At 49.2% G+C, this 137,788-nt stretch overlaps 1 protein-coding gene and 1 long non-coding RNA gene across 3 annotated transcripts; one reads left to right on the top strand and one right to left on the bottom strand.

Moving 5' to 3' along the window:
* Window positions 1-34,029: 34,029 nt before the first annotated feature.
* Window positions 34,030-79,723, bottom strand: LOC139705404 (uncharacterized). The gene is made up of 3 exons (XR_011707281.1): window positions 79,350-79,723; window positions 35,228-35,366; window positions 34,030-35,020 (listed from the first exon to the last, which is right to left on the bottom strand). It is a non-coding gene; the product is annotated as an uncharacterized lncRNA (long non-coding RNA).
* Window positions 79,724-80,399: 676 nt separating this feature from the next.
* Emx2 (empty spiracles homeobox 2) lies at window positions 80,400-86,686 on the top strand. 2 transcript variants are annotated; one of them, XM_027930416.2, is made up of 3 exons: window positions 80,400-80,887; window positions 82,838-83,022; window positions 85,196-86,686. In XM_027930416.2, the coding sequence occupies exons 1-3, from the start codon at window positions 80,479-80,481 to the stop codon at window positions 85,361-85,363; spliced, it is 762 nt and encodes a 253-aa protein (XP_027786217.1). In that variant the 5' UTR covers window positions 80,400-80,478; the 3' UTR covers window positions 85,364-86,686. The 2 variants fall into 2 exon arrangements, with proteins under 2 accessions (XP_027786217.1, XP_027786218.1); XM_027930417.2 differs by lacking the exon at window positions 82,838-83,022.
* Window positions 86,687-137,788: the final 51,102 nt, after the last annotated feature.

Genomic DNA, 137,788 nt, shown 5'->3' with positions numbered 1-137,788 from the left:
TCAGAAGTCTGACATCTGTCCCCCTGGGCTAAAAGCCGACTGCTCTCCCTCTGGGATGAGTCCATTTCCTTCCTCTTCTGGCTTTGCCCACATCCCTCAGCGTGGGACCGGCTTCCTGCATCATCAGAGCAGCGCCGGCTGGCTGAGTCTTTGTCACATCACACTGCTCTGCTATCTACGGCTCTGCCTCCTCCTGCTTTCCAGGGCCCTCATGATGCGCTGGGGCCTGCCTGGGAAGCCCAGGGTCATCGCCCCATGTTGAGGTCAATCAATGAGCATCTTCATTCTCTTGGCAATCTTCACTCACCTTTACCACCTAAGGTGACAGGTACACAGGTTTCAGGCATTAGGAAAGGGACGTTTTGGAAGGTCATTATTGTGCCGACCATACCCACATTCTCTCTGAAATCAGGATTTATCCTAAAAAATCATTTCCTGGCTCTCCTGAACTGACCCCGGGTGCCACAGGCTCTCTCTTGGGTTCACTCCTGAGCCCCTGGAGGGAGGGTCTGTTCTTCCTGCCTCCGTTCCATAAGCATCCATTGATTTAAAATCCTTGGGATAATGATAGCCCTCTAGTGTGCACAATTTAGAGGTTTGTGGAGTGGTCACTGTGTGGTGCAAACACATCCCCTGTCTAATTCCACCACCTTGAAAAGAGATCTCGTGCCCATCGGCAGTCACTGCCCACTCCTCCCTCCCCACCGCTGGCAGCCGCTAATCCTCTTTCAGCCTCTGTGGGTCACCCGTCCAATTCTGGACATTTCATGGCAGTGCTGAACTGGCATCTGTGGCCTTTCCTGTGTGGCTCCTTTCCCTCAGCAACGTCTTCAGGTTTGCTCTCTTACAGACCTTGCCACCTGGCTGCTGCGTGCCCACCTGTGCCGCCCTTGCTGAGTCCTCTAAGATGTCCAGCCCCAGGGCTTTTCTCTGCCCTGGTCCGTCACTGGCGAGCCTGTTCTCCCCAGAGTCCCCTCTTCGCGGAGTCCCCTCCTCTCTAAAATGCGGGGCTCTGCCATGACACCCCTTCTTTGTTCTCCTACCTCTAGGCTCTTTGTAGATTCTCCTGTGGCCCTGATCACTTTCCCCCTGTCTTCTGCAGAGAGAGCCCCCTAGGCCCGAGGCTCTCTGCTGTGCCCTGTATCCCAGAGGTTCTTGGAGTCCCTGGGAGGGCTTTCGGGAGATGCCCCTGGAACAGCAGAGCATTCGGTGCATGCGCAGCTTTCGTCAGCTTCTCAAGAGCCTGTCTGAGCGGCAGAGCATTGAACTGCTGCTTTGTGAACTTTCTGCCTTTGAGAGCCACGATAGCTGCGACTCTTAGGGATGCAAGTGACAGAAACCCAACTCAAGATTTATTCTCTCCTGAAAATTAGCATCCTTCAAACCACGGGAGATTCACCTGGCCCTTCCGTTCCTCCTGCCGCCCTGGACTCCAGAGACAAAGCCCTACTCTGTCCAGTTCCAAATCAAAAGACCCCAAGGGCAGGTGCTCAGTGTCCCGTGTTAGGTCACCTGCAGCCATGGGAGCAGTGCCATGGCTGAGGGAGTCACGTGCTGGGACAGATGCTGGGGGCAGGGTCAGTGACTGGCAGCCCTGCAGAGCTCATGGATGTATGTCTCCTGCAGAGGTGCTTAGCTACAGCCATGGGGACGATCCCCATGGTCCCCAGCTGCCACCTGCCCACTGGCTCCCAAACTGAGCATCCCTGGTGTCCTGTCTTTGTCAATGGCACCCCCCACCTGTCACCGGAGCTTTTCTCTGTTCTTTGCCCTCATGCGTACCTATCCTGGCTCCCATCCAGGGGGTCTCCAAGACCCGCTGATCTGAGCACTTCTCTCCCAGCCATCATTCTTATCACCAGGTCCTCTCTGATCAGACTTTCTGGGCCTGTTGCCCTAAGTCACCTCCCTATTTCTTAGTGGGTCTTCCTTTTTTCAAAGATAGACTCAACCATGGCTATGGCACCCCCTCCCTGCCGGAAATGCACTGGGCATGGCTATTTAAAAATTCTCATACTACCAGGCGCCGAGGCGCACGTCTGGAATCCCAGCCTCTCAGGAGACTGAGGCAGAGGATCGTGAGTTCAAAGCCAGCCTCAGCAACTTGGTGAGACCCTGTCTTAAAATAAAAAAGGGCCAGGGATGTGGCCCAGTGGTTAAGAGCCCCTGGATTCAATGCCTGGTACCCCCCCCCCAAAAAAAAAATGCCAACAAGGCCCACGTGGGGGAGAGCATTCTCACTTTGACAGGTCAGGAAAGAGCCTTGGTAAGTTGAGGGCTTGCCAAAGGGGCATGAATCTCCAATTCCAAACCTAGTGCGGGTTCCTGGCTCCCCTCCATGCCTTAAAATAGTTGCTGAATGAATTTATGAAAGATTGCATTATTCTTTTGGATCACACAGCTGTCTGAACATTCTGGTTTACAAATCAGAAGAGTCCTTGAGCTGCTCGGTCCTTGCTTGCTGCCCACAAAGCAAAGTGATACTAAGCTGACTCTGATACCTGGGCTTTTCTGAGAGGTTGAGGGTCCCATTTTTCTCAGGGGGGTTTAGAGAAGGGAAGAAAGCATGTTTCCAAAGAGAGTTAACCAGAAGAATCCACAGAAAGCATGTAATGCGTGGCCTGGCACCTGGTAAGTCAACTCTCTTAACTGCAGCTCTTGATCAAGCCATGTGGGGAGAGGTGGGGGGTGAGACTCCAGGTCCTGGCCGCCCCTGAAGGCCACAGGGGCCTCTCTGGGCTGCTACTCCTGCTAGTAACATTGCTGCTGCAGGCTCCGTGGCTGGTCTTCTTGCTCGGGTTTGTTTTCAGCCCACTTGGAGTGGGAGGTCTTTGCCTGTTTTCTTCTGTGCCAGTGATTGACACAAAGTAGATGCTCAATAAATAATTTGGAATGGATGGAGGGATGGGATGGAGAGACCAGGGAAGGAATTCTAGTTAAAGCCCTGGACTGAGATATTCTGAACTGCAGCGTCTGGCACTCCCACTCAAGAGCCAGTTGATTTTCCACTGACTTGATCCACTGTGTCCAAACAGGGCAGAGCCACAGGGACAGGGCCTCTAAATGGTCACTGAAGGCTCCACGAAAAATGCCTGCCATTCCCCTCCCACATCAAGCTTCCTGCTGCAGAACACAGGGCCACTCTCTAATTGACCTTGAATGAAGCGGTGTTTACAGCTGCGACTTGGCAGCCATTGATCTTGAATTGATTAAGCAAGCAATTTGCAAAAGGGAACTTCAAGAACCCGGGGAAAGAACCCAGTGTGTGAAGGAGCAGCAGCCCCCACTTTCTCCCCTCCCCACGCCCACTGCTGGGCCCTTTTAAAAAATAAACAAACAATTAGTGAATTACTGTAGGGCCAGAAGGGAGCGGGTCCAATTCTGTCCCAGCACGGGGGCAGCGTGGCTGTCTAGGGCCCTGCCAGGGCTTTGGGGCCTCATTAGTTTGGGCTGGAGGGGTTCCCCCAGTTCCCAGCATGGCCTCCCAGGGCTCTGTGGGTGGGGACTTTATCAGCGATTATAACCTCTTTGCATCTGCTTGTTTTTTGGGGGTGGGACCCAGCAGTTGGCAGGGTCCCCAGAAAGAGCAGAGACGTGGGTTCTCCTCTTGGCTCGGCCTGGCTGAGCTGGACTGGGCAAGGCACTTTGGGGACTTCAGATCACTCATCTGTAAAATGAGGGGGGGTGGACAGGCGCAGTGGTTTCCAAACGTTTTATTTACTTATTTTTTGTCCTAGACTCTGTTCTTGAAACAAAGCCTAACTGGGCCACCTCGCCCTCTGAAATCCGCTACGACAAAGTTCCTAAAGAGACAGGCCAGGGAGAGGCAGCAAGTTCCCATGCCCCTCCGGCCTCTGCTCTTCAGTTCGGGGACGGGGCTCCACGGAATCCCTCTGCTCCTGCAGAACAGTTTACTAATTTCTTCTGGATCTCGTTCAGTGTTAATCAGAGTTGCTGCTCGTGAGAAGGAACCGGTAGCAGTTAGGAGTTGTGTGTGGCTGCTACAGAGAGCAAACTGACAGGGGCTTAGGTAGACTAAGGGCTTAATATGTAATCATGGATTTGGTAACAAGAAGCCCAAACGCAGGCTGCCTGGGGCTGATCAGGCAGCTTCACAACATCCTCTGGGAGAAGAGACCAGGCTCCCTTTCTCTTTCTGTTCCATCATCCTGAGCCCATGACTGCCAATCTCAAATTGAATTCACAGTCAAATGTGGCTTCTGAAGCTCCAGACATCACATTCACATTCTAAACAAGGGAGAAAGACACCTGGCAATTTAGTCTAACTCCTTTAAAAATATTTCCTGGGAATATTACCTATATCTTCAGCTGATATCTCTTGCTAGAACTGCAGTTGTCAGCTGGAGACTGCTGACTGCTAAAAATAGTTGCATTATTATTTTTTCAACAAGGGTATATTGGTATCCAGCATATAACCAGAATTCTGCTAATAAGAATGATGAAAAGAACTGGTCTTAGGTAGACACAGGAAAGCCACTATAATAAGCTAATGTCTGTTGAGCACTGCCAAGTACCAAGCACAGTGATGAGAACTGTGCATGTATTATCTCATTTAAATTCTCATGACTGCTCATCATTCCTGTCTTACAGCTGAGGATCTTGAGGTACTGAGAAGTTAAGTAACTTGGCCAAGTTTCCCCAGGAAATAAGCGGTGAAGCCAGGATTTTAACTCAAATGCTACAGCCCCAAACTCTGACCACCAGATGAAACCTTTATGGTAAAGACTTTAAAGTCAATTATCCCCATGTCTTTCAATGCTATTTCAGCATCTTTCAGGGAAAGAGGGACAAAACCTTGGTGTGGAGGGCCAGAGCTGTCTCTCTGCTCCACAGTTTCTTATCGTCCTTCTCCTGATAATGAAGACGGCACTGACGGTCTGAATGGGCCATGAGGCATTGACCAGAGGGTGTTTCAAATACAATTTGGAGGGATTTCAGGAACTTGACTTGCAGGAATGACTTATGAAGCAAGATTAAAAGAGCTAAATACATCGGGGCTGGCGCAGGGTGGACAGGGTAAGGGCGGAGGAGGCATGGAAGGAAAACAGAAACACTCTGAGCATTCCAGAAACCCAGGGGAGGGCCGTGGCAACCCGAGGCAGAGGTCTCTGCTCAGCTCCAGTGGGACCTGGGCTCCGTCAGCAGAAGGCTTCTGTAGCGCTCGCTCTGGCCTCAGCGCTGGGATGCGGGCGGGGGCTCTTGCCTCCACGGCTTGGAGCCAAGAGTTGTGTGCAGAAGGGAACTGCTGAGGGCTGGCCGTGCAGGGAGAGCCTGGTCGGAAATGTGGTCTCCTGCGGGAAGGAGGCAACAGCTTTTAGTACACTTCCTAGTGTGCAGTCTGCTCTGGTCACATTTCTTCTCTGAAGTGTCACCATATCATCCCCAGTTTGCAGATGAGAAAATGAAGGCAGAGCTGGCTCAAGTGGCTTCCAGTTCAGGTGACATGGCACAGCCTCAATCAGGGGCAGATGCAGGAATGGGGACAGCAGGGGCAACGGCAGGAACACTGCTCCTGTTCTCAAAAGCAGCATCCTCAGGACGATAACTGACACATAATAGACGCACAGTGTGGCTCATAACTAAACTGTGGACAAAGCCTCTCATTGGTCAGGATTTATCTCGAGGGATGTTCGATTTCAGTGTCAGCTCACTCATCAGGAGAAAGACTCAGCAAAGGGAGAAAGTGGGAATAAATATCTCTAAGGCCAAGGAGTCACGCAACCTAAGTTGCCACGAACCAACATGGAATCAGATACTGACGTGGAATTTTATTTTATAGTTTTTTGTTTGTTTGTTTGCACAAGGAAGCCTTTCTTCCTGGGGTGTCAATAGCTTTCTATGTCTTCATTCACTGTGATAATCAGTCCAGCCTTGTCATTTGCATGCACTTTATTAAAGTGTATTTAATATTTAGAAAGGTTCTTTAAAAAAAAATTCAAGTGGCATCTTCAGCAGTTTAAGGGTTAAGTCAGTTAAGATGGTGTCCTGGCAGAGACTACAGGTACCTCCCAATGTCACCTTCCTTCCTGCACCTTTGAGTGTTCGAGGCTTGGAGTGGTGCATGTGGCCACCCCACTTGGCTGTACAATGGACCACTGTCCCTGATGCACTGCGGGAGGTTGTGTCACACTCCATGGTTCCTGGGAGAGCCATGGAGACCACATGGCTTAAAACATGAGTGAGGCAGCACCTGCCAGAGGGTTTTTCTTGATTTCCAATCATAAACATAGAAAGGCATTTTATTTTACTGTGAAGCTGCCTTTTCCAAAAAGTTGGAGATCAGACCCATGATCTCCATGGTATATGAGCCCCTGGGCTTAATCATTATGGTGTCCACCCTGCTGGACTCCCAAAGACACCAGTTGCAGCTCAGATGCTATGGAAAGGGAAATGTGGCTATCTGTCCCTAAAGGATCCCAAGGATACCCTTTTTAGGGAAATCGGAACCAATAGACAGTCTCTAGAATTCCCTGTCTTCCTAAATCACCTAAAACTTTGGGCTAGTGAAACAATAAAGCAACCAAAAAGCCTAACCAGTGATTTAATCAATAAAGAGTGTTTATTATCTCCCATAACCAGAGGTCAGGCAATGCGGGGGCTGCAGGGTTGGATAGCTTAGCACTTCAACATGGAATGCAAGACTTCACCGACAAGTGCGAGACCCAGGTTCTTGCCGTATTTTTGCTCTGCTGTCTTTGAAAGCTGGTCCCTCATGGTCACAAGACAGCTCCATCAACCTCACACAGCAATGTCCATAGGCCAGAAAGTTGGAAGAAGGCATAGCTCTTCCTCATGTCCCCTTTGAAGAATATGGACCACACTTCCTTTTATGTCTCTTTTGAAGCCATTACTATGTCTGTGTCCGTCCTTTAGTCACTCACTGGCAAGGAGAATGGGGTTACTATCATGATCGGTTTGTTGGCTAACTATGGCTGTACTGCACGACCATCTGGGAGGTTTAAAGACCGTGTCTGTGCCTGGATCCCAGCCCCAGATGACCTGTTTCATCTGATTTCAGATAGGATCCATTAGTGGGTATAAAGTCCCCCCATCCCAAGACAGTGCTAATATGCATCCAGGGTTGAAAAGCCCCAAGTTAGACCACTTCAGATTCCACCTTGGGGCTGGGTTAGGACTGGGACCCAGCCTGCTGTGGAACCCCTGGCCACCTGATTCCTGAACAGAATGAAGTTTCTATTTAGTATAAAAGAACAAGGAGGGGTGGGGCAGAGAAGGGGCCTCCCCCACACCCCTTCCTTCTCCTGCAGGTAGAGGCAGGGACTCTTATGAGTGACAGCAGAGCACAGTTAAGATTTCTGTTCCATCACGGTGCTTCCATTCCAGCAGCCAGAGCTAGCAGCTCCCAGCAGTTAGGCAAAATAGAACCATCCAGAAGAGGCCTTGATGTTGTCACTAGCTGAAGTCACGTGGGAAAGGAGAAAATGAGAGCAGGGCACATAGCTCCTCTGTCTCCACATATGTGTGGGCCAAATTTCAGTTTGCTCTGCCCACCTGGGCCCCTTAAAAATGTTGATTCCTGGCCAGCCATGGTGGTGCACACCTGTAACCTCAGCTACTTGGGAGACTGAGGCAGCTCAAGACCAGCCTGAGCAAATTAGCAAGAGTCTGTCTCAAAATAAAATATCCCCAAGTGCTCTGTGTGCCCCTACTCCAGTGCCCCAGACACCTGTGGCTCCATGACTGTGCGCTGGGCTCCACGGCTTTGCTGGCGCTGCTCCCTCCCCCAGAGCATCCTCCAAGGCTTAAAATGCGGCTCCCACCCAAAAGGTTCCCAAGCAGGATGCCCACTGCCACCTCTGTGCCCCAACAGGGAGGCAGAAGAGAAGCACCCGATGCTCCCAAGAGACTCTTTATTTCTGCCTTCTGTGTCTGACAGCCGGCAGCTTGGAGGAGTTTGCTTAGGCTTTGGCAGCTTTGGTGGTGGGTCAGGCCCAAATGACTTTGTCCTGCAGCCTCTCTGGTGACCCCACCTCTCTTCAGCCCTTCAGCTAGTCCCAGTCTGATCAGCAAGGGCCCCTCTCTGACCCAATGACTAAGCAGAGAGGCTGCAGTTGGTTGGCAGAGATCGCACATGTGTGGGCCTGACATTTTGCCTATGCAGCTTCCACACACCCTTCCCAGGTCCCTCGGGGTGCTGCTTCCCCTTAGGCTGCAGCAGAGTCCTAGTAAGGCCTCTTCTGAGAGCTGCTAGCTCTGGCTGCTGGACGGGTTCCAGAGAGCTTCTGACTGACAGGAGAGCTGCCAACACCAAGACCTGAGAGTCGCTGACCCTCAGAGCTCAGAGCTGCTAACCCTGAGGGAGCTGCACTGGGTCTGTTGGTGATTTCTGTCTGAATTGAGCAAAAGTACCAACCCTCAGCTGCTTGGTCACATGGGAGCACTTGAGTCCTTCAATGCAGGGCTGTGAGATGCTGACAGGACCAGGGTCACCTCCAGGCAGACCAAGTCGAGGCTCCCAGGCCTCACCCCAAGCTCTTCCTGGTGAGCTCAGGCCAGGCGAGGGGCAGAGCCAGGCAGGCAGGAAGGAGAAGGTGGGGATTGATTTATGGGCTCATTGTATGCAAATGAGATGGAACGGGCCACAGGCCTCCCCTTGACCCCAGCCCTGCCCCAGTGCTGGGTGGAGAAAGGCCACAAGTGTCACCACCCTTTCTCTGCTGCCATTGTTTCAGGTCTATGGAGAAGAAAGGAGACCAAAGTAATTATGGGTGAAAAAGCATGAAATGAGATCTTTTTTTTAAAATCTAGGTTTATGTCCTTGTCTAGGCCCAGGCCAGTGACCATGATAAACACCCCCAGTCCTTGAGCTGCCCCAGATCCTGACTCAGGGCTCAGGCCTGGCCGCCCTCTGGGTGTCCACAGCCCTGCAGGCATCCCCAGCCACCGCTGCAGGAAGTGGAGGCCACCAAGCCAGTTCCCCTCCCCGTTGCCTCTCTCTGGGTTTGGGGGCTTTCCTTCTGAAACTCCCCTTTTCTCCCTGGTGGCAACTCTCTCCCCAACAGCCTCCCAGGAGCCGGAAGTGGTCACGGTTTCAGGAAAATTCATGCCAGCAGAACCATCCAGAGGGAGGCTCTTCTTTAAGAGGGTCTGTGTGTCCACCAGCAGCTGGGCCCAGCCCTCCCCCTCCCACAGGGTGGCTGCCCTTCCCTCCACGGCACAGGCAGCCTGGCTTGGCACAGCTGAGGGGGGCCTCAGATGGAGTTATCCCTGGGTCCAGGAGCTTGGAGAGAAGAGGGAGGAAGCAGCGGGGCAGAGGAAGAGGAGAGGGAGAGGAGAAGGAGAGGGAGAGGAGGAGGCGGAAGGGAGGAGACCAGGAAGAGCAGTATGACCATGGGGCGAAGGCCTTGCCCACAGAGAAGGGCCCTTGGTGGCCTGAAGGTTCTCCTGGAACCAGAGAGACTCCCATCCTTTTTGCCCGTCCACCTGCATCTCCCAAGCCAGCCCTGCATCTAGGGCCTGCCCTTCTTGCTGCCCCGTGGCTGCCTGGCCCACCTCCTACATCCCCACGGCCTGCTCAGGGTCTGGTCTGCTGCCCTCATGTGGGCCTCTGCCTGCGTCCACCCTCACCACAGAGCTCCTGTTGACTGGCAGAAGCACAACCTCATTAAGTGCTCATGGTACCCTCTGAGATCAGTGGTTTTACTCTTGCTTTTCACATGGGTACACTGAGGCCAGAAAGGTTTGATGTCCAAGGTCATGTTGACTAGTAACAACTGAGATGGATTGGAGCCTGTGTGTCTGACTCATGTTCTTAACCTCAACACCCCCCCATAAACTCTTTTGGCTTATTTTAACTAAAAAAACAAAGTTTCAATGATTAGGATTTGCTTTTATTTGACTTCAGACCATTGCACATAAGGTCTGGTGGAGTGTCCTGTGACTGTTCTCCATGGAGTAATCAAAATATCTCACCAGGCAACAGAAACACCTGCCCACAGGTGCTGATGTTCGGCAGAGGGAAGTTGAGTCTCCTCACGCATGGCTTAGGGGATGCCAAGGTTCCCGGGTGGGCTTGCTCCTTCCCCTCTGGTCACTTTCTGGGGCCTCCTTTCCCCTTCAGTGATAATTAGGAGTAGTAACACCCACCCACGATATTAGAGCAGTTTCAAAACTCTTTCAGGGCCTCTGTTTTGTTTGATCCTTCCTCCAAGCCTCTGGAGTGGAAGACCAATACATTTTGCTCCCAGTTCACAGATGGAGAAATAGAGGCCAGATAGGTTACTGACTTTACCAAGTTCCCACAGCTGAGCTGAAACAGTTCTGCAACTCCCTGGCTCCTCATCCAGGTGGAGACACAGGCTTCGCTGACTATATCCCAGGGGTTTGAGCAGGGAGGACCTGCAGGACCATCTCACCCATGTCCTTTGTTTCATAGATGAGCTGAAGGGCAGAGCGGGTCATGCCTTGTCCCAGTTTACACACGGCCTGGGGAGAGCTGGGAGAAGGCCCAGGGCGGGTTTGCCACCTACGACTGATGGTGTGATATGGCCAGGGACAAGACGGAGACAACACATGCGCATGTCTCCTCACCTACAGATACAGTGAAGCATGGAGCTCTGAGTTCTGCTGCTGAAGGCTGTAAAGGGAGACATTAAAACATTTCGAATTACAGTGACACAGCCTTATCCATGTTTACAGCAGCTCAGTTCACAGTAGCTAAACTATGGCACCAACTTAGGTGTCCTTCAACAGATGAATGGATAAAGAAAATGCAGTAGATACACAATAGAATATTACCCAGCCTTAAAGCAAAATGAAATTATGGCATTTGCTGGTAAAATGAATGGAGCTGGAGAATATCATACTAAGTGAAATAAGCCAATCCCAAAAAACCAAAAGCTGAAATGTTTTCTCTGATATGCGGATGCTAGTTCATAATGGCGGGGTGGTGAGCTAGGAAAGAATAGAGCTACTTTGGATTGGGTAGAGCAGAGTGAATAGAGGGGAGGGGTTTTGGGGTTAGGAAGGATAGTAGAATGAATATCAGACATTATTACCCTATGTACATATATGACTATACGATCAGTGGGATTCTATATCATGCACAACCAGAAGAATGAGAAATCATACTCCATTATATATAGTATAACAAAGTGCATTCTAATGTATAACTAATAAAACTAAATTTTAAAAAATTATAAAAACATTTCAAGGTGTGGGTGGAGAAGAACACTTGGTTTTGAAATCAGATGTCCTACTTGACCCTACGGGTAAATGACTTCATCCCACAGAGTCTTGGCTTCCTCATCTGCAAAATTGAGACCATTGCACATAAGGTCTGGTGGAGCCATGCCCACCTGGCAGAGTTGTTTAAGGACTCAATGTATATGAAGTACTTAGCTCAAGCCTGGGTCACAGGAAGCACTCAGGGAGGGAAGCTGTTCTAGTCACTGTGGTGTTGGTACTGGCTGTTGTCTCCTCCAAGCAGCCGGCAGAGCGCTGAGCTCCAAGAGGGCGGGAGAGTGTCTCTCCCACTTGTCTCTGTGTCTCTGGTGCCCAGACGCTGCCTGGCATGAGGCCAGCACTTGGTAGAGTTCTTTGAGTTGAGCTCAAGCCTTGCTGGTCTTCACTGTTATGTGACACTTTGCACTTTTGTAAATCCTCTGAACACTGTATTCCACTTGAGCTTGCCACATTCCTGTGGGGGACAGCAGGGCCAGTGTCATCTTTCCCATTTCATAGCTGAAAAAAAATCGAGGCTTCCTGACGAAGCCAATGGCTGAGCTGAGATAGCCAGATTCTGGCTGTCTCACGGCCACTGTGTGAAAACCATCCACAGAAAGCAGATCCCCAGAGGGAAAAGCCACTTCAGAAACTCCCAGGGTTCCTAGCTGAGAGGTTCAGAAAGGCTTCCAAGAATGGCCGAGATAAGGTCATTGGCCATGCTGACCTTGGTCCTTCTCCCAGAGCAGGGCAGCTCAGGGCCTATCAGAAAGGACCCTGGGAGCCCTGTCGATGGTAGCACATTTCAGGTAGGGCCGCTTGGGTGCCCCCAGGAGCTGGGAGCAAGAGGTCCTGCCCAGCTGCAGGAGGAGCAGAGTCCGCCTCCTGGCCAGCCCACAGCCTCACTGACAGGTTTATTACCAAGTTTATGACCCCCATGCTTAGTCACTGCTGAAGTTGGCCTGCCCAGAAAAAACACATAGCAAAGCCACAACTCAGATGCTTCAGCTGGGAAAGGCAGGCCCCGCCTCAGCAGAACTGGCCTCCAGAGCCAAGTCTGGGCATATGGGAGGCAGCCGGGCTGTGGCCGGGTGTGTTTTGGTGGACCACACAGTTGTCCTTTGTTTCGCTCAACTGGTTGTCCCTGAGACAGCCTGACACAGGCCAGGGGTATCTGATCCCGTCCCCTAGACCTTCCTTGGGAACCTGAACATGATGGACGGCACCTCTTCTGACAGGTGGATCTGACTCCCTTCTGGCTTTCAGGTCGTAAGCAGAGATGGAAGCCTAAGCCGGCCCACCGCAGTTCAACCTCAGATTCCTGTTCTTATGGATGCTCCCACCTCCTTGCAGCCTCCTTGAAAACCAGGTCTTCCTGAATCTCTAGCCATGACCCTGAGAACAGCACCGAGTCCTTCATCTGAGTACTCGGCTGCAGAGGCCCAGATGCAGTGGCAAAGCCCCTCTGCCCAGCTGGATGCCCAGAGCCCTGGGAATGAGGAGCCCACCTCGGGGGAGGCCAGCCTGGCTGCCTGAGGCTGCAAGGACATGGAACCTTCTTCCTGCTGGGTGGCCCTTTGTTGGTACTGGGGATTAAACGCAGGGGCTCTTACTAAGCCACAACCCTGGTCCTTTTGTATTTTATTTGGGGACTAACATCTCCGTGGCTGGAACAAGTCACATGACTACATCCAATGACAGGGATGTGGGAAGCCGTTCTCGCACGTGATTGGGCACCTCCCTGACTGGGTGTGAGGCGTTCTGGCCAAGCTGTGTCAGAACCTATCCCCACACTTTTTAGGTGCGAGAGCCCTTCCGTGTGGGGGTGTGACTGACCATTGACCCTGAGACCAATCACTGACCCTGACCTTGGGATGCTGTCCCCCTCGACTTTCATTGGATGGAATTTTCCCCTGAATTTCTTGTTCCCCAATAAAAGGCCACTCTCTGGCGTGCCCTTCCTCTCTCCTGCTAGTCTCTTGTGTAAACCTCGCTACCCTACCAGGTGGCTGGAGGCAGGAGCCAGGGAGGGCCGTCTCTGACCTGGTCAAGAAAGAGGTAAATTGAGTTTATATGTGTTTATTTTGATCTCACTAGTTAACTTCTATGCTTAGGACCTCTAGTATGAAGCTAGTGTGCTGGTCGTGCGGCAGACACTTAGGGCCCCATGACCAGGTGGAGAAGACAGGCAGCCATGATGGTAACTGGGAGCTGGCTCCAGCCTGGAGCTGCGCTGAGCTCGTCCGGCTCCTTTGCCCTGTGGCTTCAGTGCTCCATCACGGCGGGTGCTTCTCTTCTCCAGGTCCCCGCTTGACCCTCACCCTGCACTAAGTCGCCACTGTCATTTGCCTGATTAAATGCAAGAGCCTCTTCACTGACCTCCCGCTGGAGGACTCGGGCCCTGAGGGAAAGAATAATCATTTTCTCCTTCTTTCTCTCCTTGGCCCTTTCATATCTCAAACACGGTCCATTTCCTTCATTTCCCTTTTCCCCCTTCTTCTTCAATATACTGGTGTCTTATTCTAAAAACTAGTCTTGACCTCTAGCTAATTATAATACAGTAAGATCCACAGTGATGCTCTTAAATGGGACTGAAAATCCGCACGCATGACAGGTGAGGGGCACCCCTGAGAAGTTTATGGGATGAGCAGGGGAGTCTGTGCTTCTGGGCAGCTCCAGGCTCCAGAGGTCAGTGGTCACTTATGTCACGCCCCCATTTGTATCACAAGTGTGTGTCATTGCAGGGTTTTGCTGGAACGACACAAATATCTGCATTTTGAACTTTAACCCCTGCCCCAATCATAAATTTAAATCCCAACTATGCCACTTACTAATTTTGCCACATAGGCCAATATATAACCCTCAATTCCAGATTCTTCGTCTGTAAAATGGTAGGGAATAATGCTCACCTCATAGAGACATAAGGTTTAAAACTGTATCAGTCAGCTATGGCTGTGTAACAATCCGCCATCACCTCTTAGTGGCATTCACAAATGAGTGCTTTTTTCTAATATTTCTCAGGGTTGGCTGAGACCAGCTGATGTGGCTGGGCATGGCTGGGTCCAGTGTGTTTCAAGCTGTACATCTGGCCGACTCATGCCTATTCTATGAATCTCACAGTGGGCCCAGGCAAAGTGAGCTCAGCTGCCTGGGGGAGTTTATTTTTTGGTACTGGGGATTAAACGCAGGGGCTCTTACTAAGCCACAACCCTGGTCCTTTTGTATTTTATTTTGGGACTAACATCTCCATGGCTGGAACAAGTCACATGACTACATTCAATGACAGGGATGGGGGTGCACTCTGCCATAGGCAGGCCCCTGATGCTGGAGGGTCAGGGTGAATAATGTAATCAACCAGAGAGGGCAGTGCTCAATCAGCTCCCACATGGCAGCTGTGACCCTGGCCTGACTCCCTACAGTTTGTATAAGCATTTATACAAAATAAGTTTGTTTGAGTCTTGTGCTTGGGTTTCAGAATGGAACCTGGGTCTCAGGGGTCTTGCTACTACTCAACATTTTTTAGACTTTCCGTCACCATCTTCTCATGGGTGGGAAACCTGAGCTCTGGTGGCCAAGGAATGTCCAAGCCATGCAGACTGAACAACGGAGGAGAAATCAGTTAGTCCTATCTCCCGTTTGCTTAGTAACTGGGTGCTGGGGGCATGGTGGGGAGAGCAAGACTTTGGGTTCCTACTGGCTGGGTGACCTTGAGATCCCAGAAGGAAGCGTTCCTTAAGCCCTCTATTTTAGGAACCCCTGTTATTGTGCCTCACTGCACCCCCTGGCCTTTCCTTTGTATTTTATGGTGATGTTTGATCATTTACTGATCTGTGGACATTTCTTTGATGCCAGCCTTGCTTAAGCTTCGTGGCATAGCCCATGTCTTTCAGGTGAGCTACTACTCAGAGCTGGTACAATGTCTGTTCAGTGCCTGTTTGACAAATGAATGGTCATTCAACGCCACTAAAATTTATGAGTCTCAAGTGAGGTAACAGGTTTTTTTTTTTTTTAATAAAACAATGTAAAGGAAACTGACATGGAATGCCTTCCATGGGTCTTGGTATGACAAGGTATCTATCTATCATCTGTCTATCTATTATCTATCTATTCTCTCCCTCCACCCCCCACCCTTCCTCTTGGAATACGTGCTCAGTGCTGCACCCTACACTCTTGCCATTGGGCACTTAAGAATGGCATCCAGATGTTCAAAGCACACCTGGACTTGCAGCTTCTCTTTCCAGGCCAGAGCTCCTCAGTGAACGTTTTTCCTGGGCTCCTGGGACAGCCCCACTCAGCTGGTGGGAAAGTCCTCAGCGTCAGACTCCTCTATTTCCACCCTTTCCTTGTGTCCCTTGGTCCCTCTGACCCAGGCTTTCCACTCAGTGGGGACATACTGCCAAGGCCTCATTGTGATTCAGATATTGAAATCCTCTCATCCCAGATGGTGAGAGTCTAGTCATCCAGTTCCCAACCACCCAATGACATTGTCCACAGCAGAGGAGGAGGTCATCAGGGCTGAGAGTGGAGCTAGAGAGGACCTGGACACAGAGTGGACAGGGGTGGTAAGGGGAAATTCCATGCCTGCCCACCATAGCAGGGCAGCTGGCTTTAGTGGGGATGACACCAGAGGTGGCAGGGCAGGTGGCCACTGCACTAGAGGCCTCTGTGTCTGGAGCATGTAGTGGGCAGGTGTTTTTCCAGGCATGATTTGTGGCCAGGAAGACTGGTAGCCATATCTTCATCATAGCACCAGGTGCCAGGGACCTAATGGCCGTCACTGTGAGGAAGAGTGTGAAGCATCTCTGTAGCCAAGTATGGCTCCAACAGGGAGCTCCCAGCTGGTGGCAGGCAGAACGAAGGAAAAAAATTCACCCATGAGGCCTTGGCAGTATGTCCCACTGAGTGACAGCCCCATGACAGAGTTAGTACTATGACATGGATTCGGTGAATCGTTTATGCTGTGATGTTGATCTCCAAGAAGCAATTTCGGCTCACATCATTTTACTTACTTAAAGAAGAGCAGAGAATGCTTTTTGTATTTCTTATGTCAATTAATCAATTAGTGACAGCCCAGATCTAAGTTCACAATCCCCTGCCCTCGTCTGAGCCTCCCCCTCGGGAAGCCCTCCCCAGGGCGTCTCCTCTTCTGCTTCTTGCACCTAGTGTATCGCACCTTCCCTGGCCTTGCTCAGGCTGGGGCACCTGCAGGACAGTCAGGCATTTGTCTGGCCTGAAGGGGGCCTTTTCTTGGGTAGCACTTGGTATTTTTATGCTATGTGTCCCCTCTTTATCTACCTTGAGCCCTGTAATGCCTAATTTTAAGGGTGAACTTGACTGGGCCATGGGGTGCCCAGATATTTGCTCTAATGTTATACCAGGTGTTTCCATGAGCTTAACAAATAAACCAGCAGCCCGGGGAAGCAGATTGTCCTCCCTGTGTGGATGGGGCCTCCTCCACTCCCTGGAAAGCCTGGGGACACTACAAAGGCTGCCCTTCCTGAGAGTGAGAATATATATATATATATATGTATCAGCTCTGTCTCTCTGGAGATCCTGACTGACACAAGCCTGTCCTTTGCTGTCCTGGTGTGTGTATGCTGGGGCCCACCAAGACCATGAGGAGAAAAACCAGGAAGCACGTGACTCCGTGACTTCACAGGCCAGGAAGCAGTGGCCATGGGTCTCATTGGTGTCCTCCGTGTTCTTCATCCCTTGCTGCCTCCCTATCCCATTGCCGAGCGCTGCTGCTAGCTGGGCAGAGTGTTCCCCCAAAGATGGTGAAGAGGCCCAGAGGGGTCCTGGCCTGAAAGCCCCACCTGAGCCCTGCGGAGAGTTCTACCAGGGCTGGCTCCGGTAGGTGCGATTTACTTTGCCTTTTCCGAAGACTAGTTAGTGGCTGAGTGTCAGGGCTGCTTATCTGTCTCTCGATGGCCCCAGATTCAGACTGGGAGTGACACATGGAATTAAATCCAGAATTAAAATGCACGGCTTGTTCTGGACTGGAAGGGCGACTCAGCCCTTTCCCTCAGGGTAAAAGAAAAGCCCAAGGCTGGCTCGAGAGGGCAGTTTGGCTGGGGGTCTGCTGGGGTGATGGGCTGCCTGCTGCAGGGTGGGAGGAGACAGAGCCCCTGTCATCAGGGGATTTACACATGCAAGAGCCCAGAGGGGCACAGGAGGCTAAAGGACCACGGCTGGAGGCAGCCTCCCACCCTCCTGCAGGGAGGGCACCTCTGCCCCTGCCTCATGGCCTCCACTGTAGGTGGCCACCTGCTTTCCCCTCTCTGCATCCCTTCCCAGAAAACCCTGTGCCCAAGGCAGGAGGAAGACGGGGGCCAGGGAGGCCCAGGCTGGAGGCTGCGAGCCTCTTTCTTAGACCTGGGTGTCTTCTTTCCCCCCACTCAGGCCAGCTCCCTGGGTGCCCAGAGTATAGGCCAAGCCTGGGGGACCCCATGTAAGGAATCTGCTCTTGGCAGGAGGTGGGGTAGTGGAGTGGTTTATTCCAGAAGAGCTGCTTGGGTCCTGGGTCTACCGCACAGTCGCTGCTCACCCGGGCAATGCAGCCTCCTTCCACACGCTTCACTTTTTTTGTTTGTAAATGGGAAGGAAGAGGGTTGCCATCCTGCGGCTGCCCCCAGTTACTGTCATTAATGCATCAAATGAATCAGGAGGGGAAAGCTCTGGCCGGCTTTTCAGAGGCCCTCGGTTGTGTGGATTGTGATATCCTCATTTACTGTGATTGGCTAGAGGAGGCCCTGTGACCCCATGGGTGGTGTCATCTGCTGGCAGAGGTGATCCCTGCACAGGTTGTCTGGTACCGGGTCTGGAGCCGCTTTCTGAATTCCCCGTCCTTGCTTTTTTTCCTGGGCAAAAGTTCTTTACTCCTGTTGGTTGTTGAGAGACTCAACCTTGGTCAGGAAAGCCACAGAAGTGGAGTTGACGGTGGCACCATGACAGAATTCCCGGCCTGGTTTGGAGAGGCCCCACAGATGGAGGTAGGCCAGATTTGGTCTCAGGACTAGGAGTGACTATTGGCTGAATGTCTGGCCTGCCATTGGTCAAGGCCCTGCAGAATTCAAGAGAGACTTCAAGTCATTGTCCCCAGGAAGGACTCACAGAGGAAGGCCCCATGCCCTGAACACCAACCCCAGCCTAATTGGGGCACCCAGTTTTTAGCTCTCCCTGGTTTCAAATGGGCCCAACTCTTCCCCTCCAGATTTGGAGTGGATCTTTGCCTTCCGTTTTCTTCAGATGACTGCAATGCTTCATTTTTCACTTTACTGGGCTTGGGGTGCCCAAATACTGGGTTACATTATTCTGTGTGCTAAAGGAGATTAATATTTGAACTGTAACATTGAGCTACCACACCTATGTGAGTGGGCTTTGCCCCATCAGTCGAAGGCCTCCGTAGTACAAAGGCCTTCCCTGTGTAAGGGGGGACTCCTGCCCGACGGCCTTCAAGCTGGGACACCGGTTTGTTCTTGCATTTTGTCTTAAACTGAGACAATGACTCTCCTGGTTCTCCAGTTTTCCCACTCTTCCTGCAGATAGTGGGACTTCTTTCCCTCCATAACTGTGTTAGCCAATTCCTTATAACGGATCCCTTCTCTGTCTGTGGCCATCCTGTTGATTCTGCTTCTCTGGAGAACTTGCTGGTCCTGTGCCCTGCAGGGCAGTCTAGGGCCCTTCTTTCAGGCTCACAACCTTCTCACCGCTTCTCCTAGAGGCCCAGGACTCCTGCATACAAGGCTCCTCCAGTGTCCTGTGGCTTCCAAAGGGGCCTGTCTTTTGTGCCCCTGTTCCCATGACCTGCCTCACCTATAAATGCCTATTTTCTGAGGCATTGGTGGGAGCACCCTGCCAGTCCCTGCTCCCTCGGGCTTCCTTGCAGGACGGACAGCAAATCTGAGGACTAGAACCCACAAAGAACCCTGACCTGGTCTTGGTGGGAAGGTCCTGTGACAAAGCAAAGTCACCCTTAAGTAAATGAATGACCTCTATTTGGAGACAGTGTTTGTCCAATTGAATCTTCTGTGGGTTAACTTTCCTCATATGAGTAAAAATCATATTTGGGATTAAGTTTTCACTGCGCTGAATGCATTACTGGATTTCTGCTTCTGTCATTAGGAAGGGGGCGTCACCTTCGCTGCTGCGGTCTGCGGGGACCCCGGACGGCTGGCGTTCTGGCCGAGCGCTGACTGACCGCGGGGATTAGGGCCGACCACAACTCATTTCCCACTGAAAATAAGCCGATTTGTTTTTGTTTTTAAATAAGCCTTATTAAAAACTGGCTGCGCTCGTGTAGGATCTGTGGAAGCATCCTGGGGCAGGCTGCGATTTCCCAGCCTTGGCAGATAGCAAACCCCAAACAATCGCTTTTTCCAAATTCAGGAATAATCTAGAAAGACTTGCTACTGTCCAGGGTCCTGGAGGAGGTCCAGAAGCTGGAGTCCCAGGGAGTGGTGGAGCGTGGGCAGCTTTGGGCCTAGTTGTCAAATTGCGGGAGACCCTGGGCGTGGGCTGGGTAGGCACAGGGACTTCTTGGGTCTTCTTCTCTCTGCAGCCATTGGCCTTCCTGTGGGTCCCCAGGGCGCGTCCCATTAGGATGCTCTGGTCTCCCCTTCCCCTCCTCCCCGCTGTCCCGCCCCTCTAGGCCCCACCACCGTGCATTCTAGAGCAGATGGGCTGTTCCCAGTGGGTTCTGGGGTGCACGGGAGATCTCGGGAGATTCCAGGAGATCCATAAAGTGAGAGCTGTTTCCCTTTTCCCTTTCATTCCTTCACGAGTGAGTGGCAGAGTTTTCCAGAGGCTGTAAGCCATGTGGCTGATGTTTCCCCTCCGGCAGCCGATGGAGGGGCTCTGGGCGGTTCTTGTTTGCTAAACATTTCCTAGTTTTAATTTTGAATGTGAGAAATGTCAATAGATACAAACCATGCAAACCCAGCTTTTGGGGGAGGGTCTTAACTGTGGTTTAAAGAATGTAAAAAAAAAAAAAAATCTTGAGATCAAAAGCTTAGCCCTTTTCTAGATCTTTCTTTCTTCTCTTCAAGGAGAGGTGCGGTATTTACTCAAAGATTTATGTATGTCTTAACTGTTTAATGCAAGTAAAACTGCGTTACTGTTTTTATTAGTGCAGAATCGAAAGAGGTTTTCCTTGTGGCCTTAACACCTTCTTTCTCATAAATGCTCTAATTTTTATTGTGTGATTTTGATCACTGTTGTGTCTCCAGAGCACCTTTCATCTTGCAGAACTAAATCTCTGTGCCCCTTAAACCCTAACTCCCTGTTGCCCCCCACCTCCAGGCCCTGGCAACCTCCATTCTGTCCTCTGTCTAGGAACGTGACCTCAGCATGAGACTGAAATGCCTTAGATTCCTCCTCTCTAAAATCAGGACTTACTCCTTTCTGGGGGTTGTGAAGATCAAAAAAATAAATAAATAAATACGATGGAGGAGAAGGAAGGGATGTTGGTGGGTAGTATCTAGAAAGCCTGGGAGAGGAAGAGAATGGCACAGGAAGGGGCTGGGGACAGGAGCAGGTGGCAGAAACTCAGCTTGCCAAGTGTGAAGTCAAAGGTGAGAAGCACTGAGGCGCCACATTGTGAAGGGTCCTGTGGCTTTGTGGCTTCATTCAGAGGGCCATGAGGAGCCATGGAAAGCTTTAGACAGAGAGAAGACTGTCAGATTTGCATTTCAGGAAGGTCACCTCTTCAGTCCTTCACTGGAGTGGACAATGCCTTGGTGGGGGTCACAGTGAGGGACCAGGGAGGAAGCCACTGCCATGTCCTGGGTGATAGATGTTAGGATTCAGCAAAATGCTATGAAAGTCCCCTTGAAACCTCTTTTTTCTTTCCTCAAAGTTTCTCTTCCCTTCCTCTCCTTTCTCTTTTATTCTAGGGTCTGTAAAACCTTCTAGATTATTCTGAGCAATCCTGCTTTCACTCTCGACTCTCACTCCCCTCCCAAGTGAGCTAAGGGCTTAGCTGGAAACCACCCCTGCTTCCTCAAGCATGCCCTGGGGGTCTCCCTGCCCCCAACTCCAGTCGAAGAGCTTATCAAAGTATCCACCCAAGAAGTCGGCTGCCTGTGAGGGCAGCTCGGCCAGCAGACTCGAAGCTGAGGCAGCCATTCGTTGACGTGGGTGCTCCTGATTTCCTATTGTCCTGTCGCCCTCCCCCATTTGGAGGATCATCATCTTTCAATGCAGAGAACAAGAGTTACATTTTTGATGTTAGATTTTGAAAGCCAAGGGCAAAGTGAAACAAAAGATCTGAAAGACTGATCCCTGAGCCTGTCCCCTGCTCCTCAGAGAGGAGACCCCAGCGTGCCCAGCAAGGATTGGGTAGAGGCCAATAAGGGAAACATGGGCTTTAGCTGTAGGGCTCCCTGCCCTAGTCAAGTCCCTGTGTACATTTTGAGCAGGGAGAGGTGAGGCAGAGGGATGCTTCAGAACCTTAAGTCAGGTTTGGGGAGCTGAGTGCATGTGCCTGGGAAGGGGGCCAGACCCCAGAGTTCCCTCTGTCCAGTATAAAGCCAGAGAAGTATCTGGACAGATGATGCATTCTGACCCCCAGGAGTGCTTATGGGACAGATGAAAAGTCTGTGTGATGTAGGAGGCTGCTTCTCAAAAGTAACAGGAAATACTCCTCTTGGCTTAAATGATAAAGAGATTTTATTGGTTCAAGTAAATGAAAAGGTCCAGAATAGGATGGTCTTCAGGTGCAGTTTGATGCAGATGTTCAGCAAGGCACCAGGATGTGGCTCTATTTCTCTCTCATTCTCTTGGCTTTGTGTTCCTTTCTATGAAGGTATTGTCTTTTGCTCATACCAACAAGATGCCACATGCTTCTTTGTCCTGGGGGTGACAGCAGAGAAAGAAAGAGATTGTATTTCTCTTCCCCTAATGATTGAACAAAAGCCCAAGATTTACCCTGTTGAACTAACATGCCTGTGGTTAAGATTTGCCGTAAACCAAAGGGAGGAATGGTGGGAAGTGAGGTCCCAGAGGTGGGAAGGGGTCTGCCGAGGTCAGAAAGCCATGGGAAGGGTTTGAATTCTACTCTAATGACTGGGGAAGACAGTGGGTTGGGGCTGGGTATGATAAAAGCTGATTTGCATTTTTAAGGAACACTCAGCTAAGGATGGAGAATGGATTAAGTGGATGAAGCTTTTGGGTGTGGGAAGGAGTGAGAACTTTTGGCTACTTACAACCCTTGGGTCTGTCATGGTAAGGGAGAATCCCCTTGCATGAAAGAACTTTCTGCCCTGAGCTGGCAAACTCAGGGAGCAGAGGCTGGTCAGGACTGGGGGGGGAGAGAGATGAACCAAGTAGAAATCAGAAGGCTACAGCTGGTGCTTCCAGAACTTTGGGGGCAATTAGAGAAATAGGTTTTTTGAACTTGGACTTTTAAGTTGTATGGATCCTGAGCTGTAAATCCTTCCATTTCCCTGAAGCTTCAGTAGTCTGCACATCTATGAATAACTGGGTGTGAGAGAAGTGTGTGTTTGTGTGTGTATGTGTGTGTGTATGTGCACAAGCGCACACAGATGCATGTTATGGAAAAGGGCTCAGTCCCAAGACCAGGTTAGTGTCACCTGGACAGACTAGCATGCATGGGATTAGAAGGTGGATCCAAATGAGATGATTTCAGGCTCATCTAGAATGAGGAGTCACAGGTGACCCTAAAACTGCAGCTCTTCCCTCTCCCAAGAGTAATTTCCAGAAACCTTGGTTGGGACATTGACTTAGGGAATCTGCAGAATGGGGATTGAAGGCTTCTAACTTAGAATTCAAGGGGAAGCCACCACCAACTGATATCTGAGCTGTAACTGCTTTAGAGTTTATAAAGTAATTTCACATGTTTTCCTAAAGATGAAGTGAAATTTAAAAAAGGCTTTCCCTGAGAGATTGATGGTCACCCTCTGGTTTGAGAGCTGAGGACTTATTCTGAAGGAGTGAGAATCACAAGATCTTTCTTGGCTGCTCTCTGGCAGTGCCTACTACCATTTAAGCACCCGTCGCCCCTGATGCAGTAATCTCACTTATAGGACTCTGAGCTAGGACATAAACCCCCATTAAGCAGGAGGAAATCCACAGTGAGTGCTCAGGGTCATTTATAGCGACAGCAAAAAGAAAAACAAAACAAACAAAAAAACAATAAACAAAAATAAAACTCAAAAAAGCCCCCCCAACCTCAAACAAACAACAAACAAACCCCACCATTCAAACAAATCCAAAACCCAACCTGAAACAATCCAGATGTCCTTTAACAAAAGACTGAGCAGTTAAGTCATGGTACCTCCACCCAGTGGGAGGGGATGCAGCTGTTAAAAGGGGGCTGGAATATAGTAGAGCGCTTGGCTCGCATGCACAGGGCCCTGGGTTTGATCCCCAGCACCACACACACGAAAGAAAGAAGGAAGGAAGGAAGGAAGGAAAGAAGGAGGGGAGGGAGGGAGGGAGGGTGGGTCAGGCCAGCACTGTGACACATGGCTGTAATCCCAGTGGCTCTGGGAGTCTGAGACAGGAGGGTCGTGAGGGGTTCGCGAGTTCAAAGCCAGCCTCAGCAAAATAGTGAGGCACAGGCTGGGGCTGTGGCTCAGTGGCAGAGGGCTTGCCTCGCATGTATGAGGCACTGGGTTTGATTCTCAGCACCACATAAAAATAAAAAGATATAGGCATGCTGTCCAACTACAAAACAACAAAAGTGAGGCCCTAAGCAACTCAGTGAGACCCTGTCTCTGTATAAAATACAAAATAGGGCTGGGGATGTGGCTCAGTGGTCGGGTGCTCCCGAGTTCAATCCCTGGTACCCCATCCCCCCCAAAAAAAGTAGGGTCAGATCCATGTCTCATGAGCCAGAACAATAGAAAGGATGTATTGTCACATTTTAGAAAAGCAAGTTTTGAGATAACATGAGGCCTACCTAGTTTTGTCAGGGGGGAAAAGACAGTAAGTGAATGTGTATTTATAAGTATTAAAAAACAACAAAACACAACCATTAATGATGCACAACAAACTAGTAATTCTCAGAGGGGTGGGACTAAGAGACAGGGGAAAAACCATGAACTCACTCTATATACCAATATAAAACTTTATTTATTATGTGATTTGTTTCCATATTTATGAAAAAAATCCCGACTCACTCTGAGGAGGAGCTGCCATTGTATTGTGGGAGAAATGTTCTGGGCTCTGTGGATGGCTGGTACTTTTCTGTGTGTCACAGCAGGAAGTATCTTCTGTGCAAGAGGGTATTAGTGTATGTGTGGGGTGCGTGGGAGGGAGGGCTTAGCTCAAGCCAGTAACTGGAAGTGATTTATCTCACCCATCCTTATCCATACAACCTTCTGAATAACAAATAAATAAAAGAAGAAAAAAAAAAAGGAAGAAAAGCCAATGTTGAGGGTGGGGTTTCTAAGATGGAGACTGGTCTTCCATAGCCTAAATTCTCCTCATCTCTTCTCAAGGGAGACCCACTTGGCAAAGGAGTGTTCAGCCATATTGGCCCCCATTGGACAATTTCCACTTCCTGTTTATCTTCCATTTTCCTTCTCGGTCTCCACTTCCTGCCTTTCTACTTCTTGCTTTTCTTCTTCCTCTTACAGGTATCTGAACCTTCTGATCAATACTGTGGGAGTACAGATCCTCCATCTTGGTCTCAGTCCTTGTAGAATTGGGCCCTTGAAGGAGGATTGTGCCCAGGTAAAGGCCTCTTTGATTCCACAGAGCGACACGGATTGGAGTTTAACCAGCTGGATTCCTTTCTGTCTTTAGTACTCACCCCCACTTTTTTTTTTTTAAAGCACCAGGGGAAGAGAGGTTAGGAAGAAGAGAGGCTTTGAGAGGCTTCTCCACTAGGTAAACTAGGACTTGGACTGGAAGAAAAAGCTGGGTAGACGTGGGGGTAGCAATGGACAGCAGATGGCTGAAGGTCCCCAGGTTTCCCCAACCCTGAAGGTTTCACAGGAGGCCTGTCTCTTTAGACAGTGTCTGCCAGGAAGCTTCCTAAACTGAACCTACTGCCCAAGGGTCCCGGCCGGAGCCTTACAGACCCAGGCTTGGGGCCTTCCGCATACAAACATATTAAATGGACAATGCCTCTGCAGTGAGTGGCCACTTTCCACTGGGGAAAATTTGTTTTCCCCTTGAAAAGCTAATGAAAAGCAGTCACGGTGAGAAACTCAGCCAAAGAAAGAATTGAAGCTTGTTTTCTAAGAGGAGAACACTACCAATTTCTGGGTGGTTCTTTGTGGAATCCAGACCTAGGGAGAGAGGCAGCTGGGCCACTCAGAGTCCCTCAAACTCTGGTTGGAAGATGGGCTTCAGGGCCAGTCTGAAAAGGTACTGGGGTTGGCAAAGGCCAGGGGAGCCCAGGAAACATGTGCGTTCTTCTGGGTATGATGGGGAATGCCTGCTCGGAGAGGAATTCCGGAGCATCTGAATAGAGTAAGATAGTGCGAGAGCCTGAGCTCGATTTAATAAATTCATGCCTCCTTGCTCTGGGCGGGGGCCTGACTGGAACCATCAGAGTGCCCTGTCTCCAGGAGCCCTGGCTCACCCCGCCTATGTTCTTCTCCCACATCACCCAGAGAATGGACAACGGGGCTCACTTCTGGCCTGAGATCTTTTCGATCCTCTCTTCCTGCTTAACACCTTCACCGTCTTCCTGTTGCCTCCAGAAATTCCACTTTCTAGGTTGCCGTTCAAAGCTCTTTGTAACTGCGCTCCTGTCTCTGTTCACCACTGCATCTCCTCTACCACCTCACAAGCCTCTTGGGTTGCAGAATTAACAAATGACTCACTACACCCAGGTGCCTTGCACACGATGTTCCTGCTCCAGGAATTTGCTTCTCTTCCACCTTGTGCTGGGGATCCCTGAATGCTCCATGAGGCTCAGGTCCTGTTCTTCCATTACTGCAACTTGCACTGCCCTGAACCATTAGAGCAGGAGGCTTTCAGAGTCAGGATGCCCATGGTTCAACTCCCAGCCCTTCCAGGAACAAGCTGCTGGGCCTCAGACAAGACTCTTGCACTCTTTGCACCTGTTTACTCATTTGTAAAATGGGCACGGTAACGGTGCCTGCCTTGCAAGACCTGTGAGCATCAAGGAGAGAAGGCACATTCAGTGCTTGGAGGCCATCCAGCCTCCTAGAAGGCCTTTGCTAAAATTAGATGCATAATTGACAGCTGAGCAAAGGGACGCTTGGCCTTGGGGTGACCTACTGCCTCCCAGCTGCCCCTGATGCAACATCTTTCCTTGCTGGCCAGACATAACCTCCCAGTTCCTGGGAAGCTTGTCTGGCTGACGAAGCTGGAGCTCTAATATGCATTCAGCTAAAAAGCAAAGCAAATGAACAGCTGCAAGATCAGGGTGAAGAATACTGTGAACAACATGCACATCTGGATTAAGCTTCTATGGACGCAGGTGCTTAGAGATGCACGAAAGCATCTCTGGGAGGTCAGCAGGTCAGCAGGGACAGTGGCTGCCTCTGAAGAAGCTGTCTGGGGTCTGGACACCAGAAGGGGTACAGCTGCTTTCCTCAGCGTGTCCTTTGTTGCTTGGATCACTGTCCACACTCCCCACAAAGTGATTGAGGCCCCACCTTCCCTGTAACTTCTCCCACAGCAAGGAGGACTGGGAGAGGTGGCTTGAGCTGGTGAGGCCTGGAGCACAGGGCCTCCTCAATGTCCCCTGGACCAGGGTGATGACACCTGTGCCTGGCCCCGCCCCTGGCTGTCCTGGCCTCTGCTTGGTGCTGTTGCAAGAGCTCCGTGGAATTTGGAGTCAGTGCACACAGTCGCCCAGCTCAGGGCACCAAGGGCCCTGAGACCTTAGAATTCACCCACTGGCAGCTTTCCTCTTTGCTGAGCACCTACTGAGTGCCAGGGTTGAGCACAGTCGCCGTGGAGTTGTCGGTGGTGGGGATTAGGGCGACAGAGAAGTGGACAGCCTGGCCATGTGGTCAGTGTCCTGGTCAGGTGTGCTGCAGCGGCAAAACAAGAGGGCCTCAAGGCTGCGGCCACAGGGGGGCAGGGCGAGCAGGTGATGTTCAGGCTGAGAGCTGAGGTGAGAAGGGGCAGCAGGGAGAGGTGGGGCAGAGCGCTGGCTGAGGGACATGCATGGTGGCCCCATGGAGGATAGACCGGAAGGACCACAGGCAGCCAATGAGGCCAAAGAGTGATGAGTAGGGACAGCAGGGAGCCAGGTGAGCTGGGGGGAGGGAGGAGGGATGCCACACTCCTGCAGACCTGATGGGCTCAGCTGTTGGGTTGGGGCTGTGATGGTCCACCTCCCTAGGGGCTGCAGGTGCCTTTTCTTGGCTCCCCCTGACCCGGTTTCCATCCAGGTGGGTGTAACCGCCCCACTGTTCCTAGGAGGACGGGACTCTGTGGCTAGTTCCTGCCCACTGGCTTTGCTCGTTGTAAGAGGTATGTTCTGGATCCAACTTTCTGAGAATAGGGTGATGTGAAAAAGGGGGTGTAAGGGCCTTGCTTGGCATCTGGACGGCCATCATAAGTGACAGCCACCATTTTAAGAAAAAATTCACTTTCCCACCCAAGGCCGTCTCTGAGACAGGCTCCCCTCTCCCTCATACCAACTCCACCCTTCACTGCTGGCATTAGGATCTGCCCAGCTCTAATCCCTGAGCCTGCCCCATAAAAGTAGGGAACCCCAAGCCTGTTTTGCCTCTCTCTGTCTGTGGAAAGATGGCCTTTGTTTGTCAGCTCTGATAAATAAACTCTGGTGTGTACCTCTGCCTGGTATCCATCGTTCATTTTTCGCTTGCCAGTCTCCCAGTTCCTCGCTTTCCTTTCAGGGGGCTCTGTAGCAGTTTGGTTAGCATTACGTTTGGCTGCATGGGACAGAAAACGCTAGCTCATGTAGCTTAAACAAGATAGTTTTTTTTTTTTCAGGTGAACAAGATCTGGAGGTAAATCTAGTCCAAGATCACCCATGAGAAACTAACTCATGATTCAAGATAGCTGCTCAAACACCTGCAATCACAACTACAGTTCAAAGAAGAAGAGGAAGGTGTGGAAAAGAGGAGGGCATACCTCTTCTCTGAAAGACCCCTTCCTGGAAGGCATACATGATTTACTTCTGTCTGTATTTCATTGTCCAGAAATTATGGCAGGGCTGCACCCTGCTGCAGGGAAAGCTGGGAAATGTAGTAGCCATATGCCATGCTAATAATACTGGGGTTTGTGTGTCTTAGGAAGGAGGGGGAAATGGAAAATGTAAGTCACAACGTTCTCTGCTGCATATGAGCAAATGAATTTGAGAACTGCTTGGCTAAATAAAGTTAAAGGGTTCCTTTACTAGGAAGCATCCTGTAGTCTTTAGGGCACCAACAGGCACTATTAACCTGCAAAAGGGGGTATAGTATGGAGCGTTTGCAAAATGCATTAAGTTATAGAATTGGTGTGTGTGTGTTTGTATGTGTGTGTGTGTGTGTGTGTGTGTGCACATGTATGTGATGCGCTTTACAGAACTGTTCTGCAGATGACACTCAGGTAAACTCAGTCTTTGATGATCCAAAAATGACAGAACCAGGCAGCACTCTTCATTTTCCAGACCAAATGCAAAGCCGTCAGTAAACCTAGGGTAGCTGCCCTGGATCAGAAGGTCTTGGCGAGGTGCTGGCCGGTAGAGAGGGGTCATGCTGGCAGGTAGATATGGGTCGAGTTTCCCACTCTTAGTAAGTTCAAAGTCAGGTGAGACACAGTCTCAGCAAAAGAATCACAACAATACCCAGTGGAACGTGAACTTGGAGGTGTGACATTGGCCTGCAGAAGCTGGTGGTGATGGAGGTAAAGGGGGAAGAGGGCTGGCATGGAAAATGAGGGACCTTGCAGAGTGGGGGCAACAGCACGGACTAGGTGGATGGAAAAGGGTTCGTTAATGGGGACGAGGGGCAAATGCCTCCCAGACTGGAATTAGCCTATGAAGGCACAGAAGGGCCACTGCCTAGGAGTGGAGTCCAGGCCTCTCCTGCTCCCCCCTCCTGGCTCCAGCTCCCAGCCCACTGCCCACCCTGGAGGAGAGCGCATCTTTGTTTAAAACAATCATCAATTTGGGGGACTTTGGTCCAAAAGCACACAGCCCTTGGCAGGTCACGCAGCTCTGTCACTTCCCTTCCCTCGATTTCATAAAGAACCAGAACCAGAGAGGACAGGGAGGCCATTCTCACCCCGACTCCTCAGAATCTGGATGGCTCCAGCGTCACCCCCTTCCAGGGACAGGCTGCAAAGGGGGAAAATTTCAGCCGGTTGCTGGGGAGTGTGGGGTGAGGAGGCTGAGGCTGAAGCCCCTCTGAGGCTGGCCTGGGCTCTGCAGTCTCTTCCCAGCCCTGACGAAGGTGCCCCGGAGGCCGCTGCACTCGGTAGCAGGAAGGGCTCCCGTCTCGGTTTCCTGGGCTGCCAGACAAAATGCCACGAACCACGTGAACAGACAACTGAAATGTGTCCTCTCCCTGTTCTGGAGACCAGAAGAATGGAGTCAAGGTGTGGGCAGGGCCTGCTCTGAGGGACCTAGGGGAGGAGACCTCCTGCCCTTCCAGCCTCTGGCCATGGGGGACTGACTGACTATCCTTGGCTTATAGATGCGTGGCCCCAATCTCTGCCTCCGCCGTCTCACACCGTTCCTCGTGTGTGTGCATCTCTGTCTTAGAACAGCTTCCTCCTCTTTGGGTGTCTGCCCAGAGTTCCCTTGTCTAAAGACCTTGGAGGGGAGCCCACTGAATCCAGTATGCCTCCCCCTTACGTGGTTACCTCTGCAAAGACCCCATTTCCACATTCAGAGTCTAGGACTTCAACCTCTGTTTTTATGGGGATACAATTCAGCCTACAACAGTGGTGACGTTTCCCCTCTTGGACTCACACTCCAGCCAGCCCAGAGCCATGGAAAGGACCCGGTGCCGACGCTAGATCCTGCAGCTCTAACCACCAGCGAATCAACAAATCCCACTTATCTCTAATTTATTAGCTTTGCATTGATCTAACGCCCTTCAGTACAAAGCCCTATAAACACACACTGTTTTCCTACTGACTCCCGGCCAGGTATGTGGTGGGGAGCTGGGCCAGCTGGCAGGGAGCACCACCCTGGCCAGGGAGGCAGGCAGGGATGCAGCCAAGTTTTCTTCCTCTGCTGCTCTGCCTGGCCAGGGCACTCATCTGCAATCAGGCAGGGGACAAGCTGGTTTTGTAGGCAGCCTGGGTACCCCCTGCAGCCCACCTCCCCACCCTGGTCAGCTGCATCATGTTTAACAGCTTTGCAAGTGACAGCCATGGGAGGGGTAGGGGGTGCTCAGGTTCTGTTCATTTCAACTGGCAGCAAGTTTGCTTTCTGTGTGCCACACAAATTCCTGCTGTCTGTCGACGCTGTATCAGTTTGCTAGTGCTGCTGTAACACAGATTCACAAGTTAAGTATTTCAACAACAGAAATGTATTGCCTCTGTTCTGGAGGCTGAAGCCTGAAATCAAGGTCAGCAGGGTTGCTTCCTTCTGAGGAGACAAGATCTCCTCCTGCTGCCCATGAGGGAGAATCTGTTTCATGCCTATCTCCCAGGTTCTGGCAGGATTAGGCATCTCTTGGCTTGTGGACGCTTCACCTGATCTCTGCCTTGTCTTCACGTGGCATTCTCCCTGTGTGCATGCAGCTTACCCCCAGCACAGGGTAAGCAAAGTGACCCAACCCTGGAGGAGAGTGCATCTTTGTTTAACACAGTCATCAATTTTTGGAACCATTTGAGACTCTCCCTGTCTGTTTTGGGTGTCAAGGGAAGTGGCCAGGCAGAGCCATCTGGGGCTCTAAAAATGCATATAAATGCTGGCCACATTGAAGGGCCCCTTTGGAACCTGGATTTAGGAAATAAAGTTGTCTTCAAATTTAAACTCTAAGACAAACAAAGCTAAGGTCAGAGAGCGACCAAGACTTTGTTTCACTAGATTGACAGACAGTATTAACAACACCCCCAAAAATGTGGTTGTCAGATATAAGTGTGTGTGAGTGTGTGTGTGTGTGTGTGTGTGTGAGAGAGAGAGAGAGAGAGAGAGAGTGGAAGCATGTCTGTGGATGTGGGAGTTTGTGTGATTTGGACAATCGTGTGCAATCGTGTGTGTAGCGAGGGGACAGCCAGGGAGGCCCAGGACAGAGTGGCTACCCTTCCCTGGGGACAACTGTCCCTGATTAACTGGTACTTTGTTCACTCTTGGAGTGGACAGTTAGGGCAGGAGTTGGATACCAAGTTCTCTGAACAGCCACGTGGTCACCAGGCCAAGTCTTCTTCATTAGTTTGGAGGGCAGTGTCCCTGAGCATGGCTGGCATCCTCTGATTCCAAGTGTGTTCCAGGGAGCAGCAAAATCAACCTGAGCGAGGGGCTTGTTCAAAATGCAGAAAACAGGGCCAGATCCATGGAATCCCAGCCTACCTTCCAAGCAGACCCGGGGTAGCCATGTACATAGTAAGCTATGAGGCTGCCGCTCTGGAGGAGGCGCCACGGGGACCTAGAGTTTGGTCATTGCTAAAAGAAACTCCAGCATTTGGGAACTGCTCCTTCTTCCCCCTCCAGAAGGTGCGACCACGTAACGGATCCACCCAGACAAGGCTGCCCTGGGTAGGCGCAGGCCTTGGCTTCTTTGCGTCTTGTCTCCCCTCCCCTCTTTTCAAACTCTTTCACCTGTCAACAACCAAACTGTTACGCTGGTCAACAGCCTGGTTTTCCTCATGATGATAATGAAACACTTCTCTGCTGTCTGCTGACTGACTGGTCTCTGCTGATTTTAAATTCCACGGGAATCATAGTCAAGGCAAGTTATACTGCAGGCAGTTTTACCGCCCCTCTGTGGGGACCAGCCCAGGCCCTGGCATGCACCTTGTGATGCCTGAGGAGCTTACAGTCTCCTCAGCCTTCCTCCGCACCTCGCCTTCCACCCAGCTGTGCAGAGATGGCACCGGGGCACTCCCTGCCTTGGTTCTTCCCCCTCTTACCTGCTTTAGAAAAACTACAAGCAACGTCAGTGGCAATACACTAAAACCTGATGACAGCCAGAGAACTCCTAAATCTTCCCAATTGCCACCTGCTCTTCCTCTAACTTGATGCCCTGGCATGCCCACCCCGCCCTCCCCCATCCGGTCCCAACATCGTAATCTGCCGCCTGCTCCTCCAGCCGCTTCGGGGAAATGCTGGAGCTCCAGGTGCCAGCCTGTTCCCAGCACACCGTCCCAGAGTGGGATGCAGTAAGGAGCGGGGACCCCGTGGGGTGTCAGGAGACAGTGTGGCCTAGAACGCGCCCAGATCCAGCTCACTGGGAAGGCCCCTTTGGCTTCCCACATGGAAAACCAGCCAAGAAATGAAGGAATCCAGTGAATCTTTCACAGGTCAAAAAAAGAACTCCTGGTGGGTGGGAAGGGAGCAAGGAGAAGCTACCTTTTTCCTGCACAGCCCCATGCTAGGTGTGGGAGCTCAAAAGGAAGGTTAGAATTTTCCTCCAACAACTAGAGATTAAGCCTCTGCCCGGGGTTCAAGTTGAACATAGAGTCTAGTTTTCCTGGTGTCAACTTTACCAGAGAAAGTGGGTGGAGAAAGCCCTTGGCTTGGCATTGACATGACCTGCAGCTGACTCCTGGCCCCAGCACTGGTAAAGGGCTTTGGGAGACCTGTGCTCCCCGAGGGCCCCCTTACCCTTCAGAGGTGCAGAGGCCAGCCCTTGGCCGCCAGTGCTCCTTTGATTTTAGAGAAGGTAGGGAGAAGCAAGGCCATTTAGTCTTCATTTCTTAATGAAGAATGTTGTTGTTTTAAACCTTCCTGTCCCTTTTACCAGCTGACCCTGTCATTACAGCGAGATCACTCTTTCTATGTCATCTCCCCATCGAGGTCCATTAGTTAGGACCTAAACAAGAGGGCACTTTTACATCAGAGGCTTTAAGGACCATGTACAAGGGTGTGGGTGAGGTACTGGGAGACTAAAGGGCATGCTACAGGGTCCTGGGGTCAGTAACTTACCGTGAGGCTCTCTCCACCCTGGACCTGAGGGCTGCTAACAGGAGGCGCACTTTCTGCATCAGGTAGAAGATGATCAAGGAGAGCAGGGGCCCAGAGGAACAGGAACCTTCAGCCCAGGGGTGCAGCTGGCCTGAGATGACCCTGCGAGGAGGGAGACAGGGAGAGTGATCCTAGCCTCACCTTCCCCCTTCCCTGCTGTCTTATGCCAAAGTCCCCAGTGACTGGACTCACCCGAGAGGCAGGGGGGAAGGAGCCTGGGATGTGGCATGCCCAGGGCAGAGGGCAGGATGGAGAAGGTCAAGAATGGATCAGGAGGGACCAAGAGGAGCCACCTGGGCCCCAGGCTGCCCTTCCATCCATCCATCCTGGCCCCATCAGATTCAATCGGTGCAGCCGTGTAGACAGCTGATCATTTTACTCTTGCACTGTCCACTTGTCATCAACATCACTGTACACTGCCAGAGACCCCATTGGCCAAGGCAGCTCATAAGCTTCTCAGGGACAGAGATCACATCTACCTGGGATTCTTTCTTGGCCTTGGGTGCCTCCTTTGGACAAGAGAGGCAAGTGTACGTGTACACACATGCACGTGTGCACATGGGAGCATCAGTAAGGATAGGTGATATTGCAGTGACTACATTAGATCTCAGTAGCTTTGTACAATAAATGTTTTTTCCTGTTCACATTACCCATCTGTCTTAGTCCGTCTTCTGTTGCTATAACAGAATACATGAGACTGGTAAATTATAAAAGAAAGAATTTTATTTTTCTCCATGGTTTTGGAAGCTGGGAGTCCAAGAACATGGTAGCAGCATTGGCTTGGCTTCATGTACCACGTTCGTGTGCTGAGTTATAACATGGTGGGAGGCCAGAAGGAACCAGGTGGTAAAAGAGGATGAGAAAAAAGCCAAGGAAACCAGTCACTTATCACTTTCCTCCTGAGAACTCCCTCCTCCTGAGAATTAATCCTCTCCTTTGAGAAAGGAGTGGCTCTTCACGACCTGATCGCTCTTTAAACGCCCCACCTCCCAACGCTACCCCCAGTGACCTCCAAATTCCACAAGAGCTTGGGAGGAGGCAAGCCACATTCAGTCCACAGCGCCAACCATTGTGGGTCTGCAGGCCATAATACTCTGGGACCCATGATGGCTTCATCGAGATACTTGCATCCACAAGAAGATGAAGAAGATAGAGCAGATTGCATGCTGGCCTGAAGTTTCTGTGAGGTGGGTCACTTCACACATTTCATTGTCCAAAGCTTCACGGCCATACCATTTTTGGGCAGGAAGGCAAAATCCTTGCATACTCAAAAAACAGAGAAGATTATCTTGTGAGTAGTTCCCACAGTGGGTGAGGATAGTCTCCACAGGGAGCTATGAAGGAGTGGGTGATGTTTTTGAATTTAATTTAACAGCAATTATTAATAAAAATTAAACTTAAAACTAACCTAAGTCTTTTTGACATACTCAATTTTAATTGTTCTCAACAATAGCAACAAAAGGTTAAGTGTTCAAGAATTACAGAAATCAGAAGATTTTTTAAATGCACAGACTGGTTTACATTACAATGCTCTATTTTGGGCTGGTTTTCATATAGCCTGTTTTGTTTGATAGGAATTGAATTGTCCCTGGAGAATGAATTCTTCACCCCTCCCCCCAATCAGGTTATCATTTTCCAGATCCTCACGTCCTTGGCTGTTCTTTAAGTCTTGGATAGATTGACATAGATCTGCTCATCAATCTTGATCCCTTTGGCTCAGATTCAAGGACACTCCCTTCTCTGCCACTTGTGGAGCACACCCAGAAATGATACCTGCAATGTCCCCAGGTACTGGGTTACAAACTTGCCCAAGTCTGGGTCCCCCCAAGAAATCCTGGACCTCGAAGGAAATCACCTTACCTCAAAAGGGGGGAAAAGTAAAAAGATGTGAAGACCTAGGCAATTGCTCCATTGAATGAAAATTTAAAAAGCAAACAGACAGACAAATAACGCCCCCAAAACATCAAAACCAGTTCTTACCATTATTGTCAAAAGTAGAAAAGCATCTTCACCCATCTTCAGAGATTGTCCACATCTAGGAACTATTTGGGTGGTGACCCTGGCCAGCTGGGGGTAATCATCCAATTGGCTCATCCAATCAGTTTCCCAAAGGGTTTACCTAATGAACACAGGAAGAGATTGCGGCTGAAGGTGAAAAAGATGGTTATATTAAAAATAACAAAAAATGAACAAACAATAACAAAAACAACACAACAACAACAACAAAACAGTATCTCTTCTCTGTTCTTTCCTACTTTTGGGTTATTTTTTAAGCCCTGAAGGTAAATGCCAACACTACTTCCTCAAAGTGTCAAAGTAATTTTGGTGGGTGGATTTAGAAAGAGAGAAGTTTCATCTAATTCCCGGGATCTCAAGGGGCTCTCCACAGTAGAAGAGAAAGGCTGAAATGGACCCTGGGGTTCAGGGTGCACAGGACCTCAATGATAAGGCGTTTGTTGCAACCATTACAGACACGGATGCCAGTGGAGTGACTAGCTGCATCCTCCTCTGACCCAAGGCCTGGGGCAATTTAGCTCTGGGACCTCCTGGAGGGTCCTTTTGTGACCCCCTGGAGGGTCCTTTTGTGACCCTGCTTCTCATCCTCAGTTTTTTCAAATTCTGATGTAACCTGTCAGGGAGGGCGTGGGAAACATCAGAAGAAAGAGCGATCCTCATTTTTATAATTCCTTTACCTGATGGTAAAAGTAGTGTATGCTCATTGCAGAGAATTTTAAAACCATAAAATCTAAGAGGAGAAAATAAGAAGAAACAGTGTTTCTCCACCTAGTGATGATCACCATTGATTTTTCTCATATCTCCCGCCCCCTTTTTGATTTTTAAATTAGATATTTTAATCATTCACCCATCTTTACTTATTGATCATCTACTTTTGCCCTGTTCTCAGTTTGAGTGATACAAATAGTATATTTATATCAAAGTATCTGCTTATTATATTATTATATTATGTCCATATCTGCTTATTATATTATTATATTGTGTCCATTTCTTAATGGACAGTCCTGTTCTCATGGGGATACAACCTCAAAGATTTTGAGGTGATTATTGAAATTCAGTGGACAGAAAGACACCAAGAAAATCTCCAAACCCTCGGAAGTTCAACAGCATATCACTGAATACTTCATAGGTCAGAGAATCTCAAAGAAAATAAGAAATACTTGGCACTCTGAGGTGCAACTAAAAATGCTAACCTTAGAGCACAGGAAATCAACCAATAGTCAAAGTTCTCACTTCAGGAAACGAGAAAAAAGGCACAAAATTACAGTCAAGACAAGTAGAAAAGAGAAATCAAAATAGGAGCAGAATCAATGAAATCAAAAGTGGGAAAATAATAGAAAAAAAAAAAAAAACAATGGAACAGAAAGAGCTGATAAATCTCTAGGAAGATGGACAAAAGTTAAAAATGAGTATCAGCAATTACCAGTATCAGCTATTACACAAAGGATATAACCACAGATCCCGCTGTCATTAAAAATATAATAAGCAGATACTTTGAGTAACTTTATGCTCATAAATTCAACACACCTTAAAACAAATGGGCCAATTCCCCAAACACTGCAAATTGCCCAAATCCAACCAGGATGAAACAGACTACCTGAATAGCCCTATAACCATTACAGAGGCAGAGTTCGTAATTTAATAAGCTTCCAAGGTAGCTTTACTGGAGGACTCTTGCAGACGTTTAAATAATTAATACTCATTTTACACCCCTTTTTCCAGAAAATAGAAGAGGAAGGGACGTTTCCCAACTCATTTTTGAAACTAGTGTCACCCTGATTCCAAAATAGTTAAGGATGGTACAAGAGAACCACTGCCCACCATCTCTCATGAACTTAGGTGCAAAAGTCCTCAACAAAATAGGAGCAATTTGAATCCAGCAAAGTGTACTGAGAAAATGAAATGGCAGGCCGAAGAAGTCAGTGCAAGTTATCATTTTCCATATTTGTCTCTGTTTATTTCTTAAAGAGAAATGGAATGTCGTGGATACAGTCAATGTCTACTTCCGCGGTGGATGTTAGCATGAAGTGGTTAGAGTGTATCTTTCTGTTCCAAGTTTTTAATAGTATTGCTACTCAGATATATGTTAGGTGTAATTTGTACATCATTATGTGTGTCTTTTAAAGGAACATAAGTGGCATTATATATCTATATCTATATCTATATCTATATCTATATCTATGTCTATATCTATATCTTAACAACTTCTCTTTTATTCTTTTAATGTGGGTGTAGACCTACACCATAGTTTTAACAATCAGGAGCATATGGAATATGTGCTTGTAGAAGACTGAACACCTGCTTTTGAAAATTCAACATTGATTGCCTGTCAACCTTACATCCAACTGGAATATAACTTATTATGCTTTCAGCACACATGGGCATATGGCACATAGTAGGAGCTCAGTAAATATCAAAGACATGAATAATGGATTGATTTCTTAATTCCCCACACCTACTCAGGAGTTGGGTAGTGACCTTCCCATTGAGGTGGAACCCCGGGAGATGGGGTGGAAGTGGCAGGGCAGGGAGTCAGAGCCATACCACTGGCCTCCCAAGCTCTCACCTCTCTGCACTGCAGCCAGTATTAGTCAGGTGTCCAGTGAGCCAGCAGATGGTCACCTCATTGCAGGCAGGGCCGTAAAAGTCTCCCCAGCCCTGCTGCCTCCATGGGAGCCCAGGTAGAGGCCTGGCTCCCGTCCTCAGAAGGGTGGATGGTGGAAGTGCAAGGAGCAGGAGGAGAGGCTGAGGAAGAGGGAGTACAGGCTGCTGGAGGTGGAGGATGGGCTGGGGCTCCTGGGCCTGGGCAGAGGTGTGGGGACAGGAGAGGTGGGGCTCTGGGGGGAGGCCGGCAGGTCCTGGGAAGCGGGTGCTCATGCAGATGCTCTGGGTGCAGGTTGCTGTGTGGGGCCGACGCTAGGCACAGAATGACGCCTCAGATCCTCGGTGAGCGTTAGCTCAGCATCACACCCGTCGTTGGTGTGAAGTGCACCTGGTTCACATCCACACTGGCACATCACCTGGCACAGGAGGTTTGACTTAGTTTCCCCCCATTTTATTTGCATATTCACAGAATAAAGAGACTTGCTGGAGGGGCCAGTGTTCTTGATGTCCAAGTTTTCTGGATGCCTTGGCGTTGGGGACTCTCTCTTCCTTCTCTGAAACAAAAGCCAATGCTACGGACTGCACAGTTGGTCCTTCCCCCCTAGATGTGCGCACTGAGGAAATGCACAGAGAGAGGGCAGTGGTCTGCAGGCCAGGGAGAGCCCTCCCCGAAGCCCAGCTGGCCAGCAACTCCCTGATCTTGATCTTCACGTCCAGGCTCTAGAACTGTGAAGAAATGAATCCTGTGTTTCTGTCACCCAGTCTGTGGTAGACGAGCAGACGAGTGCAGCCAGGTTCTTACCCGTGGCCTGCGAGACCACACTCTTCTCTCCAGTCACCTCCTTCAAGTCATTGCTCAAAGATGGATAGCTACTTAAATTTGTAACTCACCTTTCCCACGGCCCCAGCACTTCCAATCCCTTTGCATATCCTACTTTTTAATTTTTTCCATGCACTTATCACTGTGCAAGAATATCACCCAGAAGAACAGGGATATGCATCTGTTTTGCTTCGTGATAAGTCCCCAGCACCCAGCACTATGACGGTATTCCTTTTCCGTCAGTATTTCCGTGGCTGAGTCAATGAGCCTCTTCATCCCTGGAGAATTAGCCGGCCAGCTGGGAGACCATGCCATGCCAGCACTGCCCAGCAGAGGGCAGCCGACGCACACCAGACTGGAGCTCAAGGTTTTCCCAAAGAAGTGTAAGAAAACCACCTGGGAGACGGAATCCTGTTGGACTTTTTTTTCTAACCCAGACTCCTCTGTGTGCCCAAGAGGCTGAATGTAAGAGGTGAGCTGGTGATCCAGTAAAGCCATTAGCTAGCACAGGAGGCTGTTTACCCAAAATTCTGGGGTAAAAATTGTAAACTGCTGTTGAAAAAAACCAGCTCATTCTTCTCATGGTGGAGAAGGACTGTGGTCATGGATCTGTGTCACTCCTCCAAATGATGGGAAAAGGATACTTACCCACTACTACCAAGGAAGAGAAGTCAGCCCCTAACCCACCACTGGGGTGTGAAGCTTCTAGTCTTACCCCCAGCACACCAGAGACGCTTGTCATGGGAACTTCAAGTCTCTCTCTGGGTGCCTGCAGAGGTGGCCTCTTGCCAGGTGCTTCTGTTACCCATTCAATCAGGAACTGAGTAGCAGTTGACCATAGGCCCTTCAAAAGCCAAGTTCAAGGTGAGACTACCTTAGATCCAAGTCAGCATTCGAGTGTCAAGTTAGGGTGAGGTTCCAAGGCAAGTACTGCTCAAGAATCTGAGTCTAGGGGCTGGGGATCTAGCTCAGTTGGTAGAGTGCTTGCCTCACACTCACAAGGCCCTGGGTTGGATCCTCAGCAACACACACACACACACACACACACACACAATCTGAGTCTACAAGACAATCCAGCCAGTTGCTAGTAGGAAGGGAACTGGCTCCAGTTCATACAGAGAACCCCAAAGCCTAGGCACAAAGAAGCATCCTGAGCCTTCGCATCCCCGACTAGCGCTGTGAGGTAAACCGCAGGTGTTTATTTTGCCTTCCATATTTGCATCAGTCTTTGCTGGCACTAGATTCTTCTGCAGGATTTGTGAAAACAACAATTTGTCTCTTACTTTAGGAGTTTTGTCAACCAGTAGACTGTCCAGCTGGAAAAATCACTGGCCTCTCATATGGTGAATTTGCTTCTGTGGCTCTTAGCTGGTGTCCTGGTCAAGCCCATCAACCTGCAAGCCGGTTCATTCATTGGGAAGAAGGAAATAATGCTAGTCACCTAAGGATGCCTTGGATTCTAGGCCAGGGATTCCAGCACAAATGGGAGCTGCAAATGCAGGCCACCTATGTAATCTTAAATTTTCTAGTGGCCACATCAAAAAGAAGCAAAAAGAGCAGGTGAATCAATGTACCTGGCACCACCCACCGGCTTTAGTTTTTACAATTGTTTTATTTAATTCAATATCTTCAAAATATCAGCAGGTCAATAGGCAGTTGTTAGTGAGATCCTTTATGTTTTGATTTCACATCAAGCCTTCGCGATCTGGTGTGTATTTTGCATCAACAGCACATCTGATTCGCATCAGCCACGTTTCAAATGCTCCATAGGCACGCATGGCTAGTGGCTACTGTATTGGACAGTCCTGTCCCAGGTCCTTCTCTGACCTCTGCAGGTACCTTTGGAAACCTTCCCTGCCCAAATTCCTCTCTCCCAGTGTCACCGACGGGACTTGAGTCTTCCCTGCGAAAGTTCATCTGGTCCTCTGTCTCCCTGCAGCAGAAGTTTTTGTAACAAGCAGGACAGATTGTGATACAGGGAGGTGGGAAGGCCCAGGAGGGTGAGGTGATGGGGACAATTGGAAGAGTCAGTCCTTCCCAAGGAGGGGGCTGGCCCCTGGGGTCCTGGAGCCAGGGCTCTGGGCACCATGAGTGCTGGGAGCCATTAGCCAAGTAGGTATGACAATTTCCTTGCCAGCGTACCCCATGTTGCTTAGTGGAAGGACTCGTGGAAATAGGACATTTTGCAGTGACATTGCATGTAGGTGACCTTGCTCAAGGACCAGGGCGGATCCGGGTTTAGGGTGTTCCCGGTTTAGGATAATCCGGGTTTAGGGCGTTCCCGGTTTAGGACATTCCAGGTTTAAGGTTATTCCTGCTGGGAATAGGGCGTATCCTGCTGCCTGAGTTCCCCTTGAGTTCTCACGGGATTCAGACAGTATTTTTTGGGAGACAGAAGCCCAGTGGGGGTGGATTTGGGCAGAGAACGTGGATTTCCCCAGAACGTGATTGTAGACGGCCGGTGTGAGTTCGGGAATAAAGAGTTGCTGTTTGAATCTACAAGCTGTGTGGTGGCTCGTGATTGTGTGCCCAGCCAGACTGCGGCACATGAGTCCTGGGCACTAAACCAGCTTAGAAGCTCCCCGCAGTCCACCCTACTCAACTCTGTGGCCTGAACAGAAACACCCTCATTACAAGAGCTCCCCACCTCTGTGGCCATTCTGACATTTGGTAATTATTGTGTGGAAGGCCTGCGATTGTGCATGGGCTGCGCTCAGAGAAACGTAAAAAGGCCCAAGCCAGGCTTCAGCCTCCAGGGGTTGGGGTGGGTGATGGGAGGCGGTGTTGCCCGGGTTCTCCTGATGGCAGTGATTCCTGGGCCTCCAAGAGGGTCAAGGTCAGCTCCAGTCCTCTGGAGCTACAGAGGACTGACGAGGACAAGAAGGGCCCCTGTAAGCCTAGACTGGGACCAAGTGGGAAGCGCAGATGGGCCTGCTGACACACAGGGCTTTCCAGCACACCTGGGGATGACAGACACCCATCACTCTCCCTTCACCCCCAGCTTCCAGATGGTACCTCCTTTTTTCTGGAAGGCAGTGGCTGGGGCCCAAAGTCTGCATTCAGACTGCCTGGGTTCAAATCCTGACTCTTCCACTCATTGTGTGAATCCAGCAATTACCTCTCTTAGCCTTGGTCCTCATCTGGGACTCCTTGCTGGGGTTTCTGAGCACTAAATGGGGCAATAATGTGAGGCTTAGCATCATGCCAGGCTACTATTATTATATTTTACTGGGGAGTGAGCTGGTTCCCCAGCCCTTCAGCTTGTCCAGGATAGAGGCATCCTATTATTTTTTTCAATTAACACATTTTATGAGTTAAAAGCACAACATTAATATAAATCTATCCTGATAGAGAACAATCTGAAATGCATCATTAAGTTAAAAAAGGGAGTGCAGGCTCGTATGTAATATGGACCAACATGGTGCCATAGTGTGGCTTGTATTTGGAAAGGCAGAAAAGGCACTGGTAAGGGGTGACTGGTGTGGGGAATCTAGGGACAGGGTGCCAGAGAGGTTGACTTCCCATTATCCAGTTCCTCATATTCCCGTTTTACTATGGATGTGTATTTCTGCCTTTTGAGGTTGTGTTACTCCTTTAGTTAAAAGTAAACATTAACCCCCTCACACCTATCACAAATGGTTGCTGTGGAAAATGTCTGAATTCTGAAGGCAGCTCATGAAAACATAGTGCATTCCCCTGTGGAGTGTTTGAGGATCCAGGTCCCTAATGGGAGAGAAGGCTTGTTTGATTCTAAGTTCATTTTCTATGTTTCACCCTTTGGCAATCTGTCAGGATATAAATCAGGCAAAAAGAAAATATCAAAGGATCCATTCATACGTGTACATGTAACATACATGGGGCCACTCACACATGTGTGTCCAACGTGCATGGGATCACCCACACATGTACATGTAACAGGCATGCACTCAACAAAGGAAGCATGTCACATGCTCACACGCATGTGCAATGTCAGCTACACACACACCCCTCAAACAAACCACTCCACACCTACATATCAGCAGCAGGTCTACCTCCACTTTACCCACCCACGTCCCAGTTCCCCAAAGCACTTTGCACCTACAACTACACACACTCCAATAACCAAGCCTGTCTTCACACGCCCATCAACCAAAGCGCTTCACACACCCCCAGTAATCAAAGCACTCCATCCATGCACCAATACAGGGACACACACACACCAATAAACAAAGCACGTCATCACTATACACACCCCAAAGAGCTTTACTCCCCCAACCAAGTGCTTCATACCTAGCCCCCAGCAACCAAGATATTTCCTGCCGCCCCCCCCAGCCCAGCTCCCCACGTAGCCCCCAGCCCCCAGCGTGTGGGTTTGCTTTCTGCAGAAGCAGATACTTGAACACTAAAACACTAGGCTGCGACTTTCTTTTCAGATTAATGAGCAGAAAAAGATTGGAAGAAGGGGGGCTGAGAGTGGCGGGAGAGAGCAATTACACCCAAATCTTTTCTCTGTTGATTAGGGATTCCTTCTCCAGCCTGCTTTGGCTCTGGCTAAATCTTTTTCTAATGAGATGTGGCTTATCCAGATCAGAGCGCTGAGAAAAAAGTTGCAATTAACTTTAGGAAGAAAAGGAGTGAGTGAGAAAGAGAATGAAGTGCGGGGGTGGGGTGGGGGCAGGGCCTGTGCGTGGGGGCAGGGACAATGGGGCAGACAGGGAGCCCAGCCAGGAAGGGCTTCCGGCAGGTGGCGGGACACAGGCCAGTCTCACCAGGACCTCCAGCCTCTCTGAGGCCATGGCTCCTGCCCCTTGGATTCCAGAGCTTAGCGAACTCCCACGAGGCCTCCGAGTGTCTGGGTCAGGCCTCAGGGCCACTTTGGGCACAAGTAAGGCTGGAAGATGGTAGGTCTTCTTGAGTGGGGTCTGCCCACGCCAGAACACCACCCCTCGGTTGCTTCTCTCCCTTTTGCTTGCCCACCCTCAAGAAGACACAGACCCCTTGACCACCCGACAGGACCCTAGGGCCCCATGTCAGGACAGCACCAACTGTTGTCTTAGGAGCTGCCCACTGGTGGCCAGGGGCCATGGTCCAGGAGGGGCCTGAGGATCCAGAGCCACTGCTGGGATGGCCCAGGCCTGCCTCACTCCTCCCACCTGAGGGGGGTCCTCAGTTTTATTTTCATATGAGTCACTTGAAAGGGCAGGGGGCACTGCCACTGAAGAGGTGCAAACGCCCGTGGCCCCCGAGAACCAGCACAGTCCACCCGAGTGCGCCTTTCCACAGCGGAGCCCGAGCGTGGCCAAGCCACAGCTGCGGACCAGCTTCCCCCGGTGCCCAGCGTCTTCATCTGTAAGAAAAATCAAGGAGGAGGACAGCGGGCTCCACAGCCTCTGGCGATCCTGACACCCCTCGATCAGGCACAGTCGTGGCTTCTGCATGTCCCCACTTGAGTCACCGAGCTTGTGTCCCCTGACTTCCTTTCTCTGCTTTGCATATCCACAGGAGACTTTTACCTTCCTGCAAGTTCTTGTCCATGAGGAGACTGGGTTTGGCCCCCCTACCCAGCAATGCCTGACGGACGGCTCCAACCTGGCACTCGTGTGGGCTCTGGGGTCTCAGGTCATAAGTGGACGTGGGTATGCCAGTGGAGCTGGGGACCCTGAGCTCAGACCAGCTGGAATTAGGTGAGGAGGGGTGGGTGGAAGGGCAGGAATGGGGTACAGCCTTCGTCCTTTTCAGTCACACATGCACACACACAGCCATGTATGCTAAAGGGTCCAGGTGGGACCCTCTACTCTCCTAGTCACAGCCTAGGTTTTTCCAATCCTCTGTCTTCCCAGTGTGACTGGGAAGGGCTTTTTATCGATGGCACTGCTGGTGACTCCGTTGGAGCCAGTGAAGCTGAGCCTCTGAATTTTGCCCCACCGGACGAGCTTGTCTGATGCCCAGAGAAGGGCCCCTGTGTGTGTGTGGCCACCCGCAGACACACAGCTCCCCCCTTGGCCTCAGACTGGGGACACACAAGCTGAGGCCATTTTTCCTATGCCTGAGTTCCAAGAGTCCCAGAGTCCCCACCTTCAAGCCTTGAAGCCTGGTACCTGGGTCCCAGGCAGCCCTCCTCTCTGCCCCCCGCCCTCCACGGCACGAGCTATGGGAGTCAATCGTGGCTTTCCCCCACCTCTGCCTGGCCATCGTCAATCCAATAAGCATATGTGTTAGAAATACTAGCCGGAGTGCTAAGTTAGAAATCCCCCTTAAACATATAGCAAGGTCAGATGAAGGGAAAAAAAAATAGAAAACAAAACACAAAACCCCGAAACAGAAATTGGACACAGAAGGGCAGATGTGGACTGAACAGGAAGTGCCGGCCCTGAGCTAAATGAAACAGCTGTCACCATTGTTCTGGACCCGGGACAGCCTCTGCAGGCTCCATGCGGCCCGGCTCAGAAAGCAGATGTTAATAATTACAGCACATGAAACGAAGGGCACAGGATTAGGCAAGTGACGAAAAAGAAATGGTACCAGTAGATTTATAACTCACTCAGGCAAATCTGCCTGGGTTGGGGTGGGGGGTGGGCCAGGGGCCTCACGGCAGAGGCCCCCTCAATCCCCTCCCTAGCTCTGCCTTTCGGCTCCCGGGATGGTCTCAGAATTGGGGGGTTGTTCAGGTTGTTTTATGGCGCAGGTCTCTCCTAGCTGCTGTCCCAGGGACCCCCATGTCTACAGGGCCACAGCCAACTGCCTGTAACCTACAGGAAACAGATACAATCCACAATATTCCGCCTAAGTGCCAAAAAGGGGATCTCAGGGCAAGCTAGTAGTTGGATGGCTTACTGGTGAGCAGCGACTTTGAATAACACGGGACTCTTGCTCTGACTGCAGGGTTCATGCTTTAAATCCAGGAGCTGACTTCTTTGCAGTTCAAGTTGATTCAGGTTTTCAAGTGGGCCAGCGGCTCGTGCCTTGGGGAAGGCCAGGTAGCGCTGGGAGAAGGCTGGGACCGTTGCAGAAAGGAAACGAGTCAAGTTTGGGGGCTAATTCCGTAAGTCGAAAAAGCAGAGTCTCCACATGTTTTCTGAACACTCCTCTGTGCTTTTCCACGTGAATGGTAAAAAGCAAAACACGACAACACAGTGACACCCACCAAAAAATCCTCCCCTCCCGCCCCCCGCCGGCAGGGACGTCTCTCAGAAAGGTTAGAAAGAAGGTAAGGCATGTGTTTACCATCTTTCTGCCTGATATGGAAACCATATGCTTAAATACACTAGCAAACATACTTAATATAACACTCTCTTTTATTAAATGTGGTTTTATAAACGCTCTCCCCAGCCAGGGCACCTCTGCGGAGCTGGAGGCTGGAGCTTGGCAGAATAATCTTCCCGCTGTTCCATCTATTGATACACATTTTTTTGAAAATGAGTCTCGGACCCTTGGAAAATAGACTGGTTCTGATTATTATTGCAGGAGGGAAGGGGCGCGCGAGGGCATCTTTTTTCCTCTGATAAATTAAAAGAACTGTAACGGGTGCGTTCTGCAACCTGCAAAAGGGCAGCGCCATCTGTGATTCATTTAGCAGCCCCTTACAGAAGATTTATTTGATTAATTCGGTCAGAAGAGAGAGAATATGGATTTTTCCTCTTCTCGGAAAGGCACATACACACACACGCTCCCACCCATGGGTAGATATCTTAGGAATGAAAAATGACTAATCATGTTATTGGAACCGGGGGCCGTGGGGCCGTGGTGGTGAGAGAGCGGGCACCCGCCCTGCCGATGGGAGGGCTGGCTTCAGAGTAGATTTAATGTCCTCAGGCCCAACGCCACTGAGCGAGCCCAGAGAATAATGCCAGAAGGCTGGGTGGCTTGGATTAGGCGTGATTACTGGGTGCCAGGCACTGCCCTGAGCTCTTTGTATAATTATCTCACTGCTTGGTTCCAATGTCCTCACTGGGAGGTCAGTGGGGGTGATATTATCATCATCAGTGTCCAGACAGCGCGACAGCTCCCTTCCCAGCATACCCCTGCTCAAAAGTCTTTCCCTTTTTTTTTTTTTTTTTGGTACCAGGGATTGAACCCAGGGGTGCTCAACCACTGAGCCACATCCCTAGCCTTTTAAAAAATATTTTATTTAGAGAGAGAGAATTTTTTAACATTTATATTTTAGTTTTCGGCGGACATAACATCTTTGTTTGTATGTGGTGCTGAGGATCGAACCCGGGCCGCACGCATGCCAGGCAAGCGCGCTACCGCTTTAGCCACATCCCCAGCCCTAAATATTTTATTTAGAGACAGGGTCTTGTAGAGCTGCGTAGGGCCTTACTAAGTTGTGAAGGATGGCTTTGAACTTGTGATCTTTCTGCTTCAGCCTCCCACACTGCTGAGATTACAGGTGTGCACCACCGTGCTCAGCTTTTTTCACGTTTTTTTTTAGATGGTATTTGGCTTTCTCTGTCTTCCTCACCTAAACCAGGCTCACGGTGTGTATTATTACCTTCTCTGCTTTCTGATCTGTGGGCGTCAGTTCAGTGGTGACCACAGAATGCCTCTCTTTTAGGCTTATTTCTGGTCTCCAGGACAGCTAGCCTCCCCAACCTTGGTGGCCTGTAACTCGCATGGCCCATCCCCTCAAACACTGTCGTTACTTCCTGGTGGATGGGTCCTCAAAGAAAGCAGCAAAACCAAGAGGAATTTTAAAATCATACAAGATAAATACACCTGGCAAGTTAATGTGCCCCTTCTCTCTATCCTTTGCCCAGAGCAGGCATTACTAATTGATCTCAGCTATCCTTCAACATCTTCTCAACACAGCCCCCCCACCCCGGTGGCCTCCACCAATAGGTCAGCACTAGCACCTGAGCTGAAAGTTGGTAGCAGTTCCTTTTGGTTGAAACAGGAGGGAGAAACAGGGGAGAAGTCAGCTACAAAACCAGGTAGGAAGTGGTTCCAAGCCTCCCTTCTCTTTCCCACCCCCACCCCCACCATTTTTTTTTTTTATATCTACTCCAGTGAGGCAGGACCAAACCAGGCACAGTGGGTCATGAACCTCTGGGTCCCTGCTCCCTTTCCCAGTAGATCGGCACCTAAGCTACTCGCAGACCTGGTAAAATCTTCCCCAGGGCAGAAGGCAGAAGACTGAAGGTCTCTTTGTTATTTTAAAGTAATTAACCCCAAACCAAGATGGGGTGGGGTGGCTTGAGCCCATGACATGTTACAGCCCAGGGTCCAAGAGTCTAGAAAGCAATGCAGTTTTTCACTGAGGGAAACTCTGGGGTCAGCAGACACTCCCCACTCCTCACTGGCCTGACCACAGGAAATGCCAGGATCAAAGGCAACTGAGACTCAATAGGCTTAAGGTATTGAGGGCTTGTCTAGCTGCGGCTGCTTTTTCTGTGAGGCAGCCTCTCTCCATGCAAAGAACAACAGGGTTCTGAGAAAGGAAGAGGGAGTCTCTCGTCCAGATTCCCCTCTGCAGCCCCTGTCCTGCTGACCCCGTCTGGGGCCTGACGGTAACTGCTCCTCAGCCTGGGGCGGCTCCGGGGGACTTGAGGCTCACTCCCTGAATGTCTGATTGGCAGGAATAAAGCCTGTCCACAGGGAAAGGGACACTGTGAGCCAGGGCTCTGGTCCCACGAGCCAGAGGGTGAGTCTGAAACAGCACATTGCAGCGAAGGCATAGGTGGTCAGCTCACTGTCCAGGTTGCCTGCGGGTGGAGGGGACGGACCTGCTTGAAGCTTAGATGTGAGTGTGTGTGGGGGGGACCGTCCTTGCAGTGCCTGGGAGTGCACGTTGCTCCTGCTGTTTCTGCCATCTCTGAGGAGGCTTGGAAACACTTTGTTTAAGCCTGATTTCTACAATCTTGTTTATACTCTGAATTTCTGCTTTTTATGAAGGAAAGTTTACTAACCAGATCCCACACTAGCTCCACACAACCTCTCTAAAAGAGCACAAATATTGAGTTAGTGAGGTCCTAAAGAATGAAGGACTTTACAGGGATCAAATAATACCCCTTAAAGGGTTTTGTAGACCAAACATCATTTGTTGACTAAAGATGTTTGTCTCGATAGCAGGAGTGGTTTTTCTAGAATGTTCCTGACTGAGGGGATGATTGGATAGCTCAAAGAAGGAGCCAGATTGCAGGAGCGGTTGATGAAGAGAGGCCCTTGTGCCATTTTGGATTCCACTTGGGGATAAGGAGTGGACTTAAGGGTGGATGAGTCGTCCCTGCCAACTGGGAGTCACAATCGAACTCCGGAGCTAAGCCGATATTCACTAGCTATGTGACCTTGGGCAAACTAGAGAACCTTTCTGTACTTCAGTGTCCTTATTGGTAAAGTAGGGGTAACCATAGCACCTATCTCATAAGGTTGTTGTGAGGATTAAATGAGATGAAGTACTTAGAACAGGGACTGACACATAGTATCAAGAACATATCATCTCCCCAGTGCTCACCGAGGACAAGTGGACACAGAAGGTGGTATATTCATACTATGAGACTTTATTCACCCAGTAAAGTATCCATACATCCTCTAAGGTGACGGATCTAGAAAGCATTACGTTACATGAAACAAGCCGGACACGAAGGGCCACACACTATCCAGTTCCGTTCAGATGAAAGATCTAGAACAGGCAACTTCACAGAGATACGAAGCAGATCAGCAGTCACTTAGGGCTGGTGGGGGAGGTGACAGCAAACAGCAGGGGGCTTCCCTCTGAGGTGACAGAAGTGTTCTAAAATTGACAGTGGTGGGGGGTGCCCGTATCCAGTTCACCACTGAAGAGCATCTATTGACACCCTAACTGGATGGACGGTGCACTCTGTGACAATCTGAATAAAGCCATTTTAAGATGAAACCAAGATCTTCCTTTTGACAGTAATAGGGTGGTGGAAACTGATAACTGGAGAGTGCTTGTCCCACCTAGAGACCCTCAGAAGGAAAAACTCATGAGACAGGCCTGGGGGGCCAAGCCCGGCCTCCGTGTCCCCATGTTCTAGAAGGGAAAGAAGTTCCTCCCTCCAAGGGCCGCTGGAAGGAAAGATGAGATAATTCACGAGAGCACTCGGCACACCCTAGGCACTAGGGAGGCAGAAGGGGACGTTATCATCATCCTGTTAGACTCCAGAGTTCACGTGGCTGGCGTCTGGGGGACAATCCTGTTGGAGAGTGGGGGAGTCACATAAGGAAGTGGTAACACCCGCAAATCCAGCCTACAAATCAGCCTAGGTCCTGGGTGACAATAACAAGAAATTTGCAGTTTTCTAAGGTGCTTTCATTCTCACTTTTCATGAGGTTGCAAACACATCTACATCAAATAATAACTTGATTATTTTTTAAAACTTGGGGCGTCTTAGATGGGAGGCTGGTGTAGACTTGGGAGGAATCCATGTCTCCCTGCTCCCTGCCTTCCACCACCCTGTTTAGGATGAAGTGCTTATGACAAACAGCATTACAAAGGGCACCAGAGAACCAAGGGCTGACTGGACCCGACTCTGCCGCTCACTGACTGCGGGACTCAGGAAAAGAACTTCCCTGGAATCTGGTGTTTTCGGCTATAAAATGGGAAGACATGGGTGCCACCTCTGGGTGTCCTTCAAGCAAAACTCTTCAGCTTCTATGGCAGTGGACTGAATCTCACCACTGGCCAAGGGAGCCAGACCTGTCTGCTGTAGGCTGTCCCAAGGGTCTGTCCCAAGGGTCTGAGGTTCTAGAATCTCAGCTGGAAGCACACACTGGCTATTGCAGCCACCAGATTCTCCTCCCAAATCCTGTCCTCCAGAATCTGTGATTGTGACCTGGTGTAGAAATAGGACTTTTGAAGATGTGATCTAGTTACCATGTGATCCTTAGGATGGCCCCTAATCCGATGATCAGGCCCTTCTAAGGGAAGGGAGTTTGGAAGCAAAGACACATAGAGACACAGAGGGACATGCCATGTGACAAGGGAGGCAGAGAGGGGAACGAAGGTGCTACCAGCCTAGGAACACCAAGGATGGCCAATGCCTCCCAGTAGCGAGGGGAGGGATGGAGGACAGATTCTCCAGAAGGAACCAGCTTTGATCCTGAACTTCCAGCTAAGGATGTACCAGTCCTGGGCTGCAGGGTGGGTTGAGATTGTTCTGTAGATTCTTGAGCATTTTTTGCAATTTCTGAGTCTAATGGAGACGGTGGAGCTACTCCCAGCCCGTCACTCGGGCTTCTGGGCACGTCACATTCCTTTGCAGTGATCTGAAATGATATCAGCTGCACACAGCGTTGCTCATTCTCCTGCGGGGGCCAGAGCTGCTCAGATGGCAGCACTGTAGCCAGAATTAACTTCTTGCAACAGCAAAGCAGTTAGTACACGATGAACGCTCAGCAGATAGACACTGTCAAACTGCAAAACCCACTGTAGGGAGAAACAAAGGGATCTCGGGGAAAGGAAAGCCCTTGCACTTGATTTATAAAATGCCTTTGATGGCACCTGTGCCAAGCTCTGTGCTTGGTGCTGGGAACAGTGATACACAGGGCAGGGAAGGTCCCTGCTCCCTTAGAGCTGATGCACTCACTACAGGAGAAAGACAGTCCATAGGGACAAAAACATGATCTTCTTAGGCACTTAGTAAAAGGTACCAATATAAATGTCCCACAATAGGGTGCTGGTTTGGTGTATTTTAATATACCCACACCTTGGACCATTGTGTAGCCACCATAACCACAGTTATTGAAGAGCATCTATTGACACAGAAATGTGCTCATGGTTTATTCATTCATTCACAAGTATTAGTTGAGCACCTATTTTGTTATGGCCCTGTCCTGGGCTCTGGAGACAGAGCAAGGCGTAGCTGAGACCCTGGACAGATTCCCTGCTGTTCTGAAATTTATATCCTATCAGGGGTAACAACTACCAGCCTTATGGAAAAAAGATCCAAATGGGAAAAGATCAGTTGGAGGCAACAAACAGGGTGCCATGGCAGACTCCCAGGGAGACAGGAGGGAGCTGCTGGAGCAGGTGATCAGGGAAGGCTGCCTGGAGGAAGTGGCCCCAAAGCTAAGACCGACCAACAGGTGACCAGCAAGCAGTTGAGGAATTCCTGCAAATGATCATCTCCCAAGGGACAAGCGAGGAATCAGGGTCTGGATTTATGCTTAGACATGGCAGGTCAGAGAGTGGTGGGTCCTGCAGGACCAACTGGCTTTTTTTTTTTTTAATATTTATTATTTAGTTGTAGTTGGACTCAATACCTTTATTTTATATATTTACTTTTATGTGGTGCTGATGATCGAACCCAGGGCCTCTCACGTGCTAGGCAAGTGCTCTACCGCTGAGCCACAACCCCAGCTCCCCAACTGTCTTGTCTTTAGGGCTATAGATGGGTACCCTGAGGTGCTGCAGTCTGTCTTGCATCTCTCAGGAGGTCGGTGGCAAAGCCAGGACCTGGGCTCCCTGGATGATGCCCTTCCCAGGCTGTGTACCTGCTTCCCAGGAGATGTCCCCACTGAGTGCTTCTGGGGACATACAGAGGGTATGTGTCTCCATCAGGGAGGTCCCAAGCACTACTGGAAGTCCTACAGTGTGGAGGCCAGCAGGGAGACCCACACCCACACAGGGAAGGGGAGGCAGCAAAGCCAGGGAGCCAGGGTTCAGGGGGCTGCGCAGGGCGGGCCCGAGGGGTCTCCTGGGTGGAGAGGCAGGCGGCTGGGAGGTGGAAGCCATTGATTCCCAGGCGCCTTCTCAACCCTGTGTCTTTGGCCCCCAGGCCTTGGCACAGGATGGGGAGGTCCTGGCTGGAGTCCCAGGCCTCTTCATGCGCCCAGGTCGGGTGTCCTGGACCTCCAGAGAGGCCCCGCCCTCAGCACAGCCACAGGATGTGGCACAGCCTGGTCCCTGCACTTCTGTTCCTCGTTGCTCCGCCATCCTGCTGGCTTTGATCTCCACCCCACTCGGCTTGGCTGGGCTCGGAGGTCTCCTGCTGCGACGCCTCAGGACGGGTCTCCAGCTCCCAACTCTCCCGGCTCTATCATAGCCCAGATCTGGCCTCCTGCTTGCTGTGCTGTCCCCACGGGACCCCTCTGGGGCCCAGGGGGGCGGGGACAAAAGAAAAAGGTAGCTTTGGGCGAGATGGGGGAGGGTTCTGCAGCCAGGGGCAGCCCGGTGACCCACTGGGATGGCCAGCGGGTCAGCAGGGGTCAGGAGTTTCAGCTCTGGGTGGGAAGAGCTGGTCACAGCCCAGTTTATGCCATTTCTTCCCCGGAAACCATGATCAAGCTCATAGAGCCATGTTGTGCCTGCAGGCACCTGGCTCCTGGCGACTGCGCAGGGCCGGGCTGTGTTTCCTGCCTCCGTGGGCTTTGGGAGGGATCAGGGCCAGCCCTCAGGACAGAACGGCCGTGGTTCTCGGAGCCCTCTGCATGGCGGGACTCTACCTCCCCTTTCCCTCGTCCTCTCTTCCCCCACTGGCCCCTGGCCCAGGTGGGCTCTGCCAGCCTCAGAGGCTGAGCACCTGCTTCCTTCATCCCTGCCCAATCCCCCACCCTCTTTAAGCCCCAGCTTCCCCTGTTTGCAACGGACCCATGGAGCTTGCAGACCCGCTCAGAGTCTTCTGTGGATCTCAGGGACTGCAGAGGAAATAGCCACCTCCCCAGTCTTGATTGAAGACCCTCAATAATCTGACCTTTGTCTTAACATCTCAGCCTTCTGGGGGCCTGGGAAGTCCAAGCCAGCGCTTGAAATGGGGTTCTACTGCACCTGAGCTGTGAAGTTTTGGCAAATGCACATGACGTCTCTGTACCTTGGTTTTCTGATTTATAAAATGGAGAAGATGATACCTGCCTTGTCGACTTCACGGGGATGCTTGAGGATCCACTGAGTGGAGCTGAGGGTGCTGTTTGGAATCTGGAAAGCGAATCACTGTTTCTGGATCATACAGTGGCTTCCTTTCTTGAGACCTTGGGCCACGATGTTCCCTCCCCGGGAGTGCCTTGTGACCCTCAGATGCCACCGTCCAGGTGGGGATATCATTCAGAGCCCCGAGGAATCAGCGTCTCTGGTGAAGTTGCCTATGTCCTCCACCAGAAGTGTTCCCTTCCTGTATTGAGACCCCCCCCCATTTCCAAACACACCTCCTGTGTCTGCCCAGCTCCCTCCTTTGATGGGGGGCTCCTGGGGGTCAGGGCCACACTGGCCAGCGCTTCCCTTCCCATAGCACCTGGCCCTCCTCACGGCTGGTGATGGGGGGGCTGCTAAAAGGATGGGCAAGGATCTGGGAGGAGCCAAAGGCAGGGGTGGGGTGGCAGACTGCCCCCCAGGTCTGTATGACCCTCCATATCTGTCAGACAGGTAGCCAGTTCCAGTGTGTGACCCAAATGTTTACACACAGCGGACCCAGAGTGCCTATGAGAGAGGGACCCAGGGGCAGAAACTTGATTGGCCGCCAGGGAGGGGGCTTGTCTGGATGCTGTGATACGGTGACCAAGTACACACACACACACACACACACACATACACACATACAGGAGCGCACGTCTCCCTTGGGGACACAGGAACATGTGTGTGGGGTGCGTCCCACACCAGCCCAGGGAGTGGGGGTGAGTCATTATCCTGCTGGGGAGTCAGTCTCCTAAAGTGCCTTCCTGGGGTGGGGTGGGGTGGGGGGACGGGCTGGGGAGGTGACTCTGGGTGACCTGAATTGCGTTCCACACACAGGAGCCCTGATACATTATCAGGGACTGAAGTACAAAGAACAAAGGGCCCTGGGGACACCGGTGACCCCTGCGTTCCCTCTGGGTTCTGGGTGGGGCGTAGCACTCCGGGTCATTCTCAGGGTGTCTGCTCTGCAGGAGCCCCGGGCCCACCCCCACGGGTATTCCTCCACACATTCCTCAGGTGATGCCCAACCTGAGTGTCTGAATGCCTGATATCTATCACTGTATGGAGTTTTGTTTTATCATGAGGCCATAGAAACCTTTTTTTTTTATATCTCTTTGAAACAGATGTCAGCAAAAGCTCCCAGCACAGATCAAGGGCAGGTTAAGGGCTTTGAGATGGGTCTGAATGTCCCTTTAACATCGTTCAATCTAATACCCAAATATACCTCGAGTCATTACCCTGTTTTTATAAGAAGCTCTGAACCATATGTTCGGGAACTAATTAAGCATACAAATCAAACCCCGGGATCAGGTGGCGCTCTGTTTAAATATCTTAACCTTTTATGATTATCTTAATTTAGAGAAAATTCAAAACACATTAGAAGTCTTAGAAAATGAACTAAGTAGGAATTTACCGGCCGGTGCTTTCCTTGATGTCAGGATCCTTTCTTTACGAGCCCAGCCCGGGTTCCTGGGGAAGTCCTGGGTGCTCGCTCCAGCTCCCTGGGATCGGGAGGCTTTGAGAAGGGGCCACACCTGACCTCACCTCCCCAGGGTGGCGGAGGCTTCTCTCAGCGGCAGCCCCCCACCTCCTGCGGCCACCCACCTGTCGTCTACTGGAGCCAGCAGGAGGAAGAACAGTGGGATCTGCACTTGGGGGGTTTATCTTCTTTTTAAATAAAATAAAACATGAAATTAGTAGGTGGGAAATATTCCTGCAGCCTGAGATGTTTGGGGAGCTGTGGAAGGGAGCCCGGGCTGTGATGGGAACTGCCCAGGCCTGCTCCCTTGATTGCATGTTGGCTGCAGGTGGCTAAGGGAGAAGACCCGAGCACAGGAGCTGCCCTCTTTCTTGATTCTGTTTCTTCTAGCAGTGGAAAGTGGGGCCTGAGGTTCCATCTTCTGCCCTCCTCAGGCCGAGGAGACACTCAATCCGAAGGGCACATCTGAAATATATATACTTACCAAATCCAACTGTCTCATGACAAATTCTTACAGTCTCTTAGCTGCTTAGTCCACACATTTTTTTTTTTACTGAGCACCTACTATATGCCAGCTCTATTCTAGGAATAGTCTGTACGAGGACATTAAACTCCCCTCTGACACAGGTGCCCAGTTAGTGTAGCAGGACTGGACTGGGTCTCTTTTCATTCTTAGGACAATTTAACTTTTACAGTAGGGCTTCCAGACAAACTACAGGATGCCCGATCAAATGTAAATTTCAGATAAAAAATACATACTCCTTTACTTGAAGTATATCCCAAATATCACATGGGACATAATCATACTAAATAACGATTCATTATTTATCTAAAGTTCAAATTTAAATGGATGTCCTGTTTTTATTTGTCAGATCTTACAATCTAACTTTAGAAAAAGATTAGAGTCCATGGGGATGGTGTCTCAATCTTGGATGCTAAATACTAACTTTGCTTGGGTGACCTCCTTTAGATCTCACCAGAGCCACTCCCCAAAGTAGGTTCTATTGCCATCCCCATTTTGCCCATGGGTGATCTCAAGCTCAGAGAGGTTAAGTGATCTTCCCAAGGTTGCCCAGCTGGACTTTTTAGCCCAGCTCTGCTGGACTTCAAAGCCTGGGCTCGTTTCATGGCACCCCCCCCTGTGCAAAACTGATGGTTATCTTTCCAGAGTTCTCAGGTTCCCAGCTTGCCCTGGCTTCTCTCAACTTCTCCTCTTTTTCCACAAATGTTCAAGGAGAGATTCACTCTGTCAGATCGATGTCACTGCCATAATGAAAACCTCCCAAGCCCACGCAGGACGAGATCTGTCGGACCCTAATGAGAATGGTTCCGATTATGCAAAAAGCAACCTCATGGTTATTCTAACGTTACAAGTAAATATAAAACATTTAGAAATACTTGGCTTGGGAGTGTGTTTTTTTTTTTTTCAAGTACAGATGTCTGACTCGCTGCCAGTTTGTTATTAAAAATGCTATGGTGGTTTGGGTACAAAGATTGCAGTAAAAATAAAAGCTGATGTCCTCTCAGCATTCGCTTTGACTTTGCGGGGAAGTCGGAGACGGGGAGGCAGGAGCAGATGGTGAATAACAGTGGCCCTAAAAGTGGGGACCCCCATGTTCAGGGCTCAGTCACTGCCCTGCCGAAAGCCCAGCCAGGGTCTCCCATTGCCCCTCCAGTCCCAGAGGGGCTCCTGCTGGCCCACATTCCTGGGCTTCCCGGTTCCCCACTCACCTGCACCTGCCCTTGCCCGGCTCTGCGTGGGGAGCCTCTCCCAGCTCCCCTCTGCCTGGCTCCTCTTGCCTTCATCCTCAGCCTCTCTGACCAACTCCTCTGGCATGGTCCTCCTGCTCCTGCCTCCTGTCCCTCTGTCCCCTCACTCTGCCGGCTTCCTTTCTTCCCCTCACGTTCCTCTGGAATGATCTTGGTCACTTTTGGTCTTTCTCACCAGTCAGTAAACCCTGGGGAGGACTTTTCCTTCTCTTTTTTTTGGTTCATCCAACACCTAAAGCCATGCTAGCCACATAGTAGTTGTTCAATAAACATTTGCTGAACAAATGAGTCTATCAAAGCACCTGAAATCTTGCCCTGCTTCGCGCCCTCTGGGGCCACAGGCAGAAAGGAAAGTGGCAGCTTCTACAGATTTTAATCAACTCCTGGAAAACGCTGGAACTTGAGAGAGTCCCAAACCTCTGTGAGTGATGGCTTTGAATCCTGCGGGAATTTCCAGGACAACATTGCGAACTGCGGCACGGAAAACCCTTGGTTGCCACTGCGTTTGCCTCTGTGTAGGAGGAGAAGTGCAAAACAGAAGATCCAGGAGTTCCGATGCACCGACATGATATTGTCACCCTGAACAGTGACTTTGATGTCACTGAGTAGTCTGGGAGGTGTGGGCACAGAGGTGCTTCTTAGCCCTGCATTCGGGGTTCTTCCCACTGGCACCTCTCCCTCCCCTCCCAGATTCCTGCTCACCCTGTCTTTGTGCAGCCCTCCCGCCCTGGTCCTGAAGGGCTCGCCATGTGCCCCATCCTTCACGCTTCCCGTGCCAGCCTCCGTGTCTGGCCGTGTATCTTCCCCTGACCTTGCATGTCCGGACCTAGCCACCCTCACAGCTGGACTCGCACTCCATGTCCCCCCAGATCCCATCACAGCCACCCCAACCTGGCCGCCCCCTCTTCTCGGAACTCTCTGGGCATTTTTGCCTTTTCCTTCTCACCGTCTTCCTGATATCAAGCCTGACTTCAAGCTGCTTCCGGGCAGGAACTGTGCCTCACTTTTGTGTCTTCTGCTGCCCCTGGAACCGTTGATTTTTGTGGATGAATGATGAGGATGTTGCTTAGGACATGCCACCTTGGTCAATATGGGCAATAACCATTGCCCACGTAGTGTGCGAATGCTGCGGCTGGACAGAGTCCTCCCTCCCCAAGATGACAAGTGACGTGGCTCATGGAGTGGGCAATCCAAGCCAGTGTCCCCACCACCCACGTGTCCAGATAAAAGGCCCCATAAACAAAAACTCCAGAAAACAGCATGAACCTTCACTGTTCCACTCAGATGTTTTCCTGTTGAGTGGCCAGAAGCCTGAAACAGCTGAATTCCTGGGCGCTCTACAAACCTCTCCCATCCCCAACTTTCTCAAATGTTTTATTCCAAAACTTGGTCCAAGCAAAAAAAAAGTCCCTCCAGAAACTCAAGTGCTAACACTGAACACATGAGTTGGAGAGCCAGAGATCCAAGTGGAAACAAACGCCCAGTCCTTGCTAGGTGAGTATCGTGGAACATGTGAGCAGGCAGATGGGTTTATCTCAAGTGGGTTCTTGCAGAGGATGCCTCTCACCAGGGATCCCAAGCCGCTTGCAAAAGACAGTAACTGCTTTTGGAGAATCACATGCTCAGGAAGCAAGGATCCCTTCTTTCAGCCTGATCTAGGAGATGTGGAGGGTTCTGCAAGCAATGTGGCTTAAAATGAAGCCCAGTGCAAGCTTTTGATCTATTCAGGATAGTATGTGTTCATGCATCACTGAGCCGGCGGGCTAAATTTAAACACTCCCCTCATGGACAGAATCTGGATACATTACTTTGTTTTGGGACACACGGATCATTTGAGTTTGTACATATAGGACACAGAGGTGGGCGCAACAGGAACAGTTTTTGTCAGGCTAACACCGTGTGTCTTAGCTGCGATAGGATCATCATCCTATTTCAAAAGCGACTGCTGTTGGAGAGAGCGAGCGAGCTGGTAGAAAGTTTTCCCCGAGCTCACAAAGGATTGCAACAGGAGGAAACACTCCATCACAGTGAAGTGACACTAATATATTCTATTAGATTTGCTTATCATGTTAAAGAGTGTATTAAAAGGAAATGTTTGGAAAAGGGATGCCCTAACGTGGGATGATGGATGGAGAATTCCTAATTTGGAAAAAATGTGCTAAGAGGACATGATGGATGTGAGTGACCTACTTTATTTTATAAGAAAGTCTGACTTGCCTGGGGCCCATTGGTACACATATTTGGAAAAAGTTGTTTTTTTTCCACATTAAGTTTTTATTAACATTTTCAAAAGAGCGAAAACACCATAGAAGGATATAAGTTCTGACTTGTCAACGCAGATGTGTTTGTAATCATTTGCTGTTTGGGAAAAACGTGTCCCCTTGCTCGAAGTACTTCTGAATGAGGAGTTCATGCCAGGGGAACACCTGATGGGGGGAACAACGTGACGTCCTTTCCGGTGATAAAAAGTGACAGGGAAATGGTGTTTTTATTGAAAGCCCAAATGGATCCTCTGCCACATGTAAGTAGTGACCTCTTACAGTGGTGAACACCTCCTGGAGGCCCTGCCCTTCTGCTGCAAGGGGCAAAGGATCAAGGCTGAGTTAACCATTCTTGTTCCACCCTAGATGATGGAGCACAGGGCTGAGAATCCCCGACATGGAAGGAAACTCCTCTGTCTGGGAGTCAGGAACTCTGGGGTTTGTCTAGGCAGCAGAAGGGACTGCCAGGGTCCTCCAGGGGACTGGTGGCAGACAATACTCTGTCACCACTGTAACGATGTTGTCAGAACCTAAGAAATACCTGTGGTGTCACGTTTACTGCAGCAAGTGGGATGGAAGGGGAGAAGAGTGCCAATTTGTCACAAAAGTCTTGGATTGCTACATATCTGGTTCTAGAAATTCTTTAGGAGATACAGTCACAAATAGTCACCAAGATTTAGCCAATAAATTGTTTACTGTACAACTATTTATAATAATAATAAATAATAATAAGAGATAGACTCAACCTAAATGTCTGAGGCTGGGAGACTGCTTAAATACATTCAAATATTTAATGCAGCCATTAAAATGATAATGTAGAAGAAGAATGTGGAAAAACCTTTAAATCATCGATCGTATTAAGTAGGAAAAGTGGGTTATAAATATTATGCATGTTATAATGCTCTTTGAAAAACTTATATAGGTTTACTGTATCAGTTAGATATAAAATGTTGTATATATTATCACAGTCTTTTATAGTATATATGTGTATACATACAGATTTTGATGAAGGACACTTCACAGTTAGAAGTGACTGTGAAGAGTAGGTTTTATAAGTACTCTTTCATTTCTTTCCTTCTGAATGTTTGCATTTTCTACATAAGACATGCTTTACTTGGGTAACAAGTAAATCGGTTTCAATGGAAAATCTAAGAGACGCAACTGGTTACTTAGTAGAAATAATCAAGAGAGCTTGCAAGGATTCCCAGACACAAACTAAATGGTTTTCTCATATAATAATAAGAACTTAGAAATACAAAATGGAAAATTACTCCATTCCCAATAGCAAAACCAAAGCCTAAATCATTCACAAAACAGAAAATACAATGACTCATTCATGCAAGACACATCTAAGACCTATTTAGAACCGAATAATGAAACATATCAAAGAAACTCTAAACAAATTACTGTTTCTGGTTAGGAAACTAAATATTGTGAAGGTTTCAATTCTCTCCCAAATTTGTTTATAAATTTTAGACAATTTCAGGGAAGTTTCTGATTAAGGTAGCTGGCAAGTAGATTCTAGACATTATCTCAGAGCAGATACTTAAAAACAATTTTTTTTTTCAAGAAAAAAAATAAGAGAGAGGAAGTTTACCCTCTTGGGTTTTAAAAGATACTACAAAGTGACAGTAATTAAGCAGTAGATAATCTAGGGATACCAAACAAATAATGAGTAAAATAGAATGCAGAATAGAATAAACTAGATTAATGGAATAAAACATGGGCACCTAGCATTTGATAAAGATTTAATTTCTTGTCAATTGAGAAAGGCTCAATTGTTCCATAAATGATTTTGAAATAATTAGTTACTCATTTGGAGGAAAATAGAGTTTTGTTTTGTTTTTACTTCATGCCACATTCACAGGAAAAAAATGCCAAATGTATCAGATACATTGTAAAAAATTATAAAAGTTATAAAGGAGGCTAAATAATAATCATTTCATATTTGAGGATGAGAAAGACCTTTCTTGAAAAAAGACAAATCTCAGGATGCATAAGGGAAAAATTAACAATTCTACCTGCAAAAATATTTAAATATTTGAAAAAGGAAATATACACTATAATTAAAGAGTAAATTAGGAAGGAAATGCAAGCAATAGATGAGGGTCTTTACTATATAAAGTGCTGTTCTAAGACAAGAAAAAGACCATCATATGCACAAGGTCCTGGGTTTGATCCCCCGTACCACAAACAAACAAACAAAAAACAGTAAAAGATCATCGTTGGAAAGACACAAGCAAGCTTTTTACTGAAGAAGAAATTCAAGTAATCACTAAGCACACTAATAATCAAATAAATATTAAACAGAAAAATGTTATTTTCACTTACCACTGTTAGTTTTAAAAAGGAACAATAGTCAATATACTTAGGGCTCGGAGAAAGACTTTTGATGCAGTAATTTCATCCCAGGGAATTGACCCTGTGAGGACTCACCAGATGGTCTGGCAGAGCTCTGGTGGTACAAGGCGGTTGAATGAATGAGCCAGAACTGTATCCTGGTGGAGGCAAAGTCTGAGAGATATTGACAAGTAAAGCCAGAGAGCAATGGATCTTTGCTGCCCCAATCTCTCTCTCCTTGTGTGTGTGTCTCTCTCTTTGTCTCTTCTCTTTCTCTGTCTGTCTCTCTCTCTCTCTTTTTTTTTTTTCTTAGCACCAGGGATTGAACCCAGGGGTGGTTAACCACTGAGCCATACCCCCAGCCCCCTTTTTAAATGTTTTATTTTGAGACAGGATTTCACTAAGTTGCTTAGGGCCTTTCTAGGTTGCTGAGGCTGGCTTTGAACTTGTGATCCTCCTGCTTCCTCCTCCTGAGCCCCTGGGATTACAGGCCTGCACCATCCCGCCTGGCCCAATATCTCTTTAAGAAGCAGATGGACTATTTGTGTGTTTGGATAATTCTGTAGTAGATTTTTGACATTCTTTTTTGTCATAGTTTTTTTTTTTTTTTTTTTTTTTAAGAGAGAGAGACAGGAGAGAAGAGAGAGAGAGAGAGAGAGAGAGAGAGAGAGAGAATTTTTTAGTATTTATTTTTCAGTTTTTGGTGGACACAACATCTTTATTTTATTTTTATATGGTGCTGAGAATCGAACCCAATGCCCCATGCATGCCAGGCGAGCGCATTACCGCTTGAGCCACATCCCCAGCCCCTGTCATAGATTTTTAAGGTCATCATGCTTTTATAATAAAACCAGCACACACCTGACAAAATCTGCCCATTGAGGTGGGGTGACTTGCCCAAGGTTGACAGCTTGTGAGGACCAGAAGGAGCTGGGTCTCCTGATGCCCAGGTTGCTGGTGCTCCTGCAGAGTCCCCTCTTCTTACTGAGGGGCCCACAGGACCACAGCATAGCCTCTTAGCCAAAGGGGGCCACAATGCCCCCAAATTTGCCACTGGCGGCCACCTGTCAGCTTGCAGAACACCCCAGACCCCAGGCACGGGGGGGGGGGGGGGGGGCTGCAGTCTCAGTGGTGACTGGGCTGCTCAGCCCCTGCTGAGCAGTGGTGCCAGCTGTCCACGTGCCTCGTGCTGGTGTCGGTGGGCTCTGGAGGGACCCCTGCAACCCACAAGAAGGGACCAGGCCAGGGATTCACCCCCAACCTCAGGCTGCTCCTGCATTCACCACACTGGGAAACCTCATACCGCTGACAGGAAGGGTCTGGGGGGCGGGGCTAGGCATGGAGGAGACGTAGGAAGGGGAGGCGGCAGCAGGCAGAAACAACTCTTTGGGAACATAATATCAGCTTCAATTAAAAGTGCCTTGTCATTCACTTACCCACCCACTTCCTCAGCTGACCTTGAGGATCATTTATCTCGGGGAAGAACAAGAGTAACTGTTACTATTCCATTTAGAGAAGGAGAAACTGAGGCACAGGAGGAGGTTGACCATCTGCCTGCTGGCAGAGCTGGGACCTGTGGACAAAGAATAAGAGGCGGGGGTCAGCCGGGGCGGCTCTTCTGCTCCTGCCACATGGCCTTTTATCTTCTCTTCTGGGTCAACAACACCCACCCTCAGCCTGTGGGTGCTTCTGCCCACCAACGCCCTGGTTGCTAAGCCTGACCTATGGTTGATTCACACCTGCACTCCCACAATCTGGCCAAGTGCTTGGTATACAGCAGGTGCTCAACAAGGTTGCTGAATCAGTGGAGTGACCAGAGGAACTCTGAGTCCATCTAAGTCATCCGAGAGCTCACCCTGACATTAGGCCATCCTTGCCCCCACCTGAGAGTCTTCTCCCATACTGTGACATGGGTGTGAGGTCGTCACTAGGTCCTGAAGCCACCTGGCTAGGTGAGGGGCTCTATCAATTTTATTTTCAGAAGTGAGAGGCTAGAGGACCAGCAGTCAGTGTTGCCGGGGAGATCCAGAGGGAGAGATGGCGGGGAAGTGGAGGAGGGGCCCACAGTCTGCTCTGAATCCATCTGTCTATTGGTTTCACCAGCTTTGACACCTCTAGTTATTTGCTTTGGCCATGAGCAGCCCCTTAAGGACAGCGACCTTGCCTCTTGCTCCTATCCCCAGGGGCACATGAATGAAAGAATGATAGTGAGCTCCTGCCACGGCTTGCCGTAACAGAAATCAGAAGCCCAGGACTGGAGCCACAGTGTAGGCCACACCGCCAGCTCCCTTGCTTGGAGACCAGGACGTGGACGACTCCATCAAGGGTACAGAAGGAACCAGGATAGTAGGAAGCGGGAGCTGGTTTTCCGAGATCAGATCAGTCAAAGCAAGGCCGGCTGCCTTGGCTTGTTTCGGGAATCAGAGGGACCCTGTTGGGAGCCACCTACAATCACTAGAACCCCCACACCGATTATCCCAGAATCTCCATCACCAAGGGGAGAGGCCTGATGCTCTCCTAATGACATCACATCTATAGCCAGGATCCTTGAGGCTACTTAACGGTGAAATAATTATATGTGCCCAGAACTGGGAGAGCAAGCGTTTCTGTAGAGCAGCCCATGATGCTCTTAAACAAGGTTTCACTATAAACCCAGGCGGGGTGGGGAGAGGCAAGATTTCCAAGCCAGGACTCCACGTTTTAATTCCACCTTTTATGTTTTGGCACCTTCCCAACTGTGTGTCTATGTTGCTGTAGAGACATATTAAAACAACATTAAAGGAGATTAAAAGAGTAACAATTGTCATCCGTAATCATATTGCTATAACTAAATTGTACGCACATGCATGTGTCTCCTTGTTTAATGACGCCCGTGATACATGAATGCATTATCATCAGTAGCAATTAAACAATCAAGAAGGACACGCTGCAGTCAGTAAAAGTGTCCAGTCCACGCCAGACACACCCCTTCCCTTCTCTCTGGAAGCAACACAGTTGTCAGCTTAGTGGCTGACAATTACAGTGTATCTTTCCATAACTTTTCTGAGTTCACATCTAAATATACACAGGTAGCTACCCAATGTGTAAACACACAGTGTTTATTTCAAACATTAACAGGATCATAGTATGTGTTGTTGTAGAACTTGCTTCTTCTCCCCTTCCTAGGTCTTAGAGATCTTTCCAGGATACTACAGAGATCTACTTCCACCTTTGCAAATAGCTACATAGTTTTCTATAGTAGGGAAACATCCTAATTTTTTTTTTTTAAAAAGTAGTCACCATTAAGGATATTTAGGTTGTTTCTGATTTTTCAATATTCTAAAAAAGGACTACATGTAGCCTCATCTTGCTTTAGGCTCCTGCCTCCCTCCCAAGGCTGATCAATCTTTTTATTCTCGTCAGCAGAGAGTCCTGTGGGGGAACATCAGCTCAACGAGGGCAGAGGTTTTGCTTTATCCCCAGTGCCCATAACCATGCCTCACTCAGCACATGTACACAAGAAATGTTTGTCGAATGAATAATTGACTGGCAAGACAAAGACGAAGCTGCAAATCATTTTAGCAATCACTGCTTGTCTAATTCTACATTTTGCAAAGTGTTTCAACTCCCTTCCTAGAACCATTCAATGCTTAGAACTGCTTGTGAGGTCGGCAGATCCTGCACTGTCATCGCCCCTGACCTCCTGATGAATTCTGGCCTGAAGTCAGGGTTTAGGAGTCGGAAGACAAAGGTCCAAAGCCTTGTGCAGTCATTTCTCTGTGTGTCTTTGGATAATGCACTTAACTTCCATGAGCCCCAATTTTTTAAGTTATAAAACAAAGACACACATACCTCCCCTCGAAGGGTTTTTTGACAGTTACTGTGATTGGCCATGCAAAGTACCCATACACAGCAAGCACTCAATAAGTGATTGTTCCTTTTTGTCCCTTTCTTGGTATATTCTTTCTGCCTGTCCAGGGCCAGCCACCCATTCCCTACTTGTCATGTACCTACCAATGACAAAATGCCCTACTGTTTTCTCTAAAGGACCCCTGGCAAACTTACAGGAGTTTCCTGGGGTGAGGTGCAGGAAATATTTGCCTGTCTTATTTAAATATGACATCAGCACCATTTTCCTGAGTATTTCATATTTGAACACTTATCACATTAAATTATATGGGGCTGACTAGTTCCCCAACTAGTTCTTGAGGGAGAGAACCATGATTGACTAACCTCGTTAAATGTGGGTCAACTGCAAATTTTCTTATAAATAGTAAATGCTAGGTATGGGTACGATAAAGAAATGCTCCCCAAATACCGTGAAAGTCTGGTCCTGTGCTTCTAGACTTCTGAGGGACAGGCTGACATGCTCTGCTCTCAAGAGCCTTCCGGAACCAGGCTGCCCATCCAGTGGCTGGTAGAAGGAACAGACCTCCTCTCTGCCCAGTGCTGGGTTGATGCTTCAGCCTGCCTGCTCCTCAGTCAAACCCACCTCCGGCCGTGCTTCTGCTGGGCTAATACGTCTTTCCTTTTCCCTTTGGAATTGCAAGTCTTGCCCATTTCTAGTCCCTTTAAACAATTTGAAAGTCAAAAATAATCAACGCACCCCAGTAGAGACTGGGGAGTTAAACTGTGATGCCCTCACAGCAGCGAAAGGAAGACATTTCCCGCGATACCTGAGACTGTGTGCACTTAAGTGCCTCCAGGGGGGTCTTCTTCTACTGGACTCTGAGCTCCTTGAGGGCTGGTATCATAGGATTTGTCATTATTGAACCCCCAAAGCCAACAGAATGCTTGGCACGGCAGGGGTGTGTTTGGGGGATAAGGATATTGCTGTCTAGTCAGTTTTCTTTTTATTCTCATGCCACACAATCACTATAACTCAATATACTTATATTCTTACCAAATTTAAAATTCTTGTGTTTTTTATGAGTAGGTCTTTTACAGGCCTTTTGGGTGGAATCTTAACCAACTTTTATAGCATGGTTTTTACGAGGGACAACATACTCAATGCCAGATAATGACTAGAAAGAAACTTTTGGAATTTGTGTGAAAGTTAAGGTTTTCTACTTTCCTGCCCTGCCTTAGTTTGCATTCCTTCCCCCACCCCCCCAACCATCTCTGTTCCCTTCAGTACTGGGGAATGAACCAAGGAGTGCTCTACCACTGAGCTACATCCCCAGCACTTTTCATTAAAAAAAAAAAAAATTAGCTGTTGATAGACTTTTTTTTTTTATTTATATGTGGTGCTGAGAATCGAACCCAGTACTTCACACATGCCAGGCAAGTGTGCTAATGCTGAGCCCCAGCCCAAAGCCCTTTTCATTTTTGAGGTGAAATCTCACTAAGTTGTCCAGGCTGGCCTCAAAGTTGCCATCCTCCTGACTCTGCCTCCCAGGAGCTGGGATTAGGTCTGAGCCACACTTCCCAGCTCAGCACCGAGCTTAGTGGTTCTCCAAGGGACCCTCACTCCTGCCGGAAATACAGGATGTCCCTATGAACATATCAGAGGAATAACACCAAATTTGGGAGATTGTGGGTCCCAGCAGCATCTCACAATGGCATCACTCTTTGAAGGATTTAACTGGACTGGAGTGAAGGGGCCCTGCTGCTCTCCCTCTCCACAGGGCTTGGTGTGGGCAGTCTGTCTTAGCTCAGCCTGTTATGCTTTGAGCTCAGTCTTTTTCTTCCCCACCTCTCCGGTTGGCCTTTTACTACGGTATCTAAGATTCCTTCCTTTATTTTTCTCTATTAAGGTTTAATCATTTACTGTAAAATGCTTTAAAAGACTTGAATCCAATGAGTTTTTATAGTTGCAAACACCCCTATAACCATTACCCAAATCAGGATAGAGAACATTTCTGGAAGGCTGCAAGGCTCCTTCTGTCCCTCTCCAGTCACCCCTCTCCAGGATATGGTCATATCTATAGATGAGATTTGTCCTGAAAACAGGACCACAAAGCCTGTTCCTTGCCTTTCATTTATTCACTGGAACAACAATAACAAAAATCATTAATAACAACAATAATGAAAAGGTATAGACATAATCTAATTTCTTTTCCTTTCCAAGATGTTCAAAGTTAACATTCTAAAATGTTTGGCAGTGGTGGCTTCTGGGTAGAAGGAATTTGGGTTATGTTACCGACTTCTTTATAGAGTCTGGTACAATATAAACAAATGCACATGATTTTGTAATAACAAAGGGAAAAAGGTTTGTGGAGGGACATGGCTCTTGTGGAGAAGTGAAGAAGTGAGGTTCGGAAGGGGCCTGATGGGGGAGCCCTGGCCTTCTTGAAGCCTGAGAACACCCATCCTTGGTAAACTCTTGCTGGTGGTGGTGACCGAGGCGGGACTTGGCATATTATGTCAAACTCACTGACCTCTCAAGCCATTTCCTATCTGGATTCTTGTTTGTCTCTTTGGACATGGAACCATTTGACTAAAGGATTCCTCCTCCCTCAAATTCTTCCCTTGGAAATTTTTGGAGAGAAAGCACCATCTAAGGATAAAATCCTAAGTTATTATTAGTTATATCATAAATGTCTAAATGAAAAATATTATGAAATCATGAAACACTCACAGATACACACACTTTAAACCTTTGATCCCACATTTGAGTTTTAGTAGTTTCTGTAAGACAATAGCAATGAAGTGAAAGTCACAACCGTAGGTCACAGCTGTACACCACGGTCTCTGAACCCCACCAGACTACAGATAGCGCCAGCACCTCTTCTGTTTCCTCAATGGCTTGTGATACAGACGAAGAAGGAAGGAGGAGGAGAGCGGCATAACACAGAGGAAGTCTAGAACCCTGAAGTGATGGTCACAGGAACCTTCAGAACATGAAAAAGAGAAGACAATTCGACAATTTCACAACAGAACGCAAGGCCTCCCTCTGTTGGCTAAATGGTCCCACATGTGGTAATCTACAAAGTGGGGAGGCTTGAAGTGGGCCCCCTGGGCGGTGCCAGGGCTCGACACAAACTGGCTGAGTGGTGGGCAAGTTGTGCAATCCACTGACCCCATTTCTGTCTCTGTACCATGGGGTAATAATGGTGGGGTCCACCTCCCAGAGCTGGTTGGGGAGGTGGCTGGAGGGAAGCATGGGCCATTTTCCACCTACTAACCGTCCACTGTCTCTTGTGGACTCGGGATAAGTGCTCTGAAGAGGAAGTGAGATCCAGGCTCTGTATCCTAGGATCATTTTCTTTTGTGGGCACTACGGAGCTCCTCACCCTGTGGGCTGTTGCTTCCTCAGTGGGGAAAAGGTGGTATTTGATTAGGAAATTAGAGGAGGGGGGAAGACAGGAAAAGCTGTTGGGGTCCTGCAGCCCTGGGTGGAATCCTGACTCTCCCAGTGTGTTTGACCTTGGGTGAATTCCTTAACATCTCAAAGCCTCAGTTTTCTCACATGGAAAATGGGCACAGTCTTCAATGGATTCAATGGACTGCATCTGTGGATTGTGCTGGGAGGACTGAGTGAGATAATCCTTGTAATAGGTGCTTAGCACAGCACCTGGGACAGGAGCCATCAGTGATAGAAATGGATTTCCTCTCATGCGAGATGCCCTGGTAGCAGGCAAGAAATGAAATAGGCTCTGTCTTCTTTCTGGCACACCTGAGCAGCTCTTTTTCATGGGAGCTCAGAGAAAGGGGCAGAAATATGGAGCTCTGCTGCTCACACCACCAGAATACAGCTTTCCATCGCACTGCGAGTGGACCAGATGGATCACCTGGATGAGAAAATGCTACAGAGGGGCCAGGTGTGGCCAAGCCCATGGCGGGCAGAGACACATGGTTGGCCTCGCCATCGGCATCCACTCCTCAGCCAGAAGGCTTGGTCTGCTGCGCATGTTCAGACACCTCCCCAGGCAGCCAGGCCCAGAGGCCCCATCACAAGGAAGGGGGACCAGGTGTTTTTTTGTTTTGTTTTGGCAACAACAGGATCTTTTTCTCTCTCCTCTTACTGCTCCATCCCCCTCTCCCCAGCTCATCTCTGCAGATAGCTGAGGGCTTGTCAGGGACAGAGCAGGGACACACAGACTGCATTCCTCCATCTCTACAAAACCTTCCCCCAACCCTGGGAAATGATTGGGCCAGGACTTTGCTGAACAGAATGCCAATAGGTTTTGCTGGAACTGGGGCGCCAACCTGGACCAGTTTTGGTTTCAGTCTAATGTTCTATACCCATGGGTGGGGCAGGAGGGAGGCACTATTTTTAAGAAATAAGGAAATAACCCAGTGCCTAATCACTGTCTCTTCCCCCTCCTGATCCTCTTCGGGGACCCCCTTTCCCAACCCCTTCCATCCCAATTTCCCTTCTCAACTCCTATGCCTCTGAACAAGGAGTCTCCTGTTTTAGGTTAAAGTTAGCGGGATTCTCATTTCTTCTTATTATTTATTTTTCTAGTTGTAGATGGTCATAATACCTTTATTTTGTTTATTTATTTAAGCATTTATTTATTTATTATTATTTTAGGTTAGGTGGACACAACACAATGTCTTTATTTTTATGTGGTGCTGAGGATCGAACACTTGAGAGGCAAGTGCTCTACCTCTGAGTCACAACTCCAGCCCAGTGGGATTCTCATTTCTGATGCTTTAGTTGGCTCTACCTGACTGCCCCCTCCCCGCCCTCTGCCTCCCCCCACCCTTCTTAAACTGAGTCCCTCTCTTGGTTCTGGTCTTTTAAAGAGGGGATACCTTGCGCACATCTGAAATCCTGACTTTATTTCCCTGGGGCCTGCCTAGCTCGGTCCTTGTAGGGGAACTCCCAAATGCCTACCCATCTTAGCCCTTAAATTGATATTAAAAGTGGGCTGGAGCTGGGACCATCTGACTTGTAAGCAGCTGGGGTGGGGGAGGGCAGCGAGCTGCGCAAGGAAGCAGCAATTCCCTCAGGCGGTTTGTCGTCTGGAGCCCAGGACCCGAGGTGAGAGGCCTCTGCTGCTCTCCCAGACGCCTCAGTGAGTGTATGCTGAGCTCCCAAAGTTCATTTTTAATTTATGACATCAGTTTGGGACCATTTGAACCTCTAAACCTCCTTTTACAAAACCAAAACCGCTGCCCCAGCAGGAGTGAGCAGAGACCAGGTAGGCTGGGTCCGGAATATTGTCTCTTTGGTCCCTAGAAAAGGGTCAATTGGGAAACCACTTTGCAGAGGGGACCTGCTGTCCTTCACCACAGAGCTTCTCCTACCTTACCTTTTCTTGGAGATGAAATTGGACCCCAAGGTATTTGTTATGGGACGTAGCTGGTCTCAAAGTGGTTTCGATTAGGACTTTATAAAGTTACATCAAAATGACGAAATATGTACTTGCAAGGGATATTTGAGGCTCCCCCAAAGACATTCATAAATCCCCACAAACATCCATACACACTCAGTATAGTATAAATGAATATCTAGAATGGTGTACAACACATAAATGTACAATAAAACAGGTTAGATAAATAATATAACAATAAAGGAGCTAGATGTATATATTAAAACGGTAGGATGAGACCATAAGATCCATTTTATATGTTAAATGGAATATAATAAAACCAGATCCTATACATTATAGATCGTTTATGTGAAACGAAATGCCCTCTTCTGAAATATCCAAAGTGCTGTGCAGGAGCTTCCTCCAGCCTGGAGCTGGCTCAGTACATGGTGCCGCAAAGGATGAAAAGCAGCCACCACCGTCTCTCCTGTCTCCCCGTGTTGATGCTGTGACTCCATTCCTTGCCCTATCCCAGCTCCCCATAAGCCCACCTGTCTTTCAGGTGGATGAAGATTCCAGAAGACTTTATTGGGTTAACTGCGGAACAGATTATCTCTTCTTACAGGGGTCAGATTCCAAACTGGGGGTAGTCACAGTGCTATAAATGACACTATGAGGGCAGGCTACTTTAAGTCCTGTGTGGCGGGCCTTTGGTCCCTGGCTCAGAAACCTTTGTATGTCTCAGACATACAAAACAAGGTAACAAGCCATTTTCCAAAATAGGCATTTAGGGACAATTTGGAAATAGAAACGAATTTTTAAATGAAAGACCTGGAACCCTCTGGAGGCCTTTTAAAGCTGCGGTTGGAAAGGCAGTTAGGGGATGGTGGATGGGCTGCCGGGAGACAATTCAAAGCACAGCAAAATGCACACTTAGAAATTTGATATTAACTGTGCTGTCACGTGTAAAGGCAGCTTAATAATAATTGCCGCATGTGTGTTTACTCTTTCAATGCAGGAGAAATAAGAGCGACAGTTCGACGGAAAAGTTACACTAAAGAGTGACACCAATTAAAAGGGGAAATATTTCAGTGTCGATGCTGACTTACTAGCAACCTAAAACGGTCGGTGGGAATTGATTTTTCTCGAATTCTCTAGAAGCGGAATCTCAGGATCATTTGGAAGATAGGAAGGGTGTTAAAGGAGGGCTGTTTTCGAAGGGAATGCGCAGCGCAATTCCTCAGAACCGCCCAGGACCCCAAGACTCTTGGCGACCCCTAGTTCTTCAGTGCAAGGCCTGGGCGCAGCCGCAGCCGGCGCCGAGGTTCGCGGCCCCGGGACGCGCCGCGCGCTAGCAGCTTTTATTTGCAATCTCTTTAACTCTGCATTTCTGCTTCTCTTCCCCTCGAGCGCCCTGCCGCGGAGTGTTAGACAAGCCCTGTTGTCTGTGGGCTCTCACCTCAGAGTCAATATTATCTCAGATGGGCACAATAGACTGGAATGAAAAGCTAATATTGAACCAATGCGGTCCCTGCCCGCGCAGCGCCAATGCCACCCTTTGTTGCATAGCCCAGGCGGGCAGCCGGCAGCCGGGCTAAGCAGAGGGTGGCAGGGGTCGGGCCTCCTCGGGTCCCCGCTGGGGGAAGGGGTTCATTTTGGGTCCCTTGGGCAGGCTGCTGCAGACCCCCATAGGTCCCCTTGGGCCCCAATTGTGGCCTCTTCCCGCCCCCGGGAAGGGCGAGGAAGTGAGGCCCCGATAGAAGCGGGACACCATGCACTTCCCTTTACCCAGACGCCTAGGAGATGCAAATAGGGGCACCAGGACTAGTGTATTCAATCACTGGCTCCAGGGGCCCTGGACAGTGAGTGTAGTGTGGTAGCCAGATTAGGGCTCCTTACCTCTCCTAGGAGGCTGGGCTGCATGGTCACTTCTATTTAAAACCTCCAGGACTGCAGGAGTCTTCGTGTGTGTGTGTGTGTGTGTGTGAGAGAGAGAGAGAGAGAGAGAGAGAGAGAGAGATCCCAGCCCCTGTCCATTCAGGGCTCTGGGCTCCACCAAGCAGGATGGACAAATAGGGAGACCAAGGAGTTCCTCCTTACTCACATTTTTCTACCTGCAGCACTAATACCATGCTCTGGCTACATCAGGAGTTTCAGGGTCCACTTTGAATGCCTCACACAAGTGACATGGGTACACTGGGCACATGGAGTCTCAGCAGTGGGCAGGCAGTACTGCCCTGCCTGCGCTTCAGCTCATAGGTGGTGGCCAGGTTACCAATGGCCCTCCAGTGCTAAATCCTGGGCTTGAGTGAGCGGGAGGCGACCTGGGGAAAAAGAAGGCAGGAGGCAGGGCCTGGAAAGCAGCCTGGAGGTCAATGGTGGGTGACTGCCTGTGAGGCAAGAGTTACCGTGATGTAGGAGGTGTAGGGCCTCCTGGATGTGGGGTTCCAGGATGGTTTGGGCACAGACAACGAGGGCCATGGCTCTTCCCTGCCTTTTCTACTTAGCTTGAGTGCAGGTGCTTGGAGACTGGGTCGGGAGGACAGGTGGAGCTGTCCCAGGGTTCCTCTTGGAGTGACCACTGCATCTATAACCAGGAGTTGGAGTATAGCCAGGGACTTTGTTCAAGGTCCCTGAGCTTCAGTTTTCTTGCCCAGAAAATGGGTATTACTGCTCCTTTCCTAATTTATCACACCAGACTGTGAGGTTCAGGGAGATTATGGGTGGGAGCATACATATTTAAAGCTGAAATTCCATGTAGGCGAGAGGAACTGTTAAGTTTTTTTTTTTTTTTAAAGTCTTCTGAGCATCCTCCCTAATGTTCAAGGAGATCTCTTCCCTCCTCCAAAAGAAAGAAGCCCTCTTTCCTCTTTTCCTCACAAGGCCATGATCCCCTTTCTGAACTCAGCCAAGCTCTTGGAGAAATTGGGGAGGTACTAAAAGAAGAGAGGATCAAGTCCCTGAGAGGGGCTACTGGGTGTCTGCATTGAAAGTTATAGGTTGGAAGGTGAATTGCTACACTAAAGCAAGTCTAGGAGCGAAAGAAGGTGAGGACCGAAAGAAGACAGAACGCCAAGTTAGGAGGCTGGGCTGCAGTGGTGGAGAGCCCTCTTGAACTAAAGGATGAGAGAGCCTGCAGAGGGTGAAGGCGCTGGGTTCCCAACCCTGTACCGGGTGTAGGGACTCCAGCAGCACCCTGGCGTGTCTGGAGGTACTCAAATGACCTGATGGAGATGGAGCTTTGAGGGCGATTGCTGGGGTGGTGGGAGTGCCACATTTCCACACACACACACACACACACACACACACACACACACACAGCTTCTGGGAGACTGCAAGGGAGACTGCAAGAGAGAGGATGTCTTCTCCTCTGACGGGGCACAAGGGTGTCGGTTTTCTCTTGATTCTGCGTCGGGTCTGTCTTCCCTTGCCAGTCCTAGGCTTTCGTTTGCAGGCAGCTGAGGGAGAAAGAAACTGGGACCTCCCTTTGATTCGATTTCTTTGCTTTCAATATTGAATCAGATCAGGTCAGCGCAGGTCGACACATGGAGTTTTGACGCGATGAAGAAAGTAAAACCCGACGGCGCTGCGTGCGCCTGCTGGCGGGAGTGCGGAATTCAGAGCGCAAATGTTGGGTCTCAAAACAGATGATCTCCCGAGACCATACGCTCACAGGTTCCCCCGAGCAGAGGCCAGGACTAGGGTCAAGACTGTCCTGCCAGGGCTCGGACCCCCAGGTCGGCGCTCCGAGCTTACAGTAAAGCCGAAGGCGGCACTTCATATCACGCGGGTTTCCTGGACTTCATCTCACCGGAGGAATCAGGAAGGAACAGGGGAGGATGGGGATCCACGCACTCTAGGAGGCAGGGGCGAGGCATCTGAACCCTATCTCAGTAGTCCATTTTTGTCCTTGGAATGTGTCGCTGGTGATCAGTTGCCACTTCCCCAATAGCCAAGGACCTTCGGTCTGGGGCGTCCTCCGCCAGCCGCAAGGGGGCGCGAATCTGGGAGAGCTGCACTCGGAAACCCCAGCTCTACCCCAGTCAGGGCTCCGGCCGAGGGTCCCGGCCCATTCTCGGAGCCACCGTGGTTGGACGGGGTGATCTGAGACCTCAGGCAATGGAGTTGTGGACGCCTTTGCGCGATAGCGGGTCATCTCCTTGGTTCAGGTGGTCTGCCTAGTCCTTAGAGAAGGACCTGTCCTCTCCTCCCTGTCCCTTTCGGAAGGGAAGTCTAACTCCTAATGAAACTGGAATTCCAGCGCGGATGAACTCTGGAGCAGAGAGCTGGAGCTGATAGATGGAGGAGGGACGCATTTCCAAGTGGTTATCTCTTCTTTAGCTAATGAGCCTCTTTAGTCTTTCTTCTCTGGCTTGGATTTCGGTCTCTGCGAGATGTTTGTAATGGGGGTAACCCTGTCGCCCCGCGCACCGGCTCAGGGACTGTGAGGGTATGGTTCCTGCGCGGGTCCCTCGCCACTAGGCGCCGCTGCGCGCACACCGATCGAGGACTTGGGCCGCAGCGCCAGCCTTCCGAGAGGCCTCTGGGGAGGACGCCAGAAAGGGATTTGCCGTAATAATTTTAAAAAATGTTTTAAAGGTATTAATTCTACTTTTTGTTCCTCAACACTGCCCTACGCATTCAGAGAGGCCAAGGTGACTGGGAATCACAGTAAGTTGGAGGACTTCTTAACCGGTCCCCAGGCCTCCCCATCACCGGACACCTTTTGCATGTCTTGGGCCGGGAAGGGGCTCACCCTTCGCCTCGCTCACCCGGCGCTTCCCTCGCGGCGCTGCCGTCGCACAGTAAGGACCTATGACTCTGGCCCACTGGGAGGATCCATACCGGCGCGACCCTGTTGCAGAGGGAGAACTTCGGGTGGGCCTGACAGAACAAGGCCATGGCCTAACAATAACTAAAATTCGGTGAACCCTATCGTGTGCCAAGCCTACCTATTCCTCTCCACAACCGTCGGAATATTGATATTTCCTTTTCACAGGTGGACAACCAGAACTCAAGAAGGTGGTCCAACAGGTAGTGACCCCAGATAGCCCCCAAGCACCTGAAGTGCATAGGCTGTGCACCCACTCCAGACAATGCTCAGACCTAGAAGGAAGCAGGTAGGGGAGAGAGACCGGGGTTTGCTCCTTTGCAGCATAGGGGCCTTACAGAAACTCAGAGCAAATGGTTATGAACCCCCACCCCCACCCCACCCCCACCCCCAGGAATCACTACCCTTTTATGCCTCCAGAGAGCCAGGAATACAGGCTTCGATCACCCCAACAACTCCTGAGAGTTGAGAGCCTTTGAGAGAGCATGGAGGAGCTTGGCAGAGTGTGAGACCAGCATTAGTGCATTCATATGTCTTTATTGTTCACAGTCTGTGAAGCCCAACAACAAGCCCTGGTGGTGGGTAGGTAATAACAGCAACATCCAGTTCAGGTGATTTTTTTGAAGTTCATTTGTGCCGGACACTGAACACTTTGCTTATCAAACAAGTCCAAGGGACAAGGTACTATTATTTATTCCCATTTGAGAGAAAAGAAAACAGAGGCACAAAGAGGTTAGGTAACTTGCCCAAGGTCACACAGTTAAGCTGTGAATGCAAGCCTCTTTGGGCTTATTATTATACCTTAATAATAAGGTATAATTACATATGGTAAAATTCACACTGTAATGTACAATTCTGTGAGTTTTGAAAAATAGTGGTGTAAGTACCATCACAATCATAAAGTAAAACAATTCTACCCGCCTCCCCCCCCCCAAAAAAAAAAAAAACCAAACACCCAGCTTCATTACTACCCTTTACTACCTTCCAGGCAGTACTGGCTGTATTTTTACTTATGACAAAATGTCTGGAGAGGTTGTGGTGTTGCCCAAGGTCGTTCAGTAAGTGACAGATCCGGGTCAGATCCTTAGCATGTGTCTGCTAGGCCAGCTGCCTGAAGAGCGTAGATTCCCGAGTCTACAGTTAGGCGACGGCTTGGGGCACACACGCAGAAGGGAGGAAGCCCCGCTGCACGCACAGGTTTTGTGTGTTGTTTTGTTTATAAACCGGACGCCCACTTCTTTAGCAGCGGAGAAACAAAGCCCGGGGGCGCATTTTACCACGCCTAAAGCCACGAGTAAAGTGAAAGGCAGCCTTACGGACTAAGAGCTCAGGGTCCGAGCCCAGACCTGAGCTCCCAGCGCCCTGGCGCACCTCGGCCAGCCCATGCGATTAATGAGTTACTCTGCTAGTTAATTCCCCCGCACGTCGGGCCGAGCTGCGAACCTTCCCGGGAGCCTCAGGTCCGGCGCATGAATTAGCATAGATTACCCAGCTTCCAGGGCTTCCGCACCGCCCCTGACTCACCGGAAACGCACTACTTCTTCCAGGGGGCCCGGAGCTGGCTTAGGGTTAGCGGCGCTTGGGGAGAAGGCATGCCTTGCTTCCTTCTAAAAGGCGGTCACTAGACATCGCTACTCCCTCACTCTTGCCCACCTGCCCACCAGCCAGAACCCTTGGGGTTACTCTATCCCTAAAGGGCAGTTTGCAAGAGGCGGGTGGGCTTCGGAGGATGTCACAGGACAGAAGACAGAACAGTTTGGCCCCTGCTCCAGCCAAATGTCCCCCACTGGGCATGAGGCTAAGGGGCCCAGCCTTCAGTCTGTCACTCACTTAAGACATTCTCCCAGGGTCCTGGCCCAAAAGGTGAAAGGTTAAGAAAGTACCAAATAAACTTGAAGCACTTAGGGCTGAAATTTTTAAATGATGGAAACACCCTTACATAGCATACCCTATTGGGGTCTCACCCAATCTCTCAGACAGGACTGCATTCCCTTTGCCCTCAAGGTCAATGACTTTTATACTTCCAACCAAGATCACTAATGCTAGCTGTGCAATAAATGACCATTCCATGCCCCATGGCCTGGGCAATAGTGACCCTGGTTTGGAGCTTCAGAGTCTCAGGCCTAGTGTGGAGGCCTGATCTAGATTTCCTACAAAGATCACACAGAGAAGGTGCCCTCTCCTTCTCTCCCTCTCTTGCTTGCTTGCCACAGGATCCAGGATCCACAGTTTACCCAAATTGGATGCCTCCAGCTTCAGATACCGCAGGACTCATCCCTGGCTCCACTGGGGCTGCTGGTTAGGCACCACTCAAAGACCTCTACCCTTCACTGTGGCTTTAGGCTCCCTGACAGTGAGGGCTTGGTGGGGCTATTTCCATAGCTTGGTGGAGGGAAGGACTTCTGAGGTGGTTTTGGTTTTTGGTTCAAGTCTGAGGAGTGTGTAGCATTTGAATATACCCCTACCCCAAGATCCAATGCCCAGAGTCTTTAAACTTGGAAAAGGTGTGTGTGTTTGGGGGGGTGGGTTGACAAAGCAAGGCAGTATGGAAAAGACAAAGGGTACAAACTGGGCCAGGACTGGGGACTGCAGCTGGTGATGCAGATTTTTGAAGCCTGAGATAGGAGGAAATTTTTCCCATCATGAAGGCAAAGATGAGGCCTATACCTGTCGTGTGTGTGTGTGTGTGTGTGTGTGTGTGGACATGCATGCACATGATTTCTGTGGACTCCCTTCTAATCTGTTTAAAGCCCCAACAACACCAGAAAACACCTCTCTCCCAATGCCTCTTTTTCCTTGAAGATTTCTCTTGGAGGAGTTTCTGGACAATTCCCGCAGCAAGCACGACACTATAGGTGAAATAAAGTTCAGAAATTGACACAGCCAAGGGAAGTCAGATGCAGTAGGGAGAGGTAAAGAGGAGGGAAGGGAAGGAAGTAGCTGAGGAATCTGGGGGCATGTCCTAAGACCCAGATCCTTGGCTGAATCTGGTGGCATTGCAGCCTCCTTCTTGAGGACTTCACTTCTCCCCCATCCTGAAGGATTTCTAGGTTTCATGGAAACCAACCTAGTCTTCAAACAGGCATTTCTTTCTCCTTAAGATAAATGACATGGGCTTGGGAGTAATAGATTTAAAGGATGCCAGGATTTTTTTTTTATCATTAATTGTAAACGTGCAAAATACCTGCTGGTACTTCACTTTAGAAGAATGTAATTGGCAAAAGGGTGGGGGGAGGTAAAAAGAGGCGGCTGATGAATAGATAATAGATCTTTAACCACCAATAAACAGAGAGCAGCGCCAGCAGCCTGGGGGATGTGATCATAATTATGCCGCTACGCGAGCCAATAGGGACAAGAGAACTGGGCCCTAAAATCATCCCAAAACCGAAGGCAAGCTCGAAAATGCGGACACGGTCTGGGACCGGAGACACCATCCACAGCCCTTAGTTGCTAGTTCAGGTTTTGCACAGCAACCCAGCTCAGGGACAACAGATGGCAGAATAATAATAGAAATAATAATAATAATAGCAGCAATAATAACAATGTCAGCACTAATAAAAATAATTCCGGCAACAGAACGGTAGTAATAGCACCGCACCAACTGCTCCCTAACCTTGGTCCCCCGGTCCCGGATATCTCAGAAGGAGTCGTTTTTTTGGGGGGAAGGAGGTGCGCGCTTTTCCAGGCTGAAAAAAAATAGAGGCTGTGGTTTGACAGCGGCGGGGAGGTGGAATCGCACAGCCCGGGAATGGTTGGAGGCTCCAGTCTCAACTTGCAAACGAACCAACCGGGTCAAGGATCGCGAACGCGCGGACCCCGGAACCTCGAAGCTTACGGGTGGTTAGAAGGGTGGGAGGACACCCTCCATCCCCCACCCCAGACTAAGAAACCGCCGGGAGTTTGCTGGGGGTGGGGATTGCTATAACCGAAAGGCGCCTTCAGTCCTCTCCCGGAACCAGTCCCCGCCCGCTTACCCTCGCCGTTCTCTCGGGGCGATCCCAGCTCCCCAGACGCGGAGCCACGGGGTGCAGCTGCGGCGGAGCGCTGAGCGTGAGGAATCTGCCTGTCGGTCGTTCTTACAAGCTCCAGTGCAGCAGGCTCGGGATCCAGGGGGCTGCAGTGGAGGCGCGCGGGCCCGGGACTCTGCAGGGACCCGGGTGCCCCGGAGGGAGTGGTGGTGGTGGAGGAGGAGGCGGTGGCTGAGGGGGAGGAGGTTGGGAAAGAGGAGGAGGAAGAAGAGGAGGAGGAGAAGAAGGAGGAAGAGGAGGAGGAGAGGAAACCCGGAGGAAGAGGAGGAGGCGAAAGAGGAGGAGAGAAGCCTCAGCGGGCTCCGGGGGAGCGAGTGAGCTTGGAGAGCGGGGCGAAGGCACGAAGAGGTCGAGGGACCGGGCGGGCGGCAGGAGGCACGGCCGGGGCAGCGGCGCCGACTCCGTTCCACTCTCGGCCCAGATCCAGGCCTCCGGGTTCCCAGGCGCTCGCCTCCCTCTGACGCACTTTAAAGAGTCTCCCCCCTTCCACCTCAGGGCGAGTAATAGCGACCAATCATCAAGCCATTTACCAGGCTTCGGAGGAAGCTGTTTATGTGATCCCCGCACTAATTAGGCTCATGAACTAACAAATCGTTTGCACAACTTGTGAAGAAGCGAACACTTCCATGGATTGTCCTTGGACTTAGGGCGCCCTGCCCGCCTTTTGGAGAGGAGAGAAAACTTTTTTTTTGCCTCCCCCAAGAAACTTTCCCCCCCTCTCCTCCCTGCTTCTAACTCCGATTCCCCCCCTCCACGCCATCTCGCCAAAAAAAAAAAAAAAAAAAAAAATCACCCCAATCCACGCCTGCAAATTCTTCTGGAAGGATTTTCCCCCTCTCTCCAGGTTGGGCGCGTTTGGTGCAAGATTCTCGGGATCTTCGGCTTTGCTTCTCCTTCCCCTCCCCCTCCTTTCCTTTTTCCTTTCCTTTCTTTCTTCCTTTCCTACCCCCACCCCCACCCCAAACAAACGAGTCCCCAATTCTCGTCGGTCCTCGCCGCGAGCACCGGGCGGCGGAGGCAGCGTGCCACGGTCGCCGGGAGCAGGGAGCCTGGGGCGCCCGCTCCTCGGCGCAGCATGTTCCAGCCGGCGCCCAAGCGCTGTTTCACCATCGAGTCGCTGGTGGCCAAGGACAGTCCCCTGCCCGCCTCGCGATCCGAGGACCCCATCCGTCCTGCAGCGCTCAGCTACGCCAACTCCAGCCCCATAAATCCGTTCCTCAACGGCTTCCATTCGGCCGCCGCCGCCGCAGCCGCGGGCAGGGGCGTCTACTCCAACCCGGACTTAGTGTTCGCCGAAGCGGTCTCGCACCCGCCCAACCCCGCGGTGCCAGTGCACCCGGTGCCGCCACCGCACGCCCTGGCCGCCCACCCCTTGCCCTCCTCGCACTCGCCACACCCCCTCTTCGCCTCGCAGCAGCGGGACCCGTCCACCTTCTACCCCTGGCTCATCCACCGTTACCGATATCTGGGCCATCGATTCCAAGGTACGTGCCACGTCGCGGGACTGCGGCGCGCCGCTCCCGCCGCATCCCTCACTGCGCCCGGCCTGCTCCCGGTGGGCACTTAGCAAGGCCTGGGCGGAGGTTCCACCGGCTCTCCGGCCCAGGCGCCCGGTTTGAAAACTGGGCAGCGAAGGGCTGCGGCGATGGTGTTGATCCCCGCTCTCCCAAACTATGGCTGGTTTTGGGTTCTGGCCCGCCGGCCGCTTGACCTTTTGAGAAGGGGCGCGGACAGAGTTGTCCCCGTGTGCGCTTGAGTCTGGACACGCCAGAGCAGCCTGGTCGGCGTGCCCGTCGCCAGGGAGCCCAGAAACCGCTATGTCCTTAGACTCGCGGTCCCCTTGGTCCGAGGGCCACGGACAGGGCCGCCAGGTTCACCTACGACTGCGTTCCATTCTGTTCGCCACCCGTTGCACGCCCCTTCATCCCAGACCCGCGACTTCAGTCTTCGAGCCTTCTACCCAGACCAGGAGACTCTTGTGACCCTGGAGCAAAGTGTGTTTCCCCCTGCTTTTTGGAGGCCCAGCGAGGGGCGGAAACCCGAGCGGGTAGCAACCTCCGGGGCTCGGCTCTCTCGCAGCGACCTGCTTAATTGGGGAGCGGAGCGGCCCCGGCGGGAAAGCAGGTTCGGTCTGGTTTTTGTTTTTCCTTTTTTTTCAAAAGAAATGAACCAGGTCGAAAGACGGCCTGGGAGGGAAAGATCTGTTTGGGTGTCTTCGTTTCTTGCTATTTAAAAATTTTGTTTTTCTCTAGTTGGGGGTTGGGAGGAAAGTTAAAACAACTTCGGAAAAAGCGGCGAATAATTAGTTTGCCGATTTGAGTCGGATCCAGTTCATAATAGACCGACCTCAGGCGGCAGCCGATCAATACTTAGAGTCTTGTCTGTCCATTAACCCTTTACATTCCCTCCAGAGTCTGGAATTGGGTAGATGTCACACCCCTCCCCATAGTTAAAAAAAAACAAAAACAAAAACAAGAAACAAAAAACAATCCAAACCAAACCAAAGAACTTTTTGCCCTTACTCCTGATCAGAATTTGCCTCCATTCCCGCCTGGACTGTCGGTCTGTTTTCTTTGTTTGTTTGTTTGTTTGTTTGGTGAATTGATTTCCTACTCAAATGAGTGAACCCAAAACATTGGATTTCCTCTCAAAGTTCAGGGCTTCCCTTCTCCATTCTCTGCCAGCTGCCCTCTTGGTCGCCCCAACAGATCTGGAGCAACCAGGATCTTCCCCGGCCGCAGACCGTCCTGGCTCGTGCCGGCAAATCGTAACCCCTGGGTTTCGACCCCATCGCTCAAGTCTCTCCCAGTTCTTTGGAGCCGGGGACCACGGGAGCCAGGTCATCCGGAGGCAGCAGCGGTTGAAACCCGGCACACCAGCCTTGAGATTCTTGTCGCAGTCCGGCTACAACGACTCTTCCGGCCTCTGTACTTTCTCCGAGGCGTAGCAAGACAAAAATAAAAAATTTGAATAAGTCCGCGAGAAAATTCAGGATAGCGGCCCTCTGCCTCTCCACACTGAGGTCAAAGTTTTCTGAGAGGGTAGAAAGAAGAGAGATTTCTGTGGGTGGTGGGCACCAATCTCTCGGCGGGTCTCTGCTGCCCCCTCCTCTGCCTCGGGCGCCGGGAATTGGAGTGTGAGGCCCGCGGCTCCCGGGCGGCTGCAGAGCCCGCCACGGTCCGGAGCTGGGGACTGGCCCCACTCGGGCAGCTTCTGGTTGTGTGCGGCACAGGTGGATCCCCGGCTGTCCGGGGCTTGGCAGCTAAGCCGGCCTCCCTCTCGCGCTCCTGGGGAGGGCCACCAGCATCCGCAGGTCTAGAGCCGCAGACTAGGTGGAGGCCTTGAGCGCTCTGCCCCGCCAGCCCGGCTCGGGAGAAGCGCGCGACTCTGACCAGAGCCGCCACCTAATGGCACTTCTGCTGTGCCCCCTGCAGGGAACGACACAAGCCCCGAGAGTTTCCTTTTGCACAACGCATTGGCCCGAAAGCCGAAAAGGATCCGAACCGCCTTCTCCCCGTCCCAGCTTCTAAGGCTGGAACACGCCTTCGAGAAGAATCACTACGTGGTGGGCGCGGAAAGGAAGCAGCTGGCTCACAGCCTCAGCCTTACGGAAACTCAGGTGAGAGCGGCCAGGAGCCAGGACATCCCGTCTAGGCAGAGGCCCCCTCACCCCAATATAAGGACCCTGGTAGCTGGCACCCAGCATACCCACGAATGCTGAGCTCCGACAGGGCGTTTGCAAAGGGCCCTGTGGTTCCTTTCAAGCCAGGGCTCTGGATTTATAACTTCCCTGTTGCCCAGCTTCCCTGGGCTCCAGCAAGGAGGCTCTAAGAGTCTAAGCGCTGAGTTGCTCCTTCTGCCTAGCTGTACAGGCCTTGTAGCCTCTGGCCAGATACCTCTATAGTTTTGATGAGACTTTTGGTAAGAGTCATGGGGTCCAGGATGAGGGAAAGTGAAGCGGCATGTCTGGGTGATTGAGGCTCAAGGTTGGAGAGGGTAGAGAGCCGGTTAAGGGAGAGTTCTGAGCAACTCAAGGCCCAAGGCTCTCATTATAGGCCCCAGTTACTCTTCTCAAAGAAGGAGAGTCTTGGAAGCTGGAGGCCAAGAGTGCTGGGTGCAATCGAAATCAGAGAAATAGAATTTGAAGATTGCAGAGAGGGCCTGGGGGATAGGCCCTTCTGCTCAGCAGGGTCCCGAGGCCGGCCAGGCTTGGGCTTGTCCCAAGGCGGGGAGGGGGCTTGGGGCTACTGTAGGCGCTACTGTACCGGAGCCCCAGGGCGGGGTCAAAGTTCCCAACAAACAGTAACATTTTCGAGCAGATTAAGTTGTAACACTTTTTCTGGGAAGCGCAAAAAGGTCGAGGCTTTTGTTTTTAAAGCGTTCCCCCCCCCGGACAAAACTGAAGAGGGCCTCGCGGGTTTGTGCGGGGCGGGCACAAGGCGCGGCCCGGCTGATTTCTCCTGGACAGGCGAGGCGGCGGTGGTCTTTGTCCGCCTCGCTGCCCACGCTGCCTGGAGTCTTTGTGTGCGTGTCAAGCCCCGAGCGCACCGACGCGCGCCTTGGGCGAGCGCCGGGGGAGAAATGAACCATCCTCCCCCTCAATTAGCAAACTCAAAGCAAATTAAACTCAGCCTTGTTCCCGCTCAGCTTTTCCATGGGGCACTTTGGGGGACTGCGGCATTGGGGAGAGCAAGCGGATCTGTGGTGTCTTAAGGGAGAGAGTGGGCGCCGGACCTCGAGGGCACTGCTCTGATATGACTCCCTGGCATGTGGAAGGTGCGGCAGTCACGTATTTCTAGCCAGGACCCACTGCGGGAAGCTTGGACAAGGGCTACTATTTGGTCTGGTTGCGGGTGGGGACCCACCACCCAGTTTTCCCAGGGGGCCATCGAATCTCAGCTGACTCCAACCTCATTGGTCTAGGGACCTCTAGCAGTTGCTCTGAAGAGGCCAGGCTGCCTGCTCTGCCTGCCTTGGTGGGAAGTGATGTGGCCCAATCTGAGGTTGACCCCTGGCCTGTTCTGGGCTGGATAGGAGGGAGGAATATGGGGGCTCTCTCTTTCCCCCTCCTCTTTGTCAGTTCCTCTTACTTCCCTCTATTCCACAGTCTTTCCCGAGCTTTCACTTTTGAACCCCATTTCCTGGCTGGAAAGGCAAGGCTGGGTTAGTCCTCAGTCCCTTCTCCCCACTGTTCCTTGGCTTCCTCCATCTCAGCCCACTTTTGCTCACCTGCAGGGTCACTCAGCAAGGAGGCAGTGGCTGAGGCACATCCTGATCTTCTACCCAGGGACCAGTGCCTTACAGATGAGGCTCTATATTTAGGCTAGGAAAGACCTGCAGAAAATGGAAAGCACATTGGGCCCTCGGGGAAGTTGCAGCCTGGACTGAGGTCTTCTTGCATTCACTTGTTGGAGGGAGTTAGGATCATAACTTTTTAAATTTCTCCTACTTATTATTTTATAGGGGTTCTTGTTCTTTGCAGTCTGCTCTCAGAGGGAAGTGGGTACCTGGGCAGGGCCAGGCAAGAAGGGGTTCAGTGTGCTGTGGACAGCGGGGGCCCTGGGGAAGGGCTGTCTAGGGGGGGATTCAGAAGGGCAGGGAGCTGGGCTTCCCACTCATCACTGGGGACCCTGCTTCCCGAGGGGAGGCCCTGGGCGGCCAGCCTTTAGGTATGCATTTGAAAGACTGGACTCTCAGTCTTGCACCGGGAGCCATCTGGGGGAGGGATCAGGGACTTGGTACCAGGATGCTGCTAAGGACCTAATGCACAGCACCTGCTTCTGCCCCTACAGGTAAAAGTATGGTTTCAGAACCGGAGGACAAAGTTCAAAAGGCAGAAGCTGGAGGAAGAAGGCTCAGATTCGCAACAAAAGAAAAAAGGGACACACCATATTAACCGGTGGAGAATTGCCACCAAGCAAGCAAGTCCGGAGGAAATAGACGTGACCTCAGACGATTAAAAACACAAACCCAAACCCACAGAAACGGACAACATGGAGTAAAACAGAGACAGGGAGAGGAGGGGAAGAAGGAAAAAACCCTACAAAACAAAAACAAACCGCGCACACATTCACCGAGAAAGGGAGAGGGGATCAGAGAGCTACAGCAGGCTTCGCAGACTTTGGACAGCGAGGGCGCTGGGTCCCAATCCGAGACCACGCCAGGATGGCAGAGGATCCAGGCTCCTACATCAACTTGCAACCTTCGTCTAAAGAGGCAGCTGAGTGAGTGAGAGACAGAGAGAGGAAGAGAGAGGGAGGGAGAGGGAGAGAGAGAGGGAGACAGAGGGAGAGGGAGAGAAAGAAGGAGATCTCCAGATCCAAATGTGGTAGAGCTGAAGGCGCACTCTGACAAGGAGAGCTGTCAGTCAATCGCCAAACAGGGAGACAAGATGATTGGCAGGTATTCCGTTTATCACAGTCCACTTAAAAAATGATGATAATGATGATTTTTAAAAAACCAACCCAACCAGGCACAGGACTTTTAATTTTGCACTTCGCAGTTTTCCCCCAGTCTTTAAAAATAATTAGTTATAACAAGCGAAATTCCATATCTAGCCCCATCCCACACCTGTTTCAAAAACTTGAATTGCATGTAGCAGTTGTTGGGCGAATGGTGTCTAAAGACAAAATGAATTGTAATTTTATTTTCCTTTTAAAGACAGGTTCTGTGTGTTTTTTATTTTTATTTTTTCCGAGAAATGTGCAGTCTGTAAACACTTTTTGATACCTTCTGATGTCAAAGTGATTGTGAAAGCTAAATGAAGTAGGCTCAGAGATAGTGGTCCTCTTACAGAGAAACGGGGAGCAGGATGGGGATGTGGGTGGTAAGGGAGGGTGCCCACCAGAAAAATCAGGATTTGTGCTAGGGGAAAAAAAAACATAAATTAATTCTATTTCTTGGACATTCCCTTTCCTTACATTCTGAGGCTCAAAACCACCAAGTTAACTTTTCCTTGTAGTGGTTGGAGAAATTGGCTGAGTTCAACCATTCATTGTACGGGCCGTTCAAAACTTTAAATCTATGTATTGCAAAAATGGAAGGACTGTAGTTAGCGGGGATGATGTTAGTGTGGCCAAGGACATGTGGCAAGTTTTCAAGCACTGAGTTTCTCTTCCAAGACCATAGACTTACTAAAGAGAGCGACAAATGCTTCCTTAATGTCTTCTATACCAGAATGTAAATATTTTTGTGTTTTGTGTTAATTTGTTAGAATTCTAACACACTATATACTTCCAAGAAGTATGTCAATGTCAATATTTTGTCAATAAAGATTTATCAATATGCCCTCAGAGTAGTCGTCTTGGGAAACTGAATTGGATCTTTACAAAAAAGTATCTCTATGATTTGAGTGTGGTCCTTTCCCAAATGGGCTCAAGAAATCCTGGCTCCCCACCTGCAAATGGGCCGTATTGTTGGCTTCCGGCAACATTTTAAAGAGATATGAAAGTAGAGAAGGGAGTTGATTAGGATAACTAAAGTCTTTTAGAAAGAGAGAAAAAGTTTTTTTCAAGCAGACTTTTGCCTGTAGGTTGCGTGCCCTACTGGAGGGGGTTCCGTTTGAACTTCAGATCCAAAATTGGCACTTATCTTTACCTCTGTTTTTTTTTTTTTTAATTTAAACATATAATTATGACTTGAAGAACATTCTCCCAGTATTGGGAAAAACACTTAGCAGAATCAGAATCCTGGGACTTCTAAACTTGGTTTCTGACTTCAAAACCCCTTAAGTACAAGTCTCCCCCACCCCCTCTCCCTTCTTTCCTTCTTTCCTTCCTTTCTTTCCTCTCTCCCTGGCCCCAATCTGCCAAAGGTGATGGGATGAACCCAAAGGCCTCAGGAACCTTATAAGGCAAGCATTCTGAGAAACCTTCAACTCTTAATTTTAACATTAAAGAAAAAGTTGTAACCATTCTTGGAGGAAACTTAGCTTTTCCCTTCCTCCTTCCCCCTTCTGGGGGTATGAGGTTGTTTTTGCATGCTTCATTTGCTTCTTATCCTGATAGGCTGCATTAATCAGTTTTATTTCCATTGATAGAGAAACCTCGTCTGTTCTGTTCGAGCTACAAAGCGTCCTGCGAGCTTTTGTGAAAGTGCAAATCAGTTTAAGCAATTATCATACCAGGAATATGAAGGGGAAAGAGGAGGCCCTGCCCAGTGGTCTCCTTTAATCTCTTAATCCATGGATCCAGGGGGGCTGCCTGGACATAATTTAGGACAATCTCCCCACCCTTTACACTGTGATAAGGCCAAGTTACAATGCAGGGCAAAAATACAAGCTTTGTTAACATCCTGCCTTGAAAAGTTAAGATTAGACATTCTGTGCACGTGTGGGGACTATAGGGCACTATGGAAATTTTCTTTCTGTTTTTCCTCCCCTCCTCAAAAGTAGAATTCATTCTCCATCTCTCCCCCACCCACCCCCATCTCTGCTTGTCTCCCCACTTTCCCTCAGTAGACCTGGTTGCTCATAGTGCCTGTGCATAGACCCCTCTTGGAAAGTGTGCTATGCCAGGGTGAGAGGGGTGGGTTTAAGGGAGACCCCCCCAGTGGCTTCTTGCAGGGACAGGTGCAGCCGTGGTATCGCCGAAACCCAAGTGGTGCTTTTGGCTGCTTGGACAGCAGGACTCTCAGTGACTGCTAGCTGTCCCTTGGCAGGCAGGCAGTGTTCTCCGAACGCATCTCTTTCCCTTGAACCAGTCCAGGTTACCTTTTCTTTCCACCTACCTTTCAAACCCAGAATGCTTCAACCATGGAGCTCTCTCCCAGTAAAATTTACACTGGCCTTTCCAGAAAAAAAATTCTCACCTTGGTTTATGGCTAATTTCTGTAGAAACCATATATATATATATATATATATATATATATATATATATATATATATATATTTTTTTTTTTTTTAAGTGCAAGAAGAGGGGGCAGTGGTGAAGATTTTTTTTTTTTTTTTTTTGGTAAACGTCCTATGTAGTGTAACAGCAATAAAATCATCAGAGAATACTATTAGCTTTGAGGGGAAAAAAAAAAAAAAACTAAAAGCTTTATTACAAACCAAGCTTTGAAAATAGGGGGGATTAGGTGGCTGAAAGGGTCCCACAATGGTAAGAAGAAAAGGTTTCATGCTAATGAGGTTAATGCCCTTTGTATCTCCGGCCTCCACATCTTCATTACGCGCTATCTCCGGCTGCACGGAGCGGCTCAGAGCGCTGCAATCCACTCCAACGCCCCCCTTCCCGGCCCAAAGAAGGATTTGATAGCAGCTCTGTTCAAACTAGATAATTATATCTTTTCAAGTCGGAATTAAGATAAAGAAAGTGAAGCAGAGGCGGCTCGCCTTGATCCACTGCAAACAAATTTGGCGCACTTTCGAGTCCTTCCCCCCCGCCTCAAAAAGGCAGGACAGTCAGCTTATTAGCCGCTCGTTTGCTTTATTAATTCATCTATTTAAAGTGGCAGGATTAGAGCGTCTAATGTGGACGCGGGCTGCCGTGGCGCTGAGGAATATAAATATTTGCGAGATGCCATCCCGCGATGACTATCTGGGCGTGGGGCGCCGCGCAGGGTGCGCGGGACGCGTGTGCTCTACGACTGCGTCCCCTTCCCAGTATGCGCGTGCTAGGCTGGAGTCTTCTGGGAGCTGTATGCCCTCTCCTGTTACATGGGTGCCAGGCCCGAGTGCTCCTGGGCAGGGCTCTTTGGGTACCGTGGGCCGGACTCTGCGTTCCTTCCAGCACGGGGCTAATTGCATGCATGTTGCCATGTGGTTTTGTGACCTGAACAGGGATGTAGGTCACGAGTTTGATCCACGTCCTGTTTCCTTGTTGGTTACTTGTGGGCCTTTCCTGTGCACCCCCCTGTGCTAAGTGGATGTTCCAGAGACGCGGGTTCCTAGTTTGAGTTGCCCGGAGAGGGTCAAACGGAATATACAAAGCAAGTGGGCCGAGGCGACGCTCTCCTGCGTGGCACACTTGGGTTCTGTAAGCGTTTCTCGCTGGGTAACCTGTTCCTCCGCGAAGGCTGCAGAAACTCTAGGGGTGGCAGAAGCCTTGGACCTCCGTCAGTTACCCTTCCTAGCTCTTGTTCTGGTTGTTCGGTACTCCCAGCTCCCTCGGACTCTGCTCCTGGCAGCCGAGCCAAACCCGAGCGGTGCGTTGGCCACCATCGGGAACCTGCCGGGCCACTTTTGTGCTGGGGGCGGATTGTGGCAGCTGGAGAGGCCCGCCAAGCGGGCCAGGCAGAAAGGAAACTCGGGCCTGAGCGTGGCTTTGGAAACCTCGGCTCCTCCCCGTCCCCAACACAAGTCGCAGGAAACAAAGTTGTGGACGCTAGGGCCGACTGGGGAGGGACTCTGGCTGTTCGGAAGCCTGGCCAGGGGCCCCCGCTCTGAGGTGGTGGGGATATGGGCTGGGTTGCCCAAGTGTGGGCTGTGGCAAGTCGGTATCTGGTCGAGTTAGGGTGAGGGTCAGCGATCCTGAGTTTGTAGAGGTGTGTGTACTAGTTAGTTGTGATACAACTGTCTGCGGATCCTGGAAATGCAATTGTGTGTCTCACTCGGGACTTGAGTCAGTTTGTGTCAGTAATGGTAGAGGGTGGAGGCTGCTGAGGCTAGAGCTACTTGTGTAGATGTTGTGAATGTGCCAAGATGCCGGTCTTTCATTTCTCATGCAGATTGTTTTGAGTTAGGGCAAGAACTTGCATTTGTAGGACTGAGGAGTGCCTATGAAGGTGTGAACATGCAGTTTATTGGATTTGTGTGCCAGGGTCTGGTCGCCGGGTTGAGTTCTGTTGAAGTTCCATCTCCAAGGATGGAGTGGCCTCAGGGCCTCAATGTGTGTGACTTGGGGGGACATTTCTTCGTGTTTAGGTGGGAGCTCCTGCGATGATCATCCTAGAGCCCAGCACTAGGGCAGCATTGGTATCTGTCCTGGGGGCTAGGTGCTCCTGTGTCTTGTCAGGAGGCTTGGGGTGTTGTTTCCGTCTTACCTCCGATCCCGAGTTGGGCAAAACCACCGTTTTCCCCCCCTTTAAACTGCGCATTTTTCTTGTCAGCCTTTATTATTCCGGCAATCAGCGATTGATTTATTTGGGTGCTGCCACTCGGCAGCCGCGGGTGGGGCAGAGGATGCGGGCCTACAGCGTTGGGCCACCGCGCCCGGATACAGAACTGCGACTGCGTCCGCGTCCGCGGCTCGGCCAGCTGATTTATTTTCCCCACTAACCAGCCCCGAAGCGAGCGGGAAGTGGGAGTTTTGAGAACCCTCTGACCCCAGCCGTGACCCCGCTCCAGGAGGCAGCTTCTCCCAGCACGACCCTGTGCACCAGGAAACCCGAGGCAGTGCCACACTTGAAAGCGAAAGGTCCATTCATCAGGTCTAATTGGCCTTTTGTTTATTAGTGCCTGTTGCCCGGCGGGGGAACTTGGGAGGGCCCTGGGGCTGCAAGTCGGGGTGCCTGGGGTGGGCAGAGGGCCAGTGCCGGGAGCCAAGGTCTCTTTAAAGCAAAGGCGCGTCGCACTCCTCCAGGGGGGCGCCAGAGAGCGCCAAAGATCACTACCACGTGCGAAAATGCGCTCTCGGAGGTTGGTCGCCAAGCGATCTGGCCTGGTCCTGGACCTGGAAAGCCCAAGGCTTCCTCCCTGCCCCACCTCCACCTGCAAACCAAACTCTCCTCTCTCCTCCGATTGCAGGTCCGCCTTCCTGCCTCTCCCTATTTTCCAACGAGGCGCTGGTTTGGGGCTGAGTTGGGCTCACATCCTGCCCTTCTTCATGCATCAAGTTCATCTTCCTTGTCAGCTTCTTACCCAAGAGAGACTCTGGGCTACCCTCACCAACTAGGCACCAACTGGCACTGTCATGGCACTCTTCTGCTGAGTGAGGAATTGAGAGAACTTTTGGCATAGCCAGGGAGGTGGGAGTTTCCCCAATTTTCATGATGGGAGGGAAAGGAAGACCAGTTCTCCACCACTCCAAACTCCACCTCCTTGATTCCTACCTCGGGTTCAGTGTCCAATTTCCAAACCTAACCTCCCAGTCCCCCTCTCTACTCCACCCTCTCTGCCCCTCCACACACCTGCCAGAGGAGCCCTAGAGAAAGCACAGGGGTCCTACCAGAGGCCCAAAGGCCAAGACGCACCTGAGGGGCCTTGGAGATGCCCAGGTTGGCATGGGATCGCTTTTGGAAAATGAGCAAAAAGGACCAGCTTTGCTTGGTACTGGCCTGACCGCCAGCAACCTCTGAGATCTGGGTGCCTCAGTCAGGCCCCAGACTGCCCCTGCCCCCAGCAAACTCCAGGCCCTATATATAGCCGGGGTCTCTATAACCCTGGCTGGACCCTGACGTCAGGAAGAACTTGATCTTGCCTGCTTCACTCCTGCTTCTGAAACTGATCCTTGAAATGAGAGAACAGACTCTACACAATTCCCATGGCCTTGACATAAGGTACAGCGATAAATATACACCACTAATGAGCAATTACCATATAATCACCTTCCAATTAGCTCGCATAATGATGAATTAAACATTCTAGCAGGCGGGATTAGGTTTCTTACTTTGTATATTATTTACGAAGGCTATAGCTTCTGCAAAGAACCAAATATCAAATTAGATGGGGGAATTTTCACTTGGGGGTAATTATGCACTCAGGCCAGCGGCTGTGTTCTGGTCACTTGTCAAATGAGGTCTCCTGCAAGGTACTGACTAGTTTATTTTCCCTATTCCTTCTCTCTTTAGTTTGCAATTGCCTTTCCTTTTCCCTTTTACCACCCTGGGCGTGGTGGGACACTGGGGGCTGGGTGATGACTAGGTGAGGTTTGGGGAGGGACCTCAGTCTCCAAGGAGGTTGCGCTGTAGGCATCGAGGCCCTCCCATCATCTCTTTGGGGTCCTGTACTCCCTGGTCTCTGGTCGCATTTCTCCAAGCCCAGGGTGGGCGCTCGGTCGTTCCTGGGGGTCTCTTCGCTGCAGTTGCTACCCCAGAGCAAAAGCGGCGGCTCGGTGAGGATGCAGAGCCTAGGGCCAGGCGGCTGCCCACTCCCTCTACCGCGGGCTTCCCACCGCGCCCGGGGCGCCGCCGCCTGCAACCCCTGGCCTCCTGGAGGCTTCCGTGCGGTCTTTCCGACTTTTACCCCCACTCCCACCCCAGTAACAGCGAGAGGAAAGGTGGCGTTGGGGGGGGACAAGGAAACAAACAACAAACCTCAGCCCCGCCCGCAGCCACCTCTCTTGTTCGGAAATGAATTTTGGCAAGAGATTAGTTCCTAATCTGATCTAACGCGGCTGACATTTGGGAAGAAGATGAAAATGGCAGCTCAATTTCATTCTGAAACGGGGTCACTTCGCGGGGCTCTGCTCCCCAGAGAACGTGGACGCCCCTCCCCCACTCTCCCCTTAACCAGAGGAACTGGCTTGGAGCTGGAGGGGCGCCAGCGCCGGGACTGCCCCCGCCCCCCACCCCCGAGCAGGGGCTAGACCCTGACCTGCATCGGTTGAATGTCGCGGGTAGGAAGCTGAATGGGTCGGGCAACTCTGTTCTCCGCCACCTCCTTTCAGGACATTTGCTTGATCAGAATGGGGGCTTCTGAACCCCCATCCGGACTCTTCATGCTAGAGAGTCTCTTTCTTGTGGCAGGCTCATGGAAGGTAAAAATGTTCCAGGAGTGATCAATGAAGCAATTAAAATGCAGTGTCCCCAAGGCCTGCCCGTTTCTTCCCTTGTGTACTTGGGGCAGGTAAAACTGCATCCAGAGCTGGATGGCTAGCCTTGGTAGAAGGTCTGGCTTACTAGGAAGACATGGATCTGGTGATAATACTTGTTGCACTGGCTCCAGGAAGCTGCAAAGTCCTGGGAGGTAGGAGCCAGGCCTCCTTGGAGAGAGAGGTTCCCTTTCTCCCCAGACCAGTTCACATTGCAAACCCAGAAGTGGGTGGGCCATGTTCTCGGTCACCCAGCAGGTCCCATAGTGCCCAGTCTCTGCCCTCAGCTGGGACTATGCCAGTTAGCAATGGCTTCATCCTGGGTCAGGTGAGAGGGGGAAGGTGGAATTGATTGTTAGGGGACCTGTTTATTCCCTGGATCCTCTCCTTCAGGGAGGATTCCTGGAAGCCTGGCACTTCTGAGGCCCTGCCTGTGGGGTGCAGGGCCTGATATGGTAGTTGAAGGCATTGTCTTCAGTGCAGGCCAAGGAGCAGGGAAGAATGTGTGCCTGGATCCCTGCCAGTGAGCATGGTAATGCAGAGGGTTCTGTTCCTGACTTTGGCCTGGAACCTTGCGTGCTGGTGTCCACAGAGGCATGAGTGGCTGTACCTGAATGTGCTTGTACAGCACGTAGCTTTCAGCACGTGATCACATACTGTGTATATAAGTGTGCATGGGGCACATAGTTGCTGCAGCCTGTGCCATGTATCCTTTCTTCTGGGTGTAGGGTTGCTGTGGCCTGGCAAGTGACATCTGGATTTCAGTGAAGCACCCAGACTCAGCCCGTAAACAAGCTGTAACTTTGGTAGGGATATCTGGGTGTTGGATGTGATGTTCTAAAAAAAAATGCTTTTATTATTGAGAATCAGCTTTTCTCTGAGCAGTCTCACCTTTACTGGGTGTAGCCCTAGCTGAGGACTGTTCCTGCCCCTTCCAGTATGGAGGATCCACCACTGCCATCTGTGACCTTCAGGGTTCCTGGACACCATGCCAAGGCTGGTAACCACAGGGACCTTTGCACTTGTGAGTGAGGCTGAGCAGCTGGGAGTGCACATGCACATGTTTGGAAGTGTGTAAGTGTGAACATTTGAGTGTGTGGGGGTGTGTGGCACAGGTGTAATGGCGGGGTGAGGCATAACTGAGCATGCGTTTCCCCCCCACTTGTTGTACTAGACATGGAATCCAGGAACGTTCTGCCTCTGGACTATACCCCCAGCCCATTTTTAATTTTTGTTTTGAGATAAGGTCTCCCCAAGTTGCCAGGGCTGGCCTCTCACTTAGGCCTCCCAAGTGGCTGGGATTACAGGCATGTGCCACAGTTCCTGTCATGACCAAGCATGTTGGTCAATAAAGTGCATGGGGAGGTGCTGGCTTTCCTGGTAACCTTGTCGACCTGCCCCCTTGGTCAAGGTAGTCTGCCTCTGCAGGGCTCACCACATCCCCCTCCCGTTCCCCCAACACCACGTCTAAGTGACTGCAATTATGCTCTTCCACAAAAAACAGAAGTGGAGTTTAATACTGTAGACCACTTCAAGTGGAAGGTCACTGCTTTGTTAAGTAAATGATGCCACGCAATTCAGATGTTCTTCTCCTACTTGTATAGGAACAGCACAGAGGGAACTTCTGCACCCCAGGAGGGGGCTTCCAGTGCTGAGGTTTAAGAAAAGCCAGAACACTGTAAAGACCCCTCTTCTCTGCCCACACCCCCTGCCACCCCATACCCTGCTCCCTCAAATCTCAAACTTTCACAGCCGATAAGGAGATTTTTAGAATATGCTAGAGGTCAGTCCTGTTTGTCCCAGCCCCGGGGGGGACAGAAAGAGGTTGTGTGTTGGCCTGTGTGTACTGTGAGATGTGTGTGCCATCAGTTGTAAGTGTCAACCCCTGGAAGAACAGTCTAGAGAGGTCACTCATTTCTCACCCCCTTGAAGGAAATAGGTGGGCCAGCATCGGACCTCATGAACTCTCAGGAGCTCTCTCCCTCTCCTGGCCTCTGGCCTCACACAACCATTGCTTTTGCTCCAAACACCTACTACGTGCCAGCGCTTCACAAATATGATGTGGGTTCTATCCCCCTGCCCAAAAACCACAGGTCAGGTCCTTGGCATCTGTCCTTCCTACCACTATTCTTATGGGGCTTTCTTTCTAGTGCAAACTAAAGGAGCCGTGGAAAACACGTGGGGGATGAAGAGAGAGAGCTCTGTGTTCTCTCTTCCCCAGGCCCCTGACTTGCTCTCTCCTACCAGTGAAAGGGACCAAATAAGATAGGATCTGCAGTAGGCCCACCTGGACCCATTACTGTCTGCTGTTCTGTCTGATGGTGGTCTTCGCCCGTGTCTCCAGGCCTGTGCTCTGCTTGTTTGGAGCCAGGGAGGTAGCTGTGCCCAGCAAGAGTGGAAGACAGACCCCCTGCCCCTTCTCTGGGTGTTCTTTCCTCCCTCCCTCTCTCCCTTCCTTCTTTCTTTTCTCCTATCATATCTGCCTGCCTGCCTGCCTGTCTATCCATCCATCCATCCATCCATCCATCCATCCATCCATCCAACTTATAGAATTTATTGCACAAATACATTCATATATATGTGATTAATTATAATTATTGTTTACTACAGGAAAATATTTGAAGCAATTGAAATGCCCATCAGTAGGAAATTGACGAAATAATTTACCTTAGGATTGGGTGTTATGCATTAGTTGAAAAGGCAGAGATCATGTTCTAAAATGGGAGTTCCTCTCAGATATGTAAATGTTAATTAACAGAAGCAAAAAGAATGTGCAAGGAATATCAGGAGTGTGATAGAAATACATACAAGGTGTTTGAATTCATTGGAACTTGCCCATAGTCTTTTTTAGGAGGAGACAACAGGAAGTGGTAAGTGGATTCCATAGTCTGTTCTGGAAGCAGAGGTGTGGTTTCCAGCTCCCTCAGCACCTGGCTCCAACCCTCCAGATTCAGGTCTGTCTTCTTGAATGTTAATGTTGCCTTTGTGACGGGAGGACATGATATGGAGGCTTAGGATCCTGGAGGTTCCCTCCAGTGCTCAGCGGGCCCATCCCTTGCTCTAACCACTCTACTTCTGTGAATGCAATCCAAGGTGGCACTGGCTTAGTTCCAGAAGTTGGCCAGTCCAACTTTCCCTCCATGAAAGAAACCTATAGGAGGCCTCCCCAGAGGTCCACAGCCTGGGTTTGGAGGTTTCTGGTGCTGAGAAGCTCAGTACCTACCAAAGTTGCTTTGTCTGTTCTGAAATAGCCTTGAGTAGGCTTTTCTCTGAAGTCTGACCTGGCGACACAACAGTTGTTTGAAATACTCCCTCTGCCCACTCCCTCTCATTATTATCAACAAACAAAACATACAAAAAATACAAAAATACAAACAGTGCAGGTAGTGTAAGGTACATACCTAGCCCATCTTTATCATACTGTCAGTGAATTGTGTCCTCTCTCCAGGTTTATATATTGAAATCCTAACCCCTAGTAATGCAGAATGTGACCTTATTTGGAGAGAGTGTCTTTATAAAAGTAATCAAGTTAAAATGTGCTCATTGGAGCGGTTCCTAATTCATTATGACCAGTGATCTTAGAAGAAGAGGAAATTTGGACACGGACAGACATGCAGGCTAGATGATGAGAAGACTCCATCCTGGAAAGTTACCCAGGGCTGGGAAGAACTCCAGGGCCTCTGGGAGGACCAACACTGCTGACAGGCCGATCCTGGAGTTCTAGCCTTGTGAGAAAATAAATTTCTGGTGTTTAAGCCACCCCGTCTGCTGTGCTACTTAGTTCTGGCAGCCCTCGCAAGCAAGTTCATACGAATTATCTGCCCAAGGTCAATCTCGTTCTGTCTGCACTTCCTGGGCCTTCCACATCTCAGGCTATTTTGAAGAAAATTCCAGACATTATATCTTTTCCCTACTAACACTTTTAAGATATATCTTTAATAGAATGCTTCAAAAATGTTAACCACAAAACCACGGTTCCTTAATAATTTGACCGTCTATGAGGTAGGCGAGGCACCGATTTGTGAGGAGACTCGGGTCCGGCCAGCCTGGGCTCTGGACTCTGGACTCCTTCACAATTCAGCTTCCACTTTCCTTGAATGTGAGGGTCTTGTGGATCCAGGTGAACCAGACTCGCCAGCCCCAGACCCTGGGAAGGAGAATCTGGCATCTGCCTTCATGCTGCCCATGCCCCCGGTTAGCTTGTACCACAGTGACACGGTGAGAACACCTGTAGGTTCGGTGAGTCTCATTAGGCAAGATGTTCTCAGAAATTTCCAGAAATAGCAATAGCAAATGCTTTATAGAACTGAAAAAAAAAAATATATATATATGCAATCCTTCTGCTGGCTGGGAGGTATGAGGGCCTGAGACAAAATATCTGTTCTGCCTGTTTGGAAACCTCCATGATAATGGACCTGAATCAAAATGAATGAATAAGTTGAGTGAATAAAAATCATTTTAAGAGCTGGCTCTTGCGTGCCATGTACTTTCCATGTAATGTAGTAGATCTCATATCAATGTGGTGAAGGCAGTGGATCATCATAGGATCATCCCCACTTTGCGGATGAGAAAATACACCAGGTAAGTTTTTTTGCCCAAGGTCTCAGAGCAGGAAGTGGCTGGGACAGTACCTGATTTGAGGTGAGTTGTGACCTGACGGCTCATTCTCTCTATTCTCAAAACCATGCTCCTGTGGCCCAGGCTCTGAACTGAGCTTTTCACATGTCCTATTTCATTGACGCTTCGCAGCAGCTCCACAGGGTGGATTCTGTGAGCACGCCCATTGTACAGATGAGGACACTGAGCTCCTGAGTGATGGGATGGCCTCAAGGGGCCAAGGTCAGAAGTGGCAGAACTAGGACAGGAACTAGGTCTGCCTCGCTATAATGTCTAGATTCTTAACCCCAAATCCTTTATCTAGAACCTTCCGTGGCTCAATCAAATGTATTAGCTGTGACTCAGGGAGGGACCTCCTGGTGACATCAGGAGATAGACAGGAATACAGTTATGGGCCTGTGTGCTTCTTCCCTAAGATGTGACTGAGGAGGCAGCTTGGACACAGGGGGAGCCATCAGCACAGGTTGGTGACTTCCTCCCCACACAGGGAAGGAGACACTCAGCGGAGGCAAACAGGCTCCCCATCTCCTCCTCCGCTGTGCTGCATTGCTAAGTCATTACACCCATGGCAGCTCGGCTGCACCCTCAGCAAATCAGGTGCTGATCTGAAGGTGTAATTAAGCAATAGTGAGTGCAATTAGCAATGGCGAGTGCCTTCCCTCGCTGGTGGGGCAATCACCGGTGAAGAGCCCTTTCAAAGACCTGGTCCCACCCTGTTCTGAGCCTTGGCAAAGAGATACCTCGAAGCCAACTTCTGTTGGGTTTCTAAATTTTGGGGAGAACCTTCGGTTGTGTCAGGGTGCTAAACATAATTAGCATTCTTGAGGAACAAAATACACACAAGCCTGCTATTGTTTTCTTAATTATATGTCTTCAGATATAAAACAATCCCTTGGTGTTGGTGATGTGTTGATTAATTACCCCAAACAGTTCCTTTTGAAAGTTAGGAAATGTGTCTCTTGACCTCCTTCTCCATTTCACAGGAGCCAAGCTGGCCGGGTTCCTCCTTACTGGGCCGAAAAGGAGGAGGAGGAAGGGATACCTTGGGCAGGGGGGACAGGCTGGCTGGCAGGCATCTGGGGGCCTTGCTGGATTTGAGGTGTTAGTGAGCGGTTCTGGGTGATGCTCTGGGCAGACCCAGGGAAGCCAGGTCTGCAGCCTGTGGGGAGGGACCTGTGCTCTCCTGGGTTGGTGGGGTGATGATGGAGCCAGGTGGTATGCCCTGGTAGCTCAATGAGCATCCTCATCTTGCCCCTCAAGCCTTGGGGAAGCAGGCCATGGTCAGGCAGCAAGGGGCACATGCCTGGCCTGAGAGGGTCCACAAGGCTGAGCCAGGGAGGGCTTTGTCAGGTGTGTATAAATAACACTGTGGGTGTTGAGGACGAAGGAGAGGCCCCTGCAAAGAGCTCTGGAGGTGTGTGTGTGCATGTGTGTGTGTGTAAATATGTGCATGGCTGTTTATGTGTGTGTGTGCACGCACATGGGTTCTATGTATTTTTGTGTGTGTGTGTATGTGCATTTGGGCATGGGTGTGTTTGTGCATGTTGGGGATATATGTGTGGTGTGTGCATGTGTGTGCTATGAGTACATGTATACATAGGCATGTATAGGAGTATATGTGTATAGGTGTGTGTATTTGTGTGTTATGGGTGTGTGTATGCATAAATGAGTGTGTGTTTGGGGGTGTGCGTGTTTGTGTGTGTTGGGGCAATAGGTCAGGATGGGTTTTCTTTGAAGTGCCAGGTTTCAGCCATTGCTCACTGGGGCCTAGAGTGTCTACCTCTGTCCCCCTCCTGGGGACATGCTCCTTGCCCTTCTAGGGCAGGCTCACACTCTCCATGCCCAGGAAGTGCTTGTGGGGCCTCTCCAGCATAGAGGCTGCCATCATTGCCCCATCCTGGTGTCCCATGTGGTCACCTCTCTCCCTTAGGTCACAAGACTGCAGGTGGGAGCGGAGCCAGGCCTTGTCCATCTCTGCTGCCCAGCATTGCCACTTCCCCTGGCGCTGCTCAGTGCCCCTGTTCTCTCTTGGCCCCTCTCGCAGCCCTGCCTTCCCCCGCCTCTCCCTCCCCGTCACTTCTGCCTGTCTGTGTATTTCTCTGAGCATCTGCCTTTTCTGTCTCATTACTAAAAATATTTGAGATGGCCCCACAGGGATTATACTTAAACTTAATTAATGATACATAAGAGGTCTAAACACATTATAATGTACAAATAAGACAGTAAAATTCCATACTGGGGAAGCCATAAATAAAATAGTCAAGGCCGGGGGAAAGTTGGCAGGACACACGTTAGATCTTATCGTCTCTGCCTTGCGGTGACAGCGATCGCGGCCAGCAGTCATGGAATGTGCTTGGTGCTGGGCTCTGAACTTCATGTGTATCATCTCATTTCAACTTCTTGCTAATATCCCCAGAGCCAGGAGCTCTCGTTAACCTCACTTAAAAAATGACCACACTGGACTCAGAGTGGTTCAGTGTCTTGCCTGAGGTCACACAGCCAGTAAATGACAGAGCAGGGATTTGAGCAGAGATGTCTGATCTTTGGAGAAGTTCATAAGCAGGCTGTACCAAGGAGTGACAGGCTGGGCGTCTGGGAATGTGTGCTGGGGAGGAAGGAGAGCTTACTGGGAGCTCTTGGGGAGCAGGATGCTGATATGGGTGGAGAGGAAGGAAGGAGGAGGGTCACCTTGATGACCCAGGAACATCAAGAGGTCAGTGAAAACCAGAGAAGAGGAGAAGGGGTGACTCAGGCAGCCCTTGGGCTCGTCAGGAGGGCATGGGAGCAAGCAGACCTGAGCAGAGGCGCTTGGAGGTAAGGTCACCGCAGGGTTCTGGTAACCCCACAGAAGAAGCAGAGTCCCTGTGTCCCCTCCCCAGTGGGCGGTCTCTCCAGGAGAGGAACACAGCCTTGTCTTGGGCACACCTGGTTGCCCCACTGACCGGCTTGGATTTCAGGAACGCCAGATAACAGGCTGGGAGCCCTCCCCAAGGAGGGGCCTGTGTGCGCGGATTCTCTGGCCAGGCCCAGTCCCCTTAACTGGCCACCAACCAAAAAACTACTTACCCTCCCAAGAGCAAGTGAGGGAACTGTATACCCGTGGGGTGCAGGGGCGCTGGCAAGCGAGGCTGCTGCATGGTGGGAAGATGGGGTGGGGCGTGCGGCTGTAGAGAGAAGAGTCTTTCAGGAGGAAAGGAGAGAAAGTGTTGGTCTCAGGGGGAGAGTTGAAAGCCGGGGCTTACAAGGGGAAACAGGATCACTTCCTGTCCCCTGCCCCGGGGCAAGTCTTGGGAAATCTCTTAGCAACGTGCGTTTACAAATCTTAGCTGAAATTATTGACTTGGGCAAGACAAATGGCTGGGAGGCCCAGCAGCTGGCTCCTGGGGATGAATGAAGGCCCATCCTAATGGCCCCTCGCTCATTCTGGCCTGGAAGCATCCAAGGAACTGGCTTGTAGAGTCTAGTTTTGCTGGCACCCAGAAGCCAGCTTCCCACCCTGGCTCAAAGTTCAGTTGGGCTAAACTGGCCGCTTAGCTCACCTACCTGCCGCAAGCTGCTCAGCCTGGCTTCTTCAACCACAAACGAGGGCAATAAGAAGACCTACCACACGGTGGTTGTTTAAATGAAGGGAGCCGAGTACGCAGCAAGATTTCAATGCAAGGCACTCGGAGTGCTACCAGCCACCTGGGGAGCAAGGCCATTACATTACCAAGAGTTCAGCTTTCTCTTGACCTCGCTCTGCTGTCACCCAGCCCTGTTGTCCGACAGTGTCAATTTCTGCAGTGAGATGGACCCTGGGTCAGAGCCAGAAGACACGAATCCAGCCCCAGCTCTTTCTCTGTATGACTTTGGGCCAGTTCCTTTCACTCTCTGGGTTCAGTTCTCTCACCAGGGCGGCAGAGGACCCTAAGCTATAAGGAAGATCCCAACGAGAAGAGAAAAACCTTTCCTCCCAGCACAACTCAGCCTGCGTCCTGGGGCATCTTCGCTGCCATGCAGGCTTTGTCTGAGTTGGGTGGAGACGATTCCTTCCTGGGATCTGAACAGGCCTAGCCTCCAAACACACGCAGCACTGGAATGCAGGGAGCTGCTCCCCTGAGATGTCTTTGTAGAAATCATGGCTCTGTGCCCCTGCCCAGAGTGGGGTGTGCTTGGTGATCTTGGAGCAGCCGAACCCTGGACTGGCACGGCCAGATTTAGCAAATAAAAACATAAGACGCCCAGTTAAATTAGAAGAGCTCTACTGGATTGTTGTAATTTATTGACAAAAGCTGAACATAAGACATTTATTGTGGACCACCTTGATATCCCCCCCAGGACACAGGACACATCTAGCAAACACGGGACACACCTTTGTATCCAGGATGCCCGGCAACACTGCTCCCAGAGGCACCCAAGTCTGTGACATTTGGACTGAAAACTGCAGAGAAATTCCCAGTTTGGAAAATGGGCAGGTCACCTGAGATGCTCTCTAATGGGAGTTTTGGGGAAAGAGGAGAAAACGGAAGAAAAAGTCCTAAGGCTTTGCTGGAGGAGGGGGCCTGAATGCACTAAGTCCCAGAGATGATCCCTTGTCTTCCCTCATGGAGAAGTGCCCAGCAGCCTGCTTACCACACCACTGACCTGTTCCTTTGGGGGCAGCTGCCTGGGGAACCATTGCTAGTCCAGCATGGAGAAGGGAGCATGGGAAGGACCCGGCTCAGACTCCACTTCCTGCCCTGTGCTCCAGCTTGGATCAGCCCTCTTCCTAATTCTTTGTTCATCCACCCTCTCAGTGGGCAGCGGGACCTCGAGCTTTGCAAATGATTAAATTGAGGCCCAGGGTGATTCTGCGTGCACCTCTAGGATGTTTGCTGTGGAACTAACAGGAGGCTTCTATCCCCCCATGAGCCATGCTGGACAGGTCTCTCTGGCCCCATGAGGCTGGAGCCTATGCAGGGTGTATGAGGGCTGCAGGTGGTACCACAGTATACAGGGAACTGACCAAGCTGTGTGGCAGGGCTGAGGCTGTTGAGTTAATGCAGGAAACAGCACCTTGCCCAGTGCGTGGACTACACGCAGGGGCTGGGAAGGATGTATTTATACTGTCAAGTGAAGCTCTGGCTGCCTTTATCCCATACACATTTATAAAGCAGTTTTGATGAACCAGGCACTGTGCTAGAAGCCAAGGGGATTCTTGGAGCAAGAATTGAGCACTTATTGTCTCCAGGGAGCTGCTGACAGGCTGGGAGGTCAGGAAGGGCTTCCTGGAGGAGGTGAGGTTCCGGCTCTGGGCCCAGCTAGCTCCCAGCCCAGGACATACTCTTCAGCATGCTGAGCTTTGGGGCATGCTGGCAGGGAGTTTCCTGGTGTACCCACAGGCTGGACAGACACTCTTGGGTGGGAGAAGAGGGGAGTGAGTGTCCATCCTTGGCTAGAGTTTTTTTTTTTTTTTTTTAGTTATCGGCAGACACATCTTTGTATGACACAACATCTTTGTTTGTATGTGGTGCTGAGGATCGAACCCGGGCCGCACGCATGCCAGGCCAGCGCGCTACCGCTTGAGCCACATCCCCAGCCCCTTGGCTAGAGTTTTGAAGGCCTGGGGTGACATCAGCTCTTCATCTGCACCATGACTTCCCAAAACCAAGAGGGGAAATGACAGGTCACACCCAGGTGTGGGCCATCTTGTCCTGGCTGGAGGCTGCTCTGCTGAGAAGCTGCCAGTTCCTCCCTAGGTGCCTGCTGTGGCCTTTGTCCCCATGTGTGGGGATGCGTAGACTCTCTTCTCACCTTAGGGATTCCATGTGGTCTTTATTTTCGTGTGGAGCAGTGATGGATATTACTACAAAACAACAACAACAACAACCCCAAACAACCACAACAACAACAACAAAACAACCCACAACAAAACACAAGAGAAAATGGCAAGAGAAGCCTACCTTCCCCTGCCTGGCTCTTTCCTCTGTTCTTCTGTGTGGCCTGACTGATGGAATTTGACATTCCAGGCTCATTAGCTCAGGAGTCGCTTACAACGAGCAGCCTGCTTGGGGAGGAGAAAAGGGCTTTACTTTGGCGTCAGTGAGAACTTTGGCCTCTAGGGAGAAGATGCTGGAGGGGCTCACCCCCATTCCCAGGATCCCCCTTTTGCTCTGCACAGGCTTCGTCCAACTGGGCTGTGACCCCTTTTCCAGGGAGGGGAGTCCTAGGTTCCGGAGGCCAGCATAGGCCTGCCTCCCCAGTCCATCTCCCAACTTGACACCTGATTGTCACATATAACTCCAACACTTTTAAGATGGGGAAACTGAGGCCCAGAAAGTGGCATGAAATGCCCAGAGTCACCCAGCATGTCAGGGAAACAGGAGGTGTAGACAGGAGTGTGGGGTCTGAAATCAGGAAGACGAGGCTACAGAGCCTGCCCCTATGGCTCCATGGCTGTGTGACCTTGGATAGTGCATGCCCTTACCTTAGAGGACTTCAAGAGGATCAAGGTAACACATCTAAGGCACCAGCTCTGTGCCTGACATGGACCAAGGGCTCAGTGCCCCACTTACCCTATTCCTCTTGTTCCAACTGTGGTTGAGTCCAGACTGCCTGATTTCCTGTGTGGCCCATTAGTTCAAGGTGAGGCCTTTTCACAGCCTTGAGTTGTCTAGCAAAAGTCAAATAGCAAGCAGCAGGGTCATGGTGCACCCAGGCCCGCTCTGTGTTCCTGTTTTGACCTTCTTCTGAAGCATCCAGGGACTGGGCTTCAGGAAAGCCAAGCTTCAGTGGGTTCCAATGTCCCCTGTGGGCAGCAGCATGTGTCCCTGTCATCACCCAGCACCCACTGAGTTGGCTTTGTAATAGCCTTGTCAAATGAATGAACGAATGATGGAATGTTTTCCCATGGTCCTTTTCTCCAGACCCAGGCTCCTTGAGGGCTCTCTTCCAAGGCAGAAAAAAGCATGAGTTTTAGAGCTAACGGTCCTATTTCCTCATCTGCAGGAGGAGCATCATGTGTCCCTTGGGACTCAAGAGATGTGTTTGGAGAATTTGGCACAGAGCAGGTGGATCCAAAGAGGGTGCCCTGGCCTCACCCCATCCTACCTGCAGATGTGCCCCTGCTTTGCGGGCACCTCTCCTTCCTCTCTGTTCCTTATGATGCTTTTGGACAGGAAGGAGACATACCGCAATTCTCAGTGTACAGGGAGGAAACTGAGGCCAGAGAGGTAAGTGACTTGGCCACAAAGTCAGCAACAGAGCCAGGGACTCAGGCCAAACCTCTGCTTGCGGTTCAGCAGGCTGACACAAATACAGTCGCAATGAAACAGCTCAGCAGTTTCTCAGCCCTTTTCTTCACCTGCCCTGGGGATCTGCCGAGCTTTCCTGTTCTGAGGCATGAACAATCCCCTCAGATTGAGGGCACTTTGGGTTTTCACCCCACAGATTTGGGTCAGGTTCCACAAAAGGAAGGGGTCCCCAGGCATAGGGTGGGCAACGTGGACAGGGGGCTGAGGCCCCAGGCTGGGGGTCCTGCTCAGGCCAGCGTCCAGGGTGATGTGCTTGATTTCCTCCATGCACCTCTCACATAACCCTGGACAAACAGGCCTCTCCACCTGGCTCAGAGTCCTGGTGATTAGGATTTAATGAGCTGGCTGCAGAGAGCTCAGCGGCTGGGGTCAGTCTTGGAGGCCTGTGGAATGCACCTCCACCGTGGGCTGGGGCTCTGCATCTTGTGTTTGGGGCCAATCTGATCCTTGTGTATCTATTTGGAACCAGCGAGTCCCCCCAGAGCATTTTATCAGGTTATTTGGAATTAGGAGTTTAACAACCCACAGTGCAGATGTAGAAGGCTTGAAGGAGAGAGAGAGTAAATGAAGTTGGCAAGGGACAGCCTGCAGGGGAGAAAGGCGGAAGTCCCAGGCTGAGTGTTGGAAGAGGGCTTGATGATGTTGGTGACAGCAGGCTGCATCTTCCAGAACAGGAATCCCCCTGTGGTTTACAAAACACTTCCCCCGACATAATTCTACTTAAATTGCACAATGCTGAGAGGTAGACTGGGCTTGCCTTAATGTCTTGATTTTACAGACTGTGAAACTGAGGCTCTGAGAGGTGCTGGCTTCAGCCGAGAAGAGCATCCTTTCACGAGCCCTCTGGTTTTCCTGCCCTCGTTGGGTTTCAGCGGGGTACTGTGGTGCATGCTGGTGGTACTCTGCCCAGATCTTCCTGTGGGAGCCAGACAGAGGGGCAAACAGGCCTGAGAGTGAAGGGCCTATAGGGTGACTGATGGCAGCAGGAGTGGTGTGGGCCTGGCTTCCTTGCCCCAAGTTAGGAGGACAAATTCTGAGGTAGAATTGGCCTCCCGGCTGGAGCTGAGACTTTACCTGAAGTGCCCCTTGCAGGGTTTCTGTCCTTCTCTGGGCCCCAGGCCTTCCTCCCACCTGTGCTGGGTCATTTCCTTAATAAGTCACTAAGTATGCAAATGTCACCTCCAGGTCTGTGTCGGACCCCTTTCCCCCAGACAGCAGCTGGGGGCTCAGGGCAGGTAGTACCAAGATGGTGACAGAGATGGCATCCGCGGGGGAGGGGAAGCCTTCTTGTCAAAACCTAACCTGGGTCAGGGAGTCCTCACTGTAGCTGCGGCTACACGGGTGTGGGGTGGAGGTCTCCTGAGAACCCGCTCCAGTCTGTTCCAATCTGGTTGAGCTTAGAGAGCTCGGGACAGGGCCACAAACACATAGGGTACTGCCTGGGGTCTGAGAGAGAGATTAGTAGGTGAGCATGGGGGACATCTGTTACCCCGCCCTCTCCACACCACACCACTGCTTTTCTTTTTTTTTTTCCCTTGGTCAAACAAGTCTGCTCAAGTTAATGGTAAGCCATAGAAGTGCAATTACACGAACAGCCCCATAGTTGACACGTTTAACTGGTTTTCATTGTCTTGTAAGGTGGTGAAGGCGGGACCCACTCTGGAAGATTCTTTCTAGTAGTGCAGAGGTGGGCACGGTGATGCAGCATGGGGCACCCTGAGTTCATGCTTTGTCCAGATGAGTTGACAAGCAGGTGGTTCTATGGTTGGAGGACCATCTGTCATATGGGGAAGGCCATGCAACAGCACCAGGCTTCCACCCACATCTCAGAATGTTTTCTGTTAATTTTCGTAGCATATATGGCTTGTGGGTGACATCCTGAAGGGAATTCGTAGAGAGCACTTTCCAACTGTTATAGCCTGCGTTTGGGGACCTACAGTGACTCCAGCTTGTCCTGGGGGTGCTCTTAGGCACAAACCTGTAAGAGTGAGGGCAGCAGGATGGGTAGAGGGAGATGTTGGGCTGTGGTACAGCAGAGCCCAAGGCTTCTGCTGGCCCCATGGGGCCTCTGGAGCTAGGATTGCCTTCGGAGATGTCCTGAGTTGGGGTCGGGAGGCTGGGTCTTTGCACTCCTGTGATGACAACTCCCTGGACACCGACTGCTCCGGAGAAGTGTGAAAGTTTGAAAGAGGCAGCTTTCGCCAGCTCAGCACAAGTTCTGCAGAAGGACTCAGCTGAGGGCTCTGGATAGGGCAGCACAGGGCTGCATAGACGTGAGCCGGCTGCTGTCTGACCTGTGCCCACTCACCATGTTCTTGCCCCTGTTTCATCAGATCTTTGGTACAGAGTCATCAAAAGGGAGGAAACATGCCTCTTTCAATCCCACTTTAGTCAGTGTGAATTTCTGGGGCACCTCTTATACACTGGGCCCTGCAGGCACCATGGAGGCCTGAGTGTCCAACAGGACACCTTCCCTCTCCTCAGGAAGCTCAGTCCTGCTGGACAGACAGCTCTTGCCTGTGAGAAGGGACTGCTCAGGAGGGCTGCTGTCCTCATGACTCCTGTCACCATGTGCCAGACACTGAGCCAGATGTCAGCTCATTTACCCTCATAACAACTCTGGATGCAGGAGGGTATTTTAGCCTCATTTCTCAGAAGGCTTTACTGACTCTTCTGTAAAGTGGAATAGTAAGTGGACCTCTGTCTACGCTGTCTACGAATTCCCTTCAGGATGTCACCCACAAGCCATATATGCTACCAGAATTAAAGGAAAAATGTTCTGAGATGTGGGTGGAAGCCTGGTGCTGTTGCATGGCCTTCCCCATATGACAGATGGTCCTCCAACCATAGAACCACCTGCTTGTCAACTCATCTGGACAAAGCATGAACTCAGTGTGCCCCATGCTGCATCACCGTGCCCACCTCTGCACTACCAGAAAGAATCTCCCAGAGTGGGTCCCGCCTTCACCACCTTACAAGACAATGAAAACCAGTTAAACGTGTCAAATACGGGGCTGTTCATGTAATTGCACTTTAGTAAGAGGACAAAATAGGATTTTAACTCATACATTGTGACTCTAAATTCTGAATTCTCAAGACCCATCCTCTACTGTCTGTGTAGAGATCACTGAGGGATTCTGGAGCTTTCTGCAGGGTGAGGAAAGGAGTACTGGGAAGACAGCCTAGAGGTGGTGGCCCAGGGTCTGACCTTGCAGCATGTGCTTTCGAGGGGAATGGGGTTTGCACAGAAGCTCCTTAGAAAAGAGGCAGCTCTCATTGAATCCCTGGCTTTATAAAATTCACCCTCATCTGAGAGTCCACCTAGTTAAGCAGTAGCAGCTTGATGGTTCAATGGAGTCCCCTCTTCTGAGTAGGGGAGGGGCTTTGCTGTCTGCCCCTTTGACTTGCAGTGACTACTGCACCTCAGCAGTTATACCCTGTCTCCAATGCTGCCCAGTGACGTGGTGGTAAGTGTTCAGCAACTTGCTCACCCCATAATGTCTGCCAGTTTCTGGGATAAAACTACTGCTGTCATATCTGATTCAACTTAGCAGCATGGCATCACTGGGGGGTGCATTGGGAAGAGAGGTGCTCAATGGGCCAGTGCGAGTTGGCTCTAGGGACCACCAACAAGTGACTTTCTTCTCCAACATCGCTGTTTCCAGAGTTGGATTCTGAGAACCAGATTTCAATTTTTCTCATGTCCAGGAAGAGGGATGGTTCTCTTGGCAGGTGATGTCTCACATCGTCGTAATAGGAAGCTGAGGATGTGGATTTCGTTGTGAAAGGCCACTGTTCCCACAGAGTGAACACCTTTCAGTGCCTGCCCTGGGACATCATGCTGTCCACTCACCTCCTTCCTCTGTGTCAGATGCTCTGGTCTGGGGCCTATGAGAGGGCAAGCACTTCACAGGGCACTGATCACAGCCGTCATCTCAGATGACGGTCCTGAAAGTGACCGAGCTGAGGCAATGACCATCCCAGGCTGGAGAGGTGTAAGGATTTACTCCATGTCCCACGGGCTGGTGAATGATGGCAGACCCCGGCCTAAACTTTAGCTTCTGAGGCTCATTCTAGCATTTTCTTCTCTTTTAGGCAGGTTGAAATATCATGAATATTCTAGAATACACAGTCGATTAAAAGCTGTATAAACACCAACATGCCTGGACTTATTTTAATTTAGAAATATTAACTAAAAATCATGCCGACATATGTCCAATGTTTTCTCCATTGCTCCCCTGTTGATTATCCATAGCAGTCGGACACCAGGAGTTTTGGGTGGAAAATGGCCCTCTTTGTGAGTGCTCCATCTTCTCCTGAGCCTCTCCCCAACCCAGACGCTGTTGCAGCCCAGGTCACAGTGGGGGGGGGGGGGGGGCGGGCAGAAGAACTATTTCAGCCCAAGGTGTTTTAGATCAACAACTTCTTCAGTCAAGATGACAAAAGTATTTATTACAGGAAATCCCTGGCAAGGAGGAGCAGTTGGTTCTCTCTCGGAGAGCAATAAAGGCAAACTCTTGCCGGGAGCATCCGACTTCTGAGGCTGAGCGGCCAGGATCCGACCAAGGCGCCTCAGCATTCCTGCAGGGGGCGGGGCCTGCTCTCCTGACCAGGAAGTCGTGAACAATGGACACCCACCAGTGCAGCCTTTGGTGGAGGGAGATTTATGTCTGTTCTTCTCTCCTGACCTGCTGTCCCTCACCTCTGGGCTGGAACAGCTGTTATGTCTGACTCCACTTTCAGGAAAGATAAACCTGCCATCTGCCAGACACAACCACACACCTGCTCACCCACCCCATGCTCTGTGAAGTCCCATCGCGCTTCCTTCCAGCGCAGGAGTGAGGAGCCTGGATGAATGTTTCTAGAACCTGTCTGATAGGACGTTTAGAAATACTGAGTCCAGGTTCTCGCTGCCCCTTCCCTCAGTGGAATTCAGTAGCCCCTGTGGGGGTGGGGTGGGGCAGGGACTCTCTGAGAAGGAGGCCTGAGCCAGATCATGGGTGGTTCTTGTGATAAATTCCAGAGGCAGCAGGTGTGGTGGACCAGAGGGTCTCCAGCAGAGCAGGCACCTGGGTCAGCAGGAGGTTTGTTAAGGAGAGCGCTGACACTCCTACTGGGCCTGAGAATCTGCATTCCCAACACCTCCCCAAGCTGGGCAGTGCCATGCGATGGTTGGGGACCCTCCTTGGAAAGCTGCTGCTGTGGTTAACAGCAGAACTGTGGAGCCAGACTTCACCTCCTAAGCCTCGATTTCATCTTATTCTGTAATATGGGCTGATCATCCTACCTACCCTCTAAGCAGGGCTGTCATGAGGATCAAGAGAATTGATATTGGTCCAGCACTTACAGCAGAGTCTTCTTAGTATGACATGTTTGCTAAATTGGTTAAACAAATTGGCAGCCTAAGTGAGAGGTTTCTATTCATTTTTCCTTTCAACGAATTGTTACTGAGCACTTACCCTGAGCTGGAACCATAGTTAGTTGCTATGGTTTGGATGTAATCGACTGTGCCCTGCCCCCCACAGCCACCCATTTTGTTCATGTGCTGGAAGCTTCATTCCCAGTGTCTAGCTTAGTTTGGGAGATGCAGACTGTAAGATCAGGAGGCCCCATCTATTTGGCCTCTAGTGAGGACTCTCTGGTGCTGAAGTTGTGGAAACTTGAAGAGATGGGGCCTAGGACAAGGTCATGGGGGGCACTGGAAGGGATTAACTAGTATTAACAGGTTTTGTGGTGTGAGTGCTCCGGAGAGCAGATTGTTATAAAGTAAGGTCACCCCACGTGCATGGCCCTTTCTGCATAGAGCTGGCTCAGTTTCCATTTCTCTGCCATGTTATGATGAAGTCAAGGGGGAGTTCACCAGGGACCAAATAGATGGGGCTGCCTGATCTAGTACTTTGTTCCCAAACTGTGAGATAAATAAACCTCTTTCCTTTATAAGATACCCAGCCTCAGGTATTCTGTTAGAGCAAGAGAAAACAGATTAACACAATAAGTATGGGACAACAAGGTGGTACAGGAAGCAGATGCCATACTTTCTTGTTTTTTGATAAGAAGCAGTAAATTTTTTTGGTTACGGATGATGCATTTTCCCAGCATGTCACTGTTGGAGCTTTATGTATCTCCCCATAGTCTTAAAAAACAGTAGTATGATCAACATCAGAACCCTGTTCTCTCCTAGTACTTTATCTCCATAGAACCCATCTTGCTCTGTAATCACATGTTCGTTTGTGCAATGGCTGACCAGTTGCTTCCTCATGGACTGCATGCTCTGTAAGTGCAGGCTCTGTCTTTGTGGTCATCCTAGCACATAACACCATGCTGGGTATATCATAGCTGATCAATGAAAACTTATTAACTGGATGGGTGGATGGTGGTGCAGTGCAGGAGGACCCAGGCCCACCCTAGCCTTCTCCCCAGTGCTGGAGCAGTTTCCTGATCAGGCTTCCTGCCTTCTCTCTTGGCCTCCTAAATCCATCTCCTCTGGAGCTGTGGAGATGGTACTAAAAGCCAGGATTGATCTGCTCACTGTCCAGTTAACTCCCTTTTCATGGTACCCTTTTTTAAGAACTATTTTCCATGGACCATGTGTTGACTAAATCCCGTGATTTCTGAATTAATTCACATCTCTATTTGCAAATAATCAAAGCAATGTGGCTACCATGCAGAATGTCCCCTGGGATTGGAGACCTGGGTATATAGGTCTTTCCATGAGCCAGAGAGACCTGCAGGAGACAGTTGGTCTTAGCTGGTGGGAAAATGTGACCCCAGTTGAGAATGTCTGAATGGGGGGAATCTCTGGAAGCATAGGGTTTGGTGTCTAAATAGCAGGAGAAGGAGCATTTCCCAACAGAGGAAACCAGAGAAACCCAGAGAACCCCTGCTGCGTGTCAGTCCTGAGCTGGGCCTGTCCAAGTGGTCAGGTGTCTTCCATAACTTTGTGTGCTCTGTATATTGGTCAATTCCGTGTCTGTGTGAAATGCTATCTTGATTGATTGATCTGCTGCTGGCCCAGGTTAAGAGTTCCCTTTTCTCTGAGCATCTTTGGATCTTGGGCAGGTAACACAGTCACACGGCTAGTGCACATGAGGAAGGTGATTGAGTTTTCCAAGATTTGGGGACCAAAGTAGAGGTTGTGCTGTGGAGGGGCCAAATGGCCTACAGCTTGATTATTTGGTAAAAGAGGTCCCCTTGCCCTGGTTGAGTTCGGGGTACACAGCTCTGCCCCTTTCCTCCATTCCCACCCTTCCTGCATCTGCCTATGTGGCCAAGGGAACCCTGGTCATGTCTCCCATGCCATTTATCACTGTGTTAGATACTTAAACCCAGTTCCCTCTCATGGTGCTGTGCAGGGAGGGTGGGGAGGAGCCAGTGCCCGGATGCATCTGTGTACTTGCTCAGGATCTTGCACTAGATTTAATGCTCTGCTGTTGCCAGCTGGATTGTATTTGAATAAGATACCCTGCCTTTTCAGCTTGCACCAGGCCCTTCAAATTATGGAGCCAATTCTGGTGGGAGCATCTTTGTAGAACAAACCCTTGTGTCTCCCTGGAAGCCAGTACCATAAAAATCCAACCACGTTGTATGTAAAACTGTTAAACAGCAGAGGCTGAGCTGCTGGGCATGCCCTGTGTGTGGCGGCGTGCAGGTGGGTCTGTGAGGTGTCTTATGCGTGACCCAGGACGAAATGGGGTGTTCAGGTTTTTGCCCAATGGTGAGAGGAGAAAGTGCTGTTACCTGGAATCTCACTCAGGAAGTTGCTCTTCTCAACTAGAGGAAAGGAATCAAATGCTCTCCCCAATTTCTATGCCAGAGAGGGACTCCAGAAACAAATACCCAAAGCCAGGCATCTGGCCACAAAGCCTCTAAAATAGAGACAAGCCATCCCATCCCCTTGGGTAATCAGTAATTAGCAGCAGGCACTTTACTAAAAGGATCGGGAGGATGCAAATCTTCCTCAGTAAGCGACTGATAGAGAACTGGCACTTGCAGTAGACTCTGAACAAGTGAATAAGCAATTACAATTAGTGTTCTGCAAATCTCAAGGGTCCTATATACCAGGTGACCAACCATCTGTACGATTAGGGGCTGACCAGGAACCATGCCAGGTACTTATAACAGAGGGAATGTAATACAGGGAATTTGTTACACAGGTGATGTGGAGGAGTCCAGAAGCCAAACAAGGTCACTTCAGTGAAGTACCCTAGGGTTGAGCAAGGCAGGAAGCCACAACCAGCCCAGGCTGGAGAAACAAAGGGAAGAGACAGTTCTTGGAGCCCAGTGTGGTCTGCAAGCCTGCTGGGTGGCAGCTGGGGCTACAGAGGAGCTGCAGAGAGGCTGGGGGACCCTGGGTCTGTCTTCCCTGATCCTCGACCTCTCATCGGTGCCTCCCATTAGCTAGTGCAGAAACCCGGTGATGCAGCTTGTAGTGTGGACCCTGCTGTGATTCAGAGCAGGATAAGGGGGCAGTAAAGATCTGAGCGCAGACAGTGTAGCACGGTCCAGCATCCTAGCACAGAACAGTAAAGGCCACTGCACGTAGGACCACTGTCACATCTCAAGAACACCAGAAAGCCAGGCAGGGTGTCAGTAACGGTAACATGAACCATTTATTGACAGTTTACTGTGGGCCAAGTGATCCTTGATTTCATGGAATCTTTTTGTTTGTTTGTTTTTGTTGAGACATGATCTCACTATGTTGCCCAGGCTGGTCTTGAACTCTTGAGCTCAAGAAATCCTTCCACCTCAGTCTTCTGAATAGTTGGGACTATAGACATGTGTCACCATGCCTGGCTGCACAGAACCTTTTATGACAATTCTATGAGGTAAATAGTGTTAGCTCTATTTTATGCAAGAGGTGACAGAGGCTCAAACTAAATAACTTGCCCAAGGGCTCAGTGAACTCAGTGATGGGGATGGAGCTGGAGGCCAGGTTCATGTTACTCAGAGTTTTGCTTCTAACCACCATAATGTGACCCTTGCTTAGTTATATGGATTAAGGGAGGGGGACATCCGTAACATTAGAATCCCCTGCAGATCACTCATGATTTGTGTGTACAATAATATTCAAGAGGACTGTGTTTCAAAATGCTTAGAATTTTCACTTCATGACTGTTTCAGCAAATTCTTCACATTCTCAGCAAATTCTTTTACTGGCATCACTAAGTCCCAAATCAGTAACCCCTCAGAGAGTCTTGGCCAAGTACCCGAACGGGGGAGATGGCTTTTGGTAGTCCAGATGTGTTCCGGTTCCCAAAGTGGGAACTTCCAGGAGAGGATAATAACCTCAATGTGGGCATTGCTCACTCGGATTTGTTGGTGTTTAACAGTAGTTGTGGTTGTGTAGTGCAATCTCATTATCCTTTTCATTTTCATTTCCCTAATGACTAATAATGTTGAGCATTATCAGTGTCTTTTTTGTGAAATTTCTATTCAGATCTTTTGTCCATTCCCACCCCCCACCCCGGCCTTGGATTGTTTGTTTTCTTACTGAGTTGTAAAATTCTTTATATATTCTGGATACACATTCTTTGTGAGACATATGTGTGGTATATATGGTAAATCTGTTTTTCTCTCTTTCATCCTTCCTTCTTTTGCATACCACTGAGCTACGTTCCTCAGTTTTTTTTTTTTTTTTTTTGAGACAGGGTCTCCATAAGTGGCTGAATGGCCTTGAACTTGTGATTCTCCTGTTTCAGCGTCCCAAATTGCTGGGATTATAGCTGTACACCACCATGCTCAACTTGAATTTTTTCTTACCGTTTGTTGCTTGCCTATTGTTTTTCTTAATATAGAAAAGCAGAAGTTTAAAATTTTGATTAAATCCACTTCATTTAAAAATGTGTGGTGTGTGTGTGTGTGTGTGCGCGCGCGGGCGTGTGTGAGCATGTGCCCCACTTAAGAAATCTTAGCTGACCTCAAGGTCAGAAATTTTTTTCTTCTGTCTTCTAGAAATTTTGTAATTTTAACTTTTATGTCTAGGCTTATGTTTCATTTTAAGCTTATTTTTGTGCATACTGTGAGTTATGGGTCAAGATTCATTTTTTCCTAATTTATGGATAGCTATTTTTTTTTCCAGCACTGTTTGATGAGAAGACCCTCCTTTCCCTGTTGAATTGGCCTGGTGCCTCTGTCAAACATCAATTGACCATTACATGCATATCTGCTTCTGGACTCCATATGTCTGTTCTTACCCTAATGCCACGGCTACTTTAATTACTGTAGCTCTCTAAGCTGTATGTGTGAGTGTGTGTGTGTGTGTGTGTGTGTGTGTGTGTGTGTGTTTATGACTTGTATAAATTACAGTTATAAGAAATCAAGTGATGCAATTTGCTTAGCTTATTATACTTCTGGCTGTCCAAAGGTCTTTATATTTCCATATCAACTTTAATCATCAGCATTTCAATCTTTACAACAGAACCTGATGGGAGTCTTATTAGGGTTACCTTATACTGATAGATTAATTTGGGGTGATTCAATATCATAACAATTTTGAATTTTTCAAAGTGAAGACATGGTCTATTCCTCCATTTACTTAGTTTTCTTCAGAAATTATTCATTTCTTTTGGCAATGTTTGGTAAGTTTCAATATAGATATCTCACACATTTTAAAACTTTCATTCCTCTTGCTATTATAAATAAACTGATTTTAAAATCACATTTTAAGTGTTTCCTGCTAATACAGGATTTTGATATATTTGTATAATCAATCAGTTGATTTTTATTTTTTAATTCATATGTCGTTTAATTTTAAATAGTAGAAAAATTTCCGGGCATCTTTTTGTTATTGATTTCTGCGAGAGAACATACTCTATATGATTGTCCTTTTGCATTTATGAGATGTGTTTATTGATCTGGTAGATGGTCAACCTTGGTGAAGGTTCTGTGTGCACTGAGTAGTTGTTGATACAGTGTGTAACTATCAATTAGCTCGAACTGGTTGCTAAGGTTGTTCAGAATTCTATATTATTACCTACATTTTACTTATTTGTTAATAAGAGAGGAATGTTGAAGTTACCAACTATAATGAATCTGTCTATTTCTCCTTTCCATTCTGTTTACTGCCTCATGTAATGTAAGGCTCTGTTAGTAGCTAGGTAGACACTTAGGATTATTATGTCTTGCTGATTAATTGACCCCTTTATTACTAAGAAATGTCCTCGTTCTGAAGTCTAATTTGTCTGACTTTAATACAGACACTATTCTGTCTTATGCTTACTATTCTTGTGCATGTTTATCCAATCTTTTAATTTTGGGGGAGAGGTGGGGAGGCGGTCAAGGATTGAACCAAGGGCCCACTGTGCTAAGTTAAGCACACACCTGCCACTGAGCAACCTTGTATCTTTTTTACTCTTGATGTATCTGTGTCTTTATCCTCTAAGTGTGTTTCTTGGACAGACTATAGTCGGGTCTTGATGTTTTAATTTTGTTTGACAACATCTTCCCTTTAATGGGTGTGATTATTCCATTTCAACTTAACGTAATAAGGATATGGTTGGGTTTAAGTCTGATATCTTGCTCTTTGTTGACTTTGTGTCATCTGTTTTTTTCTTCATTCCTGATTTTTTAAAATAGTTCAGCTATTTTTGGTATTTTATTTTATCTTCTCTATTGGATTCTTAGTTATATCTCTTTTTTCCTTTTCTTCGTGATGGCTCAAGGGCTTACAATATGCATTTTTTTTTTAGAGAGAGAGAGAGAGAGAGAGAGAGAGAGAATTTTTTAATATTTATTTTTTAGTTTTTGGCGGACACAACATCTTTGTTTGTATGTGGTGCTGAGGATCGAACTCAGGCCGCACGCATGCCAGGCAAGCGCGCTACCGCTTGAGCCACATCCCCAGCCCACAATATGCATCTTTAATTTTATCACCATACATTCTGAAAAGGTTTATTTCACTTCTATATAGTGAACTAATTTTATAATCAAACATTTCCAATCTCTGCTCATTTTTCTTATTGGACGTATATAATAAGCTCCACAACACACAATCATTACCTTCATGACTTTTCATCAATTTTCTTTTAAAGAAACTGAAAATGGGAAAATATACTTATTTATCTGCATATTTATTGTGTGTTCCTTCTGATTCCTTCATGGAGGACTGAATTTGCCTGGTGTCCTGTCATGTTTTTTTCAGTTTCTTGGGAGTGCAGATCTGCTGGCTATATACTTTCTTATCCTTTTGTTTGTGGGAGGGCATGAAAATGTTTTTATTTTGTCTTCCTTTTTTTTGTGGGGATGGGGTACCAGGGATTGAACTCAGGGACACTCGACCACTGAGCCACATCCCCAGCCCTATTTTGTGTTTTATTTAGAGACAGGGTCTCACTGAGTTGCTTAGTTCCTCACTTTGCCTGAGGCCAGCTTTGAACTCGGGATCCTCCTGTCTCAGCCTCCCAAGACCCTGGGATTACAGGCATGTACCACTGCACCGGGCTCATCTTCCTTTTTGAATGATTTTTTTCTTACTGGATACAGACTTCTTGTTTGACAGCCTATCTATCATCCGCCCACCTGTGTTACTTTTAGCTTTCCAAGTTGTTATTCCATTTGCTCTTATGTTACATTTTTCTTCAAAGGAGTCATCAGTCCTTTTTACTTTGTTCTTTTGCAAATTTTGCTTGTCTGCTTTCTAAGATTTTAATTAATTAATTAATTAGTTCTAATTAATTAAATTATTAGTTCTAATTCATTAATTAATAAGATTTCAATTAACTTGTTCCCAGCAATTTGATTATGATGTGACATGGTATGGTTTTATTTTTGTTCATTCTTCTTGGGATTCACTGACATTCTTGGGAATGTGGATTGAACTTTTCATCAAAATCTGGGACAAAAATTTCAGCCATTATTTCTTCATGTATTCCCACCCTTTTGAGTTTTGGAATTCCAGTTGTGTGCCTGTTGGACTGCTCAGGATTGGGCTGAAGGTTGCTTTGGTTCTGCTCATTCTTTTTACACCTGCCCCCACCAGCTTGGGGCATCAGATTGAGTTGTTTCTGTGACCTGTCTTCTAGTTTGATGATCTTCTCTTCTGTTGTCTAATGTGTTAAGCCCATCCAGTGAACTTTTTATCTTATATGTTAAAATTTTCAGTTTAAAAGCTTTGGTTTTTTTTTCATAATATTTCCTTTTTTTTTTTTTTCAAATTATGTTCCTATGTACTTTCGGTCCTTGAAATTATAGTTATTGTTTTAAGATTTTTTTCTCTGCTAATCTTGTCATCTAGACCATTTATGGATCTATTTTTACTGACTTTTTTTTTCTAGCTATAGGTGACATTTTTTTTGCTTCTTTGTTGTCTAGTGCTACATGATTGGATGCTAGACATGTGATTATCATGTTCAGTTGTGGATTTTATTGACTTCATTTAAAGAGTGTTGCCTTTGGTTCTTGAGGGATCTCCTTTACTTGGGGGAACAGTGCAATCATTTTAAACAATCTTCATGTTCAATACCCTTTAGTTTAGGACTTATTTAGACATATTCCTAAGGCCTGAGATTTCTGGGTCTCCATGGGATGCTTGGATATTGAAGGAAATGTGGACAATCTGGCTACTTGGTACTTGAACATCTCCCAGTCTTGCGTGAACTCTGGTAGCTTTTCTTATCCTGGGGATTGTTCTTTACCTGGCCTTGTGGAGTCTCACTCCATGTACGCGCTGTTTTAGTAGTAAGACAAAGATTTGTGGGGTCTCTATAGCAATTTCTAAGACCGTTCTTTGGGTGGTTTCTTCTTCTCTAGCGTTCTATCTCACAAATCCTGGATAGCCTAACTGCCCTGAACCCCAATCTCTGTTTCCTTACTCAGCATGATGACTATGCTCTGCTTGAGTTTTCTTTTCCTGTGCCACTATCTAAAAAAGTGTCCCTGGGGCTGGGGATGTGGCTCAAGCGGTAGCGTGCTAGCCTGGCATGCGCACGGCAATGGGTTCCATCCTTAGCACCACATACAAAAAAAAATAAAGATGTTGTGTCTGCCGAAAACTAAAAAATAAATATTAAAACTCTCTCTCTCTCTCTCTCTTTCTCTCTCTCAAATAAATAAATAAATAAATAAGCTTACCTATGTCCCCACCTCAAAAAAAAAATTAAAAAAAAAATAAAAAGTGTCCCTTACTCCCCAGGCAGAAAGTTGTATTTATGTAAGTGCACATAATTTTCATCTCTCCTTTCTCAGGGACCACAGTGCTATAATGCCTATTGTTTAATGTGAAAAATTTGATTATTTTCATCCAGTTTTTTAATTGTTTCAGGTCTAGTTATTCCATCACAGACAATGGAAGAAACCCCTCCATTTTAAAGCATCTGTACAATATTCCTTTGTGTGTACCAAATTTATTTAACCAGTTCACGATTGATAACCCTTTATGTTTTCAATCCTTACCTTTTATAAACAATGTTGTAGAGGAAGTCACCATACCTAACTCATTTCATGTAAGTCTGAGTATATATTTGTCAAGTGAATCCTCAATAGATTAAAGGAGGGCTAAATGGCATGTGCATTTTTACTTTTTTTTTTTTTGCATTTTTAATTTGTTAGACATTTTTATATTGCTCTCATCAAGGGCTCTGTTTATATTTCCACCATTGATGTGAGTGCATATCTCTTTCCTACACTTTTGGCAACTTTTTGATCTTTACATATTTGGTGGGTAATCTTCATTTATTATGCATGAGGGTTGGCATCTGTTCGTATATTTAAGAGCCATTAGTAGTTCTTTTCCTGTGAAATATCCATTCATAACATTTCCTCTAACTTTTGTAATCAAAAAAAATCACACATAAATAAAACATAAATACAGGAGAGGGTTGCATTGGCTCTTTTAGGCCTCAATATGCTCAAATTTTAAAGCCAAAGCACTCGGTGCAAGTCAAATCAACAGCAAACAAATCCGAAGCACACAAATGGCTCTTTGCATATTGCAGCCGAGCACTGAGTTGAGGAAGATGGAGGATACCCAAGGTAAGCATATGATTCCGTATTTGGATTAATCCAGATGCAGCCACCTAATGTAAAACAGGGGCATGTGATTTATCAACACGTGGGAGACAGAAGGAGTCGGAAGTGGGGCAGGAAATGCCAATCCACTGTTAGGACAGAAATGCTGCTGCTGCAAAGGGGAGGACTTCCCTGCAGAGGGCTGGTGAGCACTCACCACTGGCTTCTATCCGTGGCTTTGTAGTTCCGAGAAAAAATGGAAGCCCATCCAGAATGCCACAGGTGGGATGTGAGCGGAAGATGGAGATGAGAGATGGAGGTGCTGAAGACTTGGAACCAGATCATGAGATCAGTGCTGGGAAGGATGAAGGGTGTCTAACAGGCAGAGAAGAAGTTCAAGGGTCTCGTGGATTGAGTCCTCAAAGCAGGTTAGACCTACCTATGGAGGAACACACTCTGCCCATCTCAAGAGGGAGGCCAACCACAGGGGCAAGCAAAGAAATAGATTTCAGCCTACTGTAAGGAAGGACCTTCCAGTGGACCTGTCCAAGGAGGATAAAGGCTTCCCAGAGAGCAGGAGTTCTCCATCATCAGAAATATTCAAGGACAGGCTCCATCTCTTCCACTGAAATGGGCTTCAAGCATCCTGCGGCTGGTTGGACTAGATGGCCTGCAATCTCTCTGATAATTCTGATGTCTTCTGTTTTTACACTCTCTCTACAGGCGTAGAAGACCAGGCTCCAACAGAAGGACTTGCTGAGAGTTAAATGACTGGAAAGTGGTGAAGCCAGGCCCAGAGCCTCGGCTGGGAAAGTTAGGATGGGTCCATGTTCATCTATCTCCACTATGTAATCTTGAGCAAGACTGAGCAAGACCCTCCGGGAAGGTTGTTAGCGAGGGGAAGAACTCTGACATCCTGGATGAACCTGGGACGCACATTCAGTAGAACTGAGTGTGAATTCTGGTTCACAAAGCTTGTGCCAGTCAGGTCATCCTTCTCAGTCTTAGTCCCTTGTACATCAAGCATTGATGAGTCCTGTCCAGTCAGGAACCCCCCCCCCCCACCGCCCCATCCTCAAGACTCTTTCAGGATTTATCATCTGCACCAAGTGCTGCCTTCTCTTCTTATGATTCTACCTTGAAAGCATGTGCTGTGAGGGTGAGGACAAGGCCTTGCCATGGCTTGTGTCCCCAAAGCTCCTGATACAGTGCCTGGCATTTAGCAGGTGCACCCCAACATGTCCTTGCTTCCTAGCACCCCCAGCTCTCAATTCCCAGGGCCCGGGGAAGCACTTTGAGCTGATGAAGTGTATCTTCCCTTACACAGGAGAAGGCAATAAATCAATAAAGGTGCTCAACAAGATAAAAAGAAGACCAGGGCATCTGCTCTAAGCAGATGGTTGAAATCAACATGTTTCCTGAGGAAGTTTTGACCAATCACCTCAAAAATGTACTGCTGTTTCAAGTATTAGAAGAGGTTTAACAATAAAAATATGCCCCAGACAAGAGTCTCTGTCAGATACGGAGCTCAGCCAATATCCCTGCGTTCAATCTTGTCCGTAAGATGTTGGTGACACTGGATACTAGTAATGAGTGTCACAATCGGTGTAATTGGGTGCTCCTCTTGTGAAATGTAGCCTCATGGCCTCAGAACTTTCTCCTCTGTGGAAAGATAGAATTTTACCCACATGTCATCTTTTTGGTCATTTCTGTGGTGGCACCGGGGTACAGAAAAGCTTCAGGGGGGATGCTGTTTCCCTGACAAGGCAAGGCTGGCTACCCTGCTGGTTATCTCCAGCTTCAAAGTGATGGAGATGGAGTTGGGGAAATAAAGGTCAGGAGGGACAGGGAGGCATGTTGTGGCAGATTGAAAAGTTGGACCAAATTCTTACATGTCCCTGTAGGAGTCTTCCATAGCCGCACCTGGTCATAGTTCCATGAGAGGCAGGGAGGTTCTTTGACATTGAGCTTAGCCATGTAACTGGCTTTGGCCAGTGGAATGCCACAGGTGTGACGTGAGCAGAAGATGGAAATGTGATTGCACATTGGGTGCTCTCCCTTGTGCCGCTGCCATTTCCAGGAGAAGTGTGTGCTCTCTCAGTCTAAACCTAGAAGGTGACATGGAAAAGGTAGCAACCTCAGCTGAGCCTAAAACAAAACTGAATCCCAAGTGACTCATGGATTCATGAGCAAGAAAGGTGAATATGTGATGTGAGGCATTGATGTTTCAAAGCTGTTTGTTATGCAGCATTATGTGACAATAGCTGACTGATACACAGGGGAAAGCTCTCTCTCTCTCTCTCTCTCTCTGTGTGTGTGTGTGTGTGTGTGTGTGTGTGTCTGTGCATGCACATGTGGTGAGTGCACATAATCATGTTGACAGATTCAGTTCCTTTCTCAGGATTCCAGCCAGACTTGACAGCTCATAGGCAGCTGCTTCTTAGTCTCCCTGGTCCCCTGCTGGTCTATGATGCTATGCTTCTCAGAGAAGTTTATGGGATGTGGGCACAGTCAAGTCCTTCTGAGTTACCTGGTGTGGTAGGTTGTTGCATTAATGACCTCCAATGAATTATGCCTCCCGTGTCAGTGCCCTTCTGTGGTCCTTTTCCAGATTGACCCTGGGCTTGGCTGTGTGACTCACCTAGCCAGTAGATGGTGACAGCACGACGCTTCTTTAGTTCTTGTGCGCAGAGATTGTGTTCTTTTGCTGCTGGGAACTCATTTTCCAGCTTATGAAAAGGCTGAGTTAGCATCCTTGAGCATAAGAGACCAGGTGGAGTGAGGCCCAGACACCCAGCAGTCCTAGACACAGGAATGAGGCTGCCCTCCGTCTTCCAGTCCAGATCAAAAGAACGGCTGTCTAGCCACAGAAGCATAAGAACTAGTACTTGCTCTAGTACATTGTTGGAGTGTTTGCTTATACTGCCAAAGTCCATGAACACACCTAGGCAAAAGATAGTTTGGAAAAGCAGTGAGGCCTCATTCATGCTCGTGCACTTAAGCAGTTCTTACTGCGTTCTAGACATTGTGCTATGGGCTAGGCTTGAGATTTGGAAGTAGGGGACAAGTGTTATTTTTTATAGAGACCCAGAAGACAGATAGCATGGCAGAAGCTTTGTCCAAAGGAGACCTGTGAGTGGTGGACATTGACACAAGGGAAAAATGAGGCATCCAAGGCAGAGAAGGGCAAACCAAGAAAATGGTGGCTATGGCCCATGCAGAGACTGAGCTTCAGGTACAGATTGGGCTGACAGTGTGGTGGCAGGTGAAGAAGACTAAAGGACCTAGAACTTGGAAGAGCCTGCTCCAGGCAGGAAACTGTTGTCCTTTAACTGCAACAGCAGGGTAATGAGAATAATCCTCACATCTGTTGAACAGCCTCACATATCATTTCCCATTCAATTCTCATGAGCCTGTGAGTAGGTGGGCCAGATGTTCTCGGCTGTACTTTACCAAAGTGGACCTGAGGTACAGTGACCTACCCAGGGCCACCTGGCCAATAAGAAGCAAAGCTGGGTTCTGACCAAGTATAGGGCTGCCTGTGTACATCTGTCCATGCACGGAGAGATCTCGTGGGATCTGGAGCTCAGCATTGGTTGTTCAGTGGCCCTGAAGACCCTGAGGATGCAAGACTTGGAGGAAACAGCAAGTATTGGGGTGACATGGTAAGAGTGCTGGGTGTTGGTCAGAGCAAAGAGCCAGGCTGAAGGGAGTTGGTTGGATGACCAGGATCCTGAAAGAAGAGGTTGTGTAGTGAGCAGGGCAGATATTAAGCCAGTCAGTGAACGAACCAACCTCTCTACTACCCATCTGCCAAATCATCAACCAATCCTTCATCCACCATCCATGCATATAACTATCCAACCACTCACTCAACCAGACAACTACCCATCTACCTGTTAACCAGCTACCCATCCAGCCATTAACCAACTACCCAATCAACCAGCCATTTAAACAACTAAACCACCCACTGAACCTGCCAACAGACAACCAAGTATCCAAGTGACAATTAGTTCCTATTGTGGGCAATGTATGTGCTAGCAATAGGGGACAAACAGAAGTGACTTTGAGTCTCACTAGATTCCTTTTGCTCCCCCACCCCTCCCACTTCCACCCCATGTGCAAGGAGTTAAAAAATATTGGTCTTAAAAATATCTTTTGAAGTTGAATTCCCTGTCCACCTCCACCGCGTCTTTCCAAGTCCGGGCCACCACCACCTTTCCTTGGCTCCTGGAAGCCTCTCACCTGGTTCTTCGAGTTCTGCTCCTGCCTTTTGACAGAGATTGACTGCATCCCTGTCCTTCTTCCAGATTCTAGTGGTGTCCTCGTCATACTTGGAAATAAATCTAGGCTTCTTGCCGGGGCCTCCAACTCCTGCCGTGAAAACTCCAAGGCTGACATCTCTGCTACCCCTCCTTCGTCACCTTCCCTCACTCCACCGATTCTGGTTTTCCTTTTGTTACTCCCACTTGGAAGCTTGTCTCTGCCTTGCTTTGTGCTCTGGAATGATCCATCCTCAGATCTCAACATGGCTGCAGTGTCCTAGGAAGTCTAACCTCAATTCAGGTTATCACCTCATCAGAGAGGTCTTGCCCAACTGCCTGCTCTGAAGGCCACCCCTGTCACTCGCTCATCATGCTGCTCCGGGTTCTTCCCAGCACCTGTCATTCTTCAGTTTATGTGTTTAGTTGTGGGTTGTCGGTCTAAATCTGTAGAATAAGCTGGACAAGATCAAGGGCCTTGTCTGTCTCATGCACCACTGCATCTCTAGAACAGCGGCTGGCACCTCACAGGCTCAGGAAATGGCAGTTGAATTTATATTGTGCCCACCACCCAATTTCTCCCTATTGCCTAATTTCTTGTGTTCCAGAATGCTCTGCTTGATGCTTCCTTCCACTGTCAACAGTCCTAGTTCTTTGTGAGAGAAGACATGCTCTTTTCTTGTTGTCATCCATCCCACAGGTCCCCAGGGAATGTCCACACCATAACAGGTATCCAGTCATGTGCCTGAGGGCAGTGTTGACCGACCTCATTTTCAGACCCAGGCCTAGTGGGATTTGGTCTTTACGATGTGGCAGACTTGCTGTCCACGTACAGGCTACAGCCTCCAAGATGGCGGCTCATCAAGGTCTCTGTGTTTGGTCCTATACAGCAATGGTGGCCACCGCCTGTCCAGGAGGCAGCCTGAGCTGCAGAGCAGTGGACATGGTGGTTTTCTGGGCACTATGTTCCCTGTTCCCATTCATCATTTGTCCAGGGGACCTGGCCTCAGAGAAGAAGAAATTCTATTAAGGCATTCAAATGAGAAGAATCAATGATCTGGGAGCTTTTTTTTTCTTTTTTGTGAGTGAGAGTAGAATGAGAGTCCAGGAAGTCTATATTTTGCTTAGCATTGATTAAATCTTGCTCTCTCCCTTCCTGTGGAATTCCATGGATCTCCCAGGACACAAAGCCTGGATGCCATCCTTATATGAGGACATCCTTCACCTTCCTTTCTGGGGCCTCACCACTCCACAGAACTCCCCTTCTGTCCTGTGTGGGATTAACCAGATGGCGCCCAGGTGGAGTCTTGGAGGGGCACTGGCAAAGCTCAGGCACATTTGAGCAAGCGGCCTAACTGGAGAATGTGACTCTTGTCAGTGAGGAGTGTTGTAATGCCGTATCCATGTCAGGAGTGCAGCAGTGAACATAATATAGTATGAGACGTCTAAATTCCCTATGTAGAGAATTTACTAGACCACTGAGTGTTTTCATTCATGTATTTCCAAATGTATTTTCCATGTTCATTTCCTTATTAGGAAGAACCTACAGAACACAGTCTTTGGCTTCAAGGCTTGGAGCTTGCAAGATGGGCAGCAGCATGAACCCAGTGACCACAGGGCCAAGCGGCTCCTGGTTGGAGAGCAGTGGGAACCTTGGGTCTGCTTTCGATGGCTTTTTATTTTGCTGTCGACTGTCATCACTCATTGCCATTGAGTCTTCCCTTCAATATCCTGTTTCTAATCACATTAATTTCTTTTCTAGTAAAATGGGGATCAAAACAGTTGCTTATTCAGGTGGCTTAGACACTCACCAGCAGACACCGTGTGAATCCCTCCTGAGCACACACTTGTCACTGGAATGGAGATGCCCAATGCCACACGGGGTCTGTACCCTCAGGGAGCCCACACCCAGTGCTGGAAACCAGACATGAGCCTCCAGAAGGAGTCACCACAGGGGCTGGTTTTGGAAAAGCCCCTGAGGGGTCAGTGAGCAATGCCGAAGAACCAGGAAGGTTATGCTTTCCAACCTGGGCATAGCTGAGCTCACTGTGGGAGCAAGATGGAGGTGGCCTGGGGACCTTCCCAGGTTGCTGAGATGTGACTTATAACCAGGTGATGACAGATTCAAATGAGACTTTTCTAGAACACCTCTGCCCTCTGTATATCCCAGCTAGTCCCCTTCAAATGCAGTTAATGGATTGGGGCCAAATCTCTGTAACTCAGTGTCCCACCAGGGTGGGTGGAGTTCCTGGTGTCATTGTCAGGAAAACACTTATTCTGAGTCCATCAGGTGCAGGTCAATGCCCTTGAGGACCAAGATGGCAGGATGTGGCTGGACAATCACACATACTTGTTTGAGCTCTACCCTATTCCTTCCTGGGTGTTTATGAGATTTAAAATATAATATTTTAAAAATAGTACTTTTGCATGGCTCAATGCTCCAACGTATATCTGATGAAATTCTTACCAATTTTGTCCTTTGTCTACCCAGAATTTCCTGTCTGGAAGGCATCTATTAGAAGTGACTTCTTTTCCCCTATCTTGTATATACTTCAGGTATTAAAATATACACAAGCAGGGTGTGAATGTGAATTCTTATTTTTTTTTCATTTTTATGATAATAAAGGTAGATGCTCTGTAACTTTTTCCTGCAGAATACAGCTTGAAGATATTTCCATTCCTGTTCAGAGAGACCTGGCCAATGTGTTTGGTTATAGCTACATAGCATTCTATTGTACAACAGATCATTTATAGATGTATAAAATACATATATTTTCTTATCTTTTAAAATATTTATTTTTAAGTTGTAGTTGGACCCATACCTTTATTTTATTTATTTATTTTTATGTGGTGCTGAGGATCGAACCCAGAGCCCTGCATGTGCTAGGTGAGCGCTCTACCGCTGAGCCACAGCCTCAGCCCTAAAATATGTATCTTTAACCAGGCTCCTGCAGAGGGACATTTGAGCTGCTAAAGTAGCAGGTTTTTTTTGTTTGTTTTTTAAAATATTTTCCCTAGTTGTACATAGACACAATACCTCCATTTTTATTTATTTATTTTAAAAAAAATTTAGGGGCTGGGTTTGTGGCTCAGCATTAGAGCGCTAACCTAGCATAGGCAGGACCCAGGTTTGATCCTCAGCACCACATAAAAATAAAGGCATTATGTTGTGTCCATCTACACCTAAAATAAATAAATAAACATTAAAAAAATTTAAAAATATTTTTAGTTGTAGATGGATACCTTTATATTTTATTTATTTATTTTTATGTGATGCTGAGGACTGAACCCAGCGCCGCCCACCTGCTAGGAGAGCTCTCCACCACTGAGTCACATCCCAGCCCTGAGCAGAGGTTTCAACAGCCTGGGAAGGCTCTCCCTGTTGGCCTCATCCACGGTAAGAACCTCCCTCTTGGCAGGTGGCCTGCAGTCATGGAAGGCTGGCCACAGTCCCTAGAGAGCCATTAGGATAAATGGGACTAGGACCAGCCATGGAGACAATGTCCCCCCTCAGGGAAGGAGTTATGAGACTCCACCAGTGGCTAAAGACTCATACTTTGAAGGCAAAAAAGAAGGACCTGTTGTCATCCCACAGATGGGAAGCTGTGTCCTGGTGAGTCTTGAATTCCTGGGTGCACCTGGAGCCTTATAGGTGGCCTGGCCCGTGCTCAGGGCAGCTGCACACACACACTCCTGTCCTACCACAGCCCTAAGACCTTATGTGCTTGGAGGGGCGCATGGAACAGAAGACCTAATGTGTGGGTGAGTGGTGGTGTGGTTGATACTGAAACTCTCATCACTGGAGTCTCTTTATTAAATGTGGCACTGAGTCTGAAATTCTCCCATTTCTTACTGCTGGGGTTGCAGGGTAGAGGGGACCCTATTTATCTGGCAGCTGAACTTACAAATTCATTGTCAGTCATTGACATCTTTCTGATTGGCTTATGAGATGGAGCAGTGGGGTCTTGAGCAGAGGAGGGGTCTTGCCAAAGGGGCAAATGAGACACAGGAAGGGGGCTGTCTGTCCTTCAGCCCCAAAGTGAGCACAGTTCATTTGTGTTATGTAGGTCATGCCAGGCCCGGATAGTGAGGGTCTTTCAGAAACCGCAGATAAACTGGCAGCATCTGTGCCAGCATGAAATCCTGGCATAGCCACTTCCAAGCTGCATGGCCTTCAGTAAATGACAACCTCCCTAAGTCTCAGTTTCTTCATCTAGAAGAAACTTCTAGAAACTCTAATCTTCATGTTAGAACCCTAACATGACATTAAATGAAAGATGGATAAGAATACCTGCCCAGGAGCACATTCGACACTTTCGCGATTCCTGCCCCTCCCTGCTACAAAGTCAACACTCTTGTCCATTCCCCTCTTCTCTGCATGGGAACCACACACATTTTACTTAAATGCTTGGTAAATCATGAAGCTGGGAAATGGGTCAAGGAAGCCCTGCACACCTGTTGTCTCTCTGTTGATTGAGTATGTGTGTCTGTGTGAATCAGGAGAATGGGCGAAGAGTTCCTCTTCCCTAATTCTAACCGCAGACATACACTACACACCGTTACTTCAGTTTCCTTTTTGTATCTCAAATGATTTATTTTAAGGCCTGCTATAAAAGAAGACATTGCTTAATTGTCTTGCTATAAAATATGTAAAGTATTACACTATTGGGGCTCATTAGCCGAAGCAGAGCTGCCGTTTAGCAATCCACGAGGTGCTACTTGTTAATGAATGCTACAAATGATTCTCCTAACTACCTGAAGAGTAATAATAGATATGTCAGTGAGAACAAACAAGTCCCCAGTCCCCAGAGGGCGTGGAGACACTGGATCATAATTAGACAGAGGGACGGAGCAGACGCTTGTATTTTTGTGGATCTGGCTCTTGGTGTGCGTTTCCATTGTCCGCCAGGGCTGGGGAGTGGCACACCACCTCTGCATCCTTCTTTGGGGAAGGAACTCTCCTTGCCCAGCGGAAGTCGCCAAGGACGTTACCGAGAGTCCAAGCTCCGTCCCCACATATGGGGCAGTTCTTATTGAGAGGCCTTTGGGCACAGGGGTGTTTTCGGTGGCTCTCTCCATCCCTGGAGGCTAGAGCTGAAGCTCATTACTGAAATCCATCCCATTGTTCTGAAATAAAGCAGAAGGTAGATACAGGGCAGGTGGAGAAGGGGGTATCTTAGGCACGGGTGTGTTGAAAGCCACCTGAGTGTTGGAATATAGTGTGGCACTTCCTCAAAAGATAAAACATGGAATTACCATATGAGGCCACAACTCGTTTCTGGGTATAGCTGAAAGAATTGAAGCATGTATTTGAACAAATATTTGTATACTTAGTTCATAAGGGCATTATTCACAATCGCCAAAAGTTGAAAACAATCCAAATGTCCATCAAGGGACGAATGGATAAGCAAAATGTGGTATGTATGTGCATAGGAATATTATTCAGATATACAGAAAATGAAATCCTTGTTGTAGCGTGATGCATGCTGTGACACGAACCTTGAACACACTATGCTACATGAAATAAGTCGGGCCCAAAAGGACAAATACTCCATTTACACGAGGGCCCTAGAGAAGCCAAATCCACAGGGCTAGAAAGTGGAATAGAGGGCAGTAGAGGAGTAGAGGAGGGAGGCTGTTATTTAGTGGGTGTGGATTTCCAGTTTAGGGTGATGAAAAGTTCCAGAGGTGGATGGTAGTGACAGCCACACAACAGTTGGAGTGCGCTCAAGGCCACTGAGCTGTACATATAAAAATAGTCCAGGCAGGCACGGCGGTGCACGCTTATCACCCCAGCTACTCAGGAGGCCAAGGCAGGAGGATCACAAGTTCCAGGCCAGCCTGGGCAACTTAGCGAGACCCTGTCTCAGTAAAAAGGGCTGGAGGTGGAGCTCCTTTGTCTAGCATGTGAGTCCCTGGGTTCCATCTTCAGTCACACACACACACACACACACACACACACACACACGTCGAAACAATAAAGTTGATGCTACATATATTTTGCTACAATACAAAAGCCATTTGGTCCTAATTTAGGCCAAACAGGTACCCTGTGGTCAGTTGTAGACAGGAATGGGGGACCACGTTATGTCCTGACTCAATGGCTGCGTGGAAGGGGGCACAGGCGTGGCAGAGGCATTGGCAAGGATAAGGCTCTTTGGTGGGCAGTGAATCAGGTCAGACAAGGGGAGCTGGGGCGTGATGGTTGGCAGTTTCTCTGGCTCAGTGCCGTGCTCGTAGGTCACTGCAGAGATGGCTCTGGGATCAGCGCTGCCGCTGTTTGCTCTAGTTTTGACAGTTGTTGCTGGGCCCTTGACATATTGTGAGATCCTGGACAAGGGACATCCATCTTAGTCCCCATCTGTCAGTGGAGGGGGCTGGTGGAGAGGCTCTCAGGGGTCCCTGACCTCTGGCCTTCTAGGATGCAGGGACACCCCTGGAGGCCTTTAACGATGGAATGGTCACCGCGTCCCTGGCTGTGCTCATGCAGAGCTTTGAGGTCCTGGAAGCTACGGGTGTGAGGGAGGTGTCCTGGACTCCTGCCCAGGCTGGGGAGCTGGGCCAAGGCAGAACCACCTCTCCAGTGCTTTTTGAAGTTTCCAGATGAAAGTGATTAAGAGCAAGGACTCAGGAGACAGATGGTGTTCCTGATTCTTCAACATACATACTGTCGATTCTGTATATTAACCTTTCTGAGGCATGGCTTCCTCATCTAGAATTATGAGATTGTAAAAATTAAATGAGATAATATAAATCAAATGCTTAGGAAATATTGTCCATCATGGCAATTAACAACATGTATTGTTGATGGCAGTAGAGAGTATGCCTACTAATGCAAACTCTAACATCTACCTTAATTCATGAGCTTGAAGGGCATGATTACAGATTTATGAATTCATACAATAGAAATAAATAAGTAAATAAATAAAGGGGAACTTTCTGATTATAGTAGCTTTCAAATAATTGATAAAAAGGATGGAATTGAAAAATTACAATTTGACAGCTACTACAGTAGTAATTGTTTCAGGCAAGATTCATCAATGGATGATAAAGTTTTGGCTGAGATTATGATGAGAAAGAAACAGGATATCCAGGTAGTTTTAAAGTCTCTTTCCACAAGATGCTTATGGATGATAGAGGGGAAATGTCTATGGTACAGAAACCTGGCAGGTACCACAGATCAATGTCACCATTAGCAGGAACAGGGACAAATCAACATGGTGTACCCTGGATAGGATGCTGTGAGAAAGCTCAACTTCCTACTGTGACATCGTTGCTGAAAGTGCCCAGCCTAGTCTGATCATGTGATCAGGCACACTTAATGGATGGCCATTCTACAAAATACCCATGCTCCCTCTTCAAAATGGTCAAGAAAGAGACAGAAAAGCTGAAGGCTGTTGCAGGTTCAGGAAGACTAGAGAGACAAGAGGAGGCAATGGAACATGTGACCCTGTGTTGGATTAGATAATGCTATTTTATCAAGGCCAGATTCATGATTTTCATAATTGCACTGTGGTTATATATGTAAGTGTCCCTGTTTTTAGGAAATAGACTTTGAAGTATTGGGAGATAAAAGAACATCATAGTTTCTACTTCCTCTTAAAAGTTTCAGAAGAAAATTAAATTTATGCCCAGATGTTTATACATATAAGGAGGGAGACACAGAGAGATAAAACACGGGTAAATTTACACTTGCAGGAGCTAGAATATGGATGGGTAGATGCAATTCTATATCCCACTCATAACTTTTTGTAAGCCACCTATTCCAAAAGAAGCAGTTTAAAAAATTGTGAGCATTATTCGATGACATAGTTTCTTTTACCATTCATTTCATTCTATTAAGTTATTCCCCAAGGCCAACATGGGACTTTGGAAGGTAGGCACTGATATGTTCCCCACTTTACAGATGAGAAAACAGAGGCTCAGCAGGATTAAGTAAATTGCCCAGAGCCATCCCAGGGCACATAAGTGGCAGAGCTTCAGTGGCAGGCAACTCACTCCAGCGTCTGAATGTTCAAACACTTCATAACAAATATTTATTGAGTGCCTATTAGGTGCTAAGTACTTTTCACATAAGGCTTTATTTAATTCTCACTGTAACCCTTTGAAGTAGCTATTATCATCCCAGTTTTATGGAAGAGGACACAGCTGCTCAGTGAGGTTAAAGGATGCGCCCGAGTCCTATGGTTAAGAAATGGTAGGTCCAGGATTTTAACTCGGGTCCCCTGGAGGCCAAGGTGCGTCTCACCATGGTGCGTGTGTGTTCAGTCTAGGTCCAGGCTGGGAACCATCAACAGAAAATTGGGACCCACACCAGGCTTGTGGGTGTGCTGCCCTTCTTGCTGGTGAAACAAGTATCTCTGTCAAAATCATGGGCTTGCCCTCCCAAAGTCGGGGAGCAGAGTGCTAGATGCATTGCCAAATGCACTGTCATTTGATAGGAAGCCACACTGTCATCATGGTTGGAAAATCTGGAGATTCCTGGGGGAAATCCCACAGAGAATGCCACGGACACGATGATCTGATTATGCACATCGTGATCTGCATGACTCCGTGCTTGGCTCTTGGCCATCCTTTGTGGAGTGGGCTCAGGAGGGGGACCCTCTTCCCCCAGGGCCATATTTTTTTTTTCCCTTGGGGCCTGTGGGACTTGGACTCAGGGACTCCTCATGAGAGTCTGCAGGATTTATCCAGGTCCTTAGTCCCTCTCTTGGAGGAGTGGCTGTGGACAGTTTGTGCTCACAATTTTGGCAAAGAAGCTTGGTCATGAGTTAGGTATAAAAATATTCAGGGGAAGACAATGACTCATAATTGGGAAGTTAGAGGGGACACGCGTGATTCTTGTAATTATTGTGGTTTTAGTACAAAATCCAAGTGGCCACCATGGTGTGAAAGAAACTTGATCCTCACAGGAAGAGGCCAAGGAGGACAATTAATTGCTTTAAGCAAGCTATAGATGTCGTTTGGATATTTTCTTAAAGGTATGTATGATGTTATTACATGTGTGTCTTAGAATATGCAAATAAATCAACTCCCAAAACAGATTCTTAGACTGTTTTCACTTGCTGGAGCCCAGAAGGAAGGGGGTCTAGTGCCCACATGCTGGCCAAGGAAACGAGGCCAGGGAAGCCCTAGGGTCCTGATCCCCAGCCTGCTGCTCTTTAGTCCAAATCTCTCCTCGGGCCTCTCCACCCAGCCTCATCTCCACTTCTCACTCCTGCTGGACCCAAGCTGTTTCGCATTACAGTTCTTCCAGGCTGTGATTCTTAAACTTCTTTGATTGTGACCCACAGTAAGAAGTGAATTTTACAGTGTGACCCAGCACACACATGCACATGCGCATACATTCACAAAACTTCATTCTCAAACATGCTTTCACACATGCACCCACACATTCATGTACATGCACACTATGTACACACACACACACACACACACACGGACACGTGTACACGCTGAACCAGCACAGGCCCCAGTCCCAGCAAGCAGCAAAATTCCCTGAAGTGGTTCCATAGCTTTCATTGAAGGGGGACTCCCACAGGTTGGGCTGGGTTAAGGGGACACACAAGGTTGTAGGGTCACTCGCAGCCTCCTAACAGTGGGAAGCTGTTTCTATAGGGCTGAAGGGACAAGTTGAGGGTAACTGGTGTCTAGGGACAGCTGGAGCCTCAGTAGGAGCTGCGGTCCTGGGGTGCAGGCTTTATGGAGGTTTTGTGGTGGGACCAGGAGAGCAGGCAGAGTTATGATAGCATCAAATTAAAGTAGATGAGATTAGTAATACACTGGACATGTGTACAGGCTTGAAAAACAGCACCACCCTGGGGACCCTAGGAAGCATCGTTCCCTTCTTAGCCAGGTGTGGAGGACTCTAGGTTCGTGTAGTCTTCAGAGAGTGAGCCCCTGTGAACTAAATAGGCCAAAGATCAGCCTCTGGGACACTGGGAGGACAGGCGAGGCCCCACATCGGCATTAGTCACACCCGTGGACTTCAATTTACCCAGCGTCCAGACTGGAAAATCCGAATATTCAACATTTTTCCCTACAGTTTGCATTTCGGGGTGAGAGAGGCACACAGAGCTGAGAGCAGATAGCGGTGCCAGAGAGCAGCTTCCTGGGCGGGTCCCGGCCTGGGGGCAGAGTCCGCCCTGCACTGCGGCCTCTGCAGGCCCCTAAAACCCACTGTGCTCTCATCGCTGGTCCTGGTGTGGAAGGGCCTCGCTACAGACCCAGTCCCCAGGCAGCACCAGTGGAGTCATGGCGCCAGCTGAGTCCAGCTTAAGGGAGGACAGCATGTCGCCCTTTCTCTATACTTTGCCAACCACTTGGTACTTTTAAGTGTCACCTTAGGACTCCTCTCCCTTACCAGCTGGTCTGGGTTAGTCCTGCCTCTGTGCTCCCGGGCTGGCCTCCAGGATTCACTCTCTCGCTTACAGACCTGCCTCCTTAGCTCCAGGGGCTCTACGGTGGGCGGGGCTGTGCGAGGTGGGGCGTCGAGGGGCGGGGCTTGCCCCATTCACCCCCAACTCCACCCAGGAAGGAGCTGTGAGGGGGTGAGCGCTGAGTGAGTGGAGGGAGAAACACTCAAATGAGGAGTTTTCCAGCTTCCTGCCATTTCCTCCATTTTCTGGGTGACCTTGGAGAAGGCCACTGAGTGAAATTGAAACCTAATGCAAACCGGATCAGATCCCTTCCCCCCAAACTTGTCATTTTGTGTAAAGAAACATCAGTCAAAGTAACTTTGGGAGGAAAAAAAAATCTGGGCACCATGATTCCACATTTCTTCTTTGGATTCTTGCATTTTATTGGTGAGAGCTGGTGGGTTCTTCCTCCCACACTAATTCCCAGGCTACGGGGGCTCACTGGCTCTCTCCTTTCTTAATAAAAACAGCTGTGTTCTGATCACCAAAGTGGTATATTCTTACAGTAAAGAATCTTAAAACATAGGAGGGTCAAAACAGGAAGAAAATCAAAACTACATTTAGGTGTGCTCCCGAGAGAAAACCCCCACTGTTAGAGTCTGTAAACACCCCACCATAAGAGTTGGGCATATTCTTCCAAAAATTTCCTTGCATATACAAACACATACACATTTAAAAATGCATCTTTCTCATCACTTAATACTGCTTTATAACATGCTTCTGTCAGTTATTGTCACACTGTGGACATGTTTCCACATTAATAAACTTAACCATGTCATAATTTTCAAAGGCTTCTTCATGTTCTGACTGTAATATGGCTTTACCATGCAGTTCATCAGGAATGGGCATGGAGATTATTTCCACTCCTTTTGACACTGAAAATGACACGAGCACCTGCTTGGGACATAACATAAGATAAGGACAACATGGAACCCCAAATCCAAATGGAGAATGAGATTTCTTGTTCTAGAAAAGATTCAACAATGAGATTGCCTATTTATTCCCCCACTAAATAGACTAATTAGTGTGTAGACAGCTTTGGAGAGGGAAAGCAATTTTCTCTTCTGCCAAGACCAGAGCTAACTAGATCAGAAGGAAGAGGAAGACTCTTGGAGGAAAGGGTGTGATTTCAAGTGTGTGGGAGAAAGGATGCTACCTTACCTCTCTGGGTGAATTGTGGGGAAGGGGTGGCAGTTTTCTCTGCGGCCACCTTGCCCATGGTAGGGGCTGTATCCCTCACCGTACCAGGACACAGATGTGTGTTTTACTCTCTGGCTTGACAACCTACTAGGGAAATAACAGAGAGAAAGCCCCAGAGAGTAAGAAAACAGAATAAACATGCCTATATCTAGAGGGTGAGAATTAAGACCAAGACCTAAAAATTCTCAACTTCTTCCTTTCCATGGAAAAAGTGTTCTATTCCAATGGCCATAATCAAATGCAAAAGCATGCATCACAATGACACAAAGGCACTTAAATTTGTGAACTCAAAGGAAAATCCTGGTGATGTAAGTTGATTGTGTTGACAAATTAACCTAATGAGAATAGTTTCCCACCAAGAATTCATTAAGCAAAAATGTGCAAAGATGGTATTTGCAGCCTGTTAACCCTTAATTGGCTCAACACTGAAAACACTTAATTGTGACGTGTCACCAAAATCCCTAATGTAGTTAATCGCTGTTAGACTTACAAAATTATACATTTTAAATGATGATCTTTAATTAAAAATTATTTGGGATTATCTTTAGCCCATGCTTTCAAATGAGCAGCTTTGGTACACTTGAGAACATGGTGGCGAAGAGAGTGGCAGGAGGGTTGCTTTTTGCTTGTAGCCCGACTTTTCTATGTGGAAAATATGGAAATAAGAGACAGGTGGTTTTGAAATAAGCTTCAAATATTTCATATTTCAAAGGGGTATGGTGGAAAGGACTGGGCCAAAAGAGAAGAGAAGACCTGATTTGATTTCTGGGCGTTCTATTTTTGAGACTCAAATTCATGATCAGTAAATGGAGAAAATTGAATGAGGTTGGATTTGGAAAAGTCTGGTGCTCTCGCCAGAGGAGAGGTGAAAATAAAGATTTTCATATATCTGTTGGCTCATCCAAAAGTAAGACACCACGGACAAGCCTCCCACCCAATGGGCCAATGAACAAAAGCTCTGTAGAATCTAGAACGCGCTAGCGAAACTTACAGAAAATGAGAAACACAAAAACAGCAGGACTCAATCTCAATTATGAGTTTCTTTCTGGCTCCTGACACCTGTGCTTCTGGAACATGCAGCAGTACAGACATCTAATCACCTTCCTCCTTCTTTTCTGGTCCCCATAGGTGGGGAAGAGACTGTTCATCCTAACCAACAAGCCCATTTTGCAAAGAAAATACTTCTCCCAAGTTAAAAAAAAAAAAAAAAAACAATTAAATTCTGAAGTTGTGCTAATCCTCCCTACACCTTCTATATCCTACACCATCCATTTCAGAGTTCCAATTCAAATTATAGTAGCATCTTATGGCTCCCTGGTGACCCATCACCACGTACACAATTTTAATGATCTATATTCTAAGGTGCTTGAACAGTGGTCTCTCCCAAGAGGCTTGGAAGTCTCTGAGGCCTGTGTTCAAAAAACACAGCTGGTGGCAGGCCTTGAAATCCCACTGGGGTTGGATGGGGAGCAGGTGGGGGAGGGGAGAGGCTGGCGAGATGACCCAGCCTACACACGCTTGCTACCAACTGGGCACAGGACGGCCTCTGGTGTGGAAGGAGAGCGTGGAGTGAAGTGGCCCAAACTCAGGAAGTCATATTCAGAGGGCAGTTGGGTGCTCTTGTCTCCTGGTTGTGAAATAGACGAGGACAGAAGCTTGCCAGGGTCTTTGGGTGCAGCTCTGCCCTTGGCAGGTCAAGCGACTTCATTTTCTTTGACTCCACAGTTACCCAGTGTCTCCCATGTAGGAAGCTCCATGCTGGCTTCCCGTGAGGAGGCCTCAGAGCTCCCCACCTCCATCTACCTCCCCTTCCTCCTTCTTCCACTCCTGCTCCAGTCCAAGGGCCCAGTGGAAACCCACCAGGCCCCTGTCCAGCACTGATGTCCCTGAGGCCTGTCCCCCACGGGCTCTAGGCCTGTCACCCACCCGCCATCCTCTTTCTCACTGGGTGGACTCCTCAGCTCTTAGGTAACTGTGGTCCTGGAC

Source organism: Marmota flaviventris, chromosome 4 (assembly GCF_047511675.1).
Source record: "Marmota flaviventris isolate mMarFla1 chromosome 4, mMarFla1.hap1, whole genome shotgun sequence".
NCBI classification, from domain to species: Eukaryota; Metazoa; Chordata; class Mammalia; order Rodentia; family Sciuridae; genus Marmota; species Marmota flaviventris.
The sequence above is the reverse complement of the archived record's forward strand: the minus strand, read 5'-3'. Positions and strand labels throughout refer to the sequence as shown.

Excerpts from the sequence above, each read along its gene's own strand:
- Emx2 (XM_027930416.2), top strand. The coding sequence starts at position 80,479 with ATGTTCCAGCCGGCGCCCAAGCGCTGTTTCACCATCGAGTCGCTGGTG. Across the intron at positions 80,888-82,837 it reads TCTGGGCCATCGATTCCAAG|GGAACGACACAAGCCCCGAG; the intron begins GTACGTGCCACG and ends TGCCCCCTGCAG. Across the intron at positions 83,023-85,195 it reads TCAGCCTTACGGAAACTCAG|GTAAAAGTATGGTTTCAGAA; the intron begins GTGAGAGCGGCC and ends CTGCCCCTACAG.